The sequence below is a fragment of the Anticarsia gemmatalis genome, chromosome 13, assembly GCF_050436995.1.
Source record: "Anticarsia gemmatalis isolate Benzon Research Colony breed Stoneville strain chromosome 13, ilAntGemm2 primary, whole genome shotgun sequence".
Lineage (NCBI taxonomy): Eukaryota > Metazoa > Arthropoda > Insecta > Lepidoptera > Erebidae > Anticarsia > Anticarsia gemmatalis.
The window spans coordinates 2,353,123-2,470,506 of record NC_134757.1 but is presented as its reverse complement, the minus strand read 5'-3'; the positions used below and the strand labels follow the sequence as shown (position 1 = coordinate 2,470,506).

The window sequence follows — 117,384 nt, the reverse complement described above, 5'->3', positions numbered from 1 at the left end:
ATCAAAGAAAAATTAGTAAAAATGCTTTAATTCTACCCTAAATCAACACTCGACAAACCCCAGAACTACAACACTTCCAATGTAAAATGTCACTAGTGAGAGTTAAGACATTTAATTTTTACATTGGCAAGTCAACAACACCCCCGCGCGCCTCCCCCGTAACTCCCACATGCGGGCTTGTTGCGCTCGCGCAAAAAAGAAAATGAAAAATGTAAAAGATAAAGGTAAAGCCATCAAAATATCGTCAGGTAAGTTGAAATAAAATGAATATATTTTAACGTTTTTATTTTATTTTCTCATAAAAGACAACAAATAAAGACTTCGTGCAAAATTTCATAGCTCTGCGATTGATAGAACTTGAGATACAAGTGTTTGAAACTTCAAACCGCTCTCCTGTAAAATTTGCGTTTTCCAATTAGGTTATTGTACGTAGGGACCGTCGATATTTATTCTCAAGCAGGATTGTCTAACATTGATTGTTCGTATATACATTTAGCTTAAACAACATACATATTTTTGAGTCCATTATCATAAATAAAATGTATGTATACTCAACGTCATCACGCCTTTAAACGAGGAAGCAGATGTGTGTGAGATTCACCTACGTTTCGCCATTTACAAGTTTTAGGTCTGCCTGTCCACCTCAGCGGAGAGAGGCTGTGGTTCGGAGAAACGGAGAAATATTAACTGGATTAAACCTCTTAAGAGAAGAGGAGATTTTGAACATTCCTATTGGTTAATTTATTCCGATTTTACGCACTGCAGTTTCGCTCCACAGCTATGGACAGGCAGCCTTATATTATGGCGAGCAAGCCAACGTATAAATACAAAATAAATTAAAATTGCATTCTTTACTCACATATTACATCTAAATTATACTAATTATTATAAACTAAATAAAATACTAATTATTTTACTACGGGTCTTAATTACACTTATTTATGTTTCTTACTAAATTTTATCGTTTTATGTCCCACTGCTGGGTAAGGATCTCTTCCCGTAGTGAGGGAAGGGGTTAGGGCTTGAGTAATTAAATAAATAAATATTTTTGAAAAACTCACGCGCGGTCATCTGATTCCAAACCAAGCAGAGCTTGTACTATGGTAATCAGACAACTGATAAACATACTTATATACTTTAAAATGTATACTTATATAGATAAATTAACATCAAGGCTCAGAACAAATACTCGTGCTCATCACACAAATATTTGTCCCGGGTGGGATTAATGTTTCTCAATACTACTATAATTAATTCAAACATGCATAGAAAAGTGTGGAGAGGCGATTTCTCACCCTCCTTGACAATCAAATAGCTGCAAATAGCTGGTTGAGTAAAAATTCTATTAGAGCCTCTAGTATAATTTACATGAGCTATTTTTTACGTACTTGTTACTTAATATTGCTATATTTATGGTCACTATTCAATAATACCAAGTGTTGAATTTAAGCTTAAAAACTGATCAGCAAGGCTGTCATGTATCTCAGTTAACTATTTAAAAGTCACTACGCTGTACATTGATTTCTCCCTAAGATTATATAGTGATTAACACGTAACGTCAAAGTAGTAATGTACTTAAAAGTGACCATCAATTTTACGTACACTAGGTTTTTATACAAAATTATAGTTCCTCAGTTGTCGATAGTGGTAAAATTACAATTTACAATTGCCCTAATAGCAAGCTGGCTGGCAGGCTAATTAAAAGAAGCATTGCGACAACAAAATTTCAAACTTCTGAGCTTAAAATAACCAAAAATAAAAGGGTACGGAATATAAAGTCTCAGTTTAATATTACATCACCGGTGTCTAAACAAAAAAGTGTTTAATTTCATTCGTTTACGGTCGCACAGTAATTGTATTTTTGATTAATATTTGCTGCTGGTTTAATTTTAAGGAACTGTTCAAAATAAAACATGTTTTGTCAGATATTATTTTGTTCTGCTGAGTCAATATACAGACAATATGAGATTTTACTCTAATTACGAATTAGCAAAGGACCAGCCTGAAGTCCGGTTTCTATCGCGAGCGGAACGGACCCAATTATGACACTGTTAAACTCGCAAGCTCAAACTGCATACTTCGAAATTCTATTTTGGTGGAGACAAAAGTATGCAGTATGCGATTTACAAAGTCATAATGGTTGAGTCATTCCGTGCAAAAAAACGTTAAATATTCGGAGATACAATAATACGTAATAAGAAGATGTTATCACATTCGTTACGCCTTTCTGCAGCGTTGGCAGTATGCCATGTATACATATTTAAAGTCATTCACCTCTATGTTTATTACTGAAACAATATATTTTCTGTCCTGCTAATAACGTGGTGTACGCTCTGATCAGTTAAGTGTTTTGTCACCTTCAAACAAATTTGAATTTGTATACGAGTGAAAATTACAAAGCACTGTGTTTCTAATCACAGCTTACGCGAAGTTTATTTCGGAAATTAGAGTATTATCAATTGATGTAACCAAATCATTCAAAGATCTGACGAATTTAAACTTAACTATCTTTTCTACTTTACCAACGTTGATGTCTGAACTACCGCCTAAAGCTATACAAAACTAACAATTTATGTACAATGCTTTATATAAATGCTTAGATTTTAGTCTAGGAAGGCTCTCAAACCACAGACTGTCAAGTCAGTTATTACAGAGAGAGAGAATGCAGCAAAAGAAAAAGCTAAGCTTGCACAATAACAATAAACATATAAATAGGGTAAGTCCCTGGCAATCTGCCAGTTAAGCCGCCAAGCCACGGCACGGTGATTGAAAACAAAGGATTCGATCGGAATAATTACTTTAACAGTTCCTTTGGAAGGGAATCAATCAAACTTAAGGAAAGCAAGGTTTTTTGCAGGATTTGACCACAGGACGAGAAGGACTAATGGAAGCGCTTGAAGAACCAAAACAGACATGCTTTCTACTTCGAATTATTTTCTAAATAAGGACTAAATGTCTTTAAAAGTTGAGACAGAACAAACATGTAATTCAATTTTAATTTCCATACATTTTCCATCTATGAGAAAGAATTTTTTATACACGTTCATATAAAAGGCAACTTAACTTAGGCAACCCACTTTTAATATCGATACATTTTTCTTTATATGAGATAGAGTTTTCTTCACCCGCTCATATAAACAACAACTTAGATAATTTAACCCTTAAAATATTGCGATGCATGTTAATTGCATATTGGTAGAATGAACGCGAACATGCATTAGCACAGCTTACATTGGCGGTCGTCACCAGCTGTCCGTTTATATCCGTAGTATTCTAAGAACGAATAATAGGCTGGATAATATTATAATGCATAGGGGTTTTAAACGTAATCGACAACAACGTCTCAACGTCGGGCAAACAATTTCAATCGCGTTTAAGACCCGTTGCATTATAATATTGTGCACAAATCGTGAGAGTTTAAAATTGTTAAGTAGGCTGGAGTTTGAGCTAATTAATAAAGGAAAACTGCAATTCGATCGAAACGTCTGTTAAACAAATAAAGTATCTGCTTTAATTTTCAATCGCGTTTAAGATCCATTGCATTATGAAATGTTATGTGTACAATTCGCGAGAGTTTAAAATCGTCAAATAGTCTGGAGTTTGAGTTAATTCATATTCGAAATAACCAGTATTTGTAGTAATCCTACTCGATCTAATATTCCTAATCGATTCAAACCCATTGTTACCAGAAACCACACACAAATACCATTCACGAAATTAATTTCACGAAAAAAGGCCGACGAATATTCATTTATCATTACGAAAACGAATTAGCAGAACGATTTATTGCCGACGCTCTAGAGCCTTTTTCAGAATTAGTAAGTAAAAACGAGAATAACTGAAAAGAATGTAAAGGCTCGAAGAGATTTTGAATAGAATAAAACATGAAATACTGCTTTAGAACATGACTACAAATACAAAATAAGATAATTATGAAAATTTAAAAAATTCACATCACATAGATACATATCACGACTGTTATATCCGAATATGTATGCAGAGGTGTTTAAAATACAATAAATTTTTAAGCCGCTAAAAATTACTATGACACCAAGTTATATATTCTTATCCATACGGACTAAGTATTGCAACTTAGTGCCATAGTAACTTCAGCATTATCCTTCAGTTTGTCTACCAATAGCTTTATTAATCCGTAATCCAGAAAGATAAGTAATATCCTAATAGCTATACTACTAAAATAATAAAAAGCAATCAACGCAAAGCTTTCCACGAGTATTGCAAGCAAACATTAATCTCTGCCATTCAATAAAACGTGATCCTAAGCGAGAACACAATATTTGCTTTTTCAATTAAAATACTTACACATATTATATATTTTCAAAGCACACTCCATTACGTCGAGTGAAGAGATAGCGAGCGAACAATTTTATATTCTATTTTACGTACCATAAAGTTTAAAATTGTATACTAAAATTAAATTTTACCGGAGATAGTAGTTACGATTTTAGGTCTTATGTATGTGGTGTAAAGTTTAGAATTGAGTGAACGTGTGTGTCGCATCTAAGCTTAAGAGCAAATTAAATTACCATAACAATCTTATTGTATGGAAAATGGGTAATACTTCTTAGAAAATTTCGATGATGAATTGAGGACGAAGACTTTATCGGTTAAATTAATAAATTTAACGTAAACTTTCGCATGTGTTACATATATTGTATCATTTATTTCTGTGTGATGCAACAGGCGGGTTTTACAACTAATCATATCAGCTTTAAATCATCAAAACGTTGTTAATTATTGAAAAAGATTCAACTACTCGTGAAAGGATCATTAGTACTTATAAAACAACGTTTTAAACAACCATAGGTGATAGAAAGTGATTTACGGTACATAGTGACTTAACAATCTAGAAATATCGAAGAATTGAGATTACAAAAGATGAGATAAATATAATTAAATATTATTTTTTACAACTAAATTAAACTTGCAAAGATATAACAATTTGATAACCTATCTGCTAGGTGAAAAGAGACAGTGAATTTATGAAAACAACGATCAAAATTTCAAATATAAGCTTTCGGGCACTTATCCAAGAATGGTAAAACAATAGCCACCTTTTCACACACACACTATCGCGCATGAAACAACAATCGCGCGTGGAAGAGCGCGCGTGTGAAGGGACTGCTAAGGGAAACGAAAGACTACGCGCCGCGCTCATCTGTCAAGCCCAGGAAGAAAATGACGAGCCAAGAGCGCGCAGGCTTTCCCACGCGTATTTTTTTTTTAATGACAACTTCCGCACTATAAATTGCTCTTGTGTCGCGAGGACTTTTACAAACATACAAACAACGGACACAAAGCACAACCAGACCCGAAACAATTATTAGTAGATCGCACAAATAATTGTTCCGTGTGAGAATCGAACCCACGACCTCCCGACGCAGTGGTATCGGCGTGGTAACCTAAACCACTACGCCACGGAGGCAGTCAAGTTTCTTTGCTTCGAGTTGATTTTGTTGTTCGATAAATATTGCCAAAAAGAACGTGCCGACCCTAATATGCGTATAGCAAGCCCCAGTCTCATTTGAAAAGAAACAATTTGGTTAAAAAATGATATCCTTTTAGCGATATTAAAGGCGTGGCTGTATCAAGTGTCTGCCATCAATCAATTTAACTTTATTATTTTAAGCTTAACTTTCATAATGTGATATTTCAATATCGCGATTATAAAAGTTTGAGTATTAAGACTGTCGATTTGTGGGCGATGGCCTGCTTTAAACCATGTTAAAAAGAAAGAAAGGAAGGAAGGATTACTCTGAAAGACCAGTCAAATAGGCTGCAAAATGTCAAAAATCATTTTAACACCGAATTCAAAAATCCAGTAGTGCTAAAAAATTTTTTACTGTTTTTTACTTCATAATTATGAAGTTTAATTTACTGGGTGAGCCGATTTTGACGGCATATTTTTATTCGTAGGATAGAGCTTCTCATACGGTTCCATTTGAATATGGTCTAAAGTTTTTGAGATGTCCTTAGAGATACATTGTTACATTATTTATAAGTTATGCACACAATTTAGTCAAGGTAGGTATTTAAATTTTCTAAGAATTTCAACAGTAATTAATAAATACTAATAACAGTTTTCACATTAATTGATCTATGTCGAAGAGAACGATTTCATAATGCTCGTACATACACATCCATAAAATCATCCATCATCCTTTTCCAGAAGAATACCTCTTGCTACGATCCCTACAAACTTCCCTCACCTCATTCACATCCATACATGCACATGACCTTTTTAAAGGACGTCTCCGATATATTTTGTCATTTATCGATTTTCAACCATTCTTCATTCTCACAACATTATTGGCATTTCATTAAGTATCTAATTTAAAATAATAACATCCCAACACCTGTAGCTCGATTCTCTTCTACTGTCGACAAAAAACAACAGGCTAGCTATCGAGAATTTTTTATAAGAAAGTCTGATCAGCGCCCCTAACGGGCGTTGTGGAAACTATTTTGGCAGTACATTTCAAATGTCAAACTTTCGATGCTCGACAGTACCGATTGTAAAGAATCGTGCTATTAGCGTTTTATGTGAAATTACGAGAATTAAGGCTGATATTAATTTTATAAATTACGAGTATACTTATCTAATTACTTCTTAAATATGTAAGAATCCAATTTCACCGGTCCTGGATAAATATCAAATGGTATTCTGTCATACATTATGTCATTCAATCTAATAGATAGGCTATCTGACACATATTTATAAGTGGTGAAACTGGCCCTTACAATTAATTACGTCTTGCATCTCGACTCATTCATACAAGTCTCGGCTCTTAATCTCTAGAGCTAATCGCTTACGACGTTTTAAATCGAAGACGCACACCGCTATATCAGCGTGTGTTTAAAAATTGGTTTCTAACAGAATTAAAACGTCGTAAGTAATTTTGTATTGGCAAGAGAGCATAGCTAATATCAGCTGTACACAGTGGCTATTTGGATATACATACCTAGATGCCAAGAAACTCTGCCTTACGCACGCCTTTCCGAGCTAGTGGTAGATTCAGTAATTGTAACGACTATCATAAATGTCAATATTTGACCTAAATTAATAAATGATTTGATTTTGATTTTGAAATGAATTCAAGGCAAAATCGTTCACTACGTAGTTAGCGTAATTGTTCATGTGGTTTGAACATGACTTATACCAGCCGTCAAACGCGGCCCTCGGCCAGTCTCCTTGCGGCCCGCCGCCATTTACCCTGCTGGCCTGTTTCTAGGCCCAATCTTATTGACTGAATAACTAAAGGTCCTTCTTAGTTACTAAACCACTATCAAGTTCACTCACAAGGATTTTACTCTTAAGATATCTAAAAAATGCAGCCTACAGCGGTGCCATGACCTATATGGCACTTCGTCATGAATTTCTGACGACCGCTAACCGATAATGCTGTGCCTCTAGTGAAAAAGGATATAAGTGTGATTTTGTCGAAAATTATTAAAGTATACCTAAATGTTCAGAAAAATATCTCTATCGATTGGTGAAAAAAGATATTGTTTATTATATAAGTTAGCAATGTGCCAAAGTGTTAACTTACACTAAAAATTTTACAAAAGTGGGATATAAATGCACTCTAATTTCACAACTCATTTTCGGCAAATTCGGACTTTTCCATTTTTCACTAAAGACACAAATTAAGAAGAAATCATTGAATATATACATATTGTTGTAGCAGGTTAACCCCCGGTTTCTGAGTACATTTAGCGGTAGTTTATCTATTCAATAGCGTTTTCTTTTGTATGAGTTCTAACGCTATTGAATAGATAAACTGTCCCTAAATGTACCTCAGAAACCGGGGGTAAGTACTTGATATTACAGTTTAGCTTGACAGGCAGTGAGTCCGGAGCCGATGCAGGCGGCGTAGGCGATGGCATGAGGCAGGTAGTTCTGTTCGTAGTTGCCGGTGAAGAGGTGCGCCCAGGGACCGCGAGCGAACACCGCCACGTCTTCCCCGCCGTGAGTCTCGCGACCCATGGGTACTAGCGACGGGTAGGTGTAGTTACTGTTACCTGAAACATTCAAGAAAAAATATAATAATAGCCCAACAATGCTCTATAGTCCAGTGTATGTGACTGCCACGCAAGAGTTCTCGGGTTCGAATCCTGGGTCGGGCCAAAAAGTATTTTATGAGTTTTCTATTAAGAATTTCTCAGAAATTGCCCGGCGCTAGGAAGATCGTAGACCTCCGTGCCTCGGAGTGCACGTAAAGCTATCGGAATTGCACCTGACCTCTCTGGTGTCGGTTATCCGTCCCATCGGGTTATGAGAGTATACCTGTGTATTGGGGACACGCTTTAACACTATAAACAAATCCCTGCACAGTTGAAATAGAACCCAGCAATTAAACTGTAACCGAATATCGGCCAGGAGGACATAATCATTATAGTCCAATAAGGCTTTATCCCTTTCCAAGCTAGTAGTAGATTCAGTTATTGTAACGGCTATCATAAGTGTTAGCATTTTGACCTACATGAATGAATGATTTGATTTAGCAAGGAGCCTTGTTTGCAAATTTTCATATACATATTTATTTATTTATTTATTTACAGGTAACTCAACAGGTATAGTATACATAAAAATTGCAAACAGACAATAAAAAGATCGAAACTTATATAAAATACCCAATTACAGAGTTACCAAAATTTATACAATAGAAATTTAATTTAAATAACCTAATATAATACATAAAATAATAACATTAAATTAATACTATAGAAATTATAGATAAATAACATAATTAAATTACATATTAGAACGAAAAAAATATTGAGCTTCGTTAACAACAGCCGCGCCGATCAATCGTTACCATTAAAAATATTGTTATTGTTGTGGAGGTCCGATAGGCAGTTGCTCCAAGTAAGATACTGGTAACAAGCTGCATCCAGTCAAAATAGAAACCGACTTCAACAAAGTTAAAAGAAAGGCTAGGCTGAATACTAGAATGACAAAAGAAAAAACAAACAGAACTATAACTACAAATATTAATGATAAAATGAAAATAATTTTGACTTAAACTTAATGTATGAGTCGAAAAAAATGTCAGTGTCCGGTGAAAGCTTGATGAATGAGTTTATTTCTTTGCTGAGTCTGTTCAAGGGTGAGTTGATACCAATATTAGTTTTGGATGAAAGTGGATGTAAAATATGTAGATAGATAGTGTTAGAGAGTGATTGAGCGAGATAAATTGTGCATACCAAGGCGTTCTACAAAGTTAAATGCGTAAAACAATTGCCTCTCTGGTATAAAAACAGTGTATACCTACATATTATGTAGGTATACACTGTTTTTATATATAAATGTTTATTTTTTTGTATAAAAACAGTGTATACCTACATATTATGTAGGTATGCAACTCTCGCGTTGCATGTTTAATCACGATGTCTGATTCCTGGATAGTGCAATAATTTAATAGACTTTTCTAATCTATAGCAGAATATTCTCATCTGTACCTAGGTATTTGGTAACGTAACTTGTATACGGCAACAGATTCGAACGCAATTACATAGGATTAACATTGTAAACGTGGGCGTACTTCTTACACATGTGCCTGTAATTTCGAGTAAGACAGACGTAATGTTTTATATAAAATTTATATTAGCAATTCCAACCATCTAACTTTGTTTATTTTTACCGCTTAACCGGTTACAATTTCAAAGATCAGTTTGTGAAGATAGATATAAGGTCAATTTGGGTAACTTTGAATCATTTGGGTAACATTGAACGTGGGAATTTGAACTAGTTTCGATTATTTTTTCATATGAAACTAACACAATTGGTAAAGATTCATTTTAGTTCTGCAAACTTTTATCAGTTGTGTTGAGCGATATATATTTATTACTCTAACATGAAAAAAGTACCGAAGGGATTTTAATGAAATTTGTTTTCCTGGACACATTGTGATACTATTTACCCCGGAAAATCACGCAAACGAATTCGCAGACTTGTCTTTAATAAAGGTTGTTGTGTTGTTAAGTCACGACAAAGGCTTTTCGCGCGGCTTGAACAACTTTGACACTAGGTTGACCACTAACCATACGATAAGAAGAATAAAGGTTGCATTTCATATGAAGACATAGTCTAATTACTATAAAACGTTAGTTACAAGATCCCTAGTATGATAAAGTGGGACATTGTTTGTCTGAAGTGTACTTGACCCTCGTTCGTCCTCGACGAAGCCTTCCTCGTCGTGTGACACTAATGGAACCACTCATGTGTGATCACTTAGATCATTGTGTCACATAGTTTTAATGTTCCAGTCATCTTTTTTATCAGAAAAAGATTTAGAAGTATATAGTGACACGGCTGTTTCTTAGAAAATTTTTTTATGGCCGTTTTGACCGACGTCTAATGGATTCTCTGTCTATCTGAGACACTTTTACGGTCAAACGGCCAAACCAAAATTGAAGAAATTTTTAGTTTCGTTATTGTATTCCGTGGTTACTGCATAAAATATGATTTTAATACTTTTGAATGCACTTAGTCATAAGATAAGAATAAGAATCTAGACACAAAAGTATTTATTGGTCTGAAAGTAGAATCTGATAGCAGTGATAATCGAGTAGTATAAGTATCACCTTTCACACAAACTTTCGACCATTAGAACCAGATGCAACACACGGCACATTAATGACTTTTCGGACCAGTGTGTATTAAAAAATAATTATCACTTGCTGTAACAGTGAAGGAAAATATTATGATGAAACCTTGCATACTTAAAATTTGTTAATTAGATTTCTTGATCTTCATGCAATCTCCCCCACCCGCACTTAGCCAGCGTGGTGGATCATAACTTTTAAACTCTCAAACTAATGTTTAATTTATACGGGAATTCACGCAAACATGCATTTTACCTTAAAATGCCTATTCTATTATACATTCAGCGTGGTGGGCTCAAGCTCTAACCCTTCCTTTTGGGATGAGACCCTGGCCGAATAGGTTAATAAAGTAAAATGTTAAAAAGTGGAACAACAATGGTGTACTTACTAAAGTCGTCCATGATAAGGTTGTATCTCGTGTTGTTGACATCGTACTTGTGACCGGGGCCGTTGGCGTAGTTCAGCGTCGTGTACGGCAAGTGATCAGATGCGTTCATCTGAAAATTAACATATTTTGTTTATGTATTTAATATCTGAAAAAGTATTTTTAACGGCAGAGCTGCCTCTATGGCGCTGCCGGTATTGTATCCGACTTCGGACCACGAGGTACCGGGTTCAATTAGTGCAACAATAGAGAAGATTATTTTGAAAAAAAAAAATATCGGTCAACTGAGAGCACAACACATAGATGCACCTCCGGCCACACGCTGTATTTTTATTAGTTTTTCCCTACATATTAAGTTTGGTTCTCATAAAAGTGAGTTGTCAGGCGAATTTCTTTTGGTGTGACTGAGCCGTAAGATATTAATTGCTGAACAAAAGCAAAAACACACATTTTCGGAACGTATTCGTTAGAGCAGTGATAGCCGAGTGGTTTAAGTTGGCACCTCCTACGCTAGTGGTCGCAGGTTCGAATCCGAGGCAACACACCAATGACTTTTCGAAGTTATGTGTGTATTAGAAATAATTATCACATGCTCCAACGGTGAAGAAAAACATCGTGAGGAAACCTTGCATGCCTAAAAATTTGTTTAATACATATATTGAGGGCATGCAAAGTCCCCAACCCGCACTTGGCCAGCGTGGTGGACTCAAGGCCTAACCCCTTCCTCATTACGGGAGGAGACCCTTGCCCAGCAGTGGGACAGTAATGGGTTAAATTTATTAATTTATTTATTTTTATTCGTCACCTTGTTAGTAAGTCCGAGTATATCAGTCCCTCGCTTGCTGTACCCGCTATAGGTCATGGTGTGGCTGTGGTCTGACGTCACCACCACCAGCGTCTCCTCAATGTTCACCAGTCTTAGTGCTGCTTCCACCGCCTTCGCGAACTCTGCTGTCTCGTCCAACGCTTTACGAGCTTTCGTCTCGTGGTGAGCCGTGTCTATTCTACCTCCTGCAAGTTCAAGATTGAAGATATTAAGACGTGATTTGGTTGTGAAAAGACCCGATTCAATAAAGATTTAAAAACAATATTCTTAGTAAGGATCTTCAACGTTTTGTGAAAGTTCTTGCAAATAGACTGAAAAAAAAATTACGTTAACCTAAAAAAACTATTAAGAGCAGAGTTAGGATATCAAAGCACGCTGCTTATCGCTTTAAATAATAGATTCAGAGTGGGGTAGGGAGAAATCACACTGCATCTAGCTCTGGATAGCCTTTCAATATACCACAAGTTATGGTTCCAAGTTTCCGATAAAACTTCTATGTTACGTCATCACAATTTGATAAAATTACCACAATATCGTTTAATTTCAAAAGCACAATAAAAACTAAAAGTAAAAATTTATTACACCCGACCAATTTTAACTTATATTAGTACAATGTTATTTAAATCCGCAATCAAAAGCCAATATTAACAAAAGTATACCAAGTTACCTTCTACAAACAAGAAGTACCCATTCTTCTTCTTCGACAAAATCTGTATCGCCTTCTGCGTCATTTCACTGAGCGTGGGGTCATCGAGACCAGCTTCAAGATGATAAGGCATATGGTCAGGGGAAAATAGCCCTAAAACACTATTATATCGTTCGGTGTCTAGGTTCATAAAAGTTTGACGGTTGTAAACGAATTTTGGTGAAGAGCCAAGTATTTCTTTCTTCATGAGCCATTCTCTGATGAGGTCGTAGCCGTCGCTCCTGTAGCCGCGGTAACCTTCCATATCTCTTTGAGTCTTGGGGAAGAAGTTTCTGCGACCTCCGCCTAATACGACCTGAAAATTAGTTTAAAAGATAATAAAATATATTAGTATTAATAATCGCGCTAATCTCAGGAACTATTGGTCCGAGTTAAAAAAATCTTTCAGTGTTAGATAGTCTAATTATCGAGGAAACCTATAAGCTATATCATCACGCTACGACCAATAGGAGCAGGGTACCAGGAAAAAATGTCTGTCAAATGTCATCTGTTCTGTGAAGGAAACAATCTCCCCCATGCAGACACCACTTACGTCGTTAATAGGTTATCCAATAAACTTAAAAAGAAATCTATAGGTATATAAAAAATGAATTGCTGTTCGTTAGTCGCTACAACTCGTGAACGGCTGGACCGATTTGGCTAATTTAATTTGGTCTTGAATTATTTGTGGAAGTCCAGAGAAGGTGTAAAAGGTGAATAAATTTGAAAATGTGCCGCATTAAATAAAAACAGGAAGGCGTGAGTGGAGCTGCGCGGGTCAGCTAGTTGAAAATATAAAAACTGTGTCATACGTCAATATGGCTGCCGACCCGTCCCCTGACGAGCTGCATGGCTATATCATCGCAGTGAGTGCCCTTCTTCGGCAGGTCGGAGTCAGCTTCCCACTTCCTATCGGCCGAGTGCGCGTATGCCGCGGCTGGGGATGCGTGGGTCACACGTGTGGTCGTTACTATACCTGAAAACACGCAATTACATGTTTGAAGATAGGTTCTTTGACACTACATCCACGACAATCAGTAGCTCGATTCTCTGTCATTATCGACTACCGCCAACCGACTAGCTATGGAGAAATTTACCACGAAAATCAGCACCGCAATTCTCTATTACTAAAGAAAATTTGGTTTGGTGGTAACTATTGGGCGTCGTAGAAACTATTTTGGCAGTACATTTTGAATGTCACTCTCGATTCTCGAAAGTACCGATTTGCACAGAAAAGACAAAAACTTAAGTTAAATAACATTTATTTATGGCCCAGACCTCGAACCCCAGACCTTTGCGCGGTAGTCGTATACACAACCTACTGTGCCACAATAGCAGTCTACAGAAATATAATAATGTACATAAATAACGAACGAAGAGTTTTCACAAGAAATATGTAACAAGCAGAATGGAAGAGCAAATTAGATTTCAGGCTCAGTCGGGCGCAGTGCACAATTAGAGAGAGCCTTAGTTTAAGCAGCAGGGACATTACTAAGAACTTGTTTTGGGACAGAGAATTCAAAGCGAACATTTTTAATAGATACTAAATATAGTAACTTATATATTTTGTAATGGCACCACTGCTTTCCCAACCCAAACAAAACAAAGATACTCGAATGCTCGAAATCTGTCGCGTAAAGGTGGGTCTACGCTATAGGAACTAAGTGCTAGCGGATCACAAGCCAAGCAACAATTCGTGAAGTGTGATTTACAAATCTAATAAGCGCACTTTTAGACAGAAATTTGTGTCACGTCTTAAGCTCGCGAAAGAAAGCGACGATAACAACAACTAACACTTTGTCCAGAAGAGGCCAATTCACCGCGATTCTTTCGCGCGTAGTTCGATCGAACGTTCCGCCCTCAAGCGTGAGCTTCGCGCGTATTTTGAATTCGCGCGAAACTTGTGGACGCGATGTACGGGCGCCTTGGTAACGCGCGAATCGTTACACAAAGAATTCACCCCTTCTGGACTTCTTAACGTAAACTTACAAATAAAATAGTTCTTTTAATTCCTACCAGTCCCTTTCCCAGCCTTCTGTGCCCAGTCCATAAGGCCAGTAACAGAATGTATGCCTTCCTGCTGGGTCTTGCAGTCGCCTCGCTTGACCGCCGCGCTCAAGCCCACAGTCCCACTGTTGGCCTTCACTCCCGCTAGGTAGGCCGTGCCGCTGCACGCCGAGTCAGCTACATTGTGGTCCACGCAATAAGTCTGGAAATACAATATACAATAATATTGAAATATAAACTTTTATATCATTGAAGTGTAAAATGATCATGAATTATTATTTTTTCTCGGCAACAAATGCAACCAAACCAATGATAGTTCTAATAATGTAAAGAGCAACCAAGCAAACTGTAGGTTGGTTAGCCATCTTCCAGTGCCATTTGTGGCATAGTGTATAGTACTATAATTCTAAGGTAGTATTATAATGTGTTAAAACATTTCTAGGTCTACGCATCTTTATTTCGACCGCCTCCTTACCGTGGGTTCGATTCCCACAAGGAACAATTGTATGTGTGATCCACAAACAATTGTTTCGGCTCTAGTTGTACTTTGTATCCGTTGTTTGTATGTTTATAACAGTCCCGGTATAAGAGCAATAATTAGGTCGGGAGTTATCTCTTTAAAAAATATAAGTAAATAAAAAAAAACATGCATTCCTGTTACTGCTGTATTGTCTAAAATGTACAATGCTCATTCCGTGTTAATGTGTAAAGTCACGCAACGCAGATGGTTCTCAGTGTACGAGCACAAGGTTTTAGGTCTAGGTACGTTTGACGTCATCTTTAATTTAGTAACCTTCTACATATTTAGAAGCCCTTGTGATTCAGTCTTTAATTACAAGTTCCGCATTAAGAAATAACCTTTGATCACAAAGTCTAGCTGCGGTATCCTTAAAATGGGTATATTCCCGGTGTCCACCCGGGGTGGACAAGCAGGGGGTGGACACCGGGAATATACCTTGCTTGTCTTAAGATAATGTCACTATGATTTGTTGTTATATGCATAAATACGATTCCAAACTTTCTTGTAACGCAAGTTTCTTGTTACAAACGTAGACAAATAAACTGTATAATATTCAACCTAACCTTTCTTCTAACTATGTTGGAATCGGCTACCAGTCTCACCGGCCAAATACTAGTTTTTTACATGAAGCGACTGTCTATCGAACCTCCGCGACTCAAGAGCAATTCTTAGTGAGTGAGTTGTATTTTTTTAAATGAAAAATAATATTTATCTAAGACTATTCTAATAGAGTACCTTCGCCAGTCCAGTGTAAGGGAAAGCTTCGAAGCTAAGTTTGAGTTCTTCACCGAGATGTCCGTAGCGCTGGCCGAGGTACACCCTGGTGGCAGCCAGCGTAGTGATGCTCATACCGTCTCCGAGGAACATGATCACGTTTTTCGCACGTTTTGTGTTCAGCGGCATGGCCACCTGGAATTTAAAAAGAAATAACCCTATTTTGTTTAGTATTAAATCACCCGGTTTGTTCAATACTTAATGCTCCTGGTTCTATCCGGTCTATCATTTTGTGATGAAAATAGTAGTGTTCTTCTGGATATGATCGATTGCCTTCTTACGAAATTTTATCCTAATTGATTAAGACATTTTGAAACGAAACAGACATAAATCAGTTAAAATTTGTACTTTTAAATTAAGCGTATAAACAAGTAGTAGTATGAAGGATTCGAAATCAATTTCGTCCGTACATGTTCGTAACTAGGGTAAAAATCTAAAGAATTGTTATTTTTATATATTTACCTTGGTACTTAGGAACCATTGTGCTTGAATATTCCAGTGGTCTTTATTCTTTTCGTCAAACTTTTGGCCCGAGTCTGAAAATTATGAAGTTAAAATTATAACTTTGTAAATATCGGGATGAACTTTACGCATTTCAATGTTACTTAATTAATAATTTTAGTTGACTGACAATAGCCCTTATATATATATACACACACATTCTATCACGCGTGAAACAACAATCGCGCGTGAAAGAGCGCACATGTAAGGGGAAAGGAAAGACCACGCGCCGCGCTCATCTGTCAAGCCCGCGACGAAAATCGCGAGCGAAGACCGCGCTGCTTTCCCAAGCGTAATCCTGTACGCTCCTAAGAACGTGCGATAAAGTGTGTGTGTAAAGGCAACTATAGATTCGGAACCAACATTTTAAGCCAGCTGTAACTTTTATGAGAGCAAAAAGATCTTAAGAAAAGCTATAAATATATTATTTCGATTAGATCATCGCCTTACTGATTTTACAAAACCAGGGAATATCTCCAACAGTTTTAACTCTTCTAACTTTCCTCGTATGACTCAACATGAATCATACATTTCGTTCATGACATTCAAACACACACGATCAATTAATTGTTTCGGCAACATCTCGTCATTTGATGTCATGCCAACTGGTCTCTTAAGTCAGACATGACGCAGTGACATCGTGTTTTAGTAGTGCATGATTAGGCGTGACGCAAGAATGAAGGTGAAAGAAGTGTCTGAAGGCAAAATTATCACTTTTAATGACGTCGTCGTGCAAGACACGTAACATCAGAAACCAGTTTCTTCAGTCGGAAATCCGACAAAGATTCATCCTTTTAAATGACAATTTTTTATGGCAGCGTTATGTTCACCAACTCACCAATCAATATGCGATCAGTGATAGATAACCACATAGCCTCCGTAGCGCAGTGGTTTAGGTCGCCACGCGGCTATCATTGCGTCGGAAGGTTGTGGGTTCGATTCCCACACGGAACAATTATTTGTGCGCTCCACAAATAATTGTTTATAAAAGTCCCCGCGACACAAGAGCAATTCTTAGTGCGGGAGTTGTGTCTTTAAAATGAGAATGATAGTGTTGTTTGAGCCGAGCCTGTCCGTTCTTCAAAGGATACGCAAAAAGTCTGTCCAATTTGTTGTCAAATGAGATAACATGTCATATTAAAGGTCTTCAGGCGGCTTGAACAACTTTGACACTAGGTTGACCACTAACTAGGTATGCGATGGTTAGATTGTTGGATGCTAATGAATACGCATATTTGACGCGTTAAGACATTAATATTGCAATAAGTTGTTAATTCCAAGATTTCTTTGTACATACGTCATACATACATATGAGAACTACTCATAAAATTTTCCAGGGATAAAAATCCATGTTGGATAGGAAAATCACTTGCAACTTTGTAATTCAGTAGGCTATTAGGTATCTACATAGAGATTCAATTTAATTATACTACTACTCTAAGGTACTCAAAAATACAATTATATAATACTTACCTGTTGCTAATATGATTATCTAAGCATATAATATAAGAACACTGTTTTGTTTTACTGTTTTAATTTTATAAGTAATTTTATAAGTATTCTGTTTTTTTCTTTTATTTAAGCTGACATTTTATAACAGAGTTTAATTTTTAAAATATGTACAACATAATTTTTAGTCACTAATGTACGTAATTATACTTTTAAGTAATCCTTTTGAACCGGATTGCGCATACTGTTAATAGTCTTCTATGCACAAATGTATTATCTGGCCCCTGCGATACAAGCCACGAGCTTAGTGCAGGGACCGCCGCAAACATTTTTTGTATGTATACTAATTTGATAAATAAATAATTTGAATTTGAATTTGAATTCAAATAAAACATTTTGCTCACACGTGAGGCCGTATCGAGCCATTGAATTCCATACAACACTCTTTAATTAATTTCAGCTGCAGGTCCATGACCCTGTAACTAACAAAATATGACCTTTGAAGGTCAAGGTCCTATTTGAACTTATTATTTAAAAACTACAATTACTTAATTAAACGTTTTTATGATATTGCTCATTTTCAATAGACACGTACGCGAGCCCACAGAACGTTAAAAATCAAAATCTATCTGCATGCCAAAGGAGAATGGGCACTCTTGGGCGGTCGGCGGCCATTAATGAAAGTAGTGTCAAATTAAAGTAATGATAACTAGGAACAACTTTTACTAAGAACGTTTCGCTGCAATCCTTTCAGGAAACAATATATTGACATGTAAATATAATGGAATTTCATAGAACAAATACAATTTTTTCGTGTCTGTAATGCATTTAATGTTGTGTAATAACGTTACATCTTATTATAACGATTGCAATGCCATCAAAATGAACAATAATCGTAACTCGTATCTATCTATCATATGGTTCACCTAGTTTCAAAGTTGTTCAAGCCGCCCGAATGTTATCTTAGTTGACAACAACCGGGACCGACTTTTTACGTGCCGTCGAAAGCACGGAGAAGCTCAGTTCAAATACCACAATGCGGTCACCCATCTATAGAATGACCGCGCCAACGGTTGCTTAACCAACAGATCGTTTACCGACCAGTGAGCGCAACTGGCTATGAACGCCTGGTTTTTAAGCTGAGCATTCAAGACAGATAAGTCGTCTCAGTGAATATATTATAGAAGAGCAAGATGTTTACTTGTTACAATATTTATATATTTACATGTTATGATTGTTCGAATATTATTAATGTCTACATTTGTATGCAATAATATAAATAGTACTTTTTATTTAATCTCCGAATATAAGCCAAAAATATGTTTTTATACTATTAAAAGTGCTCAAAAACAAAAATGTTTTTTGTTCGTCATATAAGTGCGTCGCGGCAATAAAACTTCTACACGGAAATTATAGGACTAAACTACATTAAAAAAACATTAAATCAAGTTTGGCCGCGGATCGCCCAGGCTCCATACTATTTTGCCCATTCTCCTTTCAGCTCGATCGGTCTAGTGGTTTGGGCTGTGCTATGGTAGATCGCTATATAGCAGTCAGTCAGTCCCCCTTGGAGTTTTATAAATATAGCTGACTGCCGGATACAATTTTTTTAAATAATACCAACAAAAACATCTATTTCTTCTAGAAGTTTCCTTCCCCGGTACTTCAATCTACACCCAATGAATCTGTTTCGTCAATCCTAACGATGATGACGTATTTATTAAGAGATGAGGTAGTATTGTGACGTCACTGTACACGTTGCATCGTAACAGTAAGTGCAATGTCGCGAGAATACGACTGGTTATGCAACTGAATTATATTTGCATGCATAATGATATTACGTTGGTCGTGATAAAACTGGTTTTAGCAGATATGAATGTTGACGTGGATATTTGTATTCAAAATGTAACCACTCGAGGTAATTTTTGTAATTTGTATTTTTTTTTACCGCACTAAAATTGCTCTTGTGCCGCGGAGACTTTTACAAACATATAAAGGGACACAAAGCGCAATCAGACCCGAAACAATTATTTGTGGATTGTACAAATAATTGTTCCTTGTGGGAATCGAACCCACGTCCATTGGTAGTGGCGTCGTGACATTAACCACTGCGTCACGGAGGCAGTCAAGGTTCGAGACTCATATCAGTTAAACCACTAGAGTTTCTCCCATGTCTATTCGTAAACGATGAATAACTTAATTTCTAACCTTTTGGTGTTTAAGAGTACAATTATTGAGTCACTTGTCACCGTATTGTTATTGCCAATAATTGTTTCTTGACGGCTAGACCTCGAAAAGTTTAACTTCACAGCTTACGGCTATCGTAATTAGTTATATGCCAATTATCTGCATTTAGATAAAAAATATACGTGACTGCTATTAAATAAGTAATTTTCTAATTACATAATTACACTTTGCATGACTACGTGAAGATTGGTCCTAACAATGAATATTTCTTTAATCGGTTAGGAAGCTTATTAATTCACCAACATAATTATTGTATCTACTATAATACAGGTTCAATTTTAAAACACCAGTAACCTCGCAGGACTATGCAGCTAATATCATAAGCAACAACTTTTGTTCGACTAGTTTTGACATTCATGACAAACAACGCTATTTATTTATATTATAAGTCTATGTTTCAATACTCCCCTTCCGTCCTACCGAACCTTCAATCCTTCTATCTAGTCGCGTGATTTTTCGTGTTTTAAATTTGACCTTGTATATTACTGATAGGCAATAAGACAGAGCGCTATATATGTAACTAATCAGAGCCTACACGGCTTTTTTTAATGAGCTTTGTTTACACTACAATTGAGCCGAGTCGGTTTTGTTTTTCGATAAATATTGCCGAACCGAATATGTATGTGTATAGCAAGCCAATACAGTTTTATATATACAAAAAAAAACAGTTGTGTGGGCAGTTCATTCATTCACGCGACTGCCGGCGGCTGGCATACAAACGAGATAAGATTGACCGCAAAACTCTGTCCGTCGTAATGTTTATACCTATTATTATATACGTTTTGAAGTCAATGACATTACAACAGGGTTAAGGCCGCGCCGGCTTTCGTATTCGCACTCTAATATCACGTAATATATTTGGCAACGAATAAAACTGACCGCAGTCACAACACGAGGTATTTTTCACTTTGTTCCTGACCTTCTGATGAAATCTATTTGCAAAAAAACGACCTGCTTTTTTCAAAAGATAGTCTAGTTTTGTTAGTTTGTTGTTTTCTTGGTTTTGGTGAATTAGGATCACTAAAGGTGGCAAAGAATTATGTCTATTGTATTAGCTTGTTAGTATTATTTGGAAAACATTTTGAAAATTAACTTATTTTGAAAATATGGTACAAAGTTCATAACTTTTTACTAAAGCGAAATGTCGAAATTACTTTTCGATGAAAAATGTGACTAAATTATATTTTTTAATGGAAAATTTATCAGTGCCTCCATCGTGTTTTTGAAAGACTATTCGTTATGAAGCGATAATTAAATACCTACAGAGATATGGGAAATAAGTGAATTCATTACAAAAGTCAAAAGATCTTACAGCGATATCTAGACTAATTTTGCAAAAACAATACGAGAGCAACCTTGAAGGAGTTCGTCACTCCACTTAGTTCGTACACTACATAAGAGATGGCGTTGGCAGACTAAGGATTAGCAAAAAAAATGGGAATGTTTTTGTTCAATCGATTTTCTTTTGTTGTGTTGTTACTTGGCACAATTAAAATATTACTTACAATGCAGTTGCAAAACAATAACAAATGATTATTGAACTAACAACTGATTGAATTACTTCAATCTTCAGTTAGCCGACAATCTCACATGCGAGACAATTATAATAAAATTATTGTGTAGTATTCTCTTCCTTTCAGTTTAATCTTAATAGATACATCTAATATATAAAATTCTCGCGTCACAGTTTTCGTTGCCATAGTCCTCCGAAACGGCTTGACCGATTCTCATGAAATTTTGTGAGCATATTGAGTAGGTCTGAAAATCGGCCAACATCTTGGCCAAGTTTTTCATACTCCTAAGTGACACAGCTAGTATTTATATATATTTTAAATCAAATTTGAAAATATACAAATTAGGTGGCCATCGGTACAGTGAACAGAACAGAACGAGTTTGAGTCCCGAATTGAACAAAAAAATGTTTCTGTTAAGAAATATTTAGTGAATTGCCTAGAATCAGGAAGTTGAGGTTTGTAGACCTCCGTGCCTCGGAGAGCACGAAACACCGTCGATCCTGCGACACTGGTCGTGTCGGTCAATCCTACAGGGCTATGGGAATAAGGGAATAGAGTGTATCGTGCACTTGGAAACTAAACCAAGTTCCTCAACTTTAGGAAACTTGCCGTGGTATCGGCTAGGAGGATATTAGTACTATGTTACTACCTATAACAATTTTATAAATACTCATAAACAGCATTATCCTCGATATATTATAAATAAACATCGTTATTTGGTTCTGCGGTTTTTCCTTCTTACTGACATTTAGCTGCAATAAGTATACGATATTTACTGTCGTCTTTTCAGGTAAATAGCTAATGTTATTTTCCAACTATCTGTAGAGCAATATTGTATAGTCGGTTCTGTCGAGTATCGAGCGTTTGACATTTAAAATGTACTGGCAAAATATTTCCTACGGAGCCCGGTAGATTAGATTAGAATAGATAGATTGGATTTTTGTTAGTTAAGTTTTCGATAGCTAGCTAGAGAGTTACTGCATCTTTTCTTTAAAAAATCCTTAGCAGTTAAGCCAGGCCGGGAAGCCTATGTATGAATACCTACTAAGCATGAAATACGCTCACGTTACCAAAATCTGCACCACTATTGCGAAAACTCTAATATTGATCAGAACAAGACCAATAGCACGTTGTAAAACTTAGGAATCGAAGCCGGGACCTCGTGTTTAGCAGTCGTATGCACTACTGACCTAACAAGGTGGAAGTGTCATCAATTATGTCATGCATTAAATAACAAACACCACAGTGCCACAATAGTCGCACAAAACCACATTATTTGTATATATGAGTACAAACATACTTTATGCGAGGGTTTTCTACATTACAATGGTGAACATGAGGATTCTGTGCATTTTTTTATATTCTTACCTTATATAAAGAAGAATTCGATTTGCTATGTATATGACATATTTGATTGCCTCCGTGACGCAGTGGTTTCGGTTACTATGCCACTACCGTTACGTCACGTCACACGAGGAACATTATTTGTGCGATCCACAAATAATTGTTCCGGGTCTGGTTGTACTTTGTGTCCGTTGTTTGTATGTTTTTAAAAGTCCCCGCGACACAAGATCAATTCTTAGTGCCCGAGATGTCTTTAAAAAAGGTTGGAGTATCGTGGAAATTTGGATGCAGTATTTCTTAAGTCTATTTCGAGAAGATAATCACAGTGATAGTTGTACAACAATAATATATACCCTTAAGAGGCCTGGCGCAAGCCTTAACACTGCTTCCGGTGACGCACCGCTATAATGTACAACTTGACTTCAGAGCAGTGATAGCCGGGTGGTATAAATTGGTACATCCCACAGTCCACACCTATGACTTTCGAAGCCTATGTGTGTATTAGAAATAATTATCACCTGTTCCAACGGTGAAGGAAAACATCGTGATGCAACCTTGCATGCCTGAGAGATCTTTAGAACAGTTCTTAACGGTATACAAAGTCCCCAACCCGCAATTGGCCAGCGTGGTGGACTCAAGGCCTAATCCCTCCCTCATTACGGAAGGGAGACTCTTGCCCAGCAGTGGGACATTAATGGGTTAATTTTTTTATTTTTTAATAACATTGTTATTTAGTGTGATATCATATTTGCGATGCGTCGACGCAACGCAGTTTTGTGGCTTGACCCTTGCGCCTTTTCGACACTGTTCGCCGCGCCCCGATGCTTCATAAAAGTGTAGTCAGGTAATATGCTGATTCAACAATGTTTGATCTTTATTTCTGGTCATTGACCTGAGTGATGTATAGTCTTTTTTATATTGTATGCATCATTATGCGAGCTGTAACAGTATTCTGCAGCCTTGATACATTTTACAACTTAAATTCTTTGCAATCAACGAACAAAGCAAATGCTTTGTTTTCTTGTTTTTCATATGAACGGATTGTAAATCAAGAATGAGTTTAATATTTATCTCACCTTGTAGATTTAGCTAATTGATCAATTAAAAAAAGGTTTTTGCTGTTCTGCTTAAAATTCTAATTGACAGTAACAAATATTATATCTTTAGTAATTTATTAAGATACAATTTCTAGAAGGGTACTTAGCTGGTGTAGCTACGGTATGACGCACTAGCTCTCGAACCCTGAACAACCTGAATTGTCCAATGATATTATTAAATATTAAACCAATCATATTTTTTATTGTGTCTTGTAGTAAAGATGTAAAGAGCCCTTGTTTAGTTTTCTCACCGGGGCCCCAGACTACCTAACCACTTCACTGTACGGTAGCACACCTTTCTTTTCTTTATCGTATGGTAAGTGGCCGACCTACTGTCAAAGTTGTTATAGCCACCCGAAGGCCTTTGTCGTGACTTAACGACTGTTATCTTAATTGACAACACCAGTATCGCCTTTTAACATCGGGGGTACGGAGGCACTCAAATCAAATACCACTATTCGGTTACCCATCTATGAATGACTGCGCCAAGGGTTGCTTAAACCATGGATCGTTTACTGACCAGTGAGCGCAATTGGCTATAGGCGCACCAAAAATAAGAAAGAGAATCTATTACAAATTAGAATTATTACAAAATTATTGTTGCTTTGTTGGTACGTCAATAAATCTCAAGGAAGCAAAATAATGTAGAACGACAATAAGTTATTTAGTAAAAATAACTTTCAAATTAAACTTTAAACACCTTTCAATGATGAGAATGTATTTAATTTGATTAATTTTGTACACACTTTATTACATTCATACAAAACATTCTCATAACAGTACTAACGTTTGTTATTATAATATTATCGTGAATAATATTATAATAATGTCCAGTAGTAACAGCAGATATTTAAGATATTTAATTACAAATAGTATTTTTTATTGATAAGGAAAGAATAACTTCGAAGAATAGACCTAAATACAGGAAATCGAGTGTTTTAACACTAACATAGGTGATTTATTTTTAGCCGAACGTGGTAGGACAATGAACTTTAGAAGCCAGCTAGAAGCAGCTTTTGAAGGTAGCTCCATAACCCGACGATTCGACCAACTTGTATCTCTCTTACTGGCGGCTTGGGAACTGACTGTTATAGTATGGCTGCTAAACGTCTCCTTGTAGCCCTAGTTTCGGCTCTTACTAGATCTTTACTATTTTCTTAATGTTCGAAAGTATCGAAATGAAATACGTATCGTAACCTCTAAAACTATCTTTGGGTTTAATAATTTAGTATTATACACACATAGAAGCATAAAAATTAAACCGTATCAACCAAATTAAGTCAACCATTACGTAAACAAAATTAAATAATTTTATTATATAATTCGATGTAATATAAATAAAAATATATGCAATTTTCTATACTATTTATTATAGTTCTGCATCAAATTTGAATTTCATTATTGCGAATGAAATGATGCGTGCAAATTAAATTATTTTATTGAATATACGCGTGGCTTTTATTGGGACGGGGTTAAACGTAGCAACGGCATAAAGCTGTAAATGTATCTATATAAGTATGTATTTAGAAGTATATAAGTATGTTTATCAGTTATCTCGTTGCCAAAGTACAAGCTTTGCTTACTATAGAATCAAATTACCGTGTATGAGTAGTCCAATGATGTTTATTTGTCAATATTTTTTCTAGTAAAAGACAAGGAAAATACGAGGCTTTAGATTTTAGACGCGTGTAACTATGTAAGTCAACGTTTGCAATATTGTATCTTGTATCACCTTATCAAGGACGTTACCCTTATCTGTGTGTAATCAAACAAAGCGAGTTTCTTTCGTTAAAAAACCTAAAGACAAAGTATAAAAGGTGATCTCACATCAGGCTTCATTTCCGTTACTTTTCGTCGAACTCCTAATTAGGGTTTTACAGACTGCATTAAAGTGAATCATGCATTTTTAGTGGGGGTAAATAACCTCTATTACACCTATAGGGACATAATACCTCTTAGCCTCGGTTTCTGAGTACATTTAGCGGTAGTTTATCTATTCAATAGCCTTTTTTTATATGAGTTTAACGTTATTGAATGGATAAACTACCGCTAAATGTACCTCAAAAACCGGGGGTTAGGAAACTTTTTTTTTTTGTATAAGACATGTAAAGCATATTCTTAAAGAGTAAAAACAGGTAAATACCTTAGTTTAGGTTTGTAATGTACCATGACAGCGAAAAAATTTGGTTCTAAGACTGGGTAAACGAAAAATTATATTATTAAACTTGTCCTCGTAAAAGGTTCATCTAAAATGCTCAAGCTACGATTTTTTACGAATACAATCAGAAATATTGTATTATTTTCAAACATATAGTAAGCGGGTATATGCTGACCACTGAACCAACACATAGGACCAAGTTTATTTGCAAATATCTTGGTAGATGCATGATTATGTTTATTACTGTTCTACCACCAGGTACGGGTCTCCTCCCGGAATGGGGGAGGGGCTATATATAAATAATTAATATCAAATGTATAATATTTATTTTACCAAGTACCCTCGCAATAGTTCACAAATATGAGCATTATACACAAGTTAAATTTTTAAGGTATTAATTTGCTTCTAAAGTCTTTTTTATCCGAGAGTTATTTTTAAAGTAACTAACTTAATACTCACTTTTATAAATACTTCGCCCACTAACACAACATGATAACACGAATAAACACACAACTGTCAACAAGCGCGCCATTTTCTTATTTTTCTTAATAAAACAAATAAAAAAAAGATAAATATCACTGAGAAAGTCAAACCGGCCAGCACCGTTCAAACATCGAATGATTAATTTTTTATCGATTCGACAATCAATGATCGATCGCGGTTCCGCGGCTTTAACAACACTGTTAAAGAATAACTTTTTGTTATCTTTTAAAAGTACGATTCGAATAAGACATTGACAGCTGTGGAGTGTGCAGTGCTAATTTTTTTTCACCGCCTTGAACTGAACCTTGACAATGCGTATAGAAAATGCATTCCTTATGATATTAGACCCTTTATTAGAGTAAAATTATGTTGACCAATCTCAAGTGTGTGCTGATATTTGTGTCAGTAGTAAAATTGTGCAATACAATATTAGCTGTGTTCAAGTATATAAAAATACCTTGACAGATAAATTATTTGTCTATTCTTTGATTAACAACTTACCCTCTTTATCATAAACACGCTATCAACCTTTTTTAGTTAAAAAACTACTATAATATGTTTTCTCTTTTTCATTTAGCTAAGGAGTGAAGGAAACAAAACTATTTATAAGCCTTTTATGAACGCGCTAATCTCAGGAACTACTGGTCTGATTTGAAAAATTATTTCAGTATTAGATAGCCTATTTATCGAAGAAAGGCTGTAGGCTATATATCATCATGCTACGAGCAGAGTACCAGTAGAAATGTTACAAAAACGGAAAAAAATATGACTCATTCTCCCTTATGTGACGCAAGCGAAGTTGCGCGGGTCAGCTAGTTTAAAATTTTCTGCAAAAATATTCATTGAATTGGGATTGCCTGTTATAATAATTGATCTTTATATTCAGTTATAATGGAGTACTAACTCGTCTCCACAGACGGCTCTGTGATGTCAAATCTCTTTTGTATTGATATAATTAATGACACATAATAATCAGTGCATCGTTCAATGAACATACGATAATGCAATATATCATAATATTATTATTTATACCTAACTCCCTTCACTTAAATGTACTATAAATCTTATCTACTTAAATAATGCTAATATGAGGCTGACAATGTGGGTAAGTCCCTCAGTATCCCGATCCTCAAGACCCCCGTCCCGGAGTTCCCCGAATTATTTTTGTCTTGATAAACTATTAAAAGTCAGTTTAGCGTAAAATTACCGCCAGCAAATGATATGCCATCAAAAACATTCTGTAAAAACCTCAAGTCTCGCCGTAAAAAGAAGTGAGATCTGTATAATACCAAGTCGATTAATCTATTTAGTCTCTACTTAAATGACCTTCTGTCTTAAGTTATTACGTATGTTATTATCATGCCAATTTAAAAAAAAATACCTTTAAAACAAATAGACCGACCTGGCCATCGCACGATTTGATTATTAGACTACACAGCACGATGAGAAGTTAATGCTCCTGAAATGTTAATGGCGAATTTGTGTTTTCTTGCGATGACCAAGTCGATCTATTTGTTTTAAAGGTATTTTTTTTTAAATTGGCATGATAATAACATACGTAATAACTTAAGACAGAAGGTCATTTAAGTAGAGACTAAATAGATTAATCGACTTGGTATTATACAGATCTCACTTCTTTTTACGGCGAGACTTGAGGTTTTTACAGAATGTTTTTGATGGCATCTCACTTCTTTTTGTAGAGCGAACATAAGTCCAATTTGTATGGAAAGACGTTATTTTTTCATAATTCAACATATTTTCCTATGGGAATGTTGTTCAGTTTCATGGGCTAAACACCCTTACCCACCCTATACCCCCTCCCGTTATGCCTCATATAGTATGTACCTATTTACACCTATTTATTTTATTTTCTACAGTAATAATAATTCATTAACTGCAAATGTAACCTTGTAATCTTATACATTTATATGGGATTACAAAGTTATTGTTGCAGTTGGTGTATTTAGAAAACTGGACCGAAATTAGAAAATATTAGATTTTTCCCATGATTAAGACACTAAACCCTATTTGTAGTCTAAATTTTAAGCTTCTAAGTCTGCTAGAAGTACCTTAGACTTTTGATGATCGGTGAGTCAGTGAGTCAGTGAGTCAGTGAATCAGTGAGTGACAAAATTCAAAATTTTAACAAGTTGTCATTCTTAAACTACTGGTTCAAATTGACTGAATTTTTTAATATACCGTATTTATACAATGACTGATTAGTTGCTGAAAATCCAGGCTTCTTGTTTTATCCACAACGAAATTATAGGGGTGTCAAAAACAGCCCGAATTGCTTCGAGAAAAGGATGTTACGGCCGTGCCGCTTTTTTTTTGCTCGACTTGCGGGGGCACTTCCGTGCCCCCAGATAAATAAACAAATTTAACCTATTAATGTCCCACGGCTGGGCAAGGGTCTCCTCCCGTAATGAGGGAGGGGTTAGGCCTTGAGTCTACCACGCTGGCCAAGTGCGGGTTGGGGACTTCGGACAGCAAATGATATGTTAAATACATTTTTATTAGTTACCTATACTTAACTTTAAGGATTAGGAAAAGATATTAAAGTCGTGCTTGTTTAAGGTAAATATTTTAATCAGTGACTATGGTAGCACATTCAACCGGCCGGTAATGCACCTGATCTATGATTGGTCGCGTCGGTCATCCGTCCCATTGGGATGTGAGTGAGGGTATAATACGTGACACACACATTTAGACACTACTAGTTGAACCGCGCAGCTTCGCTCACACTTTTTTTTTTCTCCATAAAACCTTTCTTGTTCTTAAATACAATTTTACAAAAACAATACTTGTCTGGTCAGGTCTTTTCTTACACCAGGTACAAACGCGGCCGTACAGGATAAAAATGTATGTATCCTATGTCCGTCTCCCGTCTCTAAGCTAAGCACTCGCTCAATTTTCAACCCAATCGGTTCAGCCGTTTTTGAGTTATAAATGGTGTAACTAACACCAGTTTCTTTTATATACAATATGTCCTAAGTCCGGGCACTATACGCATTGCGTAAAATTTTGTTATATCTAATTCTCGCGTCACAGTTTTCGTTGCCATACTCCTCCAAAACGGCTTGACCGATTCTCATGAAATTTTGTGAGCATATTGAGTAGGTCTGAGAATCGTCTGAGAGTCATTTTTTTATTTATATGGCAAAACAACGTTTGCCGGGTCAGCTAGTATCTATGTAATATAATCAGCGTCAGGAATCTATACACTGTCACATTTTTGCATTAAAATATTATTTCAATTATTCGTCAACAATACTGAGTCAATATTTTGTTCAAAGTTAATATACAGAAGTATTTTTACTATATTCATTGACATAAGATAAACATTTTTTTTACTTAAGTGTGTACACAGGATGTAACAATAAGTGTTAGATCAACAGTTTATCCATGCATGTGCAGCGGATGTGCAGTTTTACAACTTAAAGCTAATCTGAATATATACTAATACTAATATTATAAAGTTGAAGAGTTGGTTTGTTTTTTGTTTGAACACGCTAATCTCAGTAACTACTGTTGCGAATTGAATTATTCTTTTAGTGTTGGATAGCCTCTTTATTGAGGAAGGCTTATATATTATCACGCTACGACCATCAGGAGCAGAGTACCAGTGAAAAATGTTACAAAAACGGGGAAAATTATGAAATATTCTCTCTTGTGACGCAAGCAGAGTAGCGGGTCAGCTAGTCTATACCAATATTGTCAAGTTCAAGAGTTTGTTTGTTTGTTTTTTGTTTGAGCGCGCTAATCTCAGTAACTACAGGTGCGAATTGAAGAATTCTTTTACTATTGAAAAACCTATTTATTGAGGAAGGCTATAGATTATAATTCATCACGCTATGAACGTAAGGAGCAGAGTACCAGTGAAAAATGTTACAAAAACGGGGAAAATTATGACCTATTCTCTCTTGTGTGACGCAAGCCAAGTTGCGAGCATCAGCTAGTTTTATATTTGATATATTATAGCATGTTTGTTTACTATAAATTGTCTTATAATGTCGACTGCTTGCCTTGACATCCAGCAGAGGGCAATGAACTTTTCATCTTCGTTTAAACCCAAGAATTTAATTCGGAAATACACACTTCGGCTTGTACAATGTACATACTTCCTGGTACCATGTACTTAATAAATCATTGAATTCTTTCTTCCGCCTACGAGTGTGATATAAAAATAAATAAATAAACTTCAACCTATTAGGTCGGGGAAAAAGTCTTTTCGCATTATAGTATGCATGAGCTTGTAATAAAATCTTTTTAGCTTCAAGAATCACAAATGAGTACACGGTTAAAGGTTTCTTTCAGTGAGCTCGTGAGGTACCCAAATATCGAGTTGTTTTGTGTAGAAAAAATATCTTATTACAAGTTTATGCATACTATAATGCGACAAGACTTTTTCCCCGACCTAATATGTGGTCCTCGGTCGCACTGGCGTTTCATCTACACACAGAGGTATAGTAAAACAGTGACAGTACGGTTTGTTTATTTACACATTTTTACCCAAATAAGGCAGAAACCAAATGTCACTCGCGATCCCTGCAAACTTTTCATAATTCATATTTATACATAAGTCTTGTCATCAATGAAACATTATTTTAGTACTTATTTACATAAATTTCGCATAACTATATTGAGCCTTATATTTACAAATGAGTAATTGATAAATGAGAACTTATTAATTAGTATTCGAGACAGGAGCGCATCCATATATAATACGACACAGACTGGTTATCACACATTCTGTGTTAAGTGTTCGTGTAATAAACACGTGTCAATATGATGTCTCAGTGGTTACTAGTGTTGATAGTCGCGCTCTTCACTCTCAGTTCCGCATATCCGCATTATCCTGACCCACAGTTACTTGAAGATGTTGTGTCGTTACACAGGGCTAAAAGACAGGCGTTTATTACAAATAGCGGCAAATGTCCCAAAGGCCAATTTAAAGTGTTCAGAGAATGTCTTACGTGTACCGAGTGAGTTATTTTTTATTACAATCTTTTATAGAGAAATTAAGCAGTGATATCCGAGTGGTATAAGTTGACACCTCTCACGCAAGTGGTCGCAAGTTCGAACTCGAAGCAACACACCAATAACTTTTCGAAGTTATGTGTGTATTAGAAATAATTGTCACATGCTCCAACGGCGAAGGAAAACATCGTGAGGAAACCTTGCATGCCTAGAATTTGTTTAATACATTTATTGAGGGCATGCAAAGTCCCCAACCAGCACTTGGCCAGCGTGGTAGACTCAAGGCCTAACCCCTCCCTCATTAAGGGAGGAGACCCTTGTCCAGCAGTGGGATATTAATGGGCTAAATTTATTTATTTATTTAAAGAGACATCAAGTCATCAAGCGCTTAAACTCAGCTCATGATGGAATACGCTAGACTTGTGTCAATGCTCACTTGTCGTGACTATTAATACCAAACCGGTTGGGTCAACTGCCAAGTTACGGAGATATATGTGCATTAAATTGCCGTATCAATAGTGTCGTATCGTGGTATTATAATCGAGATGAAAAGTGAGAGTGAGAATGTTCTGAGAATTCTTAGCCTAGCAATAGAAAAATAAAATTGTTAATTAATCATATTCTGGACTGAAAAAGTTGTCTAATAAATATAGTGATAGCCGAGTGGTTCAATTTGGCACCTCCCACGCAAGTGATTGACAGTTCGAACCCGAGGCTACACACCAAAGACTTTTCAAAGTTATGTGTGTATTTTATAATAGAAATAATTATCACTTGCTCTAACAGTGAAGGAAAATAACGTGTTGAAACCTTGCATGCAAAAAAAAATACTTATAAAAATACGTTTACTTAATACATTGATTGAGGGCATGCAAAGTCCCCAACCCGGACTCGGCCAGCGCGGTGTACTCAAGGCCTAACTTTTGCCTCGTTTGGGAGGAGACCCTTGCCCAGCAGTGGGACGGTAATGGGTTAAAAAAACCTATAACATATTGTAATAAAATAATTATTGTTTCTTATTTCAGATTCGCAGAGCGATTTGAACAAGATTGTCCTTTTGATCCAAATTCTTTGAAGTGATATTATGAAGACCTAGCGCGCTTGGTATGATACAACGATACAATGGTACCTATATATTTATCTGCTATCGTAGATCGCCGTCGGTTAATTTAATATAACTTACTGTGTTATCTAACTTAAATCGACTTTATATTATTTTTTGTGATTGTAATACTCACTACATAATAATAAATGTATTAAACTTATTATTCAAATTTGGAGTTTGATTTTCTCTGATGATCTTCTTCTTCTTATCGTATGGTTAGTGGTCAACCTAGTGTCAAATTAGTTCTTCGTATCTTTTCAGCACATAACAGAGTTAGTCTAAACTAGTCAATCTATCTTTAGCCCACTTCTACCTACCGTTGAGTATACGCCTCACCTAAATATTAAATTATCTTTAATATCATAAACTTTATGCAAATAATAGGAAACAGTATATCTCAAAAGTATAAGTAGTTAGTAGTAGGACGTATAAGTAGTTACACAGTTTCTCATTATATCAGCTTAGCCTTTCTTCCAAGCTATGTTGGATTCGGCTTCCAGTCTCACCGGATGCAGCTGAATACCAGTGTTTTACATGGAGCGACTGCCTATCTGACTTCCGCATCCCAGTTACCTGGGATAACACGATACCCTTCGGTAAGACTGGTTGTCAGACTTTTAAGCTTCTGACTACTGTTAACGACTGTCAAAGATCTTCGAAATTGACAGCCGGGACCCACAATTTAACGTGCCTTCCGAAACACGGAGGAACTCGATATGTATAAGATGGTCACCCATCCACAAATCAACCTCGGCAAGCATGGCTTAACCCCAGAGATCGATCCGCGCGGCTGTTGTGTACTAAGCCACGAGCTCATTAAGGTAAGTTATGTACAATGTGAACGAATAAAAATCAGAATATATTAGGTTCGCAAGTTTTGCACAAGTATCCAGTATCGGCAACCGGCTAAATATTGAGAAAGTTTGTATGGAAATCTAACCAGCGCCTTTAACGGACGTCGTAGGAACTATTTTAGCAGTACGTTTTGGATATGCAAACCTTAGGCTGGTTTTATAGCTACGCTGTCAGACGCGCCGTTGAGCAGCGCGCGTCTGAAATACGCGCGGTCCGCTGTAAAACGAGATTAACAAACGCGCGCTGTTCGCCGGTACGGCGAAACGCGCGGTGTTAATCTCGTTCAATCAAGAGCGCTGCTCGAGCGCGTGGCTATAAAACGCAACTACTACCCCCATACAAATACAAACGCGCGCGCTTCAGCCGCGCTGTCGAAACGCATAGGTATTTTACATCTCCGAAAGCTGCCTTGTGTTACCTTGCTCTCTACAAAGTTATTAAACTAATATGAACCTATGAACATGACATATGACCCACGCTACACTCCGTTTGAACGTGTCATCTCTATTCCAGGCCTTAGACGTAGACTATAAATTTGATTCTGACGATCATATAAAAACATACTCAAATCTGCCAAAAGCTTCCTAGGTGTCCAGTTATCCGAGATTATTGATCAGCAATCGTATGCACTATCACCCGAATTGCAGAGGCAGTACCTACCTACTACTTCGCTTTACTTAGTAATAGTTACACAATGTCAGAGACCTGATTCTCTCTATACATAAGTCTTAATTTTGATAGTAATTCAAACTTGTAAACTAACAACTTGACTGCCTCTGTGGCAGTGGTTTAGGTCGCCACGCCGCTGCCGTATGGAGGTCGGGGGTTCGATTTCCACACGAAACAATTATTTGTGCGCTGTATTACTTTGTGTCCGATGTTTGTATGTTTATAGCAGTCCCCGCGACACATCAGTAAACCTTAGTGCGGGAGCTGCCTTTTCAAAAGAGGAAAGAAGAGCAATAAAAATTAATCATAAATCAATATAGTACATACCATTTAATAATTTTAAAATACAAATGATATTTTTTTCAACATTACACAGATATGTTTAAGAACGTTATTATATAGTTGACATTCATAAGTTGTGTTATCAAGGTGCTTATATTATTCGGTCGGTACTTCGTTAGCTTGTAGTTTTCGTTCGGTGTCTTCTTATTAAGTTGTTACTGCGGACATTCCTGATCCATGGCCTCCTCGTACCTGGCGAAGTAAGTAGAGAACGACATCATAATCAATATCAAATTTTTTACTCATTTAAGTCAAATATTGACACTTATGATAGTCGTTACAATAACTGTACCTCGATTCTCTACTACTATCGACTGCCTACAACCGGCTAGCTATCGACATTTTGACATTTAGAATGCACTGCAAAAACAGTTACTACGACGCCCGTCAGAGGCGCTGATCAGATTTTCATACAAAATTTCTCGATGACGCATGACGGGTCGGTTGTAGGTAGTCGATAATAATAAAGAATTGAGCTACAGATTTTCATACAAAATTTCTCGATGACGCATGACGGGTCGGTTGTAGGTAGTCGATAATAATAAAGAATTGAGCTACAGATTTTCATACAAAATTTCTCGATGACGCATGACGGGTCGGTTGTAGGTAGTCGATAATAATAAAGAATTGAGCTACAGATTTTCATACAAAATTTCTCGATGACGCATGACGGGTCGGTTGTAGGTAGTCGATAATAATAAAGAATTGAGCTACAGATTTTCATACAAAATTTCTCGATGACGCATGACGGGTCGGTTGTAGGTAGTCGATAATAATAAAGAATTGAGCTACAGATTTTCATACAAAATTTCTCGATGACGCATGACGGGTCGGTTGTAGGTAGTCGATAGTAATAAAGAATCGAGTTACTGAATCTACAAAGAGCTTACACACATATCATTAGGTACTACACACCAACGGTCACGTGCGACGAGAGGTGCGAAAGTGAATGAGGCAAAAGAAGTTTGGAGGGTCCTAAAAAGTAGTCATCTTTGTGTCTAAACTAACATAACCTAATCTACACTTAGGAAAAGGCGTGATTCTATGTTCTCTGCAAACGTTATTTTTATCAGAATAATTGGCCATAGTTAAACGGAAACGATCCAACCCACACAGACGTAGTTTCGAGATATTTAACTTTTAAGTTCAGATCACTAACTTTGGGGACTAACTCAGGACTATAACTTCATGGTGGGTTTGAATTTTACTTGGATTGTTTTCGTGATATCAAAATTATAACTTCAAGGAGTGTTTTGGTATACATAACTCATTTTACCCATAGTGTGGGTTGGATCCTTTCCGTTTAACTATGGCCAATTGATAAACTAGATGAACAACTACTTTTCGCGTAATATTTACATAATAAAATGAATCACGAAACGTTTAGTCAATTACTAAAACTCAAGATTGTCAAGAGAAAAATAAACCACACCTTTATTTACACAGATTCTATCAGTTGCTGAACACATTATACAGATAATTTTAATGAATTACTAATTTCGTTTGCTTTCACGGTGACCGTCAATCAATTGCTTGCTTAATCATTGGATTTTTGCGGTGTTAATCCTCTTAAATGCAGTTGTCCGTTTCTGTATTGAAAAAACACTAATTTTGATAGCTTTAGCGTCAGATAAAGATAAAGTTTGAGTCACTCTGAACACCAGTCGGTAGCAATCCGAAATGTTCGTACCTAATTATTTAAATTGTGCAACAAATTGCCGCAAACATTACAAAAGGGACAAATTACTAGAAAGAACTTATAAGTATACCCTTTGATAAGACTGGTTGTTAAACTTCCAAGCTTCTTACTACTGTTAACGACCGTCAAAGATCTTAGAAAGTGACAGCCGGGACCCACAATTATTATTTAACGTGCCTTCTAAAACACAGAGAAACTCAATAGGCATATGATGGTCACCCATCTGCAGAATAACCTCGGCAAGCGTAGCTTAACTTAAGATCCTCACGGCTATTCAATCACAAAGTTACTAAATTAATGTTTGCAATAAATTTTAATGTAAAACCTTAAATGTAAAATGGTTCAGTCTACTTACAAATCACAAGGCACGCAGGGAGACCCGGGGAAGAGCCGAGCTTTATACTTAGGACATTTGTTGTGCTGAATAAAACTCTGCCTCTTGAATCTCTGGTCAGCTTCGAGCTCCGAGCTCAGTAAGACGAGGCCTGGCGGAGCCGGCTGAGCCTCGTACATCGCTGCCATCCAAGCAAGTATACATAGCAGGTACACTATCTTCATTTTCAATCTTGTTTACCCGTCACTAGTTTCAATACAAATGACAATGATTTGTCTCCTGCACTTATATAAGCACCTAAAGCCCGACTAACATTGACACCTGGATATGCTCATGACTTCTACAAACGTACATATTTTATCTGAATATGGCTAAATCTAAATCTATAGAAGAGTAATCCAACTTACTCTCTGTAAGAAAGTCCATCTGTGGATTTTCAGTAAATGCAAGATGATGATTAAAATAACGTTCAAACAAATAGACTGCATGGAAACATTAACTTATGTTATCATCTTTTCAAATAAGCACGTACTTACTTATGCAAGCAAATTGTATGCATTTTCTTGAACAAGCAAGTTGATTCGCTTGCTATAATTGGCATGACGCGCGACGGTACATCTAATTATTATAATCAAGTTCCTAAATTACTTTGGGGAAGCGCTTATTTGCAAAAAAATGCAGATCCGCAAGGTTCTACCCGCGTACCAAGTTTCGTGACCTATATCAGCTGGCTAAATGCGAGTTGAACTCGCGTACGAAGGGTTCCCTATCATGATTTAATAGACCAGTTTTCTTCTTCTTATCGTGTGGTTAGTGGTCAACCTAGTGTCAAAGTTGTTCAAGCCACTCGAAGGCCTTTGTCGTGGCTTAACGACGATAATGGATCAGTGACATTATATATTGAGAGTATGTATAGTAAATAATATTTGATTGAATGACTGTATTCTTACCTAGATCGACGACAATTAGTTATGGTATAAATTGGCCGTTTTTTTCATGTCCTATAAAACGTATGAATAACATCGTCAGCCTAGCCTTTCTACCAACTATGTTGAAGCAGACTTCCTGTCTCACTGGTTGAATACCAGTATTTTACATGGAGCGACTGCCTCTCGGACATTCATAACCTAGTTACTTGGGTTATAACACCCCCGTCAGATATCGGCTAGGACATTACAGACAGGAAGCTACCGATATAATTATCTTCTTAACAAACTTCCTGGTGTAGCACCTAGGTACTTTTAAAATCTAATTGTGTTTAAATAGTCGAATCGCGAGCTATCTATGGTGCCCAACACATACCGAGTAAAGCAAGGTGAAGTCGTCACATTATTAGGCATGGTGCATCCTTAGTCTTATCTGTAGACAACAATAAAAGGTTCGTGACTGCAATATGTATTTTGAATTGCAACCAACTCTGGAGTCCTCTTTTGGGCTTGACTCACCGTACTCGAAAATGGAAGTTGCCGAATATGACAAGACATATTATTATATTAATGGTTATAGATAAATAAATAATAAATATGATTGGACAACTCACGCACGGTCATTTGATTCCAAACTGAGCAGAGCTGGTACTATGGTAACCAAATAACTGATAAACATACTTATATATTCCTAAATGCATACTTATATAAGTACATTGACAACCAGGCTCAGAACAAATACTCGTGCTTACCACATAAAGATTTGTCCCGGTGGGATTCGAACCCACCACACGCGGTGCTACGGTTATTGCGGTGAGGCGCCCACGTTAACCACTGCGCCAAACGTGTAGTTAAATTTAAAGTAGAGTGGTATACGATGATGTGCCATCTTATACCAGTCTACTTAAAATTTCTCACGCAAGTGGTTGCAGGTTCAAACCCGAGGCAACACATCAATGACTTTTTGAAATTATGTGAGGATTAGAAATAATTATCACTTGTTTCAAACGGTGAAGGAAAACATCGTGATGCAACCTTGCATGCCTGAGAGTTCTTTAAAACAGTTCTTGAAAGTATGCAAAGCCCCCACCCCCAATTGGCTAGCATAGCGGACGCAAGGCCTAACCCCTCTCTCATTACGGGAGGACACCCTTACGCTGCAGTGGGACATAAATGGGTTATATCTATAATAATAATATACCTGCATAAATTAATAGCATTTAATCATAAATCAACGCAAAAAAAGAAAACATTTCTTACAATTCTGTATATTTCTATTACTTAAAACTAGGTTGAAATTTTGGGTTTCGTACTCAAAGGGTAGAAACATGCCCCTGTTACAGAAACTTCGCTGTCTGTCAGTCTGTCACTAGGCTGTCATCTTACGGGCCGAGATAGGTAGATTAGCCGCCTTTACACACACGCTCTATCTCACGTTCTTATGAGCGTATCCAGTAGCTCGATTCTCTACTACTATCGACTACCGACAACTGGCTAGCTATTGAAATTTTGACATTTAGAATGTACTGCCAAAATATTTCCTACGACACCCGTCAGAAGCGCTGATCAGATTTTCATAAAAAATTCTCAATGAAAGGTCGGTTGTCGGTAGTCGATAGTAGTAGAGAATCGACCTACTGTACCTACACTCCTAAGAATGCGCGGACAAGCAGCGCGGTCTTCGCTCGTAAATGTCGAAGTTTTCACAGATGACGGTATTTCTATTGCGGCTATTACAATAAATACTAAAAAATAACAATTTAAAAATCATGTCTGTACAACAAACATGATATTTTTCCGTTGTTATAAATAATGGTACGAAACCGGTCGTGGGGCATACCGACTCAAATTTGGCCCGTTTTTATTTTTTATTGAATTATATAAGAACTTGAGTTTCCCAACTTTTACTGTGGCTCCATTGTTTGGTGGAGTATATTTGCTTCCCGTTCTCATTTCGTAACTGAAAACAAAAATAAATAAAATTATTGGAGAACTCGCGCACCATCATTCGATTCCAAACTGAGCAGAGTTTGTACTATAGTAACCAGATAACTGATAAACATACTTATATACTTCTAAATATATACTCATAATAATATAGATAATGAACAACCAGGCTCAGAACAGAAACTTGTGCTCATCACACAAATATTTGACCAACATCGGATTCGAACCCACCCCACGCCGCGGTACGGCCAAACGATGATATTATCAACCTTGAACCTTGCAAGGCTTGCGAATTCGATAGACTATAAAATAAACTTAACATTTTTGCCCTCCTACATTTATACGGCAGACAGTCAGTTTCTTCATCAAAAGTAATAGTTAAAGTATAAGAATAAAGTAAAAAGAAAGTCAAATTTGTTTCTTCACGAATTTACTGCTAATTCTATCACGCTACGACCAATAGGAGTAGAGTACCAGTAAAAAATGTTACAAAAACGGGGAAAATTTTGACCCATTCTCTCTTATGTGACGCAACAGAAGTTGCGCGGGTCAGGTAGTTTTTGATAAAACAATTTGTTAAAAATAACTTACTCTTCGGGTGTGATGCATTGGTTCAAGTATCGAACCTTATGAAGAGGACATTCCTTTGGTCCTTTTATAGCCACGGCTATCCTCTTCACACGGGTAACATAATCCACAGTTCCTTTCACTGTAACCGGAGACGATAACGCCACGCACAGTTTAGCGATTAACATCAATAAACTCACGAAATATGATGTTTTCATGATTATAATTTAATAACTGCAATCTCCTTTAACTATACTGTTTCCAGTTAAATTATATCTAAAGTCGAAATAAGTATTTATGTAAATACATATAACCATGCAGACTGAAAACACAAACAAAACTAAATAATGATAGCCAAAGCACTCACATTTATATAATAATACACTTATACAAGTGTAGTTAAAGTACCTAATACCCATACAGGTGAAAGTTGATAAAATGTGGTTATTGTTGTCATTCATTGTTCATAATGCTGGTCACAGACCGAAAGCTATGCTATACCGAAGCTAAACTAAGCCACCTTAGCTAAGCTCTAGTAAGACTATTTAAAAATATGACCGTTACTTCCTTTACTTCGCTACACTGACTGTCTCCGAAGCACGGAGACGCCCAGTTCAAATACCACTAGGCGGTCAACCATCTATGGAATGACCGCGCCAAGGTTTGCCTAACTCACATATCGTTTACCGACCGGTGAGCGCAACTTGCTATGCTTGCTAATTAACTTGCATGCTGGCAATAAATGTATTAAACAAATTTTAATCATGCAAGGTTTCATCTTGATGTTTTCCTTCATCGTTAGAGCAAGTGATAATTATTTTGTTGGTAGTGTGTTGTCTAGGGTTCGAACCTACAACCACTTGCGTGGGGTGTACCAACTTAAACCACTTGGCTATCACTGCTTTAACTTAGCTTAGCTTTTAGTCTGCAACCAGCTTAAGTGACGTGTGTGAAGTGAATATGGGTAAATACGATTTATAATTTTGTAAATCGCATTTGCCCATATATGTACATATATTACGCAACTTATGAAACAATATAGCGTGGTAACATAATTCAGTCTTTTAGTATAAGGGTTAGCGAACCGGAACAATTGAGAACTTCCTCCTACTTATAGTTGGTTAAACATCTGTTCGCCGCGTTAGTTTTATACGTAGTAGTAAGTAGATTAATGTCATATTCCTATCTTTTATCTATCAAAACTTAACGAGAAAATGCAAATAAGACATACTACTGAGCGTAAAAAGTTGACATTTGGTATGAAGATTCCTCAGGAAGTGTAGAGGAGCACTAGGTTATATTCCATGCGGGCAAAACTGTGGGCGAAAAGCTAGTAAATAAAACGAGAAGTAACAAGAAACGTATGTATTGTTCATTCTATGACAGGAAGTATATTTAGGACCGAATGAGCAGTTCCATCAGATTCTGATGATAGTCTTGGAGTTGAGGGCCGCGAGGACTTTCACTCCTCACTCCTCCCTCTTTGCCTAAGAGCCAGAAAGTTTCCATACACCCCTTGCCCTGGAACAAAAAAAATCCACGAATAAGTAGAGTCACTCATTCGTCATTATTCGTCCAGCATCTGGTTACTTGACTCAGACTGCCTCCGTGGCGCAGTGGTTCAGGTCACCACGCCGGAACTGTTGCGTCAGGAAATCGTGGGTTCGATCCCTACACGGAACATTTATTTGTGCGACCACAAATAGTGGTTTCGGGTCTGGTTGTACTTTGTGTCCGTTGTTTGTATGTTTGTAAAAGTCCCCGCGACACAAGAGCAATTTTAGTGCGGCAGTTGACATTTAAAAAAAAGTGACTTACCGCTATATTTTGAAAGCCTCTAGACTGAACTTCGTATTTGCCAATCTCATCTAGAGCCATCTTCGTTGTAATTGATATGTGAATCTTCATAGCTGTAAAAAGTTTGCTTAGTAAATAAAAGAACCAACGATATATATAAAAGTTGAGTATTAGTAGCGTGGTGATTCGAAAAAGGCGTAAGCATATTATATTAGGTCGGGGAAAAAGTTTTTTCGCATTATAGTATGTATGATAGAGAGTAGTTTATTATGATTTAAACGCGCTGCAAGGAGAAATAATAGAAGAAGGCGCTAGGAAGTAAATCTTCTTATCGTATGGTTAGTGGTCAACCTAATGTCAAAATTGTTCTTGACGTGGCTTAACGATTGTTATCTTAATTGACAACAACCAACACCGACTTTTTACGTGCCCTCTGAAGCATGGAGACGCCCAGTTCAAATGTCACTATGCGGTCACCCATCTATGGAATGACCGCGCTAAGGTTTGCTTAACCTACAGATCGAGAGAGTGAGACCTTCGCCGGTGCTCTCCATGCGGCTGGCGGTGTTGATGGTGTCGCCGAAGAGGCAGTAGCGCGGCATGGTGGCGCCCACCACGCCGGCCACGCAAGGGCCCGTGTTGACGCCTGCTCGGATGGTGAGCGGCTCGTCGGGCCGGTGCGGCACGCGCGCGCCCTCCAGGCTGCGCATCAGTGACAACGACATGTCTGCGATCTCCGACGCGTGCCGGTTGCCTGATATTACAACCAATAATACAAAATCTAATCATAGCAGTTAAGCAGAAAGGACTCAATCCACACTTTCACCACAATGGAGTTAAGTATGTTATCATTCTCCTGAGGGTAAATTTTGACACTCTTCATTCTGTGGGTTGAGTCGAGGTAGTAGGAAAAGGAGATTCCATGTACATTTTAAAAATAAGGATTTCACTACATCATAGATTTGACTCTCAGGCTTTTTGAAGTTATGCGTGTATAAGAAACGATTGTCACTTGTTCCAATGGCGAAGGAAAATATTGTAAAGCAACTTTCATGCCAAAGAGTTCTTTAGAACATCTATACTTATATACTTATATACTTATAATATTATAAAGCTGAAGAGTTTGTTTGTTTGTTTGTTTGTTTGAACGCGCTAATCTCAAGAACTACTGGTCCGATTTGAAAAATTCTTTCAGTGTTAGATAGCCCATTTATCGAGGAAGGCTATAGGCTATATATCATCACGCTACGACTAATACGAGCAGAGTACCAGTGAAAAATGTTACAAAAACGGGGAAAATTATGACTCTTATGTGACGCAAGCGAAGATGCGCGGGTCAGCTAGTTTTATAAGCGGTAAACTCACATGCCCGCACTGCACACGTGAATTTTCTGCTAAAATTGGCTACATAAGCCACCTGCGAGCGCATCAGCGCCAATTTGATTAGGAGTCGAAATGGTCACCATGGCCGAAATCAGGCGGATAGATCACATCACAGTTAAAAGGATAATCGATGAAAATATTACAAATAGAAGTGACTCACCATTTCGTTGCGGCAATCCCGAGACGACCATGTAAGCATCACCGATGGTCTCTACCTTATACACGTCGTAATGAGTAATCTTCTCATCGAACAACCTGCAGTTTATTGCATACAATTAATTATACAAAAACCATTACCGTTATATAACTACTTCAATATTTCATAATCATTTACATTTTAGATTTATTAATAACTTGTTCATGCAAGCGTATAGCAGAAAGCTTTTCCAAGAGCTCGTGATCAAACTAAATTTCTGTTTTGTACCGTATTTACTTGCTTCGAAGCAGAGACCACAGATCTTTCAAATATAATAACATACCGCCATTTTCTTTTATGTATGAGAGTAAGAAACCGATTTGCTTATGAAATGGAACGTGGATTTTAGCCAACGGACCTGTACAGCATATTGAGCATATTTATCACCTCCATGGGAGTACTACTGGCCGATATTGTGGTAAAACCGACGATGTCGCTGAAGAATATGGTGACGGCGTCGAAGGCTTCTGCGGGCACGGCGCGCTGAGCCCTTAGTCTTCGTAGCACCGGTACTGGCAACATGCGAGATAATAGCAGATCACTCTTCTGTTTCTCTGCTACCAATTTTTGCGTGCTCTGCTCTATTGAGTGCGTGAATGTCTGTAATAACATAAATATCTAAATTGTTATGTGAACATTTACATCGTTAATGTGAAGAATATTTTTTAATCTTTGTATATTCTATTCTATACATTTTAATATTATATCACTAATGCATGGTTTCTGAGGTACATTTAGCGGTAGTTATCTATTCAATAGCATTTAAGCTGATATAAACAAGGCAATTTGAACACTACCGCTAAAAATGCCTCAGAAACCGGGCATAAGTTCGACGACACAGGTAAATCGTATTTAAATACAAAGTAAAATAAAACAAAGTAGGTTATATATAACTATTTAATCTGTGAAGTACAAAAATATATTAACCATGCTATGATCAGAAAACGTCCACATTGATTCCGTCTTCTTCTTATCGTATGGTTAGTGGTTAAAGTTATTCCAGCCGCCCGAAGGCCTTTGACGTTTATTGATTTCGTAATACTCGTATATCTAGAATTTTGTTATTCTTGTGTGATATTCACAGCAGTCACAATCGAGACGTGTAAATAGAAAGTAGTGCCAATATGGCAGGTTTCTTGTTTTTGTGTCTTTGTGTGGGCGCTGCTATATGTCAAGGTACGAGGATAAATAATTTAGCCACATCGACATACTTGCAACGGACACTTGACGTTCAACCTTCGATGGGAGTATCATATCATATGTTTGACTTTGTGTATACGGATAGAATCAAACGGGACTTGATCCACGATAATCACAACTGTCAACTGGGTACAGCAAAGTTTGGCACTCTATGCGTGCCATGTGAAATGTAAGTGTTTGTGTTTTGTAACCAAATATTTCGATAATCCAGTATGTATTTGTAAATTGTGTGTAGTTTTGCTTATTTTTAGCATAGTTTTAATAATTTGTAATTAATATTGATTGTAAATATTCCTTTGTCACTACTAAGAACTAATCGGAGGCTTCATAGCATCGTCAATAGCTTTAAAAGTGATATTTTCGTATTTAATTATTTACGGACGTATCTCAAAACTTACTGATATAGTAATCAACTAACTGTTAATTGCAACTTTTTGAACAGATCGTTTATTTTTGTAAATTTCTGACATTTTGTTCCTACATGATTAAATGTCACAACTAGGACATACAATTTTGCATACAAATAACTGATAAAGATTTTTATAAAACAAGTTATCATACTTACACAACATAATTATAATACCAACGTGTTATGACAATATTATTTAATATTTATGTCATAATCATATTTACCATAACAACTAATGATATAAACTTAATTTCGTAGAAAAGATAAATTTAAATGCAAAGTTTTGCAAGTCAGAATCATTTTTTGGCATAAATTTCATATCAATAAAAATTAATAAATAGAACTATCATAACCCGTAAAGTTATTATGTAAGGTCGGTTTCGCAGCGATTCGCTTTCGTCACTACGTTTATTGTTAAAAACATATTCCAGTAGCTCGATTCTCTACTACTACCGACAACCGACCTGTCATCGAGAAATATTGTATGAAAATCTGATCAGCGCCTCTGACGGACGTCTTAGGAAATATTTTGGTAGTACATTCTAAATAGGGAATGCAAATCTCGCGAGATTGGGGCTCCAGCGAGATCTCGCGAGATCATGAATACAATACCGCGAGATCTCGTCAATTTCGAGATCCCGCGAGATTGGTAGTTTTGTGTGTGTTTTTTTTTCAAATAATTAATATATTATAGCAATTACAGAAATGAAAAAAAGGCATTGTAAGATAAACATTTATTTTTATTTTTTCATCGAACATTGTTTGACCTATGTCTGTAATTTTAATTTTTTAATAAACTTTTAAGAAATAAACTTTGACGTACGTATCTATGAAATAATAAATACAAAATGGAACCAGTCTTCTCTAATCTCAGCTAATAACAAACAAGAATATTTTAGTATTAAAACTGTTCTCTTATAATAAACGAAACAACGAGAAGTAAAAAAAATAAACTTATTATCTAAGTTCAGTTGAAGCTGACTACTAAACTAAGATATTATCATCAATTAAATAAAATTATATATACTCATGAGATCCATTACATATTACAGATTAATTAACAAAATATACCGATTAGTCAGTTCTAATAATCGTGATATGGGCGTTTTTATGTTCGATTTCAATCTCGTTAATCTCGCGAGATCTCGTCTTTTTTCCCCCCGAGATTAATCTCGCTCAGAAAGGCCGAGATCTCGCGAGATCGAGATCTCGCGAGAACGAGATTGCATTCCCTAATTCTAAATGTCAAAATTTCGATAGCTAGCCGGTTGTCGGTAGTCGATAGTGGTAGAAAATCGAGGTACAGAAATAGCTTTGTAAAATTATGCCAAACGAACCAAATTATGCTGAATATCAACTCTGCTATGCCGTCCTAAAAGCATACCATTTTACATTCTTACTCATAACAATCTGCACAATTGTTGACCAGAAATTTCTCCTGTGGCCAAGTTAAGGTCCTCGGTCGTACAGGTTCTGGGACATAGAGGGCACTGGAGCAGATGTGCCAAGGTTTGTAATGCTGCAACGCAGTCACAGCCATCTTGATTAGTTAATCCCCATTCGCGCATTGTACTCGCAATCGGTTCGGGCGCGTTCCCACTATGTCGTGACGACAGATAATCGTGTAGTTTTAAGTGTCGTGGCTTATATGTTTAAATGGAGGTGTTCACATATAGAACGTCACGACTTACTGTCGTCTACGACATTTTTTGCAGTGACGACAGATTATCGTGACAATGGGGACGGCTAGATACGACAGTCACAAAACAATAAAATTTTTGACGACAAACAAATTTTATAGACGACAGTCGTCCAACGATAAATTAATCATTACGACATAGTGGTAACGCGTCCTTAAGGAACCTCCAGACAGGCCATTGCCGGTCGTGTCCATTTTGGATAACTTGGAGATGCGTTGGCTTATGACATATCAAGCGGAAGCCTAAGTGTAACTGTGGTAGTGTTTATTTATTCATAAATTTGTTTACAAAGTAATATACGGACTAAATGTCGAAGGCAAATTTTACCAGTCTGATCAGATTGGTGGAGGTATTGACAAAAATAGCTGTTTCAAAAAGAAAAAGTTGCACAGGGTTATAATTAAATAGCCATGTATAACATGTACATAATAGTTCATAATTATGCAATTCACAATATTTATACTGATAATTCTCTTTTTCTATTTTCTTGCAGATATGAGGATGCTACTGGGAAAACGTGTCCTAATCCTAACCCCTATTATGTTTAGAAATAAGATAAATAAAGCAAAATCACAATCCAATAAGAATAAGTAGGTAAATTATATTATTGTAACTTTTAAACTTTCGCGTTGCATGTTTATTGTACGATAGAATTCGGGAATTAACTAACACTAATTGTACCTTGAAATGCTGCGGTCAGCCTGCGACCATGGCCAGTGTAACCTGCGCCGGAACGTCAAGTTAGTTCCCGCATTCTATTATATAAACTATATTATTGTATATAATTATAAATTAAATATAATGTGACCATCTATATGACATAGAATATCTGTCTAAGAATTCTATGACTATTAAAATTCTAACTAAGTAGCTCGGCACTGAATTCTATGTGATAAGCTATTTGATAGATATTAAGAAATGGTAAAACCGGTCCTTGGTATTGTTAATCCGAAATTGACCTCGAAAAGTATACATGTTTTTTTTATATTATAGGAACGGTTCTCAAACTTGCCTGCTGCATCAACAACAGTATTTTGGCAATATATTGAATAAACTAAGACTGTGTCCAGAAGGGACAGATTTGCTGCGATTCTTTCGCGCTTATTTTGCGGCAACGTTCTGTACTACAAGGAGCGTGAGTTTTGCGCGTGTTTTGAATTCGCGCGAAACTTATTAGTTTATTGAAATGTTACATGAGTTTTACATTTCTTAGAGGACGCAATTTTATTTTTGGAACATGTAGGGGGGGTCCACAGAAGCTTAACTTGAAGTTTGTGGGGTCGACACTCTTGTCCCCCGGCCGCCATCTTGGATAAGGGGGTGGAAACACTTTTTTCGCTATATCTCGGAAACTATGCGTCTTACAATAAAATTGTAAAAGCATAATTTGTAGCAAATTATTTTACCTACTTATATGTTTAATAACTTTTTGCCCTCAAATTGTAACATTTCAATGGACTATATGGACAACCCAGTATTTCGGTAACGCGCGAACGAACCCGCGGCGAATTTGCCTTTTCTGGCCATGGTCTAAGATGAACTTAGTGAAAAATTTAAACCAAACATAAGGGTGGAAAATAAAACATACAATAAAAAAAAAAATATAATTTTGAAAATAGTTATATGTTTTATACATATGTATTATATATACACGTGTCATAAACCTGGTATGAAATGTACGGGTCTCGTTGCATCTGTTTCTTATATGTAATGGCACCATGATTTCCAAATGTATGCACGCGTACCTATAACTTTTGAACAACCAAACAAAAAGGGATATTTTTTTTATATGTCTGTAACTGTTAGGAAAGAGTATGTATGGGATCGATGGGATCAAAATTTTATGGGAATGGAATCAATGAGATAAAATTATATTATATCCTGTCCGCTAGTATTTAATATTTGCTTTAAAACAGTATTTCTTCCTCTTTACAAAAAATAGATGCATTGAGTTTAATAGAAATGATGTTTTCATTTAATTTTTATAGTCATCTGGTAGGAAATCATGTATATTCGTAGTTTCTGCAGACGACTGATCTTCTTGGCGAGCCTGTAAAATAAAATTATTTAATTATCAGGTTAAGTGTTTTCAATCAATATAGCGGCATTTGAACCGAGCGTCTCCGTGATTGAGAGGGCACGTAAAAAGTCAGTCCTCCACACCTCAGTCCTGGGTTCCCTTTTTTGCCTAATTTATTTATCTAAAAGCGTTTTTATGAGACTACACTATCAGTATTATTTTTCCACGTATTTTAGTCATTATAAAAAAAAACAGACCAAGGAGTCGGCTTCCATGTTTTCTTGTGGCTTTTCTACAGCATATAACAATTAGAGCACTCGCACCTTCACAAAGTGGAAACAGCATGGAGACTGTCGCCATTAATTAGGTAATTACGAAGTTTAAGCCACAAAACGTCACAATCAATACCATCGTCAATTATGACGTAAAATTAACACTAAAATTGTAATTGGTTTTTGTGGTTAAATTAACGTCAATATTTTTTCCATCGATCGAAGTAAATCCAAACCACAGTTACTCTATAAGGGTACAAAAGAAACCAAAGCGTGATAATTTGACGTCACTTATCATAAAAGACGGCTAAGTAGGCTGGAAACTAGTAAAGCTTTTTGTGACATAACGTGGTACGGGACTTTGTTTATAGAGTCCAGCTGGCTTATCACGTATCTCAGTTGACAACTAGTGTACGTCAAATTGATGTTCACTATTCAGTACATTGCTGCTTTGACGTAATATGTCAATCACCATATCCTTAGGGAGAAAACAATGTATAGCATAGCTTTCAAATAGTTACTGAAATACGTGATAGCCCCCCAGGTGTGCGCACAATTCACATGTGCACTCACTATTCTTTTACTCTCATAGCCTGGTAGGACGGATAACCGATATGGCCAGTGAGATGTGCGGCGTAAGACCATAGGCTTTATGTGCTCTCCAAGGCACTGAGATCTATGGCGACTTCTAACAGAAGATCTCAGAGAAGTCTTCTTGACCCAATCCAAGATTCGAATCCGAGACCTCTGCATGGCATTCATTAACCGCGCCACAGAGGCAATCAATATTAAATTATTTGTACTTTAAGTACACATAAACTGGGATTTTCATAATATCGACAAACGCATAATCCACAACGCACAACATTTGCACTTTATTTTCCTTAATTTACTGACGGGCAACTGACATTGAGGAGATTCTAAATAAAATACAGAATTCTAAATTTACTAAGTATATAAATAAAACTTGTATTGTACTTACATCAAAAGGTATGCAACGATTTTCAGTGCTTGAGCCATCTGGACATCTCACACCGTAGACATTGGACTTCATAACATCGAAGCTCAAATACGCGAATATTACGAACAAAATATAGAGTAGCTTCATTGTAATGTGATCCCTGGTACAGTCGTGAGTGAGTTGGTTCTGACTCAGAACATCCTTTTATAGGTGATTATTTGTGTAGGTATTTATGACACATCATGCTACCTTCAAGTCATATTTATTGTTCGACGTTTTGAAAAACGACAATGTAACAGTTTGAAACCTGCAGCTCGATTCTCTACAACTATCGGCTACCGACAACCGGCTAGCTATCGAGAAATTTTGCGCTAAAATCTGTAGCACGATTCTCTACAACTATCAGTTACCGACAACCTGCTAGCTATCGAGAAATTTTGCACGAAAATCTGATCACCACCTCTAGCGGGCTTCTTAGGAACTATTTTGGTAGTACATTTTAAATGTCAAACTTCAGATACTCGACGGTACCGCCAATAGAAAATCGCGCTACTGTTACCCACTCCAATAGTATTGTTAATTTCATTTACAAAAGAAAAAGAAACAAAAGGTAACTTGTATTTAACCAGATACCTGCTTGAGGAATATTTTTTCTCCCACTTCTGGGCAACGGTTAGGTAACAAGTCCACCTGGTCAAGTACGTATTCAATAAATGAATTAGACATTTTTTTAGGTATGCAAGATTGCATCACGACGCGGTGACGTTTTCCGTTAAGCAAGTGATAATTACTTCTAAGCATTTGATTGAAATATGCACACCAAAAAAATCACATACCTACATGTTGAGGCCAGATTTTAGACTATAAAGGCAATTTGCATTAAACAGGAAAATATGATATGATTGTGGTATTTCTGAGGTTTCGAGTAGTATGTCCAATTAGAAGAATTACCGGTAACATGCTTGTCGCTATTGAGGAAAAAGCCTTTATTAATTACGTAGGAGCTGTATAACACAGCGATATTATACCTTATATAAAACCAATTCTATTGCACAATATTCAGACAGAAATATTTAATGCACCATGAACTTTGAACTTTCCATACTCGGTCCCTAACACACATTTAAAAAATATAAATGTGTAATCGATGAAGGCCCTTTTGCAAAGAGCCGCAATTCCGTTCATTAGGTCAAATTTACCTCAGAGTGTACTAGTGTAGTTTTCCGGGTTCGCTTAATTTATTTACGACAATAGACAGCCGTTCGATGTAACTTCACAAATATAATAAAACAGTTCATATATAAATGTGCTGGATAGATAAACAAATGCTCGTGCTTGAAAAATATCTTATTCAGTAATTCGAAGACTAATCTCGAGAGCGGGTGCTGAGGGGAGACGTGGAAAGTCGGCCGCTCCAGCGGCTCGAACAACTGTGACGTCATAGTCCGGTGACTTTGTTGGAGCGGTGGTGGCTCTTCTCCCTACGTCCGCTCACCAGTAAGTTGCATCTGAGGAACGTTGCCCGAACACATTCACGACCCTCTCACTAAATTCTATTTTATGCTATAAACTTTTCCCTTTTACACCTCCCACGCAAGTGGTCGAAGGTTCGAACCCGAGGCAACACACCAATGACTTTTCGAAGTTATGTGTGTATTAGAAATAATTATCACATGCTCACACGGTGAAGGAAAACATTGTGAGGAAACCTTGCATGCCAAAAATTTGTTTAATACATTTATCGAGGGCATGCAAAGTCCTCAACCCCCACTTGGCCAGTGTGGTGGACTCATGGCCTCCCCTCCCACATTACGGGAGGAGACTCTTGCCCAGCAGTGGGACATTAATGGGTTAAATTGATAATTTAATATATACTTTTTTCTTTTTAATCTTAATGAGTATCCTTTTATTGGACTGAGCTACTTACCTTACCTTTAACGAAACATTTGACATAAGGTAGTACAAAGTGACTGTAAGTGTACCTGTATGGTGTAGGCGATGTGTCGAAGTAGTAGCAACATGCCGGGCGCGGCGAGCAGCACCAGCGCGAGGATGGCGACGCCGAGCGCCAGCGTACGCCGTGCCGCCCACACCACGCCGTCCCCGCGCTCCCTGCACACATACAATACAAATATCATTGGACAACTCACACACGGTTATTTGGTTCCAAACTAAGCAGAGCGTGAAATGATGAAATGACAATGATATGTTCCGAATACTCACTCATGATTGGGTGAGATACGGTTATCATTGGCCGACGAGAAGAACCGACGAGAAACTCATAGAAAACTGTTTTATTTTTAAAAGTGATAATTATTTCTACTGGACATCACGCCTTCGGTCCTGTATGACAAGATGTATCGATGTAAATGACGCAATGGAAGTTTGTAAGGATTGTACCAAGTCGCGTTATCTGGGCTCTGCCTGTGTCTCTGTGATTTTATGTTTATATGTGTTACTATAATATAAAAATATATTATGTATTGAAGTACGACACAAAAATACTTACCCAACGATATTCCACAAGTTTTCCTGTAAAACCTTCATCTTATGTAGATACATAGACCACTCGGCTATGTGGTGACTAATGTTGGAATGCTGTTCAGCTCCTGATTGGTACGACTTCACTATCTTCTGTAACCGTTCAAAGCTGGAATTTAATATAAAAAATATCACGCACACATTTTTTTTGGTTCATAATTTGCTTTTGAAACTATAGGTTCGAAAAATAGACATAAAGAAGAAAAAGAAAGGAAGGAGGTCCCGCACTAAGAACTGCTGTTGTTTCGCGGGGATTTATACCTTAATGATGGTGAAATGGTTAGGTATATGAAATTAGCAAAACAAAACGAGAAAATTAAAGTCCACGTGGAAGAAGTCGCGGGCGATCGCTAGTATAGCTACTCGTATACTGTCATTCAGTTGCCATTTCGTTTCTTAGCTAATCGTGACATCAAAATAATTATAATTTCAAACCTTCCAAAACAGGATTCTGAACCCGCCACTGATTGTGACTGTACATTAAACTTGAACACAAGATATTTTTATTCCAATAATATTTTTTCAATACTTACAAATGTAAAATATCTTCTATCAATCTCATTTCGCTGAATATCTTTTCCGCTTCTAAATACTGGGCTGTGGAGTTCAAGCTATCTCTACCAAAGTCCAGATGAGATTGAACGGTGGCCATATTAGCTGGATTAAGTTCATCAGCTGTGATGCCCGAAGCTGTTATCACAAGGGATAATGACAAGTCTTCTCTCGATTTGAGGAGTTCTGACGACGCTGATAGTAGCCTGAAAGAAATTGCATAATAATTTATAGCCCCGTACTGACTGATCGAGCAGCCTCGCGAGGTCTCTTTTCTTTCAAATAGAAATGAGCGGGACCGAGATATTGCCTCGCGAAGCTGCTCGGTCAGTCAGTACGCGGCTAATTAAGTTTTTGGGGATCGGAGCAAGTGGCGTTCTTTGGTTCCTGACTGCTAAAGGAGAAAACAGTCGTGATTTATGTATGTATCTATAAAGGAGCTGATATCGTTGAATTTTAAACAGATAAAAAGAGAATATTACCACACAACCCAATTCCAGAGTTCTCGAGGAGACCTTTTGCTGTAATGTTTGTGTTTATTGATTTTTATTTGTCCCTCTAATTTAAACAAAAAAAAGATCTTTAAAATATTTTATAAAATCGTTATTGGTTTTACAGACGTACGAGTAGCTTTGCTCGGGCCCGTTCTTTCTGTTTCCAATTGATCTCCGCGCCCTTGGCAGTCCCGACTTAAAAGTAGATAATCTATCGTAATCATTATTGTTTCTCTTCATTGGGGACGAGAGTCTTTGGTGAGTGAGAGGCTTCGTAAAACATAAAAAAATTGCGGTTCTCCGTGTTGCATAATCATCATCATTGGCTTATGTCCATCTATTGCAGACGAGTCAGGTAACTCCGTGCTTACTAACTCTATTATTGTATTGAAAATGCGGGTCCAAAATCACATATTGGAATGGTCGTAATAAGTTAAATTGATTTATAATTACCTCCACAAAGAAGACGTGGTAGACTTCACCCCCCTTGCGACATACAGTAACAGTACTGCGTTGATATCTTCATATATTTTCGTTCGTTTAAACGCCTCTACTTTGTTTAAACTCCTGAAACATGGAACACAGTAAATTTTAATACAAATATTGACACGCTTGTTATACCCGAAACTGTAGACCAGGAGTGTACGAAATACACCGTCGTTTCGCCGTTAAGAATGATAGCCCTATGCTATAGAGGGCGGGTCTATTGACATATTCCTGGCCAGTTACCAAACTTCGAGCTTCCTATAAAAATTTGATAAATATCAATAGTAGTAGTACTTGGTCCGAATCGGAAATCAATCAAGACATTTAGTTAATTTTACCAAAATTTATATTTACTTTTTTTATCTGCGTTTTAAAAAATAAGGGTTTCGTTCACAAACTGGGACTCTCAACGTGGAATCGTCAACGATTTGTTGACTAAAACCCAATCCTAGTTTGTGTATGTACAAAGAATAATCTCTTATTATAATTTTTTTACAGATACCAGAATCAAATGGATAAAAGGTACTAAGGAGAAGTGCTTCTACGTAATTACATAGCTTGAACATAGTTCTTAATACTTGAACATTCTCATTATCATCAAGCTGTAACTTTATAAGTCTACGAGAAAATCAAGAGCAACTTGTTAAATTAAACTAAGTTTGCAGATTACGCAGTCCGTTTAACTTTTAAAATTCCTAGTATTACACGCAGTTCGAGAGTTTCCGAAGGCAGAGGATTAAAAGTAAGATGGCTGATTTTATACCGTTACTTTCACAAAAATAATTACATTTTGTTCTACTTTTTGACTCAACTCATTTTGAAAATGTCTCATGGACAAATAAACGAAATAAATTCATACCACGTGTTACAGAAACCAAATAGTATTTTAAATCCTTAATACGATAAGTAAGTTTTAAAATTCCAGTTTAGCTATGCTACTATGAATTTCTATATAAAAATTCCCCGGGGTCACAACTCGAACGCAACAATCTCGCATGAATGCAAAAAAACACATGCATTCTCCCTTCGCGGAAATTAGGATTAAACGTCTGCGCACACTATCCTTTAGCATACCATGATCGTGCTAGGAACTTGACGAGCACGAAAAGCCATCGGATACGCTCTACTTTGCCCACTGAAATGGGTGAGCAGTGTTCTGGACCCGTTTGCAACCGGTTTGCAACCCGTATGTAACACGATAGGAATCCTTTTAATTCGCTCGTGCAGCACATGTAGACGAAATGCACTTAGTTACTTAGCACATAAGGCCCCCACAGACAGTTGTGCTTGCCAGTCGGTAAAGGATCTGTGGGTTAAGCGAACGCTGGCGCGGTCGTTCCGTAGGTGGATGATCGCATAGTGGTATTTGAATTAGGCGGCTCCGTGCTTCAGAGGGCACGTAAAAAGTCGGTCCCGATTGTTATCAATTAAAATAACAGTCGTTAAGCCACGTCAAAGGCCTTCGCGGCTTGAACAACCTTGACACTAGGTTGACCAATAACCATACGATAAGACTTAGTTGATAGTTGAACTCTCGTTGAAGTAACGAATTGACTGGCAACAGAGTAACGCGTCTAAAACGGTCAAACTCCCCGATCCGACCCGCTTGCTAATAATTGTTCCCTCTGACAAATAGTTGACGCTCTGTGCATGGCGCGGGACGGTGTAGGTCGGTGATAAAACGGTTTACTAGAATATTTTTCTGGCTGTTACGTTCCTAGCACGGTCATGGTATGCTACGGGATAGTGGGCACAGACCTTTTTTGTACAAACCGGCATGTCATTATACAATTATACATCGATTCTAAGAATAATACCTATTATTTTTTATTCCTTTAGGTTTTTTGAGCTTTGCCTGACTAGGACGCCATGGCGACGTCACTGGCTGCGTATCTAAGCAGTTAGTATTGAAATGTATGTCACCTAACTCACGTGGCGACGGTGTGGCAAGGTGACATTGCGATATTAACTGCTTGGATACGTAGCCAGCAACGGCGCCATGCCGGCCTAGTGAGGCAGGGCTATAAGAGCGGCGAGGCGACCATATTAACCACCGCGCCAAACTTACAATTTTAATATGCAATCTCTTTAAGTTAATAAGATAAGACAGATACATCAGTGTTGAGGTAACCTAGTTTAATAGTACATGATAATACTCACTTGATATTCATGAGGTCTTCCCTGAAATGGCTGCGTGTAAAAAACGATGATTTCATTTATTCATGTTGCCTACTTGCCCCGGGCAACAACATTCTCACTTGTGCCTTTGCATGTGGCACAATACAATTTGTTTTTAGTGAATTCTTGAGTCAATCTCAAGAGTTCGTAGAAATAATTTGACGTACCTATACGGGTATGTGTAGTTCACATTACATAACCTAAGTAATAATGATAATAATAATAATGTCCTCCTAGCCGGCTACGGCGGCCAGTTTCATTGAAACTGGCCATTTGTGCAGGACTTTGTTTATAGTGTCCAAGTGTGTGCACAATACACAGGTACACTCTCTATTCCATCACTCTCATAGTTTGGTGGGACGGATAACCGACACGACCAGTGAGAGGTCAGGCGCAGGACCGACGGCTTTACGTGCTCTCCGAGGCACGGAGGTCTTCGACCTCAACTTCCCAACTCCGGGCAATCTCTAAGAAATTCTTAACAGAAAATCTCAGAAAAGACTTTTTGGCCCGACCCAGGATTCGAACCCGAGACCTCTCGCACGGCAGCCGCATATACTACCGACCGCGCCACAGAGGCAGTTAAATAACCTAAGTATTATTTATTTTAATTATTAAGTTGTAAAATGATTTGAGTTTAGTAAAAATGTTTCACGCTGAAAATAACTTTCCACCTACGGCGGTACCCACGTGAATTTTACCCTCCTCGGGTGTGTATTTCTATATACCTATATACCAGACTCCTTAGGAAGTGGAAGAGAAGCACTAATAAAGATTAGTGGTTCTCTTCCACTTCCTAAGGAGTCTTCAGAACGAATTTCAACTTTCTACGCTCTGTAGTTGGGCTGTGCGTTGTCCATCAGTCAGTTAATCAATAACGGAAGAGTTTTTACAGATTATATATTGTTTTTTTTGAATACGTTACATTTTCATTGTCATAAATATGCTACAAGTTGGTCTGAAGCCAGCCCGCTTACGCAACAGTGGCAGCGGTTAACCGCGGGAGCGGATAGCCACGCGGATACAGACAAATTTGCAACCGCTTGAAAATTGACGGTGGTTTAAGTGCGTACAATCATAAGCAGTTGCATATTAAACTGTAAAAGGGCTAAGTCAAGACTGGCTGAACTAAGTCGTAATATTGCGGTTTTTATTACGCAATAAAGTTAAATTTTTTACTTATTAAACATCACGCAGACTGCGTGGTCTTTCCATTTTATAACATTTTCATTGCTGATCCTGCATGTTATTCGCCCTTTTAACTCCATTCGGGAGGAATTTTCGAAAATGCTCTCTTATTTTTCCAGTACATTGTTGCTATGACGTAACGCGTTAATCACTATAATCTAAGGTAAAAATGAATGTACAGCGTGGCTATCAAAATACTTGTCAACTGAGATGCGTAATAGCCCAGTTTTCTTTTTACATATTTTTAGACCAAGAAATATTTTACTATAACGCAAGTAGTTTCAGTACATACTCTATGTTTTATTGTATTTAATAAACAGCTGAAAATATATTCAGCATAATGTAGTTGTCAAATTATTATTTAAGGGGTCAGTAGTTAGAGACTCATGCCAAAATGCCTTGTTTGGCAGTTCACACAAAACACACTGCGTGTTCTAGAAATATTAGTTACGGCCACTAATTTCTATCTACCTAGAACCTAATATTAAGCATAGATATCCCAGACGCGTCATCGGAGATGGCGGGATGTCCTGGACGCATTTGTCGGATCTTGCTCAAAGGGCTTTGCCCAGCAGTGGGACTGCTGGGCTAGGGTCTTCTATCGGAGTGAGGGACGGATTAAGACATGAGTCTAACACGCTGGTCAAATCCGTGTTGGGAACTTTGTATTCCTTCAAGAACTGTTTTAAAGAACTCATAAACATGCAAGGTTCCATCATGATGTTTTTCCTTCATCATTAGAACAAGTGATCATTTGTAATACACACATAACTTGGAAAAGCGATTAGCCGCGTACTGACTGAGCGAGCAATATCTCGGTCCCGCTCATTTCGATCAGAAAGAAAAGAGACCTAGATATTGCCTCGCGAGGCTGCTCGGTCAGTCAGTACCTACGCGGCTATTGGTATATGATAAAATTATATAATAATTAGAATATAAATATATTACGGTTACTTACTATAAAGTCATAATGTGGTCTTGTATAATATTGTGCTTAGGGGCGTATTCGAGACAGTCATCAGTCGTTGCAAAAGCTGTCTGCAATGAGTCTCTGAAAAAAAAGTGATATATGTGTTCAATTATGGCGTTGTTTAAAACAATCGTATCACAGCCCAAAAACTATTTTATTTATTTTATTTTAAAAAAGACAACCTCCGCACTAAGAATTGCTCTCGTGTCGCGGGGACTTTGACAAACATACAAAAACCGGACACAAAGTTTAACCAGACCCGGAACAATTTTTTGTGGATTAAAATAATTGTCCCGTGTGGGAATCAAAACCCACGACCTACGCAATGGTAGCGGCGTGGCGACCTTAACCACTGCGCCACGGAGGCAGTAGCAGGTTTCCATTGTTTGTATAGCAATTCCTAATACGGGAGGTGTCTTAAAAAACAAAATCAGTAGCAATAGTTTCACAGTTTAGATACTATAATATATCCTTGCATTACACATGATTACTCCACTGATTGATAGCATAGCAGCATAGCACACCTCTGGTGGAAATGTAGCCGTATTCTGACAACTAGCCTATTAAGGATCATAGCTAGGTTTTGTATTATTTATAACACATGATGATTGGTAAATTACCTTATTGATATTATTCATGCTACCCGAGTTTGATAAGGAAAACCACTTAAATTCAGTAACTCGTTTTCACTATCACTAGAAATTATAAATAAAAAGTTTTGGCGTTTTGTGGTTCATTGCGAAATATAGTAATATAGTTAAATATTCCTACGTGAATATTGTCACGTAATCCAACCTTTTATTTTTAAAACGATAGCAGCGTTATTTTTCTTTTTACCACAATCAAATATAGTCTATCAACTCCAATACCATATTTAAAAAATCTACAAAATATTTAGAACGGCAATGTCACGAACAGTTTAACTGTAGACGTTTGTATGAGTGTTACGCATTTTGACTAAACGGGGATTCGAACCCGAGATCTTTCGGCAGTCGTATACACTACCGACCGCGCCACAGAGGCAGTATTATCTGATTGTGTGTGTATGTAATAAAAGAGAATGAAACGCACTTACGTGTCGAATTCTGCGGGCGACAGTAGGTACTGTGTGACAGTATGTCGCTCGTCCTGTAGGCTGACAACCAGCTCACCCATCGATAATACTGCGTTTACCTGTACAAAACATTATAAATACATATGACTACATCTAAATATAATAATATATGTAACTCCAAGGTGACTGACTGACATACCCGGTTTCTTAGGTTTAACGGTAGTCTATCTATTCAGTAGCGTTTAAGCTCATATAAAAAACACAGTTTGAATACACAAACTACCGCTAAATGTGCCTCAGTAACTGGGCATTAATAATCTTTCAACGCACAGCTCAAACCACTGGACGGATCGGGCTGGACATGCAGGTAAATGTTATGACGTTATAACGACGCTAAGAAGGGATTATGATTTAAAAGTTTGTATGAAAATTCTATCCTAAGTCACAATCGATATCGAAGACGCGGGCAAAAGTTAGTATTCGAGATAAAAAAAAATAATCAAAATGTTTGTCCGCGCATAACTTTAGATCAGATAGATAGATATTATTGGTTACATGGCGGCGCGGACTGCTAGGATACAAAAATAAATAAATTAAATATTTAATTATTCACTGATGGGAAATGATTAAATAATATAAAACAAATATTTTAAAACTCACTATAATGACATTCGCTGTTGGCCTCGACACATTCTATTCTAACTAAACACACAATTTAACTAAACATGTTGATAAGTTAAACAACAGTTTTACAGCTATTCCAGTTCCATGTTTTCTATATTCCAACATGATTCCAACATTTTTACATAGCTTTCGGACTACGAATGAGCTAAGGCACGCGAAGCCGCGCGCGCCAACAAAAGTTTCAAGCACACCACAAATTCAAAATGTGCTTTTCTTTTTTTAAACAGAAATTTAATTTACTTTTAATTTTAGCTGAACTAATGAGAATAATGATTTTTATTTGGCATATTTTTTATGAGTTTGACTCTTACAACCCAGATTGGGTACAGACCGTCAGAGATCGTTTGCAGTGAGAGCTATGGGGGAGGCCTTTGCCCAGCAGTGGGACGGTACCGGCTCATAATGATAATACTATTTTTTTTAGTTACAAAAACATGCCAATATTGTTTAATATTAGTAAACTGGGTAACCAAAAGAAGGCCTATATAGAAGTGTGTGCGTTAATTTATGTACTTGCAAACTTTTACACATATATAGGCGGGCGTCCGATACCGAATGCGAGAAATTTAAAAAATAGGCCTTATTAGGCATGCACCTTACATACATAAAATCACGCATCCTTCAAATATAAATATTTAGACCAGAGAAATATAAAATGCTGTCAACAATTTTAATATAATTTGCAGTCAAAAATACTATTGACCATTCAAACTACTTTTAACCAACCTCATCATTCAAAAGCGATTTTGACAGAACATTATTGGTCAATAATACATTTTTTACGATTTTGCTAGTCAATATAAGTTTTGGCTGGTTATGAGTTGACTGCAACATATATATTACCTCAACATCCAAATACAGTGAGGAGTCGAGGGTCTGTGAGAGCTGCGCCATGATGGAGCAGTTCTGAATGACGAGCGCCACGTGAGGCACGAAGCACACCACCAGCATCTGCAGTAGAAATATTCTTCTACCTCTCCTGAAACAAGGCACTCGTGTTAAGTAAAACTTCTTTAGCGTGAAGGCGAAGTGCGTCAACATTTATTGTACCATCACGGCCTATGGCCATGGTCGGTACAAATTGAATCGAAACGTCAGTAAGTAAGGTATCGTGACCTTTAATATATTATTATTTAAATTACATGTAAAAAAAAGGCTAGCACGTTCTCATTTTTCAAGGAGTCTGTGAAATTGTGCTTGCTTTTCTAGAGGTCCACAGACTGGAAAAGCTAAGCAACGTAAGGTCAAGGTTATCAAATCGAATTTTGACCAATTTTAATAAAAAGATTTCATGCAGGCTCCATACATTTTAGGGGTTTTATTCGTTAGCTTTTTTCCTTCAAAAAATGGGCCCAAAATTAGTAATCCCCTTTCGCAGGTTGATTGATTACAAGGAACCATATTTATTAGTAACTTCAACAACACAGGTTTCATTGCTAGTTTTCGATAAAACTATATTCAAGCGCACAGGTTGCCAATATCATAGATTTTAATTAACTTGATCTTTCATAAAACACGCTACGTGGCGGCCGACAGTTTAATTTATCGAGTTTAAACGTGGTTTAACGGACGGGTTAATTAATTAGTCGGTAGTATATATGATGTACTAATAATATAGGTCATTGGCTGTTACATACAGGCAGAAATAAAGTTAAATTGCTTTTGAGTCCAATACGTATTTATAGTAAAAAAGACATTTTTTTTACATCTTTGGTAAATTCATATATGCATACATACATAAAATCACACTTTTTGTCCATAGGGGTGAGCATATACCAAAGAAATCCTCTTGGTACAATCCTTACAAACTTCCCGTGCCACATTCACATTCACACATTTTCTCCTACAGTAGTTAATGCAATATTATAATGTGTTTGTTTATCAAACAGCTGAAACAACTACGATATAATTGGGCAAAGTGATAAATCAATTAATTATACTCTGGGAGTTACAAAATAACAACGTGGATTTTATAATTATTCAGGCTATTTTGGGTTTCAAGATAAAAACACGACAGCCAGGTCCTAACTCGGGATATCCGCAGAATTTCACACAATATCTTTTACGACAGTGATTGATTAAGGCACATCAATCCTACGTCCAAATATGAAAACATACCGAGAGACATGCGATTTTTTTGTAGAAAAAACGACATCTCTACTCTTATGTCTTTTACTATAACGAATCATACGAATAATGCATCGCGTTCAAAAATCAAAATTAAAAATCATATTCTTTATTCATTTAGGTCAAATATTGACACTTATGATAGTCGTTACAATTACTGAAACTACCATTAGCTCGGAAAGGACGTAGAGCCTTATTTATACTAATATTAGTTAAGCGCAAATCTCAGGAACTGCTAGTGCGAATTGAAAAGTTATAATTTTTCAATTCGCACCTCATTCGGAATATAATCCGCGTTTCCAAATAGTTCGATCCGTCAGTATAACAAATTGGAATAAAAACATCCAAACAGTTCGACTATCGAACTACTAGTAGGACTAGATGGAATATTCATATTCACAAGTTATTATAATATCACTGATCCTCTATACCACGTATTCGTGGAAAAGTCCCAAAGGTTCAAAGTCAAGGTCCCATAGGCTCGGTACTTATTATAATTCAATTTTATTCAGGAACAGAGGACCGATAGTGGTCCGGAGAATAAATCAAATTCTTACGTATTATCTTGCTACGGGCCGACAACTTCGGAAAGGTCAAGTGCGGGTTGGGGACGCGTACCATCAAAAACTAAAATAAAAAAAATACAGTACTGTCAGGCATTGCATCACGATGATTTCATTCACCGTTGGAACAAGTGATAATTTTCCTGATGTAATAAAAACAAATCTGTGCATTTCTAAAATTAAGAAGCCGTATCAAACTAGCCACCTTTTGCATAAGCAAAGTCGAACGCACGCTGCAAACTTGCATCGAAAGCTCTTCAATAAGTTGTTGGACTATTGTTCGTAAGATACTGGCAGTTTACGTGACTTTGTTCGTGTAGGCGTAAGATGATTTAAACTTATGTTTGACTTACCGTGCTTCATAGGAATATTTCTAGAGTAACAAAATTGTTAGTTTGACGATATTGAAGACATTCGCGTGTTTAACCACTCATTACATCAAGTAATTGATTACGTATCAATTGTTGATGATTTTTCTACAAATATTGACATAGATACTTTATACTTAGGTATATACATATATCACAATCAGTGTAGACTTCCTTTGTTAAAAATAAAAGCCTGGCAGTCTTGAAAAAGCTGCATGTTTAAAAAAGAGAGTGTTTAAACTTGGAATACGCAATGAATTTTAGATTTAGAGCGAGCTGTTTTGTTTTACTTGTTTGCGAATACAGGTCGAAACAGCCTTTTATCTCTCACAAACATGGCGCCAGTTTTTGCCAAAGATTTAAGTATTAACCATAACTTCTTCGGCGCATCTCGGGTTTATCATTTTTAAATATCCTGCCAAATTAGTTCCTTCGGACCCCGATGGAGGCGCTGATCATATTTTCGTGCATTTTTTTTAGATAGCTCGATAGATAGTTACATTATCAACTGTATCTCGAAAGCTAGGCGAAAGACAAGATATAACATATTCGCTTGCGTCACATAAGAGAGAATGGGTTAAAATGTTCCCTGATTTTTTAACATTTTTTACTGCTGCTCTGCTCCTATTGGTCATAGCGTGATGATATATAGCCTATAGCCTTTCTCGAAAAATGGGCTATCTAACACCGAAAGAATTTTTCAAATCGGACCAGTAGTTCCTGAGATTAGCGCGTTCAAACAAACAAACAAACAAACAAACTCTTCAGCTTTATAATATTATAGTATAGATTACTAGCTGACTCGCGCAACTTCGCTTGCGTCACATAAGAGAGAATGGATCAAAATTTTTCCCGTTTTTGTAACATTTTTTATTGCTACTCTGCTCCTATTGGTTGTAGCGTGATGATATATAGCCTATAACCTTCCTCGATAAATGGGCAATCTAATACTGAAAGAATTTTTCAAATCGGACCCGTAGTTCCTGAGATTAGCGCGTTCAAACAAACAAACAAACAAACAAACTCTTCAGCTTTATAATATTAGTATAGATAATAATAATGAAAAAAATTAAGTGAAATGAAAACACCCAGAAACCGCATTAACAAACATTTTGTGAACTAAATCTTACAGATCTCAGACTTTCACTTGCACTCAAAGAAGTGCTTTAACATCAGTTTATTATGATGTATAGTATCACTATATCACGGCGTCCCCATCGGTGTTATTTAAGTCAACAACACAGTAAAATATGGCTAGTTGAACGTTCTAACTACGTTTATAAATCAACAACTATATCCTCTTGTTACGTCTTAACTTTAAAATTATATCCCAAGGAAAGACTCGAGGTTTACACGTGTCGGTCTATGTCTATAATATTAAAACTGTCTTATAATAAACATCGCGTAAGCTCTGATAAGTAACATAAAATATTTGGTCACCTTCAATCAATATTGAAATTGTATATGAGTGAATAAGACAAAACATTACAACGAATCAGTAGCGCGATTCTCTACAGTCAGTACTGTCGAGTACTTATCGAAAGTTTGACATTTAGAATGTACTGCAAAATAGTTCCAACGATACCCGTTAGAGGCGCTGATCAGATTTTCATACAAAATTTCACGTTGACGAGCCGGTTGTCGGTAGTTGATAGTAGTAGAGAATCGAGCTACAGAGCTCACGACGTTTATTAATAAGACAGTTAATAGCCGGGTCCTGACTATAGGCAATATCTTTTGTCCCGTTCATTTCGATCTGAAAGAAAAGTGACCTAGATATTGCTTCGCGAGGCTACTCGCTCAGTCAGGACCCAGCTATTGAAAAATCCTATCTGTTAGTTTTCACAGCTGACCTGTTGAATCAAGATGAAAGTAATGCCCTATCAAATATAGGTTTGTTTTTCAATAATCAACCCAATAAAATTAATTGCGTTTGTTAGGAATTGTCTGGTTACCATAGTACAAGCTCTGCATAGTTAGGAATCAATTGACTGTGTAAAGATGTCTTATATTTAACTTGTATACTTTGATTCAAGTAAATTGGCCTTTTACAAAACAAATTACAATAACAAAGAGATGATACAAACTGATATTGCGTGTAGGAAATCGAATACAACGCAGAGGTGGTAGATCAAACGCCGGGTAATTTCTCAAAGTGGCCTCACAAGCCGAGCACACTGGAACTTAAGAGGTCAGTTCCTTGGAGCAAACTTCACCCTTCAAAGGTTGATAGTATTAAGTTGCCTTCACTGTCGTAGCTACGTAAGCCTGTAGGGCCATACCTTGTTAGTTAGTAGAAATGGTTTCCGTGGCGTAATGGTTAAGGTGGTCGCCACGCCACTATCAATATTGGAGGTCGTTGGTTCGATTCCCAGACGAAGCAATTATATGTGCGATTCACAAATAGTTCTTTCAGGTTTGGTAGTACTTTGTGTACATTGTTTGTTTGTAAAAGTCCCTGCGACACAAGAGCAAATCTAAGTGTGGGAGTTGTCTTAAAAAAAAAACAAAGAAAATGCCTTTACAAGAATCTTACTATTATCCTTTCTAACATTATACATGCGGAAGTAACTCTGTTTGTCTCTTCTTTATGAGACAACCAATAAACGGATTTCGATGAAATTTTGAATATGGTCTTCCCAAGATATACCCAAGAAAAGACGTAGGGACGTTTTTATTCGGGAAATACCACAGACACAATGCGTAATGATGACGTAACTCATAAAACTACAGTTCACGCGGACAGAGACTAAAAAACTAGTTAGTTGGAAACAGAACTAGCTAACACGCTGTGTTCTAAATTACAATAATAAATATCATAAGATAGGATTATTTCAATATCTTCTATAGATAGGTATTGTTCCTAATAGTTTATGAGCAGTACGTGAGGTATTTTCTTACACACAAATATCTTTGGACTTATATTATTTTTGCAAGGTTCAGCAGAGGTGACCTCACGGTTGTTTTTACTTTGTTTTATTTGCCATGAATGGGCAAGCATTCTTCACTATTACTACATATTATAAAAGGAAGTCCAACCAAACATTTACTGAATGGATTTTCGTGCTATTTTTTTCCAAACATAAAGTTATTCGTGAGGAAAATTAAATTTTAATCATCTATTAAAGTTAGATCTTGTCGCATATAAAACGCCTTCTGTCAGTAGAAAGTTATTTTACGCCAAGGCATATTTTATACATAAATCTTCTTTGAAAATCGCTCTGACTATTGGTGAAAATTGTACAAAAATCCGTACACTTCTAAGATCGCAAACAGACAGGCGCAGTAACAGATCTTCATTTTAATATGTAGTGAAGATACTAGAAAGTCCATACGTTTGTTTAACACCATTCCAAGAATGTTCCGTCCAACTGCGATAGAATTTTCTCCTTCCCAACATGCACAATCCCACAAAGTAATTAACTAGCCCCTTGCGTGCCTCTTGTGTGTCGATAATTGAATCACACTGAATACTTCTGTGCTACGATTAGATCTATACTTGTACATTACGTAGTTAAGTAAATAATTGTCTATATATTTTGTTTGTGTGCAAAAATCTCGTTAACCTTTGAAGTTAAAAAAAACTAATATTCCACGATAATGTAGTATTCAGTGTTGTATATGACAGTTGCAATAGTCTAAAGGATAGATTTTTGATCTCAGAATAGCGATAAATCAAAAAACTATTTGTATTGGTAATTCTATTTTTTTACAATCACAAAGAATCATGTTTATACAAATGACTCGCTCTCGTCGATCTCATTTTGATTCACTGACATTTTCAATGACAAAACTTACGGGTATTACGGCTTGGAACAAGAGAGACTTCCCGTATAATAATATGTATTACATTAGCTTTAACATTATTGTAAATATTTCAAATAGAATATGGAGGTTACGTCATCTTTAACACAACCTTTATTCCTCTACATTTATTTCTAAGTAAAGCTAAAAGAAAAATAACAGAAACGTTTTATAGCCGCTAAATTAAATTTACTCAGTTGTTTGTAAACGCCACTTGGTAGATTAGACAAAGGACGCTTACCGTGATGTTCACAAAAACAGATAATATAATATGACGAGAAACAGTGCTTGTTTTGTAAAAACAATATATTTCCTTTATTATTTATTCATGTTTCTTTTATAGTTAAAATAGCAAAAGCTTCAGACACATAAAAGATAAAACAATAATAATACTTGAAAACTTTGTTATGACTATGACAGGTATTAAATGATCATTGAACATATAATATTAATATTATTAAAATCAGTTGTATTACGAGAATAACATTCAAAGTTAGATGGTTGCGACGGGTAAGTAGAAATTGGCCCTCAACAAAAAATGCCCTTGATCATCTTTTTTTTTAACTAGTTACTGCCCTACTGCTTGGCAAGGGTCTCCCGAATATGATGGAGGGATTAGACCATGAGTCCTTCACGCTGGCTAAGTGCGGGCTAGGAATAAAAATTGCATGAACTCAAGAAATGCGTTAAACTATTTTAGACTTGCACGCAAGACAGCTTTCTTCACGATGTTTTTCTTCACCGTTGAAACAAATGATCAAATTAATAAATAATTTGTATAATCAAGTATTTTTATACACACATAACTTCGAAAGTCATCGGTGAGTTTTGGTTTTTAAATCTCAAAAACGTGTTCAATCAAGACTAAATTGCGAAACTAGACAAGAAATAGACATGAGTAAGAAATTCTAAGTGATAAACAAAAGTCCTCTACACAAGTCAGAAGCAACAAAGCGTAACATTGATACGTCAAAGGTGGGCTACGTCACATAGTAGACGTAGATATGTACGTATGTATTGTATTACGTAGGCTTACCTATACGCATGCGGATAAAACAGAGCCAGCACAAACCAAACGTATCGCAGATACAACCTCGTAACTCACTGTAATACGACAACTTAGAGCTTTACCAGACGTACCACAACCACGCCACCACAATGACACGTGGTCGGATGATTGTCCTATAAATGAAATACAATTTACAAGTACAACATTTGGCTGCCGTTATGAACCACGTGTTGAACTACCAAGTCGAGGACACATCGCAACCACATTTAGTCGCTGCGTCGTGGTGTCGTTGTGATACGTGTAAAACAAGCTTTAGAGAGACTTGCAATGCCTGATTTATATAGATAAATAGATTATAAATAATAACTCTGGGTAAAGACTAATTAAAGTAGCATAAACAAACAGGCCGCGATCGGCTGCATAAGCCCAGGTAATTGATGTTTAAATTCCAAAATTTCCACACCTTCGCTAAAAGATAACCTTGCATGCAAGGCTGTCTACAAAGTTGTGGGACTATAGATACCTACTCGATGTCACTCTTATTCAAAGTTTCCTAGAAAATGGATGAACGCTTTGTAGCATATCCGAAGTCGAACTTAGTGAAATGATACTTTTCGTTTGTTGTCATTCTTGGAAGGGACATGTGGTATGTTGCGATATATCTCTAACATTCTACTACTCTTATAGTAATGATATTTCATAAATCTGTATATTAGGTAATGTTTATTTCCAGTCCAAGATATGGTTATCTGGGGGCACGGAAGTGCCCCCGCAAGTCGAGCAAAAAAAAGCGGCACGGCCGTAACATCCTTTTCTCGAAGGAATTCGGGCTATTTTTGACACCCCTATAATTTCGTTGTGGATAAAGCAAGGAGCCTGGATTTTCAGCAACTAATCAGTCATTGTATAAAAACGGAATATTTAAAATTTCAGTCAATTTGAACCAGTAGTTTAAGAATGACAACTTGTTAAAATTTTGAATTTTGTCACTCACTGATTCACTGACTCACTGACTCACCGATCATCAAAAGTCTAAGGTACTTCTAGCAGACCTAGAAGCTTCAAATTTAGAATACAAATAGGGTTTAGTGTCTTAATTATGGGAAAAATTTTATATTTTCTAATTTCGGTCCAGTTTTCTAAATACACCAACTGCAACAATAACTTTGTAATCCCATATAAATGTAAAAGATTACAAGGTTACATTTGCAGTTAATGAATTATTATTACTGTAGAAAATAAAATAAATCGGGAGGGGGTATAGGGTGGGTAAGGGTGTTTAGCCCATGAAACTGAACAACATTCCCATAGGAAAATATGTTGAATTATGAAAAAAAAACGTCTTTCCATACGAATTGGACTTATGTTCGCTCTACAAAAAGAAGTGAGATGCCACCAAAAACATTCTGTAAAAATCTCAAGTCTCGCTGTAAAAAGTTGTGAGATCTATATAATACCAAGTCGATTAATCTATTTAGACTCTACTTAAAGGACCTTCTGTCTTAAGTTATTACGTATGTTATTATCATGCCAATAAAAAAAAATACCTTTAAAACAAATAGATCGACTTGGTCATCGCAAGAAAACACAAATACGCCATTAACATTTCAGGAACATTAACTTCTTGTCGTGCTGTGTAGTGTGATACATACTAATAATCAAATCATGCGATGGCCAGGTCGGTCTATTTGTTTTAAAGGTATTTTTTTTTTAATTGGCATGATAATAACATACGTAATAACTTAAGACAGAAGGTCCTTTAAGTAGAGACTAAATAGATTAATCGACTTGGTATTATATAGATCTCACAACTTTTTACAGCGAGACTTGAGGTTTTTACAGAATGTTTTTGGTGGCATTATTTATTCTTTTGTAAAGAAGTTCTGTCGTTTGTCAAATAAATATCATTAGACAACTCACACACGGTCATTTAATTTCAAACTAAGCACAGCTTGTACTACGGTAACCAAAAAACTGATAAACATACTTATATACTTCTAAATACATACTTATATAGATACAATTAAAACGATCCTCAGAATAGACAAGCAGAATAGACAAAAGACATCAGACAAATATTTGTCCCGAGTGGGATTCGAACCCACCGCACGCAGCGCTACGATTATCTACGAAGTGACTACATTAACCACTGCACCAAACGTGCAGTTAAATATCGAGTAAATACTAAGTAAAAGCTCATCATCTCAACATAATAGAACTCCAGGAATAATGCACGAACCCTATTATTACACGAACAGGCGAGACGATCGGAATCAAATGTCCTTTGAAGCTGCCATCGTCAAGAATAAAGTAGAAAAGGTGAACTTCAATAAATGAGGATTGGAGACGCTCAGAGCCAGTTATGCTCATAACTAGTTGCGCTCACCGGTCGGTAAATGATCTGTGGATAAAGCAACCTTTGGTGCGGTCATTCCGTAGATGGGTGACCGCGTAGAGATATTTGAACGGAGCACCTCCGTGCTTCGGAGGGTTAAAAGTCGTTCCCGGTTGTTGTCAACTAAGATAACAGTCGTTAAGTCATGTCAAAGGCTTTTCGGGCGACTTGAACAACTTTAACACTAGGTTGACCACTAACCATACAAAAAGAAGAAAAATACTTCAATAATTGCGCAGTCAATACTCTTTAGTAACACAAAAAGTCATCGACTGCAGCGAGAGAAACGAGAAAGATAAAGTAAGCACAAGTCATCTGCATACTCCCTATTCAACGTAAATTAAAATGCAACTTTTTTAGGGTCCTTTATCAAAAGGGTAAAAATTATGCCCTGTCTCTGTCCGTCTGTTCGTATGTCCATCTGTCACCTGTATCTTATAAACCGTAATAGCTAGGACGCTAAAATTTTCATAAATTATGCATTTCCCTTGCCGCTATAACAACAAATAATAAAATTAAAAAATATATAAAAGCACTCCCCATACCATACTATAAACGTGTCTTTTCGTATTTCTTTGGTACGGAACCCTTCGTGCGCGAATCCAAGTCTCACTTGGCCGGTTTTTATTCTAGAATGGTAGCTATTCTATCCTACATCATTAACAAAGAACAGAGAACGCGCGGCGTGAATTTTAAGTAAGTTTTTCAAATCGTTTGTTGAAATATTGAATTGAATTGTTCATTCTAAGTGGAATAAAAATAGGGCAGCTTGAGTGTGGACGTCAGCTTGAACGTATGTTACAGTTTAAAACAAATGCTAGACCGCATTTTTTAGACTGTTTTTGTGGAATAAAACGGCTGTTTGATAACTTTTTTTAAAAGACAACTCTTTTTCTTTTGTAAAAAAGACAACCCTCGTACTAAGAATAGCTCTTGTGTCGCGGAGACAAACATACAAACAACGGGCACAGAGTACAACCAGACCCGCGACAACTATTTGTGGAATAGCATAAATAGTTGTTCCTTGAGGGAATCGAACCTACGACCTACAACGAACCTACGACCACCTAAAACCAATGCGCCACGGAGGCAGTCAAACTAATTGCAAAGGTTTAATATAATTTCGTACCTACATGATTTAATGTTTCAATAAGCAAACTCATTCCCCACAATGTTATTAAATTGCAAGCATTTGCTTCCTAACGAGAAGACAAAGTAGATCACGTAATACAGCAAAAAGATCCACACACATGCCGTCGAAATGCACTTCGTATTGTTCGCAATGACTACACAATGCTTTGTACGGAGCTCTCCACAGTGGGAGTCAATTAGCACAATTGACATTAAGTACGTGAAGTCCGAAACATTCCCCGTACGAACGAATATGGCTCGGCTGTCAATGGGGAAACTTTTTTCAATGTTTCACTCCGAAGGCGAAGTGCCAACAGACGGACGCAATTTGACCTAACGACTCAGTAAAAACTTTCCAATCGTTTTAATTAAACATTTTATGTAGAATATTTAGCAAACATGTTTCGCTGCCTTGAAACAAAAGGGCAACAAATAAAAAACCAAATTCCTGTTTATTATAAAAATATACATTCTATCAGGTAAAGAGTCGGAGGTATATCTCGTCGATGGGGTTTAACCGTCTATTTGAGACAATACTCGTTAGAATCTAGCTAGTTCCAGCGTTTGTAAAATTGTCGATAAAAGTAAGTATAGGTAGGCAAGTAGTAAGTCAGCAAGCAGTCAAGTATTACAAACAATTTTACAAACGCTGCAACTCAATTATAATGGTTATTATTTCAAATATAATGGTTTTGCCCTATAGATGGAATATGCTACCCTGACTTTGTTTTGATATTTTAAAAAGACTCCTATCTATTTCGCCATAAAAAATACTAAAGTCTTCTTTGTTTGCCGGACGAAATAAAAATTTTAATAAAAAATATTTTGAACATTTTTGGTTTAGTATTTGTTTTAAAACAACGGTTTCGGTTCAACTCACGAGAAGAAGAACGTTGTAAAATATTTACGAAGTTTCGCAACATGTTCAACTGTAATGAAGAGTTATTAATTAATGTGAACTGTGAAGCTTAAGGCATTTGTTGGAACATACTTTTGTGCTTGTTTCTTTACGAAATATGCTAATGTTATGCAATCTATACTTACGAACTTCACTCGTATAACAAAAGCTAACATAATCTTCTTTGTAACACTTTTATAACTAAACTACTGAAACAAATTAAGGGCAACATTTTATGATATACGTACTTGCTCTTACCCGCGATTTCATTGGTTTGAGTCATATGGCTTATAACCCGTATAGTATTGAATCCCGGAATTTACCGAAAAAATACTGTCTTCACATTTTTTTGGGTCTTATATAACTACTTTTGAACAAACTCTCATTCAAATCGGTTTAGGGGTTCTGACTTGAAGGAGAGGCAGACAAACTAAGTTACTTATTCATTTGATAATATTAGTAGAGATTCAATCTTAAAGACGAATAGAAGAGGAGTATCTCAGAGAGCCGTAATGTAGGAGTACGCATTTCATTTTTTGTGTCGCGCATTCAGGGAAAAATTGACAAGGCAATCATTTTTCAAAAATGAAGTTTCATTCAACATACATACATACGCACATACAGTGCTAGAAGTCACAGCCTACTCTAATTAACCCGTGAAAGTTTATGCTTGGTTACTGCAGCGGTGCTGACTGCAATAAACACCAATGTGTGTGCTATCATGATTTACTTACAGTATATTGTGTGTGCAGTTTGGACAGTGGCCGTGTGCAATATAAACAACAATAGCGGCCGGAATCGGCTCGAGGCCGACCTGCCGTTCAATTGTTTAGTGGACTTTACTGTTGACTGCTATTCAATTCGAACCTATATATTTGTAACAAGACGTTTCCTTCCTGTGCATTTTCAGGTAATAGTTATTGAATGTGATGAAAACAACAGTAGGAACTCATAACTTTTAAATTCTCGCGTTGCATGTTTATTTTATAATAGAATACAGAAACTAATGCGAACACGCATTTTAAAGCAAAAATATTTTATTGTACAATAAACAGTAGGAATTGTTAGTTAGTGATATAACTAGCATCTTTAAGTAAATTAGGTTTTCAGTATATGAATATACCTATTCAGATATAAGGTTTCTGTGTTGATTTACGGCAAAATTATTTAGTAAAAATGTAGGCAATGACGTACAAACAGCGCAAAATCACAACTCAACTCGATTTATAATGATATTTATTATTCCTACTAGGCAAGCCAATTAAAATAAAGCTAGTAAGAGACCGTGCCTATACTATAATACACTACATGTCAATGAATAATACGTTCGCTAGAATTAGGTATATTATTGATCTTTCCTGAATATTCGATCACATTGAAAGAAAATAAACGCTTAAATAGTAAAAATACTATTCTTCATTAGATTTGGAAGATTGAAAAGAAGTTTATATAAAATCGACGAAAAGAAAAAGTCTTGAAGATTTACAAGTAAAATGTAGGATCTAATAAATCTTGTTACTATTTAATATGTCTAGAATATTTCGTCATGAAAATTCCTCAGACATTTATGCCTAGTATCAAAATAAAAAAGCAATATGGCTGACTGGCCGCGTAGATGCTGAGACGTAAAGAATCTGATTACTAGATTTATAAGTCTGTAATAATTTACTAGATAGACAACTTTTTAAAATTAAGAGGTTATACTTAAGACTGTAGAGGGTCGATCCAAAAGGCTTATGCTATGTACATTTTGTTCGCTAATAATGTCAAAATTAAGATTATTACAGACTGAAACATTATATTAGGCATTTGACCGAAAATACGATACTTTAACGCCAATGTGTCGTATTTCTATGCTAAAATGTGTATGTACAATTAATAAAAACAACTGTCTATTAGCGAAGCTCTTTGCTGGTGTTGCTAATCACACTATAAATAACTACATAATATAACAAAATCGCCTTCTACGTTTATACTTCTGTTGGCGATAAAATCAAAATGTAAAGAATGGATTTTCATACGGTTTTGACCAAAAGATAGAGTGACTCTCGAGAAAGGTTTAGTGTATGTGTATAATTCGGCGTAATACCCTGGCAAAGGTCGTTTGTATATAAACAAGCCTTCTCAAAGTCTACTACAATGTATGACACATATTTCAAGCAAGTTGTCAACTGTCGACTAGTTAGTATTCGGCTAGATTTTAAAACCTCAAAACCTGGGACAGCCCATATGACACTCGTGCACAGCGCCAGTGCTTGAGTGTTTTATTTTGGCAAACGGATTCAATTTGGTGGGGCTTCATATTGAGGTCGTGTCCAAATTACGAATACCTAACTACTTTTGTAGGAAAAGGTAGTAAGTTTCTTATTGCTTTTTATTAGTTTCTAGAGAGGTAAAACAGGCGAAGTTTGATTGATTTCTTTTATACGTTTTGTTAGAAGTATTTCTTCATATCTATTTCTTTTGATATTCTATCTACCTATTATTTACTGAAATAATATAAGATACATGTTTCATGACTCAAGGCCTAACCCCTCGTTCATTACGGGAAGAGACCCTAGCCCAGCACTGGGACATTAATGGGTTAAATATAATTTAGAGACACATATATAGGTTTATATATTCCCTTTGTATGCATTGTATATATTGTGAATATTTGATTATTCATGATGGCAATAGTAATAGTTCAGCGTTCATCTGTTAATAAATTAGTATAGGATACAAAAAATCCTTAAGATAAACGTTCATTTTTAATACCGAATTTGTTAACAACGATATAAAAGTAAGCTCCAATTTCCAAATAACCACACTGTTAGCATTTTAAAACCCACTTAATACGTAGATTTTCCATTCATATCTGCACAAATATTCGACAAGCATTTTACGTTGTAAAACGACAAAAAGTGAGGCAGAAAAACCGATAAAATCGCTACACAGTTCCAGTAATCGATGTGTGTACGTGCCTATCCGCAATGTTCGCCACTTTTGACCTCAAAGGGTAAACTTGTAAAACGTTCACTGAAATATGTGCATCTCATTTTTAGCTCTTTACGAGGAGCTCGTGGCTTAGTTAACAACAGCCGCGTGGATCGATTTCTGGTTAGTAGCAGGTTAAGCCACGCTTGCTGTGGTTATTCTGTGGATGGTGATCATCTTATACATATCCAGTTCCTCCGTGTTTCGAAAAACACGTTAAATTTTGGGTCCCGGCTGTCATTTACGAAGATCTTTGACAGTCGTTAACAGTAATCAGAAGCTTGAAAGACTGACAATCAGTCTTACCGAAGGGTATCGTGTCATAACCCAGGTAACTAGGTTGTGGAGGTCAGATAGGCAGTCGCTCTTAGCTAGAAGCCGACTCCAACATAGTTTGGAAAAAGGCTAAGCTGATATCTATACTAATCTATTGTAATATTATAAAGCTGAAGAGTTTGTTTGTTTGAACCCGCTAATCTCAGGAACTACTGGTCCGATTTGAAAAAATATTTTATTTTTAGATACCATCAAATTAATTTTTAAGGTTACATACTATCACGCTGCGAAAAATAAGAGCAGAGTACCAATAAAAAATGTTACAAAAAAGGGGAAAATTTTGACCCATTCTCTCTTATGATGCAAGCGAAGTTGCATGAGTCAGCTAGTATTTAATACCGGGAACACACTGGGCTCCGTGGAGGTTAAATGGAAGCTCATCCCTTATTGATGCCTTGTTCCGACGTTGGACATTAATTGTTATGCCTGCGCCGGCCGCCGGTCGCCGCTAACACGTTTAGCTGCTCTCATAACACGGCTTCGAGTTAGCATTATTACCTGGCATTGACTTTAATTAAAACACAGTCATAACAAACGGCTGTTGTAACAATTCGGCCGAAATACCACAAATTAACCGCCAGTCTCAATTGAATACCTGTCAGATCTGATAGGGTTGTATGTATATTTTGTAAAGAACAATCGGAGAACAACAACTCGGCAAATTCTATAATAATTTTCTAATCGTTAAATCTTAAATCTAAAGTTCTATATCCATATGTTTATATTAGGTCGGGGAAAAGTCTTTTCGCATTATAGTATGTATGAACTTGTAATAAAATCTTTTCTCTACACAAAAAGCTCAATATTTGGGTACCTAACGAGCTTACTGAAAGAAACCTAATGAACCGTGTACTCATTTGTGATTCTTGAAGTCAGAGATTTTATTACAAGTTCATACTTAATATTATAATGCGAAAAGACTTTTTCCCCGACCTAATATATTTTGTAAAGAACAATCAGAGACCGACAACTCGGCAGATTCTATTGTTTTTTTCTAATAGTTAAATCTTAAATCTAAATTTCTATATCTATATGTTTATCAGTTATTTGGTTACCAGTACAAGCTCTGCTTAGTTTGACATCAACTGACCGTGTGTGAGTTGTCCAATGATACTATTTTTTATTCTATAAGATTTTGTTCAGTACAAGTTGGAAAGATTATTTTCTCCTTTTTTTGTTTTAAGAACAACTCCCGGACTAAGTAGGTATTGATATTGTGTCCCGGAAACTTTTACAAACATACAAACAACGGACACAAAGTACAACCAGACCCGAAACAATTATTTGTGGATCGCACAAATAATTGTTTCGCGTGGGAATCGAGTTTGTTTATTTGTTTGTCGTATGATTAGTGGCCAACCTAGTGTCAAAGTTGTTCAAGCCGCCCGAGATGCCTTTGATGATCATGGCTTAACGACTGTTATCTTAGTAGACAACAGCCGGAACCGACTTATTACGTGCCCTCCGAAGCACGGAGACGCCCAGCTCAAATCCCACTATGCGGTCACCCATCTATAGAATGACCGAGCCTAGGGTTGCTTAACCCACAGATGGTTTACCGACCGGTGAGCGCAACTGGCTATGATCGCCTCGACTGGAATTGAGTGGAAAAGTTGGTGTATTAGTCACTTATTATGTGTGGAATAAGCCAAGTGTGTGTATACTCACTTGGTAGCGGGGTTGATGTGAAAGCAGCCCACCTTGACCGACACCACGTTGTCGTGCTTCTCAGAGGGAGTCGTGCAGTGTGACGAGCAGTTCTCCACCCTCAGGGTGTGTGACGTCATATTACTGCAACAAATTTAATCTATTTAACTTAGTGTTTACTAAATACTTGACTTTTCTCTGCGTGTAATTTTTCCGAATAAATCTGTTTTTTAAATTTTAATTTGATTTTAGCAGGCAGTTGGCATTATTCATTTGTTGTTTTAATTGTATGATAATAAATATACGATCTTTGTCAGTCGTTAACAGTAGTCAGAAGCTTGAAATTCTGACAACCAGTCTTACCGAAGGGTATCGTGTTATAACCCAGGTAACCGGGTTGTGGAAGTCAGATAGGCTGTCGCTCTATGTAAAATACTGCTGCATCCGGTGGGACTGGAAGCCGACTCCATAGTTGGAAGAATGGCTAGGCCGCTGATGATAATATATAATAAATATACGAGAAATTTTAATAATGAAACAGCCTGGACCTCACGTCGTTCAATCTCATCTGGAAGGCTCAGGGTCGAAAACCACCAAGCGGCGATAAGTGGGGTGAACAAAACGTACCCGTGAGACAAGTAAAGCATTTTTTACACGTCTAGCCGATTAAATTTCAAGAAAGTGACATTACCTAATTGCTATGATCCTCGCCTTTGTCTCCACAATACTAAACTTACATTCCACTCAATCAGTACTTCGAAACTACTTACTTGTAACAACTTTAGTACAACAGTAGTTACTTCAAAGGGTTAAACTAAAACTTGTAGAATGAGCTCTATCTTAATACTTAGAACTAGGATAATTCTATTTCAATTCGAGATTCACGCATTATACCAAAGGCAGAGGAGTATGGAAGTAAATAAGACATGTTTATGCTTCAAATAATAAGGCACTTATAGAAACAATATTTGTTTTTATTTTTGCAAACAAAGTAGTGTTTCGTTACAAACATACAAATATTTTTTTCTTTTTTATCTAAAAAGACAACTCCCGCACTAATAATTGCTCTTGTGTGGCGAGGACTATTATGAACATACAAACAACAAGACCTGAAACAATTATTTGTGGATCGCACAAATAATTGTCCCATGTGGGGATTGAAACCACGACCTCTCGACGCAATGGTAGCGGCGGCGTGGCGACCTAAACCAATGCGCCACGGAGGCAGTCAAACTTTAAATATTTGTGTTATAAGTATGCTGGTACGCGGATAGGTAATTTAGTTTCGTTATTAATTTGACTTTGTTTTTTTTATTTTTGTTAAATTGGCACTTAGCCAGCAGCTTAAAATGTACGCGCATATTTTTTGTAGGTTTGAAGTTTATCTATTCAAACTGTCGTGTTTATATCAGCTTAAACGCTATTGAATATATAACGTACCGCTAATGTTTGTAAAAAATTACCTTATAATGCCCAGTTTCTGAGGTAGGCCCTCAGAAAGTGGGCATAATAAGGGTTTTTTTTTCATTCGTTTGTAACTGTCGGTACAGGGTTTGTATCGGATCGAAGGAAAAAAAATTCGCGGGAATGGAAACACCGGAATAAAACTGTTATATCCGGACGAAGTCAGGCAAGTCCGCTAGTGAATAATACAAATAAAACATCGTTATAAAATACGCCAGTTGTAAACTCCGACAGTTGTGAACTAAACGTTCTGCGACCACGTTCCTACGTGTTTTTATTCCTTCCTGTACGCTTACAAACTTCGCCACTGGGGCGCTGAAGTTTTGAAACATTACTTCAATATTACTGAGGTTTTACTGTCATGGTGGTAAAGTAACATACTCTCTTACTAATAAAGATCGTGTCAACTCTGATTATACCTACTGTGTTTTGTCTTTTCACTCATTCATAAATAAAATTAGCCCATTAATGTCCCACTGTTGGGCAAGGGTCTTATCCCGTAATGACGGAGGGGTTAGGCCTTAAGTCCACCACGCTTGCCGATTGCGGGTTGGGGATTTGAATACCTTTAAGAACTTTTTTAGAGAACTCTCAGTCATGTATCACAGTGTCTTACTTCAACTGTGAAACCACTCATGCATATAAGTTTCAAGTTCGATTGAATGTGACAAAATACTGTATAACAAATCAAAGGTTACATAACGTTTATTAGTAAGACAGTTTGATTTTAAATAACGACTGTCAAAATGATTGTTGATAGTGGCTAAAAGTTCAGGAGAAATAATATTTACATTAATTTATTTAGTTATTGCATTAGACTAAAATCACTCCCGTTGTGTGTCAGTCACAACCACTGACTCATATAGGACTTGCTTTGATAATATAAATGTATTTCATACACCTCCGCTTACTTTGCTTTCATCTTCTAGTAGGCATGATATTTTGTAATACACCACCTTACTGCCGAAACCTTAAATATCCTTTGTCTGAATCATGAGAGACAAAAACGATAACCGTGACGTCATACCAGCTTTAACTAGGGAATCGTTACCTTGAACCAAAAATAAAACGTATCTATCTACATACCCTTTAGTACACTCACGAGGAAAATATGTACGTAAACAATATCACATTTTTAATCTCATATTTATCAATGATGAGTATTTAACATGCTGGATTTTAAAAGAAGTCCTTTGAATAGTTGTCAATCATCATCAGCCGAGCCCTTCTTTCAACTATTTTGAAGTCTTCCAGCCTCATCGGATGCAGCTGAATAGCAGTATTTTACATGGCTGCCTATCGGACCTCCAAAACTAACCAATTAGGTATACGCTGTCGCATTTTCAAGGTACTTTTTGTATGAAAATATTTATTATGTCATATGTATTTTGTCAAAAGACAATACGCAGCGATTGATAAAAGTACTTTAAACACGATATACAGTTGTAATTTCACTATTATTATTGTTAAGAATGCCTTGGAAAACGTGTCAGTGTAAATATATTATAGCTGTTGTACACGTTTGATCGAATGAGAAGGCTCTACGTTAGAGCAATTTGTATGCTGCACATGCTAATTTTATTAATGTGTGTCTCTTGGGAAATAGCCCGATGAATACACTCTACCAACGATATTGGAATAACTAACGTGGTTATATTTTGAATAAACATTTTACGCTCTACCACGTTAACGCTGTAAAAATAGGAAAACGAGTGAGAGAGAGAATCCCGGAGACAGGCTGCAATGGACACTTGGGTGGTCTTTGCCCAGCAGTGGGACGTTAACGACATAAAATAATTTAACGCTCAAAAACGTCCCAGAAAAGTAGAGTATTGATGTGATTTTACTAATGTATTAGTGTTATAGATGAGTATACAGTTTCACTTACCAATCAGTGTTAACTTGTGTTGAAGGATAAATAGACAATTTTTTTTAGTATAACAATATATTTTCATATGTACGTTTAGCCTAAAGTAGTAGTAATTGATGTTAATTGACGTCATAATATCAAATTTTATAGAAGTTTCAAAAGCTTAATTTCACATCCGTAAACGCCGACCAAAACTCTGATTCTTACTCTAAAAATAAACCTTTAATAAAATCGAATTACTGCATATAATCGAATCATTACGCTTAAAAGTAAGTAGAGTAAATCAGCACAAAAAATAAATTCCTTTCCAAACATGCACCTAGTTTCCGGACAGTGAATTTTAAAAATCAGTTTCTTTAAAAAGAATCTTCAAACGGATTCCGTCTCAGGGAAACTTATGTTTGTACTTGTTCTTAAGAGTCCGCCGAGCTGCGAGCGACGAGCCCTTGTTCACGAAGAAATGCTCCAATATTGTAACTTTAAAAGACGTCATTTTATCTAACTTTTTTAGGAAATAAGCGTGTAGTGTTACAATTAATGAGTCTTTTTTACTCTTTTTATTTATTTGGGAAAGCTAACAATTACACACTAATCATAAAATTGTAAAAAACTACAAACAGTTTGTGTGAGTGCATAACTCACTACGTTATCAACAATTTAATTTGACGCCACCTTAATCATCTGCAATAGATGTATCCAGGCCAATGATGATGATGATGATCAACAATTTGTAATATATTCTGTTATGTTTTATATATAAAATAGTAATAACGTTAGACTGTCTTTAGACCATTTTTGATTTCTAGTAAAATGAGATTTCAATTTATTTTAATGACTTGCGAGTGCTAGTAAGCCACTTAAGGTTTTTTGTCAAGTTGTTATGTAAAGAGAACAAGTTTCACTTTATAAATAGTTTGATGTGATTAGCGTCAGTTTAATCAACGTAAGACTTCCTACTTTGGTAAGGTCACTGCTTAAAAAAACTTAAAACAAAAATATACCCTAGACGAACTTATCGCATCAATATAAGTATTATAAATTTTTATGTCAATCTGACTCCTTCAAAGCTAAATCACTAAATCGTTTTTATTCAAATTCAACTTTATGACAGATGACGACACGAAATCCAACACTGGTATTTTCAATTTTTTTTAACTTGTATGCAAAATCCTCGAACTTGGCCATCGCGGTGGAATCCAGCCCTAGCCCCTCCCTTATTTTGAAGACATTTGCCCAGCAGTGGGACAGTCACGGTATGAAAAAAAACATATATTATTATTACAAATGCTACCCTTACGGGGGTAAAAATAGCGTGAAAGTTTATACGCGGGTCAACTAGTAGAGAATAAAGCTTCGTTTGAATGGAAATACTGGGAGTGCCGTGTCACTGTCGAGTGCTCCCTTCACGCAGATATACGTTAGACCGGCTCCAAATGTTGGTCCCAACGTTTGTACCAACGTTGGACTGCAAACTCGGTGATTCGTACACACGTTGGCTAATAAACTACTTCTGTCCCGTCAGATCGCGAGCGTTGGCGCAGATTCCTTTGATGAAACCGACACGAGCCGGCCAACTACGAACGCTCGCCCCAAAGTTGGGACCAGTGCCATTTTCTAGATTCGCTCATTGGATGAATAGCGTTGGGGCCTATATTGGGGCCAACGTGTGGAGCCGGCGTTATAGTTCAAAAGAAAGCCGCCCTCGTAAACCGAGCCTGAGACTTCGCCGACCTAGATTTACTAGGCAAATAAATTACTGGCCCAACAACAAACATTAGTTAACGTTTGTTTTTACTACAATCGGATTACTTTTGAAACAAGATAGGAAAGTAAAATTCTTTTTACGTCTTGGACTCAATTTTATCATTACGTTGTGTTATTGTTCTTTCTGCTTTTTTCTTTCAGTTTGCCATTATAAAATAATTTTCCATTATCCTGAAGAACATAATTTATAGGTTGTACGGAGTTTCAACCACTTTTATCTTTTGTCTTATACAAGTGTAGTTTGACAAAAATATGAGACTTCTTTTATTATTCATACCAGTTAAATGCAATTTCAAGTAATTTTAAACGTATATAAGAGCAATGGTATATATACATAATCTCATCAAGCGTTACCATTCGATATATACCGGAACCTCATCCATTCCAATGCAGCCTTCGACTTAAATATAGGCTCAAAAAAGACTGGCCACTACCTACATTCTAAATGATTTAAAATAGAAAACAAGTTAATTATAAATATTTTTATGACATTACTCAATGTTTTCGCAGCATAATAACCAGTACCAAACAACCTCCGATATCGAATACCAAGAAGGTCGATTAACTTTTTAATCCACTTAAATAAATAAAAATTCAATAACCGAAATGTATGTACGCGTATAATTTTTGCTCGACTAAACTAAATAGGATATTTATTTTTAACATGTTTCGAACTGTCGGGACAATGTTTGTATGGGATCGGTGAACATTCCCACCAAAATGGAATTAAAACGGGATAAAATTGTACTATTCTCGGACAAAGCCGTTTCAGTTTGCTAGTCTTATGTATAAAATTCTCGTGTCACAATGTTCGTTCTCATACTCCTCCGAAACGGCTAGACCGATTCTCATGAAATTTTGTGAGCATATTGTGTAGGTCTGAGAATAGGCCAACACATATTTTTCATACAGCTTAGTGATAAGAGTTGTACACCACTAACATTTTTTAAAATTTATATGGCAAAACAACGTTTGTCAGCTAGTATTTATATAAATAATCTGTACTAACCAAACAATAAGTCGTAAAGCTGTCATAATTTGGTTATTCAAATGTTTCCTAAAGAGAAAGTTCCCAAAAAATTGTACCCAATCTAATTCGTTACGAATTCCTAAAGAAATTTGCAAGAATAAAAAAGGCTACCAATTTTTAATTTCTCTTTTACAATTCCTTGCCTTAGTGAAAATAAAATCTTCCCTCGGTTTTAGGTTTCAGGAAAAGAGTAAGATAAAATTCTTCATTCTCTGGCAAGAAGTAACTTTATCAAGTTAAATATAGTCTAAAGGTTCCGCATTATAACCACGTGCTTGCTTAGCTCATTTAATTACGAACCACATCTCCTATGTAATAAATGTATGAAAATTTCAGGATTTATCTCGACTTTCGTGCTTATAATAATAATTCTGATGTTGAACAATCTTTGAAAAAATGTATAAAACATTATTTTAAAGGATAAAATAGATTAACATATTTTTTTCTATAATATTTTACTTATCCTTATCAAATTTAAATCATTATGTTTCACTGTTTTATGTTATAAATGCCCGTAGCACTGGCCATTTGCAGTTATCAGCTAACGTAACATATTTGAAAAGATGACATCTATTTTCTATCTTATTATAGGTTACAGTGTACCTTAGTCTAGTAAATAGTTTCTTTATTTCTATACACCGATACGTGTTTATTTTTAGTTCTGTTTTTTTATATATGTACCAACCAGCTAGAGTTTGGTCAAAAAAATAAGAAACCTGTATTGTATATTTTAACATTTAATAGTAAGCAATTTTTTTTTTATTTGTCTTAAATCAATAATGAAAGAGATAACAAGTCGAGTATAAGTATGAATTTACGAAACATCACATTTCCAAGCCTCGAATTACACAAATATCTGTTTATCAACATTCAATATTATGTACTTACTTTCATCTTATATCACGAGACAATACATAGTCATATCCTCAACTCATAACGACATCCCATTCAAGGATATCGCCGTAATTTACTCTCGATTACACCATATACAGCGTGTTCACAATATTGGTGACACCGACCACGTGTAAGGTCACGACAGGTCAACGGACAAGAGACATTAGGATGCCAGTCAGTTTGTTGTTGGGAAAACTTTCAACGATCAGCAATCGTGGGACAGATAATTATATTAACCCAGGTAAACAAAACAACTAAGTTAATATTATGAAATTTCGCCCTTCTGGTCGATATTCACATTGGCTAGTAGCGCAATTCAGTAGCCCGATTTTCTACTACTATCGAGTTTCGACAACCGGCTAGTAATCGAGAAATTTTGTATGAAAATCTGATCAACGCCGCTAGCGGTTGTCGTAGAAACTATTTTTGCAGTACATTCTAACCATATACTTAATTATAACCATACTCGATGGTTCCGATTGTAGAGAATCGCGCTACTGTAAAGTCTGTACTGTCGAGTATCGAGAGTTTGACATTTAAAATGTTCTGCTTAAATAGTTCTTACGGAGCCCGGTAGAGGCGCCAAACAGCTTTCGTGTAAAATTTCTTGATAGCTAGCCGGTTGTCGGTAGTCGATAGTAGTAGAGAATTGAGCTACAGTTTGAAGCGCTCAGCTAGTTGCTCACCGGTCGATAAACGACCGACGAGTTAAGCAACCTTAACGCAGACATTCCATAGATCGGTGACCGCATAGTGATATTTGTATAGGATATCTCCATGTTTCGAAGAGCACGTAAAAATTCGGTACCAGTTGTTACAATTAAAATAACAGTGACTAAGCCATGACGCAGGCCGCTTCAAATACTTCAAACACTAAGTTGACCACTAACCAGACAATTAATGAAAGAAGCCAGTGTAATTTTAACTGGTACATTGCGCAAATCATTCATAGTGACTATGTGCACAATACTCCCTCCGTTCCCTCTCTCATTACCGGTAGGATGGTATTCCGACATGACTGTAAGGGTACAGGAAAAAATATAAACACCTGCCAAGTGCGAGTAGAACTTGCACACAACGGATTCCGAACCATAATCTATAATAAAATATCCCGTTTGTTGTATTTATACTTTATAATTTACTTTAATTGTGACTAATAAACACGTTTAATGTATGGGAACACCCTATAGATCTTTTTAAATTTTAGTGTTTATTGTTATAGCGGCAACGGAAATACATAATTTGTGAAAATTTCGGCTTTCTAGCTATCACGGTTTATGAGATACAGCCTGAAGACGGACAGATAGTGGAGGCTTAGTATACGGTCTCGTTTTTACCTTTTAGCTCCTACCTCTAAAAAAATGTGGCTCTGTTCGATTTTTGCTCAGAAACGTTATTAAGTGAAATTTAAAACTCCCACAGACTTTCTGGACAGGTTTTTGGCACAAATTAGTCTTTGTATCCAGTACAGTACTTACACAAGACTCCAAAATCTATGGAGAAAGGAGCATACTCATTATTCTTAGATTTACAGCAATTAATCTTTAAAACCGTCCAATAAGCGTCCAGTCTCCCTTTTTAGTCATTTTTAATCCTCTCCGAATGACTAACTGACTTAAAACACTGAGACTTTTAGCTTCTCATTAAATTCTCAAATATAAAGACCAGATAGCAAGATAAACGTAGAATTAATAAAGTTTTAAGCTGGACAAGAATTTGAAAACTAGAATCCAGAAAAGTTCAAAGATAATTATTATAACTTCGGACTTGGAGTTTAAGATACCCGATAATATCGCTTTGTACTTCTTAATTTTTTTTTCTCTTTCTTATTTAAAAAGGCAGCTCCCGCACTAAGGACTAAGTATTGCTATTATTGTATGGCACAGATTTTTTACAAACATACGAACAACGGAGACAAAGTACAACCAGGGGTGCTATTTGTATCATAGTTGATAACTATTTTATGGGCCACTAAGATGCACATGGTTTTCCCTCTTAGAATATAGTGATTAAGACGTTAAGTCAAAGTAGCAGCAGCAATGTTCGGTTTAGTCACTATCAATTTGGCGTACACTTGTTGTTAACTGAGATACGTGATGAGCCCGCAGACCCAAAACGAACTAACTAGCTAACTATTTGTAGATCGCACAAATAATTTATTCGCGTGGAAATCGAACCCACGACCAGATGCCATGGTAAGGGTGTGGTGTTCACCTAAACCACTTCGCCATGGAGTTTTTGATCAGAGCTCTTTCACAAAAGAGTTTTATTTTAAAATAGAAACCACGTTATTTCATTGTGTATTGAAGCACTCAGACTAATGTTTTCCATCCAATTAAATGCAGATACGAAACTGGAGCGAAATTGTTCGTGTGGGCGAAACCTAAAGGTTCGGAATTTCATATAAAAAGGTTTACATCGATGAAGGTCTTTGTACCGCCGAAGGTCTTGCATTCCATCATAGATTGAACACGTATTGGACGCGCCATATAACTTTGTTCGTCTGAATTTGCCACAAACCTGCTACTCCGGCAAAGAACAATAAGTACAGGATATGCGGCATTTACATTATTTTTTTTATCAATATCTTTCCACCCAATGGTAGCATGGAAGGCTTGTACAATAAGGTCACCAATTATATCCTCTTGTAATGTGTTATCTCTGTTATATGTGTACCTACTATAGTATAATATAATAAAATTTTAATGGACTATATAAATTTTGTATGAAAATCTGATCAGCGCCGCTATCGGGCGTCGTAGGAACTATTATTGGGAGGACATTTTAAATGTCAAAATTTTGATACTCGACAGTACCAACTATAGAAAATCACGCTACAGGAAGACTAAAAGCCACCCGGCCTTTTATTGCGGGCGTGTTATTTAAATAGACAACTAAATTATAACGTGGCCTAATAAATAACTATGAATAGAGAGACTGGGTTATGTATGACGTCACAAGTATGCATATTAGGTGTATTATTAGATGCGTAATACGTACATTATTCACATGTCGGTAATAGAGGCATTACGTGACACGCTCTTAATAGCCCACTTTCCTTTATTCTTTCTCATTAGATCATAATATATCGCTTTTATAAATTGTATGACGTCGTATGTGAGGGTAATTTTAAAATTATTACTTGTATAGGTATTAATTTGTTCTATAATATCTTAAGGGCAAGTGTTTGACAGGATAACTAGTAAATAAGGCCACAGAAGCAGATAACACACGAACACACCATTAAAATGTCTACAAAATTACTATCTAATATATAAAATTTTCGCGTCACAGTTTTCGTTGCCATAGTCCTCCGAAACGGCTTGACCGATTCTCATGAAATTTTGTGAGCATATTGAGCAGGTCTGAGAATCGGCCAACATTTATTTCTTATACCCCATTTTTTATATTTAGCAAAACATCGTTTGCTGGGTCAGCTAGTCTTTCTATAAACGTCGTGTAACCTCTGATTAGAAGATTAATAGCACATTGTCTGACTGTGAATCGAACCCAAGACCTCAGAAGGCAGTCGCACACACTAGTACCAAGGTGGTAATCAATTCATTTTAATCCAGTAAACACTCTAATTTTAATCTATATTTATTTTGTAAAATATCTACAATATTTGAAGTGGCAAAGTAATTCAAATTCAAATTCAAATTCAAAATATCCTTTATTTCGTAAACTTTTTACAAAGTATTTGAAATAGTCACGTATTTGTATTTCTTTTGTCCGTTTCGGAAAAGCTGGTTGCTCGTGAGAAGAAACGGCAAGAAACTCACGGCTTGCTCTTTTAAAATGTCAATTTGCTTGATACAAGATGATTTGATGATTTACTGTGTACACTCAAAAAAAAAGCTGTAAATAAATCTAATTTAAAATTTAAGCTAATAAAAATAGTAATAATCTTCAAAAGGAAACTTATTGGTAGGACACAGTAAAACATTGTACATTAAAACATTAGTACATTATTTGAAACAGACTTGGTAGAAGCCGCACAGTCCCAAGCTTTATTATCGTCCAAATAATCTTTAACAGTATAATAGCCTTTTAAACATAAGTTGCGTTTAATAACTAATTTAAATTTATTGAAGCTTAAATTTTTGAATTTGTAATGTAAACCATTTAAGTTATCAGTGAAAGCTTTTACCATGTCGCTAGTCGTCAGCCGCAATGGATTACACCAGATTATGAAACTCCGAGCGCAAACTGTACAGCAATTTACTTAGCAATATTAATTGAAAAACTGGTATTTATGTTGAAAATGTAGATTTTGACGTGATTTATGTATTGTTTAACCTGTTTTATATTAGGGAAGAGACCCTTGCCCAGCCATGGGTCAGTAATGGTTTAACAGTTAAAATATTAAGTACACATTCTCACACCTAATCTGAAATTAATAAAATAAAAATAGTTATATACTCGAGACTAACCTTAGGTTCATCTTCACCGATATTTACAATCAAATTTAAATTAAGTACAAAAATATTTTCTGCCCAAGAGGAACTTTAGCCGTTATGACATTTTAATTATTAACACAACTTACATCTAAAAATGCTACTGCCTGCCTAAATACATGCTCAATTCGCAGACAAATGTCAGCTAATTTGTCTCTGTCTACAAAGTTCAGCATACCCCCGGATAAAAAGGGTTATTCCACGTCACTACGCTGTGACGTCAGCACGACCTCTCTAAATTTATTTCTCGTAGTACGAGCAAGATGTTCTCAAAATACGCTTTGAGTTGTGACGTCATCAGAGCTATACCTGTGATCCAAATGTCATGTACGTAGTCTGAATTCTAGCTTAGAACGTCGGCTTTGAGAGCCAAGTTTAAAATGATGGAAATATTTGTGGAACTTTTTAATACACGAACTGATGGAGTTTAGGTGTAAAGTTTTGAGTTTTAAAATTGCTAGAAAAGACTTCTATGATGTAATAGTTTAAGGAACTAGGTTGTGTTATTGCTTGCGAAGTTCGATTTCCGTTCGGTACTATATAGATAAGGATAGCTGTTTTCTGCGTTTACAAAAGTCATAAAATAAAATCGAATAATTTTCAGTTTGAACATCCTCTTATTTAGACGTCAGTAGGGGTTTATAAAATATTTCTAATAAAGAAAAAAAAAGATACCGGTGTCGTATGGCGTGATTTAATAAAAAATGCGTAGTAATAAGTTAATGTCGAAAAAATTTTGCACACTAAATAAGAATTAATTGACATTTTAAATATTGAACAAAGGACAATAAAATTAAATTCGCTTCGAAATTAATTTCAATTGGGTCTTATTGTGTGACTTGTTTTCATGGAAATTGTACTTTCCATATAATTGATAAATACTTATATATGCTCCATAAAATCATTATGAAAATTCTTTCAGGTAGAGGTATTTCAACGAAATTACAAGCATTTATAAATATGCATACAAACACGATATGTAGCACAATATTCTACAGCCAGTAATACCGAATATCGCGAGTTTGACAATTAATTGTACTGAAGTTTTAGTTCCAACGTCACTAACTAAGGCCGATCAGGTTTTGATACAATATTTATCTCAAGCCCGTTTTTGATAGTCGTTAGTAGTAGAAAATCGTGCTACTGTAAAAAAGGAAATTCATAATTATATAGATGCCTGCTCCAAAACAAGTTATAATTCTATTTAATCATACTTTGAATCTACAAGAATGCTTTGACCCCTCCCTTATTTCAAAAAAAGACCCTTGCCCAGCTGTGGGACATTATACGTTACATTTATAATCCGTGTTATTGCATGATAAAGCAAATTTTATTAAATGAGTATAAAACATTATCCAATGAATATTGTTATCGGTTGCTGTAACACCGCAGCGGGAGCCGAGCTGAATACTTAAACAGTTTGTGGTCAGATTGCCGATTGTATCGTATTTGTTTTCCACAAGCGGATATTTGCGGTTCATTGTTCTTTTACAACTCTAATACGACGCTCTACTTCTTATTGGTATGATAAATAATAAACGTTTGTGAGCATAAAATAAAATATGTTTTTTACTCTTTCACGCAAATAAACGTTTCTTTGAAAAAAATATGTTTTTTCTCTTTCACGCAGCTGATGAAAATTTAGACTACGATTCAAGCGTGGCGACGCTTTTAGTTACCATAGATGCATTTTTTATGCCGTTGTCAACCAGGTACAAGAGTTATCCATCTCTAAATAGATACCGAGGGTAGACTCAAAAACATATGGAGGTAAATGCACACAAGCTAAAGTATACGCTGTAAGCTATAGTATATAATAATATAAAGTAACAGGAAATGTTTGACAACAACTGGCAAAATTATTTCTGATAATCTATCTGCTATCAGATAAAATGGCCTAAACCTACTCTTCATAAACAATTACCATACTAAAACAATTATTATCCTTCGCTGCATATTATCCTATAGTTAAATCCACAATCAAAAATCAAGAATAAATTAAAGAATCAGTAACGGCGTCAAATCTTAAAACAAGACGAATGTTATAATATTCTCTTTCCAAGATTTTCAGAATATGCGCTGCAAAATTTATTCAACCATAACAATTTAATATGTGGATCATTCTTGCCTGAAATAACATTAAAACACCGTGGCGCTCGATATAAAATTATTCTCGTTCTAAGAAGAGACTCGCAGCTGAGGGACAAAATGGTGGAATATTATTTTAACACTGCTTAGGTATTGACAAAATATCATCATCATCAGCCTACCCTTTCTTGCAACTATGTTGGAGCCGGCTTCCAGTCTCACCGAATGCAGCTGCATACCAGTGTTTAAGGAGGAGCGATTGCCTATCGGACTGGGACAATCTAGTTAGATAGATAACACGATACCCATCGGTAAGCCCAGTTGTCAGACTTTCAAGATTCTAACATCGTTATTAATAAAACAATTGTTTACTTTAAAAAAAGTCTAAATACATCCATACTAATATTATAAATGCGAAAGTAACTCTGTCTGTCTGTCTGCTACTCAATCACGCCTAAACTACTGAACCAATTTGCATGAAATTTGGTATGGAGATACTTTGATACCCGAGAAAGGACAAAGGCTATATCATCAAGCTACGACCGAAAGGAGCAGAGTACCAGTAAAAATGTTACAAAAACGGGGAAAAATTCACCCATTCTCTCTTATTGGAAGCGCAAGCGAAGTTTCGCGGGTCAGCTAGTATTCTAGTAATATATACAGATAATCATGACATTTTTCAGTATTTAGCAGAGATCGAAGAACTATAAGAATATCCATCGGCACAAAATTCTCAGAACACTTATACGTCTTTAACTAGTTTATACTGCGGTTGCTAGAAAATATACTTTACATTTCCTGGAAACCTTGAAAACTTATTTTAAATAGATTACGCTGATAATCATTATAGCCTTGAAAGAAGAACACACATACAAACTTATTATGCCATCAAAAACATACTGTAAAAACCTCAAGTCTCGCCGTAAAAAGTTGTGAGATCGATATAATACCAAGTCGATTAATCTATTTAGTCTCTACTTAAAGGACCTTCTGTCTTAAATTATTACGTATGTTATTATCATGCCAATTTAAAAAAAAAAATACCTTTAAAACAAATAGACCGACCTGGCCATCGCATGATTTAATTATTAGTATGTATCACACTACACAGCACGACGAGAAGTTAATGCTCCTGAAATGTTAATGGCGAATTTGTGTTTTCTTGCGATGACCAAGTCGATCTAATTGTTTTAAAGGTATTTTTTTTTAATTGGCATGATAATAACATACGTAATAACTTAAGACAGAAGGTCCTTTAAGTAGAGACTAAATAGATTAATCGACTTGGTATTATATCGATCTCACAACTTTTTACGGCGAGACTTGAGGTTTTTACAGTATGTTTTTGATGGCATCTCACTTCTTTTTGTAGAGCGAACATAAGTCCAATTTGTATGGAAAGACGTTTTTTTTTCATAATTCAACATATTTTCCTATGGGAATGTTGTTCAGTTTCATGGGCTAAACACCCTTATCCACCCTATACCCCCTCCCCCGTTATGTCTCATATAGTAGGTACCTATTTACACCTATTTATTTTATTTTCTACTGTAATAATAATTCATTAACTGCAAATGTAACCTTGTAATCTTATACATTTATATGGGATTACAAAGTTATTGTTGCAGTTAGTGTATTTAGAAAACTGGACCGAAATTAGAAAATATTAAATTTTTCCCATGATTAAGACACTAAACCCTATTTGTATTCTAAATTTTAAGCTTCTAAGTCTGCTAGAAGTACCTTAGACTTTTGATGATCGGTGAGTCAGTGAGTCAGTGAATCAGTGAGTGACAAAATTCAAAATTTTAACAAGTTGTCATTCCTAAACTACTGGTTCAAATTGACTGAAATTTTAAATATACCGTGTTTATACAATGACTAAATAGTTGCTGAAAATCCAGGCTTCTTGTTTTATCCACAACGAAATTATAGGGGTGTCAAAAATAGCCCGAATTGCTTCGAGAAAAGGATGTTACGGCCGTGCCGCTTTTTTTTTGCTCGACTTGCGGGGGCACTTCCGTGCCCCCAGATTCTATGGATTGATGATAAAAATATTCTCTAACTCGTGTCTAACAAAATTGCATTTTACAATAGCATTTATTACATTTGCTCAAACTTTGATAAGAATAATAGTTTAGAAGGAACTACTCCATAAAGATTTATATGTGAGAGGTGAACAAACAACATGATATATCATTCTAAAGGTGATCCATTTTAACACGAAACGTGAAAATAAGTGGACGTAGCAAACAAAGTTAGTGTCGCGCCATTAAATCACTTCTACGTTCTCTAGAGTACAATTGTATTTTACGCTTTTAAGCCTAAAATATTGAACTGTTTTGGATAAACTTTGGTGGAGTGATAAACTATCATCTGATTTACTATCAAAAGGTATCAAGTGAGCAGAGCCGAGCGCAATGGATAATAATATATGTAAGTTTAGCTCAAACCTGTCCCCTCTCTTTGCTAAAAATAAGCAAGTTTCTCTGAATGCAATCTTTAGTTTTGCCAAATTTTAATAAAATCCGCACAGCCATTTTAAAATCAAAGCAGGTTAAACAAACTCACTTATAGTGTAATACACTTTCTAGTATCAGTATAGATATGGATAATGTATTTAGAAATCTTTCACTATACATATTCGTAGAAGCTCTCGTAGCAAGCTCTACGAGCGTCTACGCGAGCCTTTATATCGCTCAATTGGTTGTGATAAGTAAACATGTACTAATTTATGTAAATATTGTTTGTTGTCATTCGAGTCCACGTCACGCTCGTTCAATATTATGTAGCAGATGTGTTATTATATTATATGTAACTACCACGACCGCTGCCACTAATAGAGCTATTACGGAATTTATCATTTGCTTTACATAATCATATATAATATAGCAGGACCGCAGGACCGCACTTTGATAAAGAGTATTAGTACCATTACCCATGAGTTAGGGTCTTAAATTGCTTGTCTCATAAAATATGTAAGGCCGTTTCTGAGTCTTTGTTTCGTTTTAGAAGTTACAAACATACAAACTCTGACATTTATAATATTATCATTATGGGTCGGTATCGGTAGCTCGATTCTCTATCACTATCGACTACCGACAACCGGCTACCTATCGAGATATTTCGTAGGCGTCGTAAAAACTATTTTGGCAGTACATTTTAAATGTCAAGCTCTTGATACTCGATGGTACCGACTGTACAGAATCATGCTACTGTTTCTGATAATAACAGTCGTTACAGCCATGTTAAAGGTCTTACAGACGGTTTGACCACTTTGACACTAGGTTGACCACTAACCACACGATTACAAAAGACAACACTAGCTCAATTCTCTACCACTATCGACTACCGGCAACGAGCTACCTATCGAAATTTTGACATTTAGAATGTACAGCCAAAATATTTCATACGACACCCGTCAGAGGCGCTGATCAGATTTTCATACAAAATTTCTCAATGACAGGTCGGTTGTCGACAGTAGTAGAGAATCGAGCTACACATGGTATATTTTAACATATTTTGACAAAAGGCACACATTTTATTCTTTCACTTCATAACCGACTTATATAAATATGCAATTAATATACCCTAAGAAAAAAATGCCCTAAGCGTAACTCGAATATAAAAAAATATAAATTGCATTTCAAAAGTAAGCTTTCTAGTAATATTCAAAGATATATTAAAATAACTTTTCTTCAAAGGTAAATTAAACTTACATTCACAATTTTAATGGAACTGAAGCAAACCTTTGACAAGAAAATACAGTTCGCTAGAAATCCATATTTTTATATTCCGACCCGTAATGTTATTGGAAAAGTAAGTCAGCTTGGTACGTATCTAAGTATTTAGTTTGCCGAGACTCTACTTGGGGGTATGCCGTTTACGTGATATGAGCTAACAAACTATAAAATTTCACCTAAATCGTAATAGGTATAATAATTATGGTAACTTTATTATCTAATTTACTTGTAAAATGATAACAAACATATAAAATGACGACCGCATTGTTTTTTATTAGGTACCTATCTTTTAATTGATTTTTATTCGCGAGAACTTTTCTATGAAATGTTAATGATAAAATCGATGTCAATACTATACATTTATCCATCGTTGTAAAATCGTAAAAGAGTTATTTTCGCATTTGCAAGTATAATACCATCGATTTGTCAATTTCCCAGAGGCTTGAATAACCTAAGGCTTTTTCTCTGAAGTCATTACTGAGGTAGAATATTTTTAAATGTCAGAGGTTTGGCTTGAGCCCGACACCTCGGAGTTTGCACCGTCTATTTTAGCATTCTAATGAAGGTAGTAAGTAAGTAAGCTAGCTGTTAATAAAACCACTCGTTTAAGCTAAAGTATTAATTTATTACAGGCGTCCATGTTTTTTTCTCTGTGATATTGATGTATAGTCATTATTCTATTGGTTTTCCGAATTTATTTTAGAAGATAAAGAGTAATAAATAGCCTTGTGTTCAACAATGTGCCTAATATATGGTTTTGTTATTTTAATTATTCATAATCTTAATCACTCAATATTTATAAATCATAAGCTTAATCGAAGCTCCACAAAGTCGTTTATTCAGTTGGTCTGTGGGAACTAATATGATAAATAGGTATCTATTTCCCATTTGACCAATTGGGACATCACGTTTAGTGTACGTTTAGGGTCGTCCTATGTTACATTGACCCAACATTTATTGCAAACGAAAAGTTTCATGCTTCTGCCTACCCTTGGGTAAAGCAGGCGTGATGCGAATAATGTCTTACTACGAGTTTTTTTGTATTAGATGATCACGTTTTAAAAATAAATCTTAATTTAAACTAAATATGAGTGGGAGTCTCAACTAAGTAAGCTACGTGATTTATTTTCACGATATGCCTTGTTAAAATTCAGAAAAGGTTCTTTTAACAGGCCGTAGTTCATTTGTAAGTGTTATTTACTAACAAATTATAATATTTGACTATAAACTGAATACTTGAAACAATGATATAGTAGTTATAATGCTGCATCGTTAAAAATACAGTATCTCTTCTAGTCTCGTAAGGTACTACTTAAAACGAACGATAATAATTAACGATAATGATGAACGATATAAGTCATTTATTGCTTCAATGCAAAAAAAGGCAAGCTACCTTTCAAGATTAGTGCGACATCTTTTAAACGCACCAATTCTATTTATACACTAGCGGACCCGACAGACATTGTCCTGTCTACACGCCTTTAATTTGAAAATATTAAACTTTTCTTAATAATCTAAAACATTCTCAGATCCCCTTGAACACACACAAAAAAATTCATCAAAATCGGTCCAGTCGTTTAAGAGAAGTTCAGTGACATACACACTTACAGAAGAATTATATATATAAAGATATTAAATCATTTGATTGCTCCAATATTCGTGTATTAAATTGGCACTATACTCAAATTTAGCAAATCTAGGTTAAATGTTAAAAGTATTCGGTGACCGTAGCAGGTATTTTAGTCCAACAAACCATGGGTCACGGTGTCATACAGTACACTTTATAAAGTATTTCTTGTATAGCAGTGATTACAAACATACAAACAACGACTCCAAACCATCCATCAGCCAATCTACCTCGTCATATGGAAATCATATTAATCATACAAAGCTAAAGTTTAAAGGCTTGTGTTTTGTTTGCGAACTCGCTCTAGTCGTTTAATATTCAATGAAGGATTTACCAGCGGGACGTAGTTTGTAGTTCCACCGGTATTTGCTGAAGTCTGACAACTTAATAGAGAGTATTGTATGCTAGGTTCGTAGCTGGTGGAGGTATACAGCATTTAGAATTTAGTGCATCAGTCACCCGCAGGCTTGAGCTGTTGATGATGGCTTATGTGATACAGAGCTCCTTTATTTTTGATCTACACTGAATAATCCTACCAATATTGTAAATGAGAAAATTTGTAAGGATGTACATATGTCTGTTACTCTTTCACGAAAAAACTGCTAGACAAATTTTAATAAGATTTTGCACACAGATAATTTTTAATAAAGATTATTTTTAATATAGTTTTTACCACGGGAAACCTTTTCACGCCAGTGAAATCGTGGGCGATACCTGGTTAATTATAATCTAGATAAATCGTACATACCAAGGCTCTCTACTGAGTCGTCGTACTATAACATACAAACGTCAGTGTGTAACCTGCTTCAACGCTCACAAATCGCTAGCACATTTAGACAAAGCTTTCATTTAATTCACTGCACATTGCCTTATTAATAAACGTGGCGTAAGCGTGAGCAGATAATCCGTTTTGTCTTCCTCACTGACGGTAGTTTTGAACTTGTTGGAAAGAGACAAAACATGGATTAACTAGTCTGACTTACTCAGGTTTATTAATTTATTAATAAGGTGGTAAGTGTCATCTCATATTCTGTGTACTTATATTCCTCTAGTTAAAGATCTGCAAAGTAAAATCCTATCAATATTTTGTCTTTAGGACGTAAGGGTTTATCAGTGCTATTCCTGGAGGCTGATATTTTTGACGAGAATGGCAGACATATACGAGTAATGAAAGCATAAACCATTACGATCTAATGGTCGCTGTAATGCCTATGGCGTTTTCTCTCAGTCTACCTTGAGGTAATGCAGCATATCGACTTCATATAAAACTCAGCATTCAAAACCTAATCACTAGTGACTTTCCTAAGCTATTGTGTGTTCAAGGATATTAATAGAAAATGCCAAGTCAGCAACCTGCATAATATTAGTTTAGGGTGTCATCAAATTTGGACAGAAAACTCTAATAACAGTTGGAAAGTGATATGTTAAATTTACTTTACTTAAAATATAAACGCCATGACATTTCGGACTTATATTAAACTGGGCTTAAAAGCGGGCATTTTCACAATGCAATTACAGCAGGGGACGGACGAGTGACAATATCATTATCCGTTGACGATATTTTCGCTCACGGGCTTACACGCTAACTATTTAAAGTAATCTGGGCTTATATTGTAAGCCCTGTAATAACGGAACACGACTTAATTATCCTATTTATAAATGCGAATGTTTGTGAGGATGAATGTCCAATCCATTACCACTTATAAAAAAGCACAGTAATCCTAATGATATGTACAATAACTTTTTTAATACATTTTGCACTGAATTTGACTCGGTGTTTACTTCCAGAACGGTTACGGTCCAAGATAGCGCTACCTTTAGTGAATGGGCTACTATAGGCATATATAAGAGTAGGAGAAAACTTTTCGAGCTGTATGAGGAAAGGAATCACAATAGAAGTGAACATTTTCAAGAATATGTAAAAAATTACGCAAAATTATTTAGACAGGTCTGTAAATTAGCTAAGTCTCGTTACTTGAGTTCAAAGATTAAAAATAGTAATGACAAAATTAAAATGACTTGGAGAGTAATAAATAGTGAGACTGGAAATGTAAAGGGCCATGATCGTGAGTTTAGCTTGAATGTTGGTGGCAACACCATCTCAACGGATTCCGATGTGGCCACAGCTTTTGAGAAGTTTTTCACTGACATTCCAGTCTCGACTACCGAATCTTTGAACTCGTCACCTACTGTTGCTGAATCAATTCTGAAAGAAAATGTTAATATCTGTAATGCAATTTTTAGGTTTGACTATGTCTCGCATGTAGACATTATAAAAGCTTTTAATACTATAAATGTGAAAAATACTGTAGACCTTTGGGGTAATTCAGTAGTTATTACAAAAACTATTATTGACTTAGTTGCACCCCAATTAGCTGTAATATTTAACGAATGTGTAAGTGGTGGTGTGTTTCCTGATCGAATGAAAGATAGTAAAGTAATACCACTCTTCAAATCAGGCAGTACATCTGACCCCACTAACTTTAGACCTATTTCTGTACTGCCAACATTCAGTAAAATTTTTGAAAAATTAATATTAGATCAGTTACTTAGTTTTTTTAGTAAAAATAAATTATTACATAGCAAACAATTTGGTTTTACAAGGGGTCGCTCCACTATCGATGCTGGTGTTGAGCTTGTAAACCATATTTTTGATGCCTGGGAGGACTCACACGATGCTCTTGGCATCTTCTGTGATTTATCCAAGGCGTTTGACTGCGTCCCGCATGAAACATTAATCAGGAAGCTACATCACTACGGTGTACAAAATGCGGCTCTGAATCTTCTTATCTCCTATTTGAATAATAGGATTCAGAAAGTCGACGTAAACGGTGTACGATCTGCTGGGTCGGTGGTTAAAATGGGTGTGCCACAAGGTTCAATACTTGGCCCTTTTTTATTTTTAATCTACATTAATGATCTACCTCATCTTGTTAAAAATAGTCACGAGATAGTATTATTCGCTGATGATACATCACTTTTATTTAAACTTAAACGACATCAAACTAATCTTGACGATGTGAATAATGCTATCTCTAAAGTGGTACATTGGTTTGATGTTAACAATCTGCTATTAAACGAGCAAAAAACTAAATGCATAAAATTTGTAACACCTAATGTCAAACCAGTGAAAACTTTGATAAAGATTAAGGAAGATGAGCTGGACCTTGTGGACACAGCCAAATTTCTAGGCATTACAATAGATTCGAAGTTACAGTGGGGTCCACATATATCACAATTGTCGAATAGACTTAGTTCTGCAGCCTTTGCGGTCAGAAAAATTCGCCAACTCACTGACATTGAAACAGCTAGGTTAGTATACTTCAGTTACTTCCATAGTGTCATGTCTTATGGAATTTTGCTCTGGGGTAATGCTGCCGACATCCAAACCATCTTTGTGCTGCAGAAGAGGGCTATTCGTGCAATTTATAACTTAGGCAGTAGACATTCACTAAGGGAAAAATTTAAGGAGATAAATATATTGACGGTGGCAGGTCAATATATATATGAAAACCTAATTTATGTACACAAAAATATAACACATTTCAAGAAAAAGAGCGATATACATAGCATTAATACACGAAACAAAAATAAACTTGTTATTCCAGCCACTAGGCTCCAAAAAATAAACAAATCCTTCAGAGGTCAATGTGTGCGATTCTACAATAAAATCCCTAGTGAAATCAAAAATTTAAGCTTTAATAAATTTAAATTAGTTATTAAACGCAACTTATGTTTAAAAGGCTATTATACTGTTAAAGATTATTTGGACGATAATAAAGCTTGGGACTGTGCTGCTTCTACCAAGTCTGTTTCAAATAATGTACTAATGTTTTAATGTACAATGTTTTACTGTGTCCTACCAATAAGTTTCCTTTTGAAGATTATTACTATTTTTATGAGCTTAAATTTTAAATTAGATTTATTTACAGCTTTTTTTTTTGAGTGTACACAGTAAATCATCAAATCATCTTGTATCAAGCAAATTGACATTTTAAAAGAGCAAGCCGTGAGTTTCTTGCCGTTTCTTCTCACGAGCAACCAGCTTTTCCGAAACGGACAAAAGAAATACAAATACGTGACTATTTCAAATACTTTGTAAAAAGTTTACGAAATAAAGGATATTTTGAATTTGAATTTGAATTTGAATCAGCCAGTCAGTTGCCACAATACTCTCTCTCTCTCTCTCTCTCTCTCTCTCTCTCCCATGCTATGAATTCCATATGGTAGTGGAGTCAGCCTTCCTGGTCTTTCTCTTCCACTTCGCTCTGTCTTGGACATCGTTTTCGGAAACCTCACAGTTTCAACAATACACACATGCGTAATATTGAAATTATGTAATTAAAGTATGCCGTTGCCACAACCTAGTCGATGTAACTGAGTTACTGCTGCGCAATTCTCTGATACTATCGACACAAACCAGCTGATTGAAGAATGTTGTATGAAAATCTCACTAACGCCTCTAACGGATAGGCGCTGTCGGACTATTTCTGCAGTACATTTATGTGTTAAACTCTCGATACTCGATAAATAATAACACCGACTGTACAGTAGCTCGATTTTCTACTACTATCGACTACCGACAAACGACCTGTCATCGAGAAATTTTGTATGCAAATCTGATCAGCGCCTCTGACGGGCGTCGTAGAAAATATTTTGGTAGTACATTCTAAATGTCAAAATTTCGATAGCTAGCCGGTTGTCGGTAGTCGATAATGGTAGAGAATCGAGGTACAGAACTCGTGCTACTGATCCACTTTGGTTGACACCTGCTTATTGGCGAGGCGAACGGCGACACGGTAACGATTCTTTCCGAGTTGATTAGTGTGCTACGTCGCGTCGGTATGAGTATGAGCACAATACCTTAACGTAGTTATTTCTTTCCAATGCCCACATAAAAGTAAAATCTATTATGATTTTACATATTAAATCACGCCTGTTATACCCGAAAGTATAAGACGTTTTTGGACGTAATTTGCATACAGAAATGCATACAAATGACTCCCAAATTGAAAACAACAATACAGTAATCACATTAACTGTTCTTGTAGACTATTGTATTTCTAAAATAGTCTGGCGATATTATTAACCTGTGTTTGTATGTAATATATCAAGATTGGAGATAAGACAAGGTGTCATTAGTTCTATTATAGTTTTGATTGGATCAATAACAATTAGCTACTGCCTGTATGTCCTGACCACATGACTAATGATGTTTTGAATATAAATATCTCATTAACTGATCGATGTGGCTGATTTCCATACTAAAACATACTTCCATACTTTAATATTATAAATTCAAAGGTAAGTCTGTCGTCTGTCTGTCTGCCTGTCTGCCTGTCTGCCTGTCCGTTTGCTACGCTTCTCGCTTAAACCACTGAACCAAGTTAGAAAAAACACTTTGTACAAAGATTGGTTAAGACCCGAGAAACGACTTAGGATAACTTTTTTACCGGAAATCCCACGGAATGAGAAAAAGGCTATATATCTATGGGCTAGTTTTTAATAATATTTTTTTAAAAATAAAGGAGCCTGTAGGGCTATAGCTCTTATAAAGGCAGATGACCACCAGCTGCTTTGCTCATGTGACACGTCTGCTGAAATTATATTGCGTTCAATGGAGCGCAAAACTATCCCTCGTCAAACCTTGGACGCCGAAGATTTGGCAGGTGTTGCCACATTTAAGGATTGTCGTCACTTTTTAACTTTTAAGTGAAGATAATAATATTATTTCATTTTATAAATTTTAAATTTAAACAGGACGATATGTTATTCATGTTTATACCTTACTAGCTGGCCCGCGCAACTTCGCTTGCGTCACATAAGAGAATCATAATTTTTCCCATTTTTGTAACAGTTTTCACTGCTACTCTGCTCCTATTGGTCGTAGTGTGATGATAGATAGCCTATAGCCTTCCTCGATAAATGGGCTATCTAACACTGAAAGAATTTTTCAAATCGGACCAGTAGTTACTGAGATTAGCGCGTTCAAACAAACAAACAAACAAACAAACTCTTCAGCTTTATAATATTAGTATAGATAGGTGTATCTATAAATATTGATTTCTACTCAAATGTGGCACTGAAAGTTGTAGAAATCGATCGGATATTGACGTCAGCAAACCGATGTAATAAAATATGCATCGATGATAGAGGTAATTCCCACGTAATCTGTTCTATTATAAATGTGAAAGATTGATTTTTATTTGTCCTTCTTTAAAATCAAAATGACTAAACAAATCTGATTAAAATATCCCAGAATGGTCGGTTACATCCTCGACCAGTGAACCCGCGCGGCTCCACTAAAGAAGTTGGGAATAATAAAAGTTGACTCCCACCCCCTTTTTTAATCCCTTAGGGGATTATTTTGCAAAAAACGCTGATATACCTGTTTATTTATTTCAAACGAATATGAAGTTCCATGCTTCGATCCGAAAATGACGAAGTTCCATTCAATGCTTCATCCCCTTTTTTACCCGCTTAGGGGTGGATTATTAAAAAAACATTACTGAGGGAGTACTTACATTATAAAAGGCACTCCTTGTCCAAATTTCATGTTTCTAACTCCTGTAGTTTAGGCTGTACGGTGATCATCAGTCAGTCAATGATTCAGGCATGACAAGTAATTTTATTTATATAGGTAAATACACATACTACCTGTTTCAATCAGTGAAGGTACTAAATATTTGTCAATAGACATGCGAAAAGGCCATGACAATCGATTAGATTTCAATAATGCTAACTATAGTATAGTCACCGTTACCTGTGACCTTTAGTTACCTGTATCTCGGTTTAGTTAGCAGTTGAATACGCTAAGGGGCTGTGTTAGTATTAGCGTATTGCAAGTTTAATTGCCCCGCAGTAAGTGGTTGCGTCGCACTAAAGGTGTTGTTAATGCATTCACTTGTAGAACATAGAACGATGTATGATGTTTTGTTTGACTTCATTTAGCTATAAATACCGATAATAACATATATGTATATTTATATCTAATATATAAAATTCTCGCGTCACAGTTTTCGTTGCCATACTCCTCTGAAACGGCTTGACCGATTCTCATGAAATTTTGTGAGCATATTGACTAGGTCTGAGAATCGGCCAACATCTATTTTTCATACACCTAAATGACACAATTTTTTTGTTATATGGCAAAGCAACGTTTGCCGGGTCGGCTAGTTTTCGTATAGTTTTACTAGTTAATGCTCTCGACGTGTTACGACGTCCGTGTGAAAATATTTTCCGGTGTATAAAGTATTCTATGTGTTGATCCAGGTTATAAGCTATCAGTGTACCAAATTTAATAAAAAATCGTCCAGTTTGTTTTTCGTGAAAGACTAGCAAACATACATACATATATCCATCCTCACAAGCATTCACATTATAATATTAGTAGGATACCTGAGTAAGAAGTAAGATAAGATTTGTAAGATTCTTTATATTAGCGAAGTGAGTCTCCGCGCTTTTTGAAAACATTTTGCTCTTAGAATGTTCTTGTCGTAGCTCGAAGCTTAGCTTGCCCGCGAGCAACTAGGTTTACACTCTTAATACATCGGTCTTGCAACAATTACAACGTAACTATAGAAGTATTTCTACTAGTAGTATTTTTCACAGGAGCTCGTGGCTTAGTTAACAACAGCCGCACGGATCAATCTCTGAGGTTAAGCTACGCTTGCCGAGGTCGTTCTGTGGATGGGTGACCATCTTATACATATCGAGTTCCTCCGTGTTTCGGAAGGCACGTTAAATTGTGGGTCCCGGCTGTCATTTTCGAAGATCTTTGGCAGTCGTTAACAGTAGTCAGAAGCTTGAAGTCTGACTGGGTTGTGGAGGTCAGATAGGCAGTCGCTCCATGTAAAACAATGGTATTCAGCTGCATCCGGTGAGACTGGAAGCCGACTCCAACATAGTTTGGAACAAAAAGGCTAAGCCAGTATATAGTATTTTTCACATCTTCACGTAAAGCAGAAGTGATATTAGGTATAACCATAACTAATATTTTCGTCTAGATATAACAAAACTAGCAAAACATAGACGGTGAGTCTGAAAAATATTTGCGCGGTACAATTCATATTCGTAGTGAAATACATGCAGCATACAACTGCATATGTTATGTTTCTCAACGAACACAATGTCGAATGTATTCAGAAAGGTTACGGCAAGATTGAAGTGTGCTTTTCTTTGCATTGAAAATGTAAAAATCATACTCTAGTTTTTTGTTTTCTCATGGTTTTTGTTGGAAGCGAGTAATTTTTCACTTAATTTGGTTTAGGAGACGTATATCTATACTAATATTATAAAGCTGAAGAGTTTGTTTGTTTGTTTGATTGTTTGTTTGTTTGTTTGAACGCGCTAATCTCAGGTACTACTGATCCGAATTGAAAAATGCTTTCAGTGTTAGATAGCCTATTTATTGAGGAAGGCTATAGGCTATACATCATTACGCTATGACTAATAGATGCGGAGTAGCAACGAGAAATGTTACAAAAACTGGGAAAATTATGACGCATTCTCTCTTATGTGACGCAAGCGAAGTTGCGCGGGTCAGCTAGTAAAATATAAAATATTACTGGACTACGCACACTCTGTCACCTGCTTCCAAACTAAACAGAGCTTGTACTATGGTATCCAGATAACTGATAAACATCCTTAAAAATTCATATTTATATTAAACTTATTTATTTGCTCGTGCTCATCACATAAATATTTGTCCTGGATAGGATTTGAGTTCACCACACGGGGCGCTATGGTTTTTATATTACTTCGCCAAACATGCAGAAAGTTCTAGAAATGTTAGTATCGAATATCCATTTGACATCATTTACATTTTCTCCATATTTGACACCTATTCAAAACCTTTCTTTTCACTCGCAAAGGAATGTAAAAAGCAAAATTCTTATAATTTTTGATAAAGCGGTTTAATTAATGTCGAAAATTACAGAAACATTTTCCAAGTAATCGCCAACAATCAAAATTAATTTGTATAAATCGAAAATGATTACCAGTTAATTTAAATGTAATTCTCAGTATAGATAGTAATATAATTAGTATTGAAAAGTGAACAGTATCAAATACTTGCCGACGAACAAAATAACACAATGTAATAGTAATACAATATTAAATTAAATTGATGATCAAATTAGCTCTTTGTGCCCAGTTTTCTATTAATAACTAATTGTACAGTCGAGAATCAATCATTCATTCATTCATCCATTCATAGTATGGTTAGTGGTCAACCTAATGTCAAAGTTGCATAAGTCGCTCGAAGGCCTTTGACATGGTTTAACGACTGTTTTCTTAATTTATAGTACCGTCTTTTACGTGCCCTCGAAACATGGGAACGCTCAGCTCAAATACTACTCTGTGGTCACCCATCTATAAAATGTCCGCGCTAAGGTTGCTTAACCCATTTCCACCTACTTGATCACTTACCGATAATACACAACTAGCTATGAACGCCTCAACAACTCAATTAGAGTTTTTAACCCGTTACTATCCAACTGCTGGGCAAAAGTCTCCTTTGGGGAAGGGTCTTGGATTTACCTCGCTGGCCAAGTGCGGGCTGGGGACTTTGTAAACCTTCAAGAAATGTGCCGTCAAATACAGTTAATAAAACAAAAATTAAATGAACGAACTAATGAATATTGACATTTAAAAGACGTACGTGTCAATATTGACAGCTCAAATTGAAGCGACTCGCTCTTCAAAATGAATGAACGTCTGATGAACTTGTTATTTATTTCATTAAGTCAAAATACTTGAATTGAAATATCGTTGAAAGTCGCTTTTGATCTTTCATCAGTCAGAATTTATATATTAATTTCAACATTTTGGGTACCATAGTGATGCAATCTGATCTGATTGAGCTGGTAAGCATTAAAAAGTGTTAACACTTAAATCTGTAAAAAAAATACTTAACCCTAGTAAATTGTACTTCATAAAATCGGCAAAGCAAAGTGCATCAGCAAAGTTTTTATACAGGTGCAAGAAGTGACTAAATTTCTCATCTACAATCAATTCATGATCAATGAAAAGATTTGCTGCTCGCGATTCCATACGTGTGAATAACAAATTTTACTCAGTTAACACTTAGTTTCTGAGTACATTTAGCGGTTGTTTATCTATCCAATGGCGTTTTTTTATATGAGTTTAAACGCTATTAAAAATATAAACTACCACTAAATGTACCTCAGAAACCGGTGGTTGTAGTTATTTGCAATGGGTTTAAGTTCAACAATAAAACTGCAACTAAATACTGCTTAAACTAAAACAGTAATGGAAAACGACTTCCCACCCATAAAGTTTAATTTAAGATCTCTATCCAATTTAGTGCTTGTCCCAAAGCGATGTTCTTTGAGAGAGATCAAGTCGTACAAAGTGAATGCCTTTGTCTTGACCAACAGCAATTTGGCATACTACCAACACTTCACACAACTCCCAGTATTTAAACGTCTCAATTCCAACTACTTTGAAAAACTAGTGAAGTTTAAATGCAATAAAACTACTTACCCCCGCTTTCTGAGGGCCATTTAGTGGTAGTTTATTAAATACCGTTTAAACTCATATAAAAAAACGCTATTGGATAGATAAACTACCGCTAAATGTACTCAGAAACCGGGGGTTATTCTTCTATTTAGTAACTAGTAGTTTTATTTGTTTCATATTTTGAGAAATAGGTAGGTACATTAGGCTATATCGCATGCTCATTAATGTACAAAGTGACGTCACTACATAGTATTTCTATACTAAAATGTATTTTTGACATTTCATAAAGAGTAGCTGATTTGACTGGTAGTCAACTACCCTTTTCCATCATTTGTAGTACAGTGTAAATAAAACGTTTCATCCACTTGCTTACAAAAAGAAACTTCAACAGTCTTTCAAAAACATTGCGACCAATATTTTTGTAGTGGAATTGTTTCTTTTTAATTCTACTTTAAAGCGATAGACAATAGTTTCCAATACATGTCCAAACGCCGCTTAGATCGTTTCTCCTTTGTAATACACAAGCGGTTACACTCGTGGACATTTCACACAAAGAGACGGTACAAGTAAATAACACTTCAAAGGCACACATGCCGCACGATGGATAGCAAATATTTTTATATACTCGAAGAAATCAAGAAAAGCAGTGATGGCCGAATGGTATGAGTTGGTACCTCCCACGCAAGTGGTTGCGGGTTCAAACTCGAGGCACACAACAAGGACTTTTCGAAGTTATGTGTGTGTAGAAATAATTAAATTCCGCGGAAGGCGCATGTCAAATTTATTGGCTCGTATTTAATTTGTTGTCATCATGAATCATCAGAAAAAAAATTAACAAGCTTTTTAACTCTATCGACAAAAGTAGAAAAAAATATAAAAACATGTGAAGTGTGTATATTTGTCGGTCTTGTGTGTGAAAACGGCTCAACTGATTTTGATTAAATTTAGCGGGGTGATAATTTATTTTGCGGGAAAGGATATAATACTTTATTTGTTTGTATCTACAGGCAACAACAGAAAATAACGGAACAGTGGTCGAAACAACTGTACGGCGAAATTGTTAGCGTTATTCGTTCTACGAAAAGTCGATTACATAAAAATATTTTATATGATTGATTCTCGTGTTTCAACAAATATTTACCTCGAAATTAGTCGCTATTGTAATTCTCCATTGCACTTTTTTACATAGCGTCAGTAATTGAATACAGGAATACAATACAAATCAACTAAACGTTGCAATAAAAAAAAACAACAATAACACATAAAACATACATAAATAGTTGATACTTATATAGATACATAATAACACGCTTATTATTCCCTAAGGTTTAGACAGAGGTATGTCAAATACAAACAAATTTCGCCGTTAATAGTGAGAGTCTCATGTAGTAAGGGAGATCCTCCATATCCATAAATTAGAATGAGATCAATAGCACTTTGTCTGATCTGGGAATCGAACCCGAGAGCTCGTTGTCAGCAATCGGATATATACCGACCGCGCCACAGAGGCAGTCACATACATAATACATACACAAAATATCTATATTATATAGAAACATGACTGTATCGAGTTCTTTACTACGACCTACATATTTCAATCGCGTTCGACTTGGCCCATAATTAAAAGAAGTCTTGTAAAACTATGAACAATATGAGAACTGACTCACGGTCTTTATAAATTGCCTCGTATTCAGTTACGGATTTTCATTATCGTTCACTAATTACTATACAGCTAGTGTAGTTTATTTTTAGTTGTATTAATTAAAATAAATATGTCTATATGTATTAATTCTTCATCGCAACGTATCAAGAAATAAAGTCCCCTCGCCGCATCTGTTCGAACCTGTAAATTTCGGTAATTTTTCACCTAATATAGACAATATACTACATTAAAACTTTTGCCATAAATCATTCTATGTAAAGGCGAACATTACAAGAAAATCGGTCCAATAGTTTTAAGGTTTTTCGCAAAAACACACACGCGACAGTCCCATCACAGTCCTATAAAAATAATGTTGTATGTACATACCTAATATCACGCCTTTTACCCATAGGGGTAGGCAGAGACCAAAGGAAGTCGCTTGGTACGATCCTTACAAACTTCCCTTGCCTTATTCTCATCTATACATCTTGTCAGCTTCTTCTTCTTATCTTCTTACCATATGGTTAGTGGTCAACCTAGTGTCAAAGTTGTTTAAGCCGCCCGAAGGCCTTTGACATGGCTTAACGACTGTTATCGTACCTTCCTTAAGCACGGAGACGCCCAGTTCAAATACCACTAAGCGGTCACCCATCTATAGAATGACCGCGCCAAGGGTTGCTTAACCCACAGATCGTTTACCGGTGAGCGCAACTGGCTATGGGCGCCTCATTTTGTCAGCTATGTAGTATTTATTCGTAAATATTCAAAATCAATATATGTAACTGCACGTTTGGCGCAGTGGTTTAAGCGGTCACCTCGCCGCAACAACCGAAGCGCCGATGTGGTGGGTTCGAATCCCATCCGGGACAAATCTTTGTGTGATGAGCACGAGTATTTGTTCTGAGCCTGGATGTCAATTTAATCTATATAAGTATGTATTTAGAAATATATAAGTATGTTTATCAGTTATTTGGTTACCATAGTACAAGCTCTGCTTAGTTTGGAATCAAATGACCGTGTGTAAGTAAAAAAAAAAAAAAAAAACGAAAAAAAAAAAAGAAAATTGTGATATTATTGTCTTGTTACCTCCGTAATATAAACTTAACACGATCAGTGAACGTTATTAGGTTCGCACACTATCACATCAATTATAAGGGACCTATAAATAACTCGCGAAATACGTGACAATGTTCGTATATTCTTGCCCAAGCTACACATTTAATGAAATGTTAAGTACATTTTCACCGTGACTTTGAATGGAAAATTCATTCCTTTTATATACATACATAATGTATAAAACAATGAAAGAGAGAGAAAATTGTGTGTGAGTATGTCTATATGATTAAGGTAAGCATTATACTTGAATGGTTTTTCAAAAGCTGTATGTATTTAAAAAATACTTCAACAATTGAAAAGTACATTATATCAATGAACCCAAAGGCTTTAATTATATACGTATGAATCAGCCAAACCCGACACTGACCCTTAACTAATTTATACAAGTCGTATTAAAATTGAAGGGTTGCGTTTATATCAAATTTACAAAGACATTATGAAAATCTGTACAAATTAGCTAAACCCAACGGACAAACTAGTAATTTGTTATACAATAAATTTAACCCATTACTGTCCCACTGCTGGGCAAGGGTCTCCTCCCGTAATGAGGGAGGGTTTAGGCCTTGAGTCCACCACGCTGGCCAAGTGCGGGTTGGGGACTTTGCATGCCCTCAATAAATGTATTAAACAAATTTTAGGCATGCAAGGTTTCCTCACGATGTTTTCCTTCACCGTTGGAGCATGTGATAATTATTTCTAATACACACATAACCTCGAAAAGTCATTGGTGTGTTGCCTGGGATTCGAACCTGCGACCACTTGCGTAGGAGGTGTCAACTTATACCACTCGGCTATCACTGCTATGATATAAATAAAGCTTAAATTAGCTAGTATTAAATTAGATCGGGAAAAAGTCTTTTCGCATTTTAGTATGTATGAACTTGTAATAAAATCTTTTCTCTACACAAAAAAAGCTCGATATTTGAGTACCTCACGAGCTCACTGAAAGAAACCTAATGAACCGTGTACTCATTTGTGATTCTTGAAGCCAAAGAGATTTTATTACAAGTTCATACATACTATAATGCGAAAAGACATTTCCCCCGACCTAATATCAACAATCTATTCAAAAATAATAAAGTATATATTAATATCGAATAAGATGAAACATATCGTAAATTAAATTCTATTGCTGTAGGCGTTTAGGACTTCGGTTTGGAGAAATTCTTTGTTTGTTTTTAATCATACATACACAAATAATTATCATGCCTTCTTCCTATTTGGCAGAGACTAAAGAAAGCCACTTATTACGATCCTTACAAACTTCTTTTGCCTCATTCACATCCATGCTTCTTGTCATACAAGACCGCCTGTTACGAGTACTACGCACCTGATTATCTTACAAGACATCGTTGATAATATGATCTGTGTGTATCTTAAGTTTCGTGTGATATAAAAATAATTTTATGGAGTTGTCTTAAACATAAGTCGAAATAACAGATACAGACAATACACGTGGGTAGTCATAATGGTTCCATCCAACAGATATTATTTTGTGTATCTCTTACAACCACAGAAGGCATTGTGTGATATCTTACCAATCCTACTAATATTATAAATGCGAAAGTTTGAGAGAATGCTTGTGTGTATGGATGTTTGTTACTCTTTCACGCAAATTCTACTGAATCGATTAGGATGAAATTTGGTATATAGGTAGCTGAAAATCTAAAATACTTTTTATCCCGGAGTTCCAGAGGGATCGGGATTTACACGAAGGGTTTCTACGCGGACGAAGTCGCGGGCGGCCTAAAGTATACTATATAGGTATCAAGATGTATTCACATGCATAACCTTGTCATACAGGACCGCAGTTACGAGTGTTTTTAATTTCAAAAATATAATCTGTTAAAACATTCAAGCCTTTGTTACATCAACACCCACGTAACCCTTGGTACCTTCACGCTAATAAGTAATTCGTATTCACCTTCAGATGCCTCCAACAATGAACCTAAGCAGTACATTTTTAATATCCCACCCCTAAAAGGTCGGCGACACTCAAACAGAAATAATTGTTAGCGTAAGTTCTTGAAATAATGGCAGGATTAGGATGAAGGTTTGTTAAGGATTTCTGGGTAGAACGATATAAATAAGGCTTTTATAGGCTTGGACAAGTTTGAAAAGAAAAAAATGCAAAAGATTTTCTTGAAGCAATGACTAACCCCCGGTTTCTGAGGTACATTTAGCGGTAGTTTATCTATTCAATGAGGTGCCCATAGCCAGTTGCGCTCACCGGTCGGTAAACGATCTGTGGGTGAAGCAACTATCGGCGCGGTCATTCCATAGATGGGTGACCGCATAGTGGTATTTGAACTGGGCGTCTCCGTGCTTCGGAGGGCACGTTAAAAGCCGGTCCTGGCTGTTCTCTACTAAGATCACAGTCGTTAAACCACGTCAAAGGCCTCTCGGGCGGCTCGAACAACTTTGACACTAGTTTGACCACTAACCGTACGACAAACAAACAAACAACAATCTATTCAATAGTGTCAAAAGTTATGAGTTTTTTTTGTAGCGGTAGTTTAAAAATAGCGTTTTTTATATGTAAAAAACGCTATTTTTAAACTACCGCTAAATGTACTCAGAAATCGGTAGTAAGACAGGCACATAGTTTGATTATAATGAAGTCCTGTATTCATCTAAATGTGTGTCAGTGTTACTTGATTCTTCTGAAGAAAATCTCTATGGCAGGGTCTAGATTAATAGGCATTAATTCTATGCCTACCCCTTTGTAGGTAAAATAATCCTGACCAATGCTCTAAAAATTTGAAATTTTTTTTCGTTGTCCGATATTATTTGCACCTACATTATTGTATATCCGAAAAAGAACGATGATTTAGCCTGAACCTCCCTTGAGAGCACGACATATCTGTATGTAAATAACCAAAACATGGCTAGAAAAGTTTCAGTTCAAAATTCATGAAGCTGATTGCAGAAATATTTTTGAGAGCATGTTGTTTATCCCTTCGGGGGTAAATAAAGCCGGTCACGTGACGCCTGTGATACTCGCGGGAGACAAACACGATGTATTATCATATGTCCTCGCTCGGTGATAGCAGTAATCAGACTTGTTATGATAGTTTTACTTTATTCGTAGTTCGTAGCTCTATATTGTTGTTTGCTTACAAAAACATTTACTAAGTATCCTTTATAGGTATGTAAAATCATGCCTTTTTCCCGAAGAGCTTTCTAGCGTCTTCTTCTTTGCAGAGACCAAAGAACGCTATTTTGCACGGTATCGTGCAATCGTGGGTAGTAGATGCATGGATGTGAACGATCACATCCATGCATCTTGTCATACAGGACCGCCTGTTACGAGTACTACGCACCTGATCTTTTTATCAAGACATCGTTGATATGATCTGTACGTGTATGTACATACGAAGAAGTTACAGATACAGACAATATCCTTGGCTAGTCATAAGGAAACCATCTAAGTAACAGATATTATTGCGTGTATAACCTAATACTGTACAAGGCATTGTGTACTATACTATTTAGACATAGAATTACGGTTTTGTGGCTGTCGTATGCATATGCACCACGCATAGTGCGGCGAAACACCACGGGCACTACGGGCAGTCTTGTACCTACTATGATTCGTGACGACATACATACATTGATTAAATAAGTCACACAGTAGGTATAGAATTTGTAAACTCTTTACGTGCGGCCGACATAATATCAAGAATTTACGCTGTTTAGGAGGAAATTTCCAAAAATCCTCTCTTAGTGCTATTCTACACTTCATGAGTAATTTTCATACCAAATATTAACCGTCTACGCTCAATAGTTTCGGCTGTGGCAGTCACTCAGTAATGGAAGAGTTTTATGAATTTTGATTTGGCCGCGGCTTAGTGTAAAATTAGGGATTATTATTACATAGATTTAGGGCTGGGCTTGTAAGTTTAGTTGGGTCTTCATGAGATCTGATTACTGTTTGACAGTACGAGCTATATATTATGATCTCGTCTTGGCGACATTTTACATGAAAATATTTTTGTGGGATATTGATATTCTTGCCACATGCCTACTCTGTATCGCAAAAGTTTTTATTTCATAATATTTTGGTTTACAAATTAATATTATACACAAATAACAAAGTCTTTTCACTTGTTAATTAATTATTTTCCAATAATTACATGAAAAACTGTTTACACAATAATTGCTGTGTGAAACTGTACAAAGAGAGTAAATATAATAACATTTACTTTGATATCGTTGTGTTCTCAATTCCATTATACTTACGGCTCTCTTAATAATTAACCCTTTTACAAAGAGATGGTAATTTTGTACGGATGAAGTATTTTTATCCTTTTTAATATAATAAGAACGTTTTAGCATTCTACACGGCAATTTCCCGGAGCATAATTTAAATCGCTCTCGGTTATTCTTCTTCAACTAAACTAATTCCATCATTATACCATTTTAGTTTCTAATTAGTTGTATTAATAATTTTATAACACTACTTTAAATAGAACAACGGTATTCCACAATCATTACTAATCATGTCTTATTTATAAAATCGTCTTAAGCTTTCAGAAGACCAATTAATAAAAGAAAACGTCAACTCAAATTAACATTTTTGTAGTACAAAAAATGTGGATCACATTCCTATCTTATTTATTGTTAGTACAAGACACAAGATCATGTTTAATTCCTTTTTATTTTCCCGTCTCTTGAACAATCTAAAAGCTCTTTATATCTATCTAAATATTGTATAATCTAAGAATTAATCTAGCTTCCAGACGCGGCTTAGCCCTTGTCAAATACCGTTTATCCGCCTTGTAAAAACTTTTGCTTTATTTCATGTAGAAAAAGTCGTGTTGTTTTTTGGCTATTTGCCAAAATAACAAAGGTTTTGGAGCTGAAGACAGAAGTTTTCTTTGTTTTGACAGCGATATTTTTAACTTTGTATATGACGTAAATAGTAATGTAGAACCTTCTCTTTCAGTGAGCTAATTCCTAACTACATACTATATGTTTGAGGCCGTGTTAGTAACCTAAGCTTCAACCTAATTGTGACAGGCTAAGTACCTATATAATTTAGCACAAAGCGAAGTTATCAGAACTCTCATACCTCCAGGAATAATCGAGTCTGTAATTCTGATTCAATTTATAAACTGCTGAGAGCATCGGCTTATATTACCTCAGGCAAACAGAGAAGCGTGCCTTTTATAAACGTGGTATCAATGGCTTGACCTTGAATAATACCATGTCTATCAAACGATGCCACCCACCTAACTTTGTGTCAGTGTTTGACCTAGATAAATAAATGATGTGATTTGATTCCCCTACGTATATACTTCATGTAAACATGTATTTTCAAATGACCGGGTATAATAGTGCTATAGTACATATGTGTGAATGTTTACTCATATTTCTATTGAACAAGGGAAGCTCAAAAGTCCACTTGAGAACACCTAGTGCAGTTATTACACATAAGTACTACTAAGATGCGGAAGCTATTGCTAGTAAAGTTTTATCTTTATCGTTTGCTGGGAGACGTCGAGCGTAATTGTTCGAGTTATCTATGAGTCACAGGAGCCTTTGTACAAACTTATTATATACCTTACATAGGCGCGATAACAATAGAAACTCGTGTAATATCACTAAAGCGCCTGTGAGAAAAGTTAGAGCAAACTTGCAAGTTCACGTGTTGCTATTTTATATAGTCTAGGGGCATAAAACATTATTTCGTAGTTTTGCTTAGTTTGCACGAGTGTCGCTTTTATTTGTGCTGGACCCTAAGACATTTAATATTTAAGAGGCTGACTAATCGGTCTAAGTGGTTTGAATAAATAATACGAGTAGCTACTTGACATTTGTTAACGCAACAACAGCTGATAGAAGATACACGTGTCGGGAAATTTACATAATAAAGCACTATACTAGTGTTATAGTTATACGGTTTGATAGATATGTAAATATTAAGCATCGACCTGAGTGTAAGTGTTGTACGAAGTGTTAAAAACAAAACGAAAATTAAAACGTATTAAAATCAGTTGTTTAACAATTATTACAGTTAAAAGTGCCAATATTATCAATTTAGAGAGTTAAGAATTATAATCTGATTCAAGATAGGGAATCTAAAATACGGTGAAACTTGAAACACCAATATTTCAATAGGGCGATACAAATGCTGCTCGAAAATTCAAAAATAACAAAATCTAATTTATGAATAGAACGTACCTCTTAAAACTTTTATCCATTTTCAAATTGTTCAAAGTTTCTCCATTTGTAACTTTTGATTAAGAACACTAGAATTCACAACAGAAGAACAAGTTTAAGATGCAAAGATTCTTCAAAGAAATTCACGAAACGGCTTAATATAAACTATTCACAATGCACTGTCGTCCACAACGCTTGAAAATTTTCTTATTAAAGCATTAATATGGTTTAAGTTATCTCAAAACATGACATCGTACATAAATATAACGGTAAACAAACTACCGCGTACGCAAGCGCCTGCCACAAAATTCAGAGCAACACTGAATGAGCGCTGAATGAGAATATCCACACAGGCGCTCTTACGGGATAACTTGTGATCGTTAGCAACTGAGGCGCAACTTAACCTCATGAATTCTAAAGAACTTGTGCTACTATTAATTAATCTTTTAGTTTGTACTGATTCTCATTTGTAAGAATAATGTAAAAAAATTTTTTTTTCGTATTTATTTTTCTTTTTGCGAGAGCATTTCGAGTAATTTATATCAGCACCTTAAGTACATTTTTCTGAATGGTTCCTTTCTTAATACTTTTGAAAATATACGCGTGGGAACTTCCGCTGAGCGCTTAACATTATAAAGAAAATATATTGCCGTTAATGATATTTTCTTTTACATCTTGTTTTTATTTCTTCCTCAAATTGTCTCCGCGGCCTATTTTCGTTGTCAGATAAAGTAATATTTAATGACAATAACCAACAACTATCAAAAGATATGTGTAACAATAAAACCAAACCTTTTATGGGACGGAAATAGCGAATACGATATTTTTACGCCCTAGAAAGTTCTATCTATATTTAGATATTTCCCAAAATTACAGAGCAGTCACCTATTAAATCAGGTAAGGTTTCAATAGCTCGTGATATCTACTAAAACCTTGCCAGCGGGTGGCAAATCTAGCGAAACACAAAGCCCTGAAAATAACAAACAGCGCTAGAATAAATTGATGAAACGTTCTGTGAATTTCGATATAATAAACGGCACATAGCGGAATTCGCGATAAACATATTTTTGCGATAACTGGGAACGACCGCACCCTGGATCGAATAACGAAAATGTTCTATGTTGAACGTATAAAGGAAGCCGGTGTCAAAGAGAAGTCCTCCGTACTTTTATTTCGTGGATTGTTGATGGCAAAGATATTGATTTAAGCAACAGGTTAAGAACGTCCAAGGAGGTTTATTTTAGAATTTCACGCGTCCCTGGGTTTCTTACTCTGAGATCCCAATCAAGTGTGGCTTAATTACCCAATGTTTGTACAGGCCAGTGCTCGGTTCATTCTTAATTATCCGTTTGTTATTCCAGCAATAGAGTAAATGAAACGAAAATATGATACCGTCTGGTAAGATTTACTGGCAGCAATCCAATGTAATAGCACGATTCAATGGGTAATGTCTTTAGCAGAATGTGTATTAATTTGTACGAGATTTATCAAGAATTACGAGTATTGTTCGCTGGTATAGAAGGAGATATGTGTAGTGGATATTTACGTCACTCGAACGGTCGTTCTATTTGACAACCCTCGGCTCGTTACCCACCATTCATAGATTCACATTAATGTTCTATTCTTAGACGTACATCTATTTTCTCCAACCACTCTATGA

The 117,384-nt window shown here is 36.1% G+C and overlaps 2 protein-coding genes and 1 long non-coding RNA gene across 3 annotated transcripts; all 3 read right to left on the bottom strand.

Moving 5' to 3' along the window:
• Positions 1-7,614: 7,614 nt before the first annotated feature.
• LOC142977882 (membrane-bound alkaline phosphatase-like) lies at positions 7,615-26,830 on the bottom strand. Its single transcript, XM_076122006.1, has 9 exons — positions 26,596-26,830; positions 16,289-16,362; positions 15,788-15,961; positions 14,542-14,734; positions 13,338-13,501; positions 12,508-12,841; positions 11,820-12,025; positions 11,018-11,126; positions 7,615-8,043 (listed from the first exon to the last, which is right to left on the bottom strand). The coding sequence occupies exons 1-9, from the start codon at positions 26,666-26,668 to the stop codon at positions 7,847-7,849; spliced, it is 1,524 nt and encodes a 507-aa protein (XP_075978121.1). The 5' UTR covers positions 26,669-26,830; the 3' UTR covers positions 7,615-7,846.
• A 14,589-nt stretch (positions 26,831-41,419) lies between these two features.
• On the bottom strand, positions 41,420-116,020 carry LOC142977742 (uncharacterized). The gene is made up of 15 exons (XM_076121824.1): positions 115,746-116,020; positions 77,404-77,526; positions 60,972-61,107; positions 59,466-59,563; positions 58,379-58,471; positions 56,215-56,244; positions 54,022-54,135; positions 53,056-53,280; positions 52,491-52,631; positions 51,964-52,093; positions 43,778-44,019; positions 43,384-43,478; positions 42,376-42,594; positions 41,862-41,953; positions 41,420-41,564 (listed from the first exon to the last, which is right to left on the bottom strand). Exons 1-15 carry the CDS (start codon positions 115,763-115,765, stop codon positions 41,439-41,441), a joined length of 1,884 nt encoding a protein of 627 aa, XP_075977939.1. The 5' UTR covers positions 115,766-116,020; the 3' UTR covers positions 41,420-41,438.
• Positions 48,319-50,166, bottom strand: LOC142977667 (uncharacterized). Its single transcript, XR_012959720.1, has 2 exons — positions 50,003-50,166; positions 48,319-48,778 (listed from the first exon to the last, which is right to left on the bottom strand). It is a non-coding gene; the product is annotated as an uncharacterized LOC142977667 (long non-coding RNA).
• Positions 116,021-117,384: the final 1,364 nt, after the last annotated feature.

Excerpts from the sequence above, each read along its gene's own strand:
- LOC142977742 (XM_076121824.1), bottom strand. The coding sequence starts at position 115,765 with ATGGATAAAAGTTTTAAGAG. Across the intron at positions 59,564-60,971 it reads CACTGTATTTGGATGTTGAG|GTAAACGCAGTATTATCGAT; the intron begins GTAATATATATG and ends TGTTTTGTACAG. Across the intron at positions 41,954-42,375 it reads CATGGAGAGCACCGGCGAAG|CTATGAAGATTCACATATCA; the intron begins GTCTCACTCTCT and ends AACTTTTTACAG.
- LOC142977882 (XM_076122006.1), bottom strand. The coding sequence starts at position 26,668 with ATGGCGCGCTTGTTGACAGTTGTGTGTTTATTCGTGTTATCATGTTGT. Across the intron at positions 16,363-26,595 it reads TGGGCGAAGTATTTATAAAA|ACTCGGGCCAAAAGTTTGAC; the intron begins GTGAGTATTAAG and ends CATAATTTTCAG. Across the intron at positions 8,044-11,017 it reads CCTTATCATGGACGACTTTA|GTAACAGTAACTACACCTAC; the intron begins GTAAGTACACCA and ends TGAATGTTTCAG.